Source organism: Telmatherina bonti, assembly GCF_933228915.1.
Source record: "Telmatherina bonti genome assembly, chromosome: 2".
Taxonomy (NCBI): domain Eukaryota; kingdom Metazoa; phylum Chordata; class Actinopteri; order Atheriniformes; family Telmatherinidae; genus Telmatherina; species Telmatherina bonti.
The window spans coordinates 29,823,369-29,967,547 of record NC_136620.1 but is presented as its reverse complement, the minus strand read 5'-3'; the positions used below and the strand labels follow the sequence as shown (position 1 = coordinate 29,967,547).

Sequence of the window (144,179 nt, the reverse complement as noted above, 5' to 3'; positions counted from 1 at the left end):
GATTAAAATTTGGAGACTGTTCAGACTTGTTACACTTGCATTTTGTTTCTTTAGCACACAGAAAACCTTGTGAAAAGGAGGAGTCAACATTTTGCATGAATGGAGGAACATGTTATAAATTACCTGCAATGGATACATTCTCCTGTGTGTAAGTTCAATGAAAAAAAACAAACATAACAAAGAAAACCTGTTTCTTAATATGTTCAACTTTTAGAATGAGACCTGACAGCTTGAAAATTATTCTGTATTTTTCACACTTTGTCCCATTAGGTGCAATGACAACTACAAAGGAAGCAGATGTGAGCGCTTCACGCTCCAAAGCTCCTCTCAGAGTCCAAATGAGGCAGGGTTAATTGCAGCTGTGGTCATTGTAGCCATCCTCATCTTGGTAGTTGTGGCGGTACTTATCTACTATGTGTACAGGTAAAGTGATTGTGAATTTATAATTAGCACTGTTCTTAAGGTCTTGTAAATATAACATATTTTTTAGTGTTAGGTGCTCCACATTCTTGGTGTTGATCCTGAAGCTCATAACTTTTACTTGTTTTCATACACAGGATGAAAACTAAGAACCAGAACCAACAGAGCAGTCCGCAAGAGTATTGGAAAGTAAAGTCTAATGATGATCCTTCCTCCAGGTGAACACTGGCTCGCTGTATTTGTCAGTATATTTTTGCATGTTTTGGATGTAATGAAGGAATGATAAGTCTTAATATCTTATTGGACCTGGTGGCATTTTTAAAGTTTAAAAGAGCAATATAGAAAAAAAAAACGGATGCACTGATCTTTAACAAGTTAAGTTGAAGAAATGATGAATCCTCAGAGATTTCTGGAATTGGTGTGTGGAGGCACAACAAAGCATAAAATGCAAACAGTTTGATGGAGTGGGAACTTCAATTCCTTATAATTTTGAAGCTTGCTAAAAAAACAAAAATCACATTTCAGTGCATTTGTTTCAGATGTATTTAAAAAGTATAGGTAAACAATGTAAAAATAAACCAAAAAAATGCAATTAATTGTCTGGTATTAGTGGAACCCTGAAGTGGAACACTGTAACAATGAATGTATATTCTGAATATGCTTGTGGTAAATGTTTTCTTTTTAAAGATATGCTTCGACTCCCACTAGATAATTTGACTGTGATTTCAGCACACACACACACACACACACACACACACACACACATTCAAACATGTGTTTACAAGTGATACCATTAGAAGTACATCTGCAACCTATACTCAGTCTAGCACACACCATTACTAACCTCAACTTCTTGACCATGAACCTAATCCTTGATTATCCTACCCTTTAAATAATTACCCTTTGAGGATGTCTTGACTGGTTATGCCCGATGCCGTTTGAAAAAAAAATGACCCTTGTAAAGCCAGAATTGCAAGGCAACAAAGCTTCTGTGTGTACTAGCTTACACCAAGCCATTCATCAGTTTAAGTCTAAAAATAGGTACAAGGACTTAATTGGAAAACTGTCATCTAATAACCCTCCATTCAATGAGCCGTGATAAGAAAAAAAAAATCTTGTCAGGCTGCACAGGCAGGCAAAAGTCTGTCAGTCTTAAAGTATCCTCGGTACTAAACTACTAATCTCTTATACAAACTAGTGGCAGCAGTAAATATAGCACTGGGAAGGGCAGCATGTTAGTTTGGGTTTAGCTTTATACAGTCAATGAAGCACCAAAAAGTCTGGGCTGAACTTGTGAGTTGAGTTTAAAAGGTTTTAAGAACGGAGTACAATAAACCAGTGACATCTTGAGGTTTGGCAGTACTAGGTTAGCCCACATATTTCTTTTTCCTGTCATGTTGTTATGAGGAAGTATTTTGGTGGAATAACACTTTAAAGGTCATAACATGTGAACAATGAAGTTACACTCTCCAGCTTTAAATAGCAATCCAGGCTTCAGCATGCAATGATTACTTCTATTTCTTTTAGATGCAAAAACTAAAAACAGTATTTGATTATTGTCCAATATGTATTAAACTTGTTGGCTTAACTTATTTATAAAAGAAAAGAAAAAAAGTAAACTGCTTCCACCTAGTGGCAAAAAGGTTTAACTACCAAGGCAACAACATGAAGAAAACTGAATATTTAAGAATAAAATTAAGTTTAAACATAAATTTCTAAATATGCCTTGATACCATCTTTGTAGAACTTGTCAGATAGAAGTCTGATCTCCTCTAAACTTACAGTCATGAACAGATATATATACTCTCTCGCCTAATAATTTGTATACAAAAGCACTGCTTTTGTTAGTGATTGGCCATATTATTAAAGGTGTGTAAAAAAATAAAAATAAATAAATTCTAAGGACTGGGAGAAATACTGTGAAACAAGCCATGTTAATATACAAGCCTACTGTTTCAATTGGCTGGGGAGCCTAAATTTTGACTCTGGAGGAATGGAAGGTCATGTAGTCCGAGTCAAGATTTACCTGTTTCCAGAGTATCAGGGTAAGGAGATGAAGTGATGCAGCAATCATGCATAGTTCCTACTGTACAGGCCTGTGGAGGCAGTGTATGATCTGAGGTTTCAGCAGTCTATGTACAGCAACATTTTGTACCCAAAGACTGAGTTCAGTTGACAAAAATGCAGTTAATGAATATACTGAATGAACAGGTTATGCAATTACTGGAATTTTTCCTCCCTAATGGTATGAGCATATTCCAGGATGACAATGCCATTATTCATTGGGCTCAAATTGTAAAAGAATGGTTTGGGGAGAATGAGCTATCATTTTTATCATTGGATTTGCTACCACAGAGTCCAGACCAAAACTTCATTGGGAATCTTTGGGATATGCTATAAAAGGCTTTTCACAGTGGTAAGATTCTCTAATCAATAAAAGATCTCTAAGATATGTGCCTTGATTCAAGTTAAAGGTTGTCCAACAACATATACTAGTTTTATTTGGTGAAAACCTTTTTTTGTCCAGTTTTTTGTTTAGTTTTACGTTATCCTGGAGAAGTGGAAATGAAAGGCATTCGAAGTGCGTATCGCCTTCATATGAGGTATGCACATTCTCCCAGCACCTTTCTCCTTTGAGCACCTGTCTACGTATGAGAGAAGCCTAATACATGTTTTTTTGGTTTTCTTTTTATGGTGTCCACATTGTCGTTATACATCTGGTTCCTGGTGGTGCAATTAAAATGAAATGTCCACTTTTTATATATGCAATCAAAAATACTTTATTTCATTTTCTATAACATAAAGGTGTATCAAGATAACATTAGAACAACATTTATATGACAAACTTCTGTGAACTTTAAACTTGTGTGTTTGGTAAATTGCTTACTCTAACACACTTTTGGCTTTGTCAAACTCTTGGGCAATTTTCAGTGCAGTGCTGTTCAGCCCCACAGACTGCAAGTTAGTGATGATGGTAACAACTACCCCTTGTGGGAGGAGAATGGTCTGGCCTTGACACTGGTTTATCTCCTCACTGGGTAACACTAAAAGGACACTGCTGGCCCCCACAGCTCCTCCTGTGTGTGAAACGTAGTGCCTGCGCTTTCTGCACTGGCCATATTTCTGCAACTTCTCCACTACCAGCCAGCCTTGGGCGTACAGTCCATCTTTATCCCAGCTGGCTTCTGTCTTGTCAACAGGTGCCCACAGCTCTATGGCTGTTTCAGGTTTGAGAAAACCAGGGAGCAAGCCCTCAGTGTCCTTAAGGTGAGCCACCTGGTAGCTATAGAGCAAAGCGTTGCCAAACATCAGCAGGTCTCCAACTGTGGAAAGGAAGCCCCCTCCAGCCCATTTGTACGAGTTGTCTACATATGGGCAGTTCACAACACGTCCACTTTTGTTAAAGTGATAAAATCTGTGGAGTGTCATAAACACATACAATAAACTCACTGTTGGATTTTTTTTTTTTTTTTTAACCATGTTGAGAATTCCAAAAAGGAAAACAAACAAAAAAAAACACCAACAAAAAAACTTACAGAAAAACAGATTTCTCTGAATTTCTGTAAGTTATACACACGTGCTCAGTTATGTTTGCCAGTAATCAGAGGTGGCAATTCCTGGTCCAGAAAGTAAAAGTCCAGTCCGGCAGCTGTTCCGACCAGTCACCAAAGGAGCTGAATTTAATGAGCAGAGTTTATTTGCCAGGTAAACGAGCCTGTTCGTGAAAACACCTGTTCTAAATGTACAGGTAGATCCAAAAACATGGCAGGACTTTTACTTTCTGGACCAGGAATTGCCACCTCTGCCAGTAATGTGGACGTGAGGCCTTACCTGGAGCGGTGGTAAATAATGGGATCATTCTCATCGGGAACTGTACGGAGCATTCCCAGCTCACGGAACATGTTCATCATGACATCCAGAAAGCGCTGGTTGGCAGCACGCTCCACAACAGCACTAAGCAGGGTGAAGGCATGAGTGGAGTACAGGAAAGTTGTACCTGTAAGTACAAAAAACATCACTTTTTCTCAAAAATCAAAATATGCAACACTGAATATAGCAACGAAAAAAACCCCAAAAACATTATTTATTTAGTCATTTTTACCAGGTTTGAAAATGAGCGGGTCATCCTTAAAAAGATCCAAAGCCTGAATGACACTTTTAAAGTTTTCCTTTAAGTAGTACTCCTTGTGTTCAAACTCTTTTATCTTCTGAGCCTGACTGGACTCTTTGCCTTCAGTGTTCTTGTCTACTGTGAGTTTATCTTTATTTTTGCTATCAGCTGAGCTGTCCTCTTCTTTTTCTTTAACTGGTGGCTTTAAACGTTTCTTAGCTTTCTCCTTGTCCTCTTTCACTTTCTTTGCGTCCTTCTCATAGTGACGTATACCACTTAGATGTGACAAAATCATACGAGTGGTTATTGTGACCTGAAAACAACAAATACACAAGTTATGTGTGAGCAGAACACAAAAATAAAGCTGCTGAGGAAAGAGCAACAGTTTAAATAATTCAAAAGTGACTTACATCTTGTTTGTCAAACTGTTTCTGGGGAAACTCTGGGACATATTTCTGGACAGGGACGTCAAGATCTAGTTTCCCGTCCTCACACAGTCTTGCAGCAGCTGCGGATGTGAGGGGTTTACTGATGCTGGCAATTCGCATCACTGTCTCTGGGGTGCATGGCACACGATTCTCCACATCAGCATAACCAATCCCTGGATTACATGAATAGTTTTAGTAAAATAATTAAATCTAAATAACTATACTTTCACACCTATTTTAAAGATTCTATGTAAAGCGTTTCTATTGTCATGTAGTTTGTGGGACATGCCGGTGCATGACCCATGGAAAAGAAAACTTTAACTACAAGGTTAGAGGATTGTTCATTCATTCATTCATTTTCCAAACCGCTTATTCCAATTCAGGGTCGCGGGGAAGCTGGAGCCTATCCCAGCCGGCTTTGGGCGACAGGCAGGGTACACCCTGGACAGCTCGCCAGTCCATCGCAGGGCGTTAGAGGATTGTGTCAAATGTAAATAAAAAGTGGTCAATTAATCTTTTTTAAAAGGTGCAAACACATTCTAAGAGACTGAAACTCGGGAGAAAAACACATTTTGAACAGCTCAACTATGCTAATCATTCAGAGAATGCTGGATTCGTTCAACATTTGCAAGATAATAATCACATAACAAACCCTCTGGTGTCAGGTTAGTTCAGGGTCATCTTACATGTACAATTTGGTAAATAATGCCCCAAATGTTTCAGTTTAGTACCTGGACTCTGTGGAGTCATGCTGTTAAACTCAAACAGAAAACGCTTTTTCACTTTCTCTCTTTAGAGATAGTTGGGAAATAAACTCAGTGTTTTCTGTTGGCTAAATTATGTGATGACATGGTTACAAATCAAGAACTTTGTTTTCTTTGTACTACCTTTGGCATTTTTCTCTTTCTATCAGCAGGTATAATTACAACCTACTGCTGAAGTTTGCTGTATGCTAAGAATGCTGAACTTTACTGTTACGGGAAAAGTATATGAAAACCCGGGTAAGACGAGTTATGCTTTAGTTTCTTTCAGCAGTACGATACCCCAATTAGTTTTATTTATAAAAAAAAAAAAAATAATAGGATAACCTGAGAATATTTACAACTCTTAACAAAATCATGACTGGCTTTGCTTCTATATAAAAACTTTTACTTTTAATTTTCAAAGGATTTTTTGTTCACCACTGGTCTTCACTTAAAAGTGATAAACTTTTAAATAAAGGCCATTCTGGCTGGAAGTGTTGATGTGCTTCAGCTTCTGTGTGTAGGATGCCCACTAAACAAGTTGGAATATCTAGCACCCCAATAGTCTTCGTTTCTTTTAAATGTATGATAATTTTGTGTTTTAAAAAAAAAAAAAAAACTTCTGAAATCTGTGCTTCACACTGTGCTTTTTTTTTTACGTGGGAAAAATGCTCATATACGTCCTACACTAGGTCATCATGGGATAACACTGAGAACACTATCTTACAGATATCAACTACAGCCAAGCCTTGGTGACATTACGGTAGCAGCTGTTATCACAGACCAAAACACTGGATACAAAATTAAAGTGAAACATAGCTTTATGTTAAACCAGCCTTTATGAAACACAGACCAAAGATGGATATGCTAAGTATATAAAGACAAGTAAACACTGAGGGGACCCTTGTGTACATCATAGATACTTGCAATGTGTTATCTGAAAGGCATTATACCAGTGATCCCCAAATCTTGTCCTCATAGGCTGGTGTCCTGCAGGATGTTTCCGTACTGCAACACACTTGATTCAAATAAAATTTACCTCCACAGCTTGCTCTGCACAGGTCTGTTAATGACCTATTAATTTGAATCAAGTGTGTTGCTGCAGGAACACATCAAATACCTGCAGGATAGCGGCCAAGGGGGACCAGATTTGAAGATCCCCGCATTACACCTTTAGTCCACGTGGAAAAGTCACCAACCTTCACACCAAACTGGAATCCCATCCACAGAAACGCCAACAACCAGTCCAGGAGCTCCGACCTCAGTCTGATAACACACAAACAACAATACAGGTGGCAGTGGTGTACTGCAGATGTAAAAAAAAAAAAAAAGGAAGTCTGGTCAATAATAAGCCAGGCAATTGACAGGCCTACCTCAGTGCCTACCTTTATCCGCTCCACAAGGTCTCTGCTGACTTTTATGGCATCGCTATATCGTTCAGTCTTTATTGGTTTTTCAACTTTATCGTCACAGGAACTGTTAGCAGAATCAGAGTTGTACTTCAGTCCGACTGCTAAAGCAAGTCCGAAACCAATCCCACATTTCCAAATCCTAGCCTTTGACTGATATTTACAATAGGTTGAACCTCCAACATAACGCCTTTGTGTCTGGAGACTAGTTGCCTTTGGCTGCCTGGCTCGCGCTCCGATTCGCGTTATCTTGAAGAAAGATTGGCGTGTTGCTAGCAGGGAACAACTGTGACAAAAGCCGTGTGATAAAAACAAGCCTGACATTGTTAAAAACAAACAAACAAACTGCTGGTGTTGTAGGCAGAAAAAGCACCGTGCACGTTAACTTCCTTACTTCCTGTTTTCGTCCACGAACAAGACCAAATTAATCAAATCAAGATTCTGACAACATCGAGCTGAGCGCGCGGTGCTCTGTATCCAGTTCGCCTCCAACAAGATTATAAAATTGGAATTACCGACACACAAGGTGGTTATGTCATTGTGTGTGTGTGTGTGTGTGGTTTAACTTGTCCCAACCGGAAAAATCGTCCGTATTAACTTTGCACCATCTCTGCGTGAGACCCAAAACATGAAAACACACTTTAATATAGGATGACAAAGAACAAACACAACATGTGTCCTTTATTTGTGAACCAGAATGCTGTTCAGATGTAATCTGAAATTTTCTGTTAAATTTAGAATATTTGACAAAATGACTTTAACCAAGTTTAAAAGTACAAAATGTATAAAAAGATTAGGAAAGAAAGAAAAAGAAATGACTCAAGGCCTCTCTAGCCTCTAAAAGAGCTGAAAGGGTATTTTTTATCATTATATTGCAATATAATAGCTACTCTGTCCCCATGAGGAATCAAACTCCAGTCCTCTTAGTTGCTTGTCTTGTAGGTTTTCTATGTTTAATGCAAAACCACACCTGACTCAACCGGTCATTGTGCTAGACCTGAAAATTAGCTGTTGAATCTATTTAATTTTAATCAGGTTTGTTGGTTCAAAGTTCAAAGAGTCTTTATGGGAGTATGGGATCATTTGCTGTGCAGTAAGCAGTAAAACAATCAGTCCAACAATCACAGAAAAAATAATAAATAAAAAAAACAAACAAATAAACACAGAAAATAGAGCTACTGCAGAGATCTCTAAACACAGAAACAAAATTTGACAGTCTGGCTTTAGACATCTGACAAGAAACATTATCTTGTTCTCTACATGATGATATATGAATGCATGATTAACCTCCACCATCCGTAGCCTTGCATCTAAAACTGAGTCTTATTCCTTAAAAGCAGCTGTGCCCTTTAGTCCCCATAGAGACAGCATGGTCCCCACGGGTTTGTGTGCAGTCCAACCTGAACATAAAAATGAAAACACTCCCGTACACACCCTTAACTTACCACCACTTCTCTACAAGACTTACAGGACATGTCCACTGCCTTAGTTTCAGCATATAATTATAATTTAAACTAATTTAATTTGCACCTAAATGAATAACGTGCACAGTTATTAGTCTCCCACACACACCCACACATTTTACAATTTGATTACATAAAACATATGTGACAAAGAAGTGTTGAGTTCCACTGATGGCTATCAAATATAGTTAGATGATTTATAAAGACTTGTTATGGAACAAATGCTCTCTAGTAGCCCAAGAGAACTGCAATGAGCCTGAGAAAACACAATCGTGTTTTTCCTTCAGCTTAGTCAATCTGAGGGTCAGGACAACCGAGCAGAAGTAATCCAATTAAACTAAAAAATGAACAGATCTCCACTTGCTCTGAGAACTGAACACATTTAGCACTTCCTTGGTAAACAAAGTCTTTTAGGTACATTTTCTTTTTATTTAAACTACACCAGGCTTCCTTTAATACTCTAGGGTTTCACAAAGGCATTTGTGACAAGGCTACATATGGACCACAAACAAAGTTAGAAAACTTTCAAAACGTGCTTTTATTTATATTCATAATTTGTACATTTCAGATATGCTGAACACTTGAAACTTCTACATTAAAACAAAGCTAAAACAATGCACAACCACCTTACTCTTGTGCTAAAAGACAAGATGAAAAAATTTTGGACTACACTTTTACAGAGAATTAAAATGGATATATTGTAATGGACACAACGAGCAATGCAGTAGCACCAGTATACATACGGACAGGCATAGCCTGTGTACACTTGAATTTCAGAGGGGATCTTTTTAAACAAAGCCTGTACTATGCATACATGAGTTTTATTAAGTGCAAAATTTCTCCACTTTGTCCTTTGGTATGTGCATAATGAAGTTGATTGAATGTACCAGATCAGCTTTGATGTAGCTGTAGAAAATCTTTGTGACTAATGGCACATCATTTCCCCAGATGATGTGTCAAATTATTTATATTCTCTTAAAAATAAATTTAACTGCAAAATTCAGGCATTAAAACTTTCTAGCAAAACAGAAGAATTACATCTCTTAATTTGGGCTTCATCAAAGGGGGATGCTTAAGTTTGCTTCTCCTTAGCTTGGCTCCTTGTTTGAGGTCCACTGAAGGCAGGTCTGTGCAATAAGAAAAGCATCTGGCTGTTCTCCATCAACAGGGCAGGAGAAGAGGGGTTTATGGTAAGCAAGGTGCAAGTACAAATAGCCAAACCACAGTGAGTGTGTGGGGTCAGATTGTGCTTTCACAAGTTATTCAGTTCCATTAGAGTCTGGTCCAGCATCTGGTGCATATCGAGGTTTTCTTCTTTAGCTTGGGACAGTTTCTCTGTTAGAACATCAAAACGAAGACATTTTAATCTCACACAAGCGAGCACAAGTGAGTCAGTTGGTTAGCTTGCATTAATAATCAAGCCGACTACATCATTCAGGTCAGCTGTTGAATATTTAACTCAGCCGATACAGCTCTGATTTTAAAGACAAAATGCAATTATGATACGCAAGCGACCATGCAAGTCTACAACGAAACTATAGCAGGTACAAAAACACAACAATCAATACGAAAAATGTTATTTTTCACAGAAACAATGTTTATGTTATAGTTTTAAATTAATGCTAGACAAAGCATTAGGATGAGCCCTGATTTCAATATACACTGATACAACAGCAACCCAAATTTTATGCAGTGCAGGCATCACGTGTTCACAATGAAGCTGGAAGAACTGATGATCTTTAACTGGCTTAGACAACCAAACAAACATTAAGAACAAAATCGGAACAACACACAAAGCATTTAATAAGTTAGTCCTCATTTAAGGCCACACGTAGTTCATTAGTCAGATGGTGGTGTTTTCAAATTCCCTGATCTTTACAGTCAAGAAGCAAATTAAACAGAAAAAGACAAAATCAGAGGAAAAGGGAAAAGAGAAGCTGGAATATCTTGAGACCTCCTTTCTTTAGATCTGATCAGAAAGAAAAAAAAAATCTATTTTAAAAAAAAAAAAAAAAAGGCATATATAATGACCCTATGCTCTTAGTTTAAGGGGGTTTTGACAACTTGAGACTTCAGCCTGCAAAAAACCATTGAAGAGTTCAAATAAATAAATAAATAAATAATGAAACAGTAAATTGTTTTTTTTCCCCGCCCGGAATGAATCACAGCATAAACAATTTACTATTTAAAAAGAAATAAGTAAAGATTTCACCAATGGGGAAAATGTTTTAAAGCTACCTTTTTTTCTTGTTGCTTCTAATACTAGAACTGGTCTCAGTATTTTTTTCCCCTTCCATTCATCTTCATTTGTCTGACTTTAGTGTTACAATTTAAGAAAGACTCTGAATGTCTCATTGAGTATTTATTCAAATATTAGGCAAAAAACCTACTATGTTTCATACAAAGCCCATTTGTTGTGATCACCAATATCAGCTTCCTAGCACCATATGAAGTCCTACAATTATGACATGCTGCTCTGCATTCCACTCATTACACTTTACCACAGTCTTCCTGATAAGTCAAGCATTAATGCTCACCAACTCTCACATCATTCTAGACAGATACCTCTCTCACAATCCTAAAGGCTGAAAAATGCTCACACGAATCAGTCTCAAATGCTCAATTGCTCAACTTTCTGTCACTTCTAATTGCTATAGGTTTTGACACTCGTTGAACTACTAAGATACTCCTAACAGCTCGGATTCCAAGAACAATATTTGAAGGAAATGACAAAGGACATAAATCAAAGTCCATAAAACTGCACCTTGGAAAAGGGAGATAAGAGCTAAGCTAATGGTTTGATGAAATGAAGAAAATAAATAAATAACATGGACTTAAAATAGAGGCCTCTTGGGTTCGGTGGCGCAGCTTCACATTTAGAAGACATTCAAAAGAAAAAAAGGACAGAGTAAAGAGATACAGCTTACATAGAAGGAAGGATGTTTATTTTTTTATACAACGCAGAAAGATTCTCGGATTCTGTACAAAGGGTGGGATGCAAGTGACTTGACAACATAAGGAGGAGAGAAAAGCAAAGACAGAGAGGGAAGGAAAAATGGACAGAAGGCTGGAGAGAGCAGACAGATGCTGCTCAGCCGGCAGGAGGCGTCTTTGATGAGGTGTAAACAATTTATCTGTGTGGAAGAAGAAGAAGCACAGTGAACCAGGAGGGGTCTGTGGGCGACCTATGGAAATACGAGATGCGCACCACAACACACCAGGACCAAATGAATCACGCCAACACATCATAGATGCACGATGCACCATGAACTGTGCATACAGAACACACTTGAAAACACAAACTGGAAGTTGGGGAAACTCCTCCAGTTCAGAGGTGAACTGAGAGACAGACGTGGTCCTCCTCCTCAATCTCCCACAGGATGACCAAATGTGGAAGGGAAACAATTAAGCAAAGCTGGGGAATCGACCACAGTGATGCTTAACTATAGCATGACAACTAACCTTCAGCCGGTATAAAGACAGAACATGTATGAATATACATGGGGCCTCTCTTCTGGACAGAAGTAGACCATATTAGTAGAAAAGTAAAGGTGAAAGAACATTAAACCTGGAGTTACAGTGAGTGAGTCAAACTCATTAAAATGCTTCCTCAATACAACAGTCCTTGACATTTCACTGAACGCCGTGCATGCTTTCATTAGGACGTCATATATCAGGTGGATTCGTTTTCAAGGTGATTTTGAAAAATATGCATCCATGAAAATGCATAAAGTCCCAAATGGAACAATGATTGTGTCTGACATTTACACTGAAAGGCATGCAACTTCCTGTTCATGCCCATCGCTTGAGTTTTTCCAAACACTAATGATACACATACAACTGATGCTCAGTATCTGCATAACCACACAAATGATGATAGGACATTACTGCAAAGGGACTTAAATTACAGACATGGAATACAACAATGTCTGTTTAAAAAAAACAAACAAACAAAAAGGAAAGAAAAGAGAAAAAAAAGATATAATGGCACAAAAATATATAATGGACACAAGGGAAGTGAGGCAGCTGGGATAATTGGGAGGGATGGTGCAGGAGAGCGGAAGATGCTGGCGAAACAAGCAGGTGCAGGAAGATGAAAATTACATGGAAGTCATGTCGTTGAGGGCGTGGTCCAGCTCCTCGCTGATGGCCTTGTACTTCAGTTTCTGGGCATACAACTCATCTATTGGTGGGCCAGGGGTGAAGGGAGGGAGTTAGGAAGGTTCAGCGGAAAAGAGCAAAGATGGTGGTGCACATAACAAGGAGGTGAAAGGTGAAGCATCCAAACCATTGGCATGACAAGAAAAGAAAACAGTAAAAGTTGAAAACAAGCCAGAATGAGAGATACAGAGTTACACCAGAAGAAAAAAGGTGAAAAAATAAAAGGAAATTCCTCAACACTGAACAAAAACTAGACTGTTTCACCATCATATGGATCCAAAACTAATCGATCACTAATTTCTGTAAAAATTAAAGTATTCTTTTCAAAAAGAAACAAAAATCTAAAACAAAACTGGGATACACGCTGAAGGAGATACTTAATGGAGTTAATAAGGACGTATAATATTGTTGAAGAAGAAATCAGACAATGTGTCTAAGAGCTTTATAAAAATCAAAACAAAAAAATAAATAAATCAGAACTTACCCAAATACATTTGTGGTATAACTTATACCACAAAGTAAAGGGAAGAAAAAAAACCAAGTCAAACTTACCCTCCAAGTCATCAATGGTTTTCTCAAGCTTGGCTACTGATCTCTCAGCGAACTCAGCCCGAGTCTCAGCCTGCATTACAAAGACACATCCGAGTCCAACACTCAAACTGTGATACTTGTATTAATCATCCTACAACTCAAAATGTGCCTTAAGAAACTGAAACTGTACCTCCTTCAGTTTGTCAGTGAGGACCTTGATCTCCTCCTCATACTTGTCCTCCTTCAGCGAGTACTGTGGAACAACAAAAAAAGGAAGGGAAAAAAGTCAGAAATATCAGCTGAACATGAATGCATGGTGCAGACAGATCTCACTCCATTTGTAGAGACAGGTTTCTGCTGCATTTTTAAAGACGGGTTTTACAGGAGCGGGGAGATTTCACTTCATGGGCTCTTTTGTTTCTTGTTCATCAATTCTACTTGGAAGCGTGGGGGCTTTAACAGCATGCACTGGCCTGGGAAGTCACACATACCTTCTCAGCCTGGGCCTCCAGTGACTTCAGGTTGTTGCTCACAGTTTTCAACTCTTCCTCAAGCTCAGAGCATTTGCTGTTTTGGAAATGGGGATAGGGTTGCCAAGGATGCAAGTACAGAAGTGGAGTGGAGGGGAGGGGAAGGGGGGGTTAAAGATGGAAAGAAGCAGAAGTAGACATGAAAGAGGATGACGAAAAGCGAGAAGGACGAGAGAGGAAACAATATAAATAAGTACTACAAGGATTAAACAAGAGGGGAAACCCAAACACTTAAAAAGTGGCTTAACAGAGCAGGAATATGAGAATAAAATGCAATTTATTAATCAGTCATTTGGGTACTTGTGTTTCAGTGCTCAAATGTCATGCTTTCCTGAAGATAACGTGTTATTCTTGCACAGCTCCCTGCTATGTTAGGCATGAAAAAGAAATCTAATATTCTCAGAATAAAAGGAAAAGAAAAAAGCACAGCAGGCAAAACAAAAGCAGCAGGGTCGACGGCGAGAAGAGCCGCTCAGAAATACAAGTGTGTGTTCATTTCGGGTTGCAGTACCTGTGTGACTAAGGAGTTTAGCGATTTCACGCTTTGCTCCAAAACGCTTAGTTCCTCCTCCACTCTTCGAGCACGCCTGTTAGTGCGCATGGTGCACATGTGCAAGGCAAAGCCATTCAAACCACGGTGAGCATGCAAATAATCACCAAAGACAGTAAGAACACTGTGCACATTGTCTAATTCAAAACCATACTCAAAAACGTTATTAGTGCTCAAAGTTTTCAAAAGTGTTTACATGTCAGCATACATGCAGGTGGAAGTGCAGATTTAGCGTGCACAAAGGTGAAACATCTTACCCTTCTGATAGCTCAGCACGCTCCTCTGTACGCTCCAAGTCACCCTCAATGATGACCAGTTTACGAGCCACCTTGGGGTGGAGCACAACAAAAAGTTTTGCCGCAAGTGCTTACTACAGATAGCGTGTTTATCAATGCGCAGCATTAGTCAACCATTACAAGTTCTGAGTGGGAAGAAATATTTAGACCTACATTTAGGTTGTTATTTAGTTAAAAGTTAGCACAGCAGCCTCCATTCACAAGTGACAAATACTTTAATAAATACACATATTTTCTGAATACTACCAGTGAAAACAGAATTTGGAGTTAAAAAATGTCAAGTGTTGCTATTATAGAGTATTTATGAAAATATTTACAAGTACAGACATGGTTGTGCTCAAGTGTACTGGAACGCTTCCTTTCAAGAAAAGACTAAGTTTACAATAGTACTCAAAAAACTAAAAAAAAAAATGGAAAAAGTAGTTTAAATGAGCGAAATCAGAATTTGGTGAGAGACAATGCTTTTAAACTGCGATGAAAAAACAAACAAACAAAAAAAAACAAACTAAAAACAAGAGTCCCAGACAGTTTAGAGCACTTTGCTGATAGGCAGTGGGCCAGAATATCTGCCAGCAGGTGCAGAGGTCTGAAAAGCAGTCTGGAAAATGAAAGCTGATTGCAGTGATTGCCTCAAATGGTTTTCAGATCCCACTATGATGTTTTATACATTTCTGTTGAATCACAATTCAAAAGCAATATGAATTTTTCCATTTCAATTTTCTACACAATTTTCATGTCAAATTCCACTTATTTCAGTCACAGCTGTATTTTTTCTTGATTTAAAAGGGAGGATCCCTATACACTTGAGCTAGACTGCATGTCTAGATGCTAAGGAATAATGGCATATTATTCCAGGATGTGCAACTGAGGCACTGATCAATAAGCAGGGATGTTTTATGCACTGCCTGTGTCTGAAAAACTTGCCTCCTCATATTTGCGGTCAGCCTCCTCAGCGATGTGTTTGGCCTCTTTCAGCTGGATCTCCTGAATTTCCATCTTCTCCTCATCCTTCATGGCCCTGTTCTCAATGACCTTCATGCCTCTTTAAGGGCACAGAGAGATGGGGTATATGTTTGGGATCAGAAACTGAGACCCAGCTAAATTCCTATAGCCTCTGTGAGGACACGTCGGTATAGTGAATGGTAGCACTGACTTGTAAGTCTTCATTTAATTATTTTAAACATGACATCCCACATGCTTTCAGAAGGAGATACTGAACTGGTACAGCAGAAGTCAGAGACTGTGTGGCCAAAAACCAAAAACCCACCTCTCACTCTCATCAGCAGCCTTCTCAGCCTCCTCCAGCTTGGTCAAGGCGGTGGCCAGACGCTCCTGAGCACGATCCAACTCCTCCTCAACCAGCTGGATACGTCTGTTAAGAGAAGCGACGTCTCCCTCAGCCTAAGGACAGGCAAGCAGCACATCAGGACACATCAAGAAATTCTCGTTTTCAACACAGGACCCAGAAATCACATAACTTCACAAATAAAACCAACCCAAAGAGAAAATGTAGTAAATTAATTAATGTATCTTCTGGATTTATGGCCTTTGGGTGCTCTTAAAAGCTTGTTCCAAAGGCCTGGTGGGATAGTGTAATCATGGCTGCTCGTGTTTCTGTGTGACACCTGTTGGGAGAAGGCTTCCCAGCAGGTTTCCCTGTGCTCCTCACTGCCTATGCATAATGATTTTAGCAACAAAACAGTACCTTGCCTCATTACTGGCCCCCTGAGAAGGCATTAACAAGGTTAAAGTCAAAGGGCCTGACACAGTTACACATCTCCCTGCAGCTTTAAACACATTGGATCGTGTTAAATTAATATTTTGGGAGGGAAACTAATACATAAACTGAAAAAAAAAAAAAGAGCAGAATGCTTCTGTGTTTACTCAGATGTGGGGCAACTTCTGCTTTCCGTTGTGATCAGCAGGTATGAAACTGTTTTAAAGGTCTTCTCTCTGTCTAATTAAGAGGACAAAATGCCAGAAATAAAACCCATCGGACTGCAAAGCCTGCGCGAATAAACCTCGTTTCCCGTCTTGGTAAACCACGATGTTAAATCTTTGTAGCTGTGAAAAGCTACTGTCCTTATATGGACAAGTCAAAGAGAATGAGCTGACAGCACATGCTGGCAGTTAAAATGTTGCCACATTTAAGCTGCGACTTCCTGTTACCTCGAGAAAAAAAAACCATTCAAATTTTCAACCTGGCGAGGCATTACTTGCATTGTAGGTACAATGAAAAGAGCAGGTTGGCGAAGTGTTTCAGAGGAGATGCAAAAGGAGCAAAGTACAAGATGAGGCAACACAAAGATACAACACAGCACGTTGCTCAATAACTGAGGTATCCGCAGCCTTACGTTACCAATTAAACACGTTTAGCCTGGAGCAGCTGGCTATGAAACAGCACCCCCCCATCTCATCTGAGACTTAAAGTAGCACAGCTTGGTGCCGAAAGAAGCTCAGACTTCAGCACTCCTGTGCGTCATGAAAATCCCCGCTATCTTCCTAATAATTTAAACTGTCGCCCAACTTTGGGACAAACAGAACTATACCGACAAAGTAAAGAGGTTTAACATTTGTTTTTGCGCAAGTATTATGTGACTGTTGACATGCTTACATGCTCCCTGGCTTTCCTCTGCCCCAGCAACTCCGTCTGTAGTCTCTCGGCTTTTTCTTCTGCACCGTCAACCTGGTCTTGCAAGGATTTGATCTTTCGTTTGACTACATCCAGCGGTGCAACTCCGGCCATTGTTTGTAGTACTACTATTTTTTGTTTAAAGAGACTACTCTTATGTGCTGCAGCTAATTTCCGAGAAATTGACAAGAAACGGGATGACGTCCTTGGTGGTGCTGAAAGCTGCGTGAAGTAGATTTGACGGTGCGCAAGCTTACTGGAGACGCACAGTGCATTGCCTGATTTTATCCAGGAAGTACTGCTGATTTCAATATTTGGTCTTGAAAAATCAGACGTTCGAGAGAAAATAACAAATGTGACATAGATATTTAAATCTGCTACACATTTACACCAAGTAATAAAATTAATATAGAATTAATATAGAACGACGCTTTAATAATAAAAAAAAGCCCCTCTGTTTGCCAGGAACTATGGTGAACGTGCTTGTGGGAAACTAAAGGACGTACACCGCCCTCTGCTGGTCAACTGCGTGCAGTACTTGTGTGGCAGGAAAAGATTTTAAATCGCCTCTGAATCCAGTAATTACAGGCTGCTTTTAAAACTTTGCAAATACACAGAGCAACCATCCAAAAAACAAAAAAACAAAAAAAAAAAAAAAAAAAGGGCCATAAAACGTGGATGAGCGTGTCCCCAGACGCCCCTGTTAGCAGATTTTCGAGTAGAATAAGAAGAGAAATGAAAAGACTGTACGCATCAGTGGCAATAAAATCCCACGTCAAGCGTTAAGATGCTAAAACTCGCTAGACTATAACAGATTCTGCCCTAACTCGGTCTTTGCAATCCAATTAAAGGATTATTACAAAGGGTTTTGTCCCCTCTGAGACTGGCTGCAGCCGGGCTTACTTTTAAAAGTAAACAGAGTAAATATTTCTGTCTACTGCGCTTGAACTTGGCAGTCACCCCATTTCTGTCATTAACGAGACTTTTGTCGTGAGAACATATGTTTCTTGGTCAAAGCTATTTGGTCTCCACCAGGTCGCGCCCTTTAAACGCAAAAATGAGCATTCCTGGCATAGTTTGTCCTTTCATATTTATCTTAAAGTGAGATATAAAACAGAAGATTTAAAAAAAAAAAAACTGCAAAAAGTAGAGCATCACAAGCCATCAAACTGAGTGATTTATCTAATGAGAGGCAAACAAGCTAAGTTCAGGGTATTTTAATGCATTTTCTCGCAGGGGACATTTTGATGGGAAACTGTGTTTTTCTTGTGGTAAGCAAAGAGCGCAGCCCTCTGTGAGCTCTATCTTGACCATATAAAGCAGTGGGCTATATTTATCCAAGCCCTGGCTCTATGAGCTTTTGGGAAGTCTGCACATTACACTAAAGGGTATACTCATCTCTGAATATAAGCTTTAAAAAGGAACTGGTCTGGATCTAAAACAAGAAAGTTGTTTGGGGCCCTTTCAAACATACATCATATAAAGGAAAGTGTTTAATTAAAAGCAATGAATAGAGGACTTAAGTTTCCATTGTTAACCTCCAAATGTGACATTTCTTGGACTGATTTGTGCATGTGATTCTTGACAAAACATGAAACGACAATTCAAAATCACAAAAAAAGATCATTTTGGAGTTAAAGTGAGTATTAAAGCATGGGCGAGGTTGCCAAATGTGCCCACCTGCAACAGCTAACATTTTTAACAGGGAGAACAGACGAAGGCATAAGTCTGCTTCTTTGTGCTTTTGAGCTGTCGTTTCCTTCGTAGATGAGAGTGAAGGTGTGAGGCAGCGTGGTGGAAGACTGGTGCCACTGTGAATCCTTTCCATACTTACGTCGGTGGCTTTCTTTTCAGCCAGCTCAAGTTTCTCCTGGGCATCTTTAAGAGCCTCGGAGTACTTGTCCAGCTCATCCTCAGTTCCTTTCAGCTTCTTCTGCAGAGCCACCAAATCGTCCTCGAGCTGATTTTTTTTTTTTTTTTTTTTTTTTTTTTTTTTTTTTTTTTTAGTGCAGGACAGTATCAGCGGTGATGGGGCGCAGAAACGGAGTGGCGTGAGCGCGCAGAGGCGCAAGAGCGTGTACGAGAGGAGACAGGGAACAGAGGACAGGACAGGACAGGAGGGAAACAGAAAGAGAAGTTAGGGAAGCTCATGCACTTTAGGTTCAGATACCTTGGTGGCAGTTTCCTCAGCAGTCAGCAGCTTTTCCTCAGCTGTTTGGAACTCCTCAAACACTTTATCTCTTTCGTCTTCTGTAACACGCAATTTCTTTTCCATCTCTCTTATTTCTTCCTCTAACTACACATGCATGCGAAGAAAGTTTAATGTTAAACAGAATTTAAATATACATATGTCTTTGCATTTTTATTTAAAATTGATTCTCATTCATTTACATGTTACTAAAATGAATCGTCTAGCCCAAATTTACTGCATCACCTGCTAAAATAGCTCAGAGGAAATTCTAGCATTTTCCAAAAATAAATACTTATGTTTTTTTTTTTTTTTTTAAATTTAAAACATAAATCCTTTACTGGAGTTATCCATGAAGACATTTGATCCGTATTTGAGAGGCAATCCTTTTAAAATATATTCCTGCTTTTTTACACAGATCTTTGGGGGTTTCCATCAGAGGGGGGAAAAAAATACAAAAATAAAACTCAGCCGACCTGTTTGCTTCTGTCCTCTGCTGCTTTCTTGTCTGACTCAGCCTGCTCAGCTCTGTCCAAGGCATTCTCCTTGTCGAGCTTGAGCATCTGCATCTTCTTCTTAATGGCATCCATGGCTGCTTATTGCTGTTCGGCAGCACCAACTTAAACGTCCAAAGGAGTGAGCGGGAGGCCGGGGCGTCTGTGCCTTACTGAGGGCTGAGCTGGAGTGCGGGCTCTGCCTGACTCTGCCCTGTCAAATATGTACTTTGGAGGGGGGTGACTGGATTCCTTTGGACATCCAATACTGTTTGGAGGAGGCGTGTGTGCGTGTGGGTGCTCCAGCGTTTTTTTTAAGGAACTGCTCAGCGATTCGTACTTCCCAAACATTTGACTTTTGATACGCCTTTATGTGGGGAGTGACAAGCAGGCCAACTCCCACGGAAAGGGATTCATAATGACAATATAACAGCCAAAACTGAATGTATCCTCCAGAGAAGATGCAGCTAAAGACAGTTTCTTTTTTAATGATGCCATCATACTTTTAGTAACTTTGCTGGACAATCATCTGTTCACTTTTACTGCTCATGTGTGACTTTCTTTTCAGGTGATTTCTCAGTGAGTCTCATATCATTGAAAAGGGCCACATCTAGCAGAAAGAACAGTTTGATCCTGTTTTAACAGCCTATTTTTTTTTAGGTATCTCTTTGTCTCCTTAAGTGTGTTTGGGTGACAATGTTCAAGCTCCTTCTAGTTAAGTTTAAGGCAAGTGAGATGTATGAGAAGCAGGGCCGGATTAAAAGTGCACCGGCCCCTGGGCCCAGAGTGTTCCACGGGCCCCGTTCCCCATCGCAACGTTGTGAAAATTGTGAATGATACACTGAAATGACATTTCTAACATCTCTCAGCCAGTGGTACCAGTAGCAACACACTGGGGACTGTGATGTAACTATCTGGCTTCTATATACATTTTGTTTTATGTCCAAACTGCTGGTGTTTTCCCAACATGGGCCTCAAGTGGGCATGGGCCCCTAGGCCTGTGCCCATAATGCCCATTGGATAATCCGGCCTTGATGAGAAAAGACACTTTCTAGTCATGCAAGTCCTACAAAGGAGGCTCCACACAGGAAAGTGTTTACTTGATAATACAGCAGATATCTCAAGCACAAACTGTTGATGGGTCATTTGACTTTGGCAGCATAGCATCCTGAAAACATGAGTTTTCAATTACAGCAGTTAAGTGTCGTTTGAGAAATGCTAACTGCTTTACAACTATGCAGAGTTTCAGTTTCTTCTTTTTTAAGACAGTGTCTCAAATGAATCTTTAAAGATAAGAATATGTGATAGATTTTCTGTTAATCTCTTATCCAGCTTATAAACTTTTATAGATGTCAGCTATTTTATGGAATGACCCCTCTGCTTTGACCTTACAAAAAGTTTTTTTTTAAATTATATTTTATTTTTAAGACTTTTTAAATTTACAAAGCACCCCCTCCCCTACATTTTCCCCAAACAATCAGACAAAAAAAAACAACAACAAAAAAACCCCCACCAGTTACCATATCTCTTTGACGTTAAACACAATAGACAAATACATACTAAGGCCTGTTATTTTACAAAGTTATACCTACCAGGCTTAGGTAAGGTTCCTAAATTTGAACAAATGTTTTATAAGATTTTCTTAGACAGTATGTTCTTTTTTCCAGACCTTACAAAAAGTTAAAACAGCTCCTTTGACTGAGGAGACCCCGAGTGTCTTATAGTCTACACAAAGATACTTAAGGATATTTTTAGTATTGCCTTCTCTTTCAAGCACCTGCCTTGGTCTGTAATATAGATACGACACACTATGCCAAGAGCCTAAGGGCTAATGGCATTAGATATGTCTCTTAAAATAATCATGGTCTTGCTCAGGCTCAGGTCCGTTTTATGGATTATTGTTGCTACGCCTGGCAGACTTACTCATAGGGTCAAGCGGGCTCCCCATTCTTCAGACTCTCAGGAAGAAGTGCCAGACGCTAAATGATGGTGACAGAAACTGCTGAGATCAGGGATGATGTGCACAAGTTTGGCATCATATTGTACTGTCATCTGTCTCATGTTAGTAATTGACTGAACTGACAGACATACCGTAGTAATAGAAAGAAACATTTAGATGATCTGCAGCCAGCCCATGAGCAACAGGCTTTTATTGTGTGTAGGCCCATGATAAATCCGTTTTAAGTAAAAAAGAATCATCTGGTCAAAGCCTTTTTTCTCTGTCTCAGTGTTTATATCCAACAATTCAATCATTTACTAAGCATCAGTTCTTTTAATTTTACTGACTTAAATCTTTTTCTGTATCATGGTGCTGATGATAAGAACATACTGTAAATGCCAAATATATGTGTCCAACATTTTTTGTGTGGAGTAAAGATGTCCTGTTTTTATTTCCTTACATTTCTTTTTAGATTTCAGTCTATAGGAAGCTCATACTTCAACTAAAACAGCTTTAAAAAAAAAAAAAAATTTTCCACTAACAATATGTCACACTAGTGAACCTATAACAGCTGGAATAGACCTCAGCACTCTAAGCAACCTCAGTTGGATAAAGTAGGTATGGGAAATGAATGAATGAATTCATTCATTCATTCATTTTCCATACCTATGTACATTTTAGTCTTAATTTCCCAAGCATTTGAATAGCATGTTGGATTTGCTGTGGCATTGTGGGAATGAAAATAAGTCCTCTTATATTTTCCCTCCAATGGTATCACATCAATAGTCCATTATGACTGAAGTCCAAAGATTGTTGAATATTCACTGTGTTCCAATTTTCATTCCACTAGAAAATTACAGGTACTTAAACCCTGAGAGAGCTAAAATATGTGAGGCATGGTCCCATTTTTGTTTCAATTGCTCTGTTATTAATCCATGTTAGGAGAAAAACCTAAACTGACTGAACATTTAAAGAACATTCCACACTGAGACATTTTTTGTAGCTGAAAAAAGATCTAGACATATAATTTTGTGGTTGAACAAAAATCAGCTTGTCAAGTACTTCAAAGTTTCAGCTTAAAGTAAAGTTCTTAAACTAAGTTTTTTTTTTTTTTTTTTTTTTTTTTTTTTAAATTTAAAGCTCAAGTTAAACAAAGACTACAACTGAGGGAAAAATGTAACCCCCCCCCCCCCCCCCCCCAAAAAAAAAAAAAATAAATAAATAAATAAAAATATGGAACTCAGCCATTTACATTATTAAGAATTCTATATAGAAGAGTTTATAATCCAAATTAATACGCAAGGTTACTATTTTTTGCATGAAAATAATGAAATTGCACAAGCATCCCAGTATACCAGTAAACGCTGCACCATCTACTGCCATATACGTTTTTCTTGGCAATATATTCAGAATCAATAATAGATACAGCAACAGTCTAATTACTTGTTTTAGATTATTAAACATATGATTTAGTTTAATAATCCAAAAGGTATTTTTAGTTTTCTTCAAGGATAAAAAATGTAATTCAGCTTGAATAAAAATATAAATCAACACTAAATTGGAACTGTATGAATGTTTTTTTTTTTTTTTTTTGCTTAGAGAACAACAGCTTCCACCACAACAAACAAACAAACATAATGTCACAATCTGAGACGCTCTCACATGTTGGAAATCTGCTCTGCTTTCTGTATTATAATTTAGTTCTCCACATGAGGCGACAGCTGAGCGCGACAGGTGCAGCGATGGGCAGAATTCATAATCACATTCACTGTACAATTATTAGTTTTACTTTTCAACATAGGGGGATTTTTATGGCAGACTTGGTAATAAATATGGTTGTTAAAAGTTTATAGTGTACAGAATCATATTTCTCACACCAATAACTATTTATAGTGATGCAGCAAGTAAATAAAGACCTTAAAAAGAGTCAAAAGGCCTGTGGAAAAAAATCACAAAAATGACTCTAATACATACTAACTGTGGGTTTGACGTGGCGGTTTAAGTTGCCAACCTTTTCCACCAATTTGACACAGAACCGCTGTGACACAAAGCTTAATTATTAATTCTAATGCCACAACGCTTTATTTGCAAAGTTTCTGTTTCTCTCCAGCCATCGTTTTTGGAATATCTGAGCTTTACTTGGCTCTTGTTCCATGAAGCCATGTTTGCATAAAAAGACCTTTGGGGGAGACATTTAAGTTGCAGTCATGGCTTAAATATTAGTGCATTAGAGAGAGCTTCTCTCTCCCTCAATCATAATACAAATCTAATGTTAATGTCAAGTTCTTGTGATACATATTCAGAGCCAGCGGCCTTTTACCTTTGCAGTGTTACTTTGTGTAATAATATTGAACGATACACAGAAAAGAGGACACTTTAAAGGCAACACTCAACCCATGCAGGGTGCACAGCCACTGAGTGAAACCCGGAGAAGCACGGTGCTGGCAAGCCACATGTCAAATACCATCTCAAGATTTCTGCAGACATCGTCCAGATATATATTTAGAGAAAACTTGTTGGCTCTTTGGGATGGCCCTGTGATTAGATAGCTCCATGCAGGGTCATAGTCATTTAGAATTGCAAAAACAGAGAGGGACCACTGGAACAGTGTAACTCAAGCTGTAATCCAAGTATCACATATGACCTATTGATGGTGGGTTTATTCACAGTAATGTTCCATAGATGTATACTGGTACTTGTAAGATTTGTGAATTAGTGAGCACAAGTAGATGCCTAACCACAACCAGGGCACAGAGACAGAGACAGTATTTTAGTTGATGGATAGTTGCAATAAGGTTGTGACATTTTGACTCCCTCCGCTCTGTGCGGTGATAAATCTGTCATTAAGAGTGTAAATCAAGCAGGAGTATCCCTCAGTTGGTTGTAATTCCATAAACTCTGTTTGGTTTATGGAAACTGAGAGTGCTGTATGAGCTAAACAAAATCCACAATTTCCACCACCCCCATTCTTAATAATTTAAGTCAAATTCCTCAGGTATGAAGGTCAACTTTTGCAGCTGCAGGTGCTCCATTGAAGATGGGTCCCTTTCTTCCAATGCCAAGGTTATTCTGCAGTACAAGTAGCTGCTGTTAAATGAAAGGATCTGTCATCATTTGGATAGCAAAGACTTTTAATAAATCTCTGAAAGGCCAGAAAAAGGACCAAAATGTTCTCATTTTTGAAGAAAAAGCAGTAATTTTCCTGTGACTATTGGGCGATAGTAGAAGCAATATGCTGTTTAATAAACAATTAAATATTAAAGTGCATGTTTAAAAGTGTTTTAAAGTTATAATCCGGCAGTTAAATTGGAGTTTTAGATGTTTAGGTTTGTAAAGAAGCTGTAGTGACACTTCCACAGCCTGCTGAGACAACTAAAGCTGAGCAGTTGAGTGAAAATACCAAAAGTTAAAGCCTCCAGTGCTGGAAACACCAATGCGGGTAGCAATCATGATGGAGGAATATTTGTGGCCTCTGCAGGGCTCCTCCCAGACGTTTGTTTGTGTTCCCCTCAGATGGGAAGCACAGAGAGGCAAGATTGTCAGACATATCTGATGCTGCTCACTCAGCTCAGACTTAAGTGGGGGGGAGAATGGCATTTCAGGGGGAACTGTCACGATTCATTTCACACTCATGTGGGATGCCAAACTCCATTCTTGGTGTAAAATGAAATTCTCAAAAGGCTACACATGTCAAAGCATGATTATTGGAACAAAAAAATTGCCAGTCTGTGTGACATTAGGCTTTAAAAATCTGTATTTTATTTAAGTAAATAACACTTTTAGCACTAAATAGTCAAGTCCAGAGGGGAGTTTAGCAAATTATTGTTTACAAGAAACTTAAACTTCTTCTACTTTCAGAGAAGTAGTCCAGAAATTCCTCCTTCAGGGATCTGGACTAATCATTGACATAAAGCTTACTGCCCTTTGCTTTTTACTTGCTGGTTTCCTCTCCCACTCATATGCTAAATGTTGATGGTTTTATTCATCTAATATCTCAGTGCACAGCTGACCAGCATCTTGAGGATAGCTCTTTTCCAGTATTCGCCTTATGCCTTTTGCTCTTAGTGTCAGAGAACTAGGAGTTTCCGTGTTTGCACACAGAAGGAAAATCTTTGATATATGTGTCCATATATGGGCTTTCTGCTGTAAGCTAGGTTGACTTATGTAGACAGAGGAGAGGGCTAACTTGCGGGGGCTTTTTGTGAGGTCCAAAGACATAGGCTGCTCGATATTTCTTTCCATTCCTCAGGGCAACAAAACTTCTCGGTATGCACTTCCAGCTCAGCCACTGTTCTCCCTATTACATTGAGTCTGTCAGAGCTTTCTGGCAGAGAGGTGAAACAATTGCAAGAAGAGGATGCAGGATTTCTGTGGCATTACAGTAGCATCCTTTTAGCTAGTTTTTGGTCAGTGTACACAAATGTTTTTTTTCTTAATTCACTCACATGAACAACATTCTTGTGAAGAATTCTCAAAGGAGATCAATCCCAGTTTAAAAAAATAGAAACTCTCCAAATTTTAGCATTGTAAAACTTTGAAGCAGCGGCTCATACTCTGTTGTTGAGTTAGCTCCTCAAACTGAACTTGGCTGAGGAAAAGCCATAATGTGAAATGCGTGTAAGAGTCTATGGTGATGAGACATTCCAGTGTGGTTCTGAGTGGTTGTTTAAAGCTTGCAGGCTGTGTTCACTGTGATTGGGTTGCACTGGTCTCTCAGCAGCGAGGAATGCCACAGGAACCCACAACTCAGCAGCACCTGCATTCTTTAACCAAAGCCTGTCTGTATCCCCTTGTTTGATCAAATGCCATGACAGTTTCCCAGTCAGACTAAGACTTACCACACAACAAGGGATATAGATAAAACAGTTGTGCCACAGTCAGTCATAAAACAACTGTGGCCATAGATGGGAGACTAAATAGACACTCATCTGGTGTGGTTTGGTTAGTTCCTGCCCTGGGGCTTTGGATGTTTTGAGATAACAAAATACAGTATGATAAGAAGGTAATTATGTTGAAAGGCTGCCTGAAGACACTCCCATCAAAAGAATTGGGGGAAGGCAGTGTTGAAGGAAATGTTCACAGTTTAGTTAAGTCCAAGTTAAAGTGCAACAATGGAAAACCATGCCCGCTGGAAGTCAAAGCCCTGCAACTTTAAACACAAAATTATTGGCAAAACAGTTTTCTTAAAGTTGGATGCTTTGTAAAATATAAGTTAAACCCACAACACAGTTGAAGACTTGTCAATTTTCCCTTCATTAAAAAAAGTATGAAGACGACATATCCTATGAGGAAATCACAAATATGGTTGTAATTGAAAACAGTTGGTTAACACTGTCATCATTTCTTTGTTTACCAACAGTTTGTAGGACTTTGGAAGCTAATAAGACTCAATGCTACAGCAAAATTTCACTCGGTAAAATTTTTACTTGACATAATGGAGGATTTATTATTCTTTCATAATACTACATATGTGGTAGTATATGAACCTGCAGGTTGAGGACTGCTAAGTCCTCAACCTGCAGGTAAGCCAGTTTAATACCTGGACTCCTGCTGTTCTAATATGTACAAAACATAGTTTTACATTATTTAGATGAAACAAGTTCCACCTTATGTGAGAAAGTCTTCATCTGGATAGCAGCATAGTTTTGTTGTTCAACATTAATGGTGCCTTAACAGGTGTGCAAGTTAAGCACACCATGTCCACTAACAAAACTGCGTAGTATGAAATGCAGGCTTTTGCTATGTTGGGTGATAGCAGCCAGGTTAGCCCTTATCCTCTTTTACCCAGAATTGTGGTGTAAAAAGTTATTTAAATGTTGATCCATCAGACCAGGGGACCAGTTTTTCCCCTTTACAAATTTAGTTTTAAGTGGCTTCTTGTGTGAAGGAGGAAGCAATGCTCCTGATTTTTATTCATGTGTGAATATGCATTTGTAGCTGTAGTTACAAACAGACAAACAAAGGTTATTGACAGTGTTGCTGAGTCCATGCAGTGATTTTCACCTCAGAATCTTGTTTGCTTTTCATGCAGTGCAGCATCCCAATTCCCAAAGTATTTGTAATCTAAGATTGGGAAATAACATATTGAAATGGTGGAAATATTTATCTAACTACATGCTATTGTTTTAGAAATACGACATCAGGGGAATGTTTATTTTCTTTATATGTATTTTAATGAATAGATCATGCTAATGAGCTATAGTCAGCCCACCTTATAAATTGTAGAAGATGCAGTAATGTACATTTTAGCTTAGCATGTGTTGCCTTGTCTCATTCTGGCCCTGTTCTAGAAAATTTAAAAGTGTTGTTGGCATCAAATTTAAAGTGAACACACTTCCCATAAAATAATGCAGTTTCTCTGTTTTCTTGAGATCTTTTTTTTTGACTTTTTTTTGATTAAATGCACATTCAAGTGATTGACAAATCACTTTTTACATACATTTTATGAAGCTAAAGAACTTTCTTGACATTTGGGCTGGAAATCCTTTAACTAATATTTGTCACCATTTATGGGTTAGCAGGCATCTTTGCCTGAAGTACATGGGAAATCTTTGAAACATTTTAAGATGACAGATTAAGCTATTTAGTAAAAATGATGTATGGGGAATGTGGCACTAATTTGTGGTGGAGGGGTAAGACAACAGTCGTAAACAACAGTGGCATCTCCAGTATTTTTTTTTTTAACTTTTCTGATTCTTGACAAAGCAATCAGATTTGTAAACCTCGTCAATTTATTCCAACATGAACACGTTTTTATCTGTCCTAAACTCTTAAACCTTGATATAGTTAAAAGTTAAGCAGTTTCCCTTTTATGTAAAGTGCATGAAAGAATTCCAATTATAAGAACTCTGAAGGTGTTTTATTGCTTACAACTCAAGATGGGAACACAGTCTGTTCATGATACAAAAGTTTGGAGAAAGTCACTCTGATTCCTCATCGTAGCTGTCCACACACCAAATCATCTTATAAAATCTGGCGTCAGTGCAGAGAAAAATGTGCTGATTGGTAAGTGGAGCGAGTGTTTATTCAGCTTTAACGCTGGGTGGGGAGGCCACAGGACTGAGAAAAGAAGCAAAGCCAAGAACTTTTTTTTCTCTGCCTGCCATCTAACGAGTGTAAAGCAAAGCTTCCTTATTAAGACAGAGGGGCTTGGATGAATGAGTGTTAAATTTCATTCTAGACAGCTTAAATCTCAGGAGACCCTGCAGATCAGTTCCATTCAACAGTATAGTCAGAGACGGTCAGTTCCTCTCTTACACAGCCAGCTCCCAGCACTGTTTCAGGTGTGACCAAAAGAAAAAAAAGGAATAAGGAAAAAAAAAAGATCAAAGTAAGGTAGATAAAAAAGAGCCTGACTTTAGAGGAGCAATATGTTTAGAGTCAAAGGAATATAATTAATAGATATTCCTGATGTTACTTGTGGAGATGTCCAAAATTAGCACCCAAGTTTTCAGTCTCAGCCCAGTCCCAATATAGCCTTGCTGTCATTGCTGACTGAGATATACTGGGCCTTCTTTACTTGATGACTAAAGGAGCTGCTGTGCCATCATAGGGGAAATAGACAGCAAATATTGTCACACAGCAAAGAACGGTGATTGCAACTAACTCATAAAAACGCCACATAAAACAACCCATTTGTTGTCCTTTGAAAGTTGTTGTTCCACTTAGAGGCCAGAATATGAGACACTTCCTATAATTTGACACTGAAACATCACTTTTATGACATTTAACTGCGTTGTTAAAGATGAGACAATGTGGACCAAGTTGTCTTAGACAGACCATCTTTTTCTATAAAAGACTTGGCTTTAACCTAATAAGTGAATTTCTGGGTCTTGTGTACAAAGATCTCCCTTTAAATGAATGAAGAAAACCACTACATTATTAAACATGATAGTGTTGCAACTTTCTTAATAACTTTATGAAAATGTGTTATATAGACAACAACCAGCTCCAGGGTATTAAAGCACAAAAGTCATATACTTAGTGCTCTGTTTACTATTCTTATTCAATCAAGGCTTGCACAATAGGTACGTTATGGAGCCAACAAGTTGGAAGAACCTTGCCGATGACCTAAAATAGTCATGTGTTCAGGAGTAAAATGTTCTCTTGGATCCATCAGCTGCTGTCTTCCACGTTTATGTTAGGGAGAACTGCCTTTCACAGCAGGCAAAGAGCTGGTATGTGAGCATGTCCAAACAGCCGGCATCCTCGAACACAATGACCTCACTCACTTTGGTAAACTGTAATTCAGTGTCATATCCCACAGAGTTTATTCTCTCTAGCCTTTTCAGAACATGGTATTGGCAGGACAGCCTGCGTGTGTTTACACAAAATCCATCCACTACATGTATGCTTTCAGCTAGAGACAGCCCAGAAACCTGGAGTTCTAAACTTAAGGAAGACTGGATAAAAAAGTAAAAAATATGGTTTACTTTTAAAGTCATTAACATCAGATACAAAGTTAAATAGTAAAATACAGACAAAAACTGACAAAACACAAGAAACAAACTGCAGAAAAAATTTCAGGAAAGTAACTTCTTCCTTTGTTGTACCACCATTTTTGGTACATGAGAAACCTCTGTTCAAAACAGAGTGAAGCCAAATAGCTGTCAACACACACAATGCTGGTTTCCACTGTTTTATCAGCTTTAGCTTTTTGGAAACGTCTTTATTTGACATGGCTTTCCTTAGACTACCAAAATGTTTTCATAGCCGTATTAATGTATAAATGATTGGAGGTAATTCAAAGATTTGAGTGGCCTTGCCCAAAAGCCCTTCTGATGTGCATATTTTTTAAACCTCATTTATCATCACTATGCTGTCAAACTATAGGGGAGGAAAAAAAGGGAAAGGCAAAAGGTGCTTCTCTCTCTTTACTATAACTGACTACTTTTTATTAGATTTTAAATACAGATTTTACATCTAATTTGGTTGCTAAAGTCACTCACAAAATAGAAATTTATAAACCTGAAAATCACTGCACATAAAAGTACTTTAACAGCTGCATTTTACATATCATCCCAGCTTTACTGATGCTGTATTTACTGCAAGCTTCTGAACATTGTCCTATCCGAGCATACACTAACATACTTTTTACTGAAAATATATCAACTTGAATCAGCCAAGCACATTTGGAGTTGCTCTGCATTGCAAAGCAACTTTAACAAACCTCTGGCTCTTAGTTTTACTTTATATAAAAAGTTGACATAGCATTTTATTTTGCACATGAATAGTTTATAAGATACAAAAGTAAAAAATCTGTGTCTGGAACGGAAGACTTATCTAAAATACCTGAATTGACTCCTTTGTGATCTGGGCGTGTTGACAGTAACTTATCTTATTACGAAGACTTAAGACTAGAGCCACACACACGTGGATGCATTGCCACAACATACACTGTGAGAAAAAAACTCAAATTTTGTGATATTCTGTAAATTTACCCTTAAGCTAACTTATTTTATATTTTATTTTGAAACAGTTTGTTCCCAAAAAAATTTGCAGGGTTAAAAAAATAAAAATTAGTCTTGTTCTTGAAGAGATGCTGAATACACACAATCCTTAAGATACATTTTCCTTTAAAAAGTTGGAAATGAAAATGACGACCTTGACTTGAATATGGTTTTGCTTTATTTTACTAAATCTGCTGAGACTTTCTTGGCTCCAATCAAATGCCAAAGTCAAATAGACAAACATCCTGTTGGTCTCCGGCCAGGACAAAAGGAAGAGACAGACGAAGACAGAACGAGGGTAAGGAGTAGATGGGTACTTTCGCTTAACACACATGGCTTCAGTTTCCCCTCCCCACTGTGTAGCTTGTCTTTGTACGAGACAAAAACACTCACAAAACCAAATATGGTGTTCATTACAACGACAAGGTCTTGTGCCAGGCATCTATTAACATCCATTATTCACGCTTCTGCACAACAAGTGGAAGTAAATGAAAAGTTCAGTCCTGATGGAATCCTGTTCAGATCAAAAACATTTTGAGTTGAGGCTACTTCTGAGTTAATGCAGTTGCTAATATAACCATGTTAAAAATAACATGAAGTCTCTTGACCAAAACAACTAAACAGGGATCTCTGCATACTTCAAGGTCTGGTCTGCAAACTGGGAAGTGGGGTTGGGGGTGGGGGTGGGGGCACTCACAATGCCATTCATAATAGCCATATTTGGTCTGGCAAATTTCTTGACAATTTGTCCGTTCCCCACAGCATTTTCCTCTAATGTTCACTGAAGAAATACATGACAATACTGACATCTGCTGGCAAGAATGTAGGATCATTTTTGTCCATTTCTGTTTAAAAACTTCATTTATTATTTTATCTGGTTCTAAACGGGCCAATGGTGCAGACTAATAGTAAATGCTTTAATGTTAAGTACCTTCTTACTTAGCATTATGTTGTCAGTGGATGTTACACCACTGGGGTTGAGGAGTATGAATAAGCAAAAGAGTGGTTGTAGTTAAAACTGAAGGTTAACGGGAAGGTAGGTAATTTAGATCATTTAACTGTAAAAACAAGTGAAAGAATCTCAATAGTGCTGGTTGTTGGAAATTCTTTATTTTTGGTGAATACAAAAAATACTTTTGTGACCAGATAAATATTTTACATACAGCATCAAATTAAAACTAACGCAGTTTGTTAAAGAAAGCACAACATCTATTTGCAACAGAGAGTAACTCTTATTCTGTTTCTGATAATAATCGGACAAATCAGTTAGACAGTATATTATCAGGGATTTCTTACATTTGCAAATAAAAACCTCTTCTTTTAAATAGTGGTTAGACAATGAATACAAGGAAGTCCAGTTCAACTTTTACGTGGGACTTGGCATAATGAATTTCAACAGTTTCTCAACTTCAGACATAAATTGCCACATGCTCATTGAACGCAGCCTAGTGTTAGTCTCTAAATCCAGATCTAAAGTATCCACAGATGCCCTTTTATATCAGCATTATAACATTGTCGGCAGGTAGGCCACCAACCAAGGCATTTTACTGTATGGCAAAGACCCCGATTAGACTGTTATAATGTTCGGATCCAGAGAGGACAAGGCTCAGGCTCCCACCCAGCCTGATCTTCAGCCGCTCGCAGGGCAGACTTTAGTAAGGCACTAATACACAATGCAGACCAGACACTGGCATGGACAGACCGAGGACATAAACAGATGAAAGTTTAAAATATTGTAAATTATACTATTGCAAAGGAAAAAAAAAGTTTCTCTAATTAGAGCAGGAGGCTATTTCAGCCTAGTTTATTAGGAGAACCTTTCATGTAGCATGATGGAAGCTTCAATTAAATTCAGTGCAAAACATATGAACGTACACAGAGCATAATGTATCCTCATTTCATTCAAGAGACCAAACCCAATTAACATTGCACACATCTAATTTTCCAATCAGTGACAACACAGATTTTCATGATCATCTCCCTAGAATATTCAGTTTAATATTGCCATAGAGATAAACTCTAAAGTGAAAGGGCTTTACAGAGACATGGCAGTGGCTGGTGGAGAACACCTGTATTCGAGGGTGTTTGTGGACAGTACAGTGGGCACTTAAACAAAATATGGCCAGTGTAAATGGTGAAAGAGTACAAAAATGAAGATAACAGAGAGAAAAAAAAGATAAATAATGTAAACATTTTCTATATAACCTGACACAACTCTGTGTATTTTAGGGAAGAACTAGTGGGTCAACTTTGAATGATGTAAAGTACAAGCAGCATGACATATTTGGTCACTTTTAGTTCAGATTCTCTGAATAACACACAATATACCTCCTTGCTTTATGAGAACTTGTAAAACTGATACAATAAATATCTTTATGGCAAGTTTGGACCAATTGTGTTATTTTCATGGTTTGACACTGATCCCAACATTTCAGTGTTTGGCATCAAGCTGAACAAGTTAAGTTTAATTAGAATCCAGAGATTTTAAAGATTTGTAGCTTAACAGCCTTTTTAATAAAAGAGAAACACCATTCAGCTCGAGACTGCCCTATTGGTTAGTTGCTTCATTGATATGTGTTGAGATTATGATGCATGCAACCCAGTGGTAAAATGAGGCTTCCTGCCATCTTTCTTCGGCATTTGATTATTTTTTTCACTAACATTTAAAATCCAAGCTATGGACCCTTATTTGCAGAGCTATCACCAGTTCACTCCCATCCATCCATCCATCCATCTTCTGCCGCTTATCCGGGGTCGGGTCGCGGGGGCAGCAGCCTAAGCAGGGAAGCCCAGACTTCCCTCTCCCCAGCCACATTTGCCAACTCTGCGGGGGGGATCCCGAGGCGTTCCCAGGCCAGCCGAGAGATGTAATCCCTCCAGCGTGTCCTGGGTCTTCCCCGGGGTCTCCTCCCCGAGGGACGTGCCTGGAACACCTCACCAGGGAGGCGTCCAGGAGGCATCCTGACCAGATGCCCGAGCCACCTCAACTGGTTCCTCTCGATGCGAAGGAGCAGCGGCTCTACTCTGAGCCCCTCCCGGATGACCGAGCTCCTCACCCTATCTCTAAGGGAGAGCCCGGCCACCCTGCGGAGGAAACTCATTTCAGCTGCCTGTATACGAGATCTCGTTCTTTCGGTCACGACCCACAGCTCATGACCATAGGTGAGGGTAGGAACGTAGATCGACTGATAAATCGAGAGCTTCGCCTTCTGGCTCAGCTCCTTCTTCACCACGACAGACCGGCACAGAGCCCGCATTACTGCAGACGCCGCACCGATCCGTCTGTCGATCTCACGCTCCATCCTTCCCTCACTCGTGAACAAGACCCCGAGATATTTAAACTCCTCCACTTGAGGCAGGACCTGACTCCCGACCCAGAGAGGGCAATCCACCCTATTCCGGCAGATCACTCCCATTTGCTTTAAACCTTTAAAAGTTACAGAACATTCAGTGATTATTGAGAAACTCTGCATTTGAAACATATTTCGATTCATGATTGTAACAGTCAGTAATGCTCATGATGCACCAACACCCACAACGCAAAGATAAATTCACCATGGAACTTTTTCCAACTGTCTCACATTGCTCATAGTAAATTCCTTCATATTAAAGTCTGAATGTCATGGACATTCATTTACAAATACATACATACACCACACACACACACTTACACTCACACAAATACACTACAGGGCACAGGCACTTGTTCTTTTCTCACTAAACAGGCCTGTTTCAAGTGCTGTATAGTCACTGGATATGTAGGAGTAAAGCAGCTGATAGCATATCTCCCACTGACCAGAAGGTCTCGTCTGCACCTCAGTACACATCCTGTCCGCCTCGGTACTCAGCCCTCATCCTCTCTCAGCTCGCTGGGCAGGAACTTGTATTGCTGCTGTCTGATCTGAGCCAGCTTCTTCCGTGCTTCTTCCAGCTCACGCTCCTTCCTCAGCATCTCCTCTTGAGCCGCAATGATCTGAGAAAATTGAGAGCAGCTGACAAAAACTGTCCAATCCACGACTCCCCATCAACATTCCTAAGCTCACATGCACACAGAGAAAAGTGTTAAACTGTGGCATCTCAGACTTCTCCGCTTGGCTTCATACTGGTGGAAGTAACTGATCTTAATTGTTCCACTTTTGTGTTTTTTTTAAATTTATTTAAAAGAATTCATGTGTTTATATCAAAGTTACAAAATATGAAAAACTAATTCATTGAGACAGTGTAACCCAGAGATGTGAATACTTTATGAAGCAAAAATTCCACTTCTGTCAACGGAGTCAGGCAACTTAAAAGAGAACGACAAAAGAGCAACTTGTTAAGTTGTTAAAAAAATAATCTGAATGAACTGTGAACGAAATCTTAATATCTGGCTGCTCTAATATGGACGAAGATTTAGAGAGTAAAAGTTGACACCTATTCATTGACTCACAGAGCGAGGTCTCTAGGTGAAGCCTTCACAAGAACACAAACCAAATGGTTTCTTTTTAGTATTAAAAAATTTCAGCTCATACTGCAAGGCAATGAGCTGAGCTTCTTTTCTGATGTTCACATTTATTTCCTTTTTCTTTTCCCTGCCAGGAATAAAATGTCTTCTGAGACATCATGGTATTATCGTATGTGTTAGAACATAATATTGATATTTAACATCCTTATTTTAATGTAGTACTTGAAACAGAAGTCAGAAATTCTCATATTGTCACTGTATTAATTATTACCTGATGAGAAAATTAAGAAAAGGTAGTTATGATCTGAAAAAACACACTAAAATATAAATAGTGAATTAAGAAAAAAAAAGTCTTTGGAGAATTTTATTTTCACAGGTATGTAAAATGTCAGGCAGAGTCTAAAGTGGGTAAAGAAATGGTGTCCCAGGCACCCTGCAGTGTCACTGGTAAGATGGAAAGTGACAAGCTGGATCCCAGCTGAGTTGCACCACCGAGATAGTAGCCTAATCCAGATAAAAAAAAGAAAACACCATAAAGCACTCATCTGTCACTATTTCTTTTTTACTTGAAGATGAAAAGGAATGTATTTCTATACAGTGACAGAACGTTTCTAAAAATCTTCAAGAGATGTGATATTTTGAAGCTGTAAATGTCTAACAAACCTGGTAAACAGCTTTGAAATGGATCTGATGGCTGTTTATCTGCAGGAGCTCATCACAATTTCAGAGAAACAACTGTGGCATTTCGACGTATCAGGAAGACACACAAACACTCAGTGAACATTCAGTGAAAAGGGCAAAACACACAGTGGGGAAGAATTTCTATTCTAGGCATTACAAAGATGTTGCCGAGATGCTGTCTCACCTGTGCAATCCCTCCAACGAACTTCGTCTTCACAACCACACTGTCATCCTCAGTCTTGTCAAACGCTGCTTTCTGAGCCGCCCTGACCAGGTTGTCTGAAGCTCGTTTCACAGCATTGCCAGCAGCCTTCAGAGAGATATTCACAAAATTACCATGCAGATCATCTACTTCTTTCCATGCATGAAAGAAGCCCATGTTTCAGCAATACCTGTAGTCTCTTCATGGCTTCAGAATCATGTTCGGCCTTCACTTTGCAGGCCACCAGCAGCTGAGCCGTGGAGGCTGCAACCTGCTTGGCTGAAGAGATGAGTTTCTCCTCACTGGCATGACCCTGCACTGAGGCGTTTGCTGCCTCACACAGGTTACTGGTGGCTGCCGCTACCATTCGCGCCTACAACGAACAAGTTCACACATGCTTTAAGGCTAGATTTATTATTGCTTCATCATTTCTATTCTAGTATTTCCATGTTGAATAAGTTGATGAAGTTCTTTATAAAAGCAACTTACAGCTGATATAAGACCTTGGGACCACTGGCCATCATCAACTGCGTTTGCTAGATTGGATCCCACCTGAGGCAGAGTTTTTGAGAAAGAAATAAAACATTCAGCTGTTTCTATTTTGCAGTTATGCCATGTGTGTGTGTCTAGGTTTCTGAGAGTGCATAGCCTGACCTTGCCTTGTGCCACCAGTTCTCTTTGAGCTGCAGATGCAGATTTTACGAGAGCGCTAGTTGCTGCAGCAATGGACTTAGCTGCTTCCAGGATCTGCTCCTCAAAATCCAGCGTCTCATCTGCCTGCTGGAGGGAAGATCAAATGATAGATTAGTGCCATAACCACAGAAAAAAAAAATGAACTGACATTAAACTCAACACAAGAATAAAATATAGAGGAAATACCTAACCATGTGTGTGTTTTGTGTGCAACTTCTAAAATACTTCTAACATACTAAGAATTTTAAAAACCAAGTAGTACTGAGTTTTAACAGCAGACTATAATCATAGAAACTCCTTAAAATGTTTAAAATTCGAGACAACCACAGAGGATGTAACCTTAATAGCTTCTATAAGCTTCATATACAATATAATCTATAATCTTTAAGTTGATCTTTTACATAAAACAAAACTGAAAATGTTAAATTTTAAGTGACATTAGATCGGCATGTAGATATAATGGTTAACTTCCCAGACCTGAACTAAAGAGCAGTATGAGCTTCGAGGGGGTCATCAGTTCAGGGACATTTAACAAATGGCCATTTATGCATTGGCAGTCAGCAGCATGTGATTGACCACAGACCTCCATAAACACATAAGGCACACGTGGCTGGAGACAGGGCGGGACACTGTAGGAATATGTTTGATATATAGTTGGACTGAATAACAACCTAATATATCAAACATATCAGACAGAGCCCTGCAGAGAAGGCTTCCGGGTCTACAATGGCTTGGGGGAGTGGGGGCAAGGAAGCATGCTGGGAGCAAGAGAACCCTTCCCCCTGACAGGGTGGGAGGGATGAAGGAGCAGAGAGGAGAGGGAGTGAAGAGGAAGAAGAAGAATCCAAGGCTGTTGCAGAAAAAATAAATAAAGTTTGGACACCTGTTTGACTCTGTGGCTTGTTCTGCAAACCTTTTGCTATTGAATTGCAGCACATACCGCTGTTTTTAAGCTTCAACTTCTGCTTTTCTGTGTCTGTTAAAGTAAAGAGCATCATAACTCTAGTTCAGGTACTTTGCAGTTATCTAGTACATAGACCTAAAAATATAAATAACGTTAATTGGTATAGTTACCATATACTCGGAGTGAAAAAATAGTTAGTATAGCCATAGTTATTTATGGTCAAATGTTTTATAATCTTAAAATGAAAATAAAATAAAATATTTGTTTGTGAAAAAAATTCTCATTTGGATTCTTAATATCAGTGATGATCAGTAAGTAAAAAGACAGTGGCTTTCCCACCTTTTAAACGGTAAGGGTGACCTGATGATAAATCACTAGGGGGAGCCACTGCCATCTAAAAAAAACCCCCCACTCTCTCACCCGCTAATCCCCTTTCATAAAGACAAGAGTCCTGATAACTACTGTCTGCAGCTGTGGAATTATAGTATGAGACAGAGCTTTATGTGGTTTTTATTAAAACTGGGGCATCCTAAATATATGAACTTTCTTATGACACAGACAGGGGGTTGAACTGACATTCACATTTACAGGAAGAAGTACAGAAAAGGGGGAAAGCAATTGAGGCACAAGACCACAACTATCCAGTCTCCAGAGACAGATAAACAAACAACACAATCATGCAGAGCACAACACAAAGAAAACCCTGCATTGCAAACAGAACAGCATAAAAGTTGTTTAACTTTCCAGAAGCTGCCAAGAACATGTACCACAGATTTTTGTTTCCTGCTCAAGTAAAGATTTTTATTCTTCTTTTTTTGTGTGTGTGTGTGTGCATACAGAGGTACAGTGAACAATTTCCTCAGTTCAGTTTGGAAATGAAGAACACAGCAATAAAACAAAGGAAATAAGTTCACTATGACAGAGTCTCTCTCTCTCTCTCTCTCTCTCTCACATAAGGTCACAACAGTTCAATGCACATTTGAGCTGAGTCCAACATAAACTGGACGGCCCAGCTGTGTAATTGTGTCTCCTGGCAGTCGGATTAAAAATAATGTGCAGGAGTGTCTTTGAAGAAAGTTTTCTAAGTTAGCTCACTGGACCTGCTCTGAATCAACATATGAGTGTAACAGAAACATTCTCCCCTTTCATGAGATCACGTTAGCAGCTCGGTTTCTGAAAAAGATGACTCTGCTTCAAAGTCAGTGTCACCTTTTCCTACCTACGCCTGACGTCCTCTCCCGCCTGATTAATGGCAGAAAGCCGTGTGTGGGATTGTGTGGGTGGGAAGGGTTGAGTGGGGCACTTTTTATTTTTTTACCTTGGGCTTGGCCCTGGGCTTGAGCTGCTCCAGTTTCTTGGCTGCAGCTTCAATTGATGCTGCAGCTCCGAGGAGCTCGGTCTCAGCGATGACGGTAGGGTCCTCAGGGTCCACACACTCTGATCCTGGAGATCAACGGCAGTCACTGATTACCAGATTATTTCTTTTTTTTTCTATCTTTTTAGCACAGACACACTCAAGAACTAGCAGTAAAAATACTTAAGCCACAATCGAATGCTAAACATCACTCCAAAGAATCGCTTGCAGTATGACAGCTATGCTTCTAAGTTAAGTAAGATGAACTTCAGTTGACTGAAATGTACATTTGATGAATTGTTATCTTTTCATAGTCTTTTTAAGTATCCATAAAACAGAGCTATTTAGGGACAGCTTGGTAAAGCAGATGGGATGACTTTTATAGATTATGTTGATCACAGGGGAAATCTGTTGTGCACCCACACCCCCAAGCCTTCTACTCTCTACCCCCATCTGACTCTAATGAAAGGTGATCTGGAGGAGCAAAACACACCATATCCCACTTACCTCCATCTGAGGCAGCAAGAAAAGAGAAGAGGGGAGAGAAAGAAAGAGTGCATGGGGCATTAGAGAGGTGAAGTGGATAGCCCCACTGTGTCTCAGGATATCCACTGAAATCTAATTCTCATCCAAACACAATCTATTACCTCTGTCAGATCCACTACTGCAGTATCTAGAAGAAAACACTGTAGTATGTTTGTGCCATAATAATCCTACAGAGCTTCATCTGGAACACTTTGCATAGCAATCACTTTAAGCTGCGATTTCAATATTCTAAAGTGATTTTCGTGACTCATCTTTATTAGCGATGCAGACAGGTTTGGTGGCGAGTGCTTTCATGTTATTCATGCACAAAAGGATTAAAGCTACTTTGAATAATCTCTAACATCTAAACAAATCCTGCCATGATTTTAAAAAAAAACATTTTTATCAAATTAAGATGCGTCATTATATCCCCCCCCCCCCCCAACCCCCCCACCCCTCCCAGTTATACTGCTGAGCTTTCACAAGATTGTCTCACAGTCATTTTGAAATTAAAAGCCACAGACAAAACTATCAGATCAGAACAGAAGTTTCAACAAAATGCACACATTCCTATATTTCGGAGTGTTTTAAACCCTCTGACAACAACACATAACTTTCATGTGTGTTACATGCTCCATAAAATCATGACGTCCCCCAAAATGGGGTAAGTGGTAACTAAAAACTGTCTAATCTGACCCTTTCTTGTGTGAGTTGTGTGAGTGTGTGTGTGTGTGTGTGAGTGTGTGTGTGTGTATGTGTGTGTGTGTGAGTGTGTGTGTGTGTGTGTGTGTGGCCTCACCTTTCATGGCCTCAGCAGTCTGGACAAGCTCTGTCACACACGCGGCCACATGCTTTGAGTGTACAGCCAGCTGCTGCTTCTGCTCCGGTGTGGGTCTCTGCAGCACCTGAAAATACAAGAACGCAACATGTATGACCAAAGACACACACACACACACACACACACACAGACACACACACACACAGACACACATACAAGAAGCAAACAAGTCAACATACTTTAGTCTACCAGGTCCCATGGATGTGAAATCTTATGAAAATGTTCTCATTAACTTTCAAACTCTGGGGGGCCTTTTTCAAATAAGTTTTCTATTTCATGAAGTTTCTAAATGAAATTATGTCATGCAATCCAGTGCATAAGATCACCTTTTAGTTATTCATATTTTGATATAAAGTGCAGACAGTGTTTATCTGATCTATTTAACTTCCTGATTCACTTTGTAATAGCTATGATCACGGTCTAGTCATCCATAGCAAGAGACATCCACACGTAAGTCTCCACAAAATGGCCAAAAGTTGACCCACAAGCATACAGAGATAAATCTGTTTCATCATATATTTATGAGACATGTCATTTTAACCTGCAACACTTGCTCCAGAAGGTTGATGTATCCGGTGGTGCACTCAGAGCCATACTGCAGAGCCTTGCCCCTTAATTCTTCGCCCACTTCAGGGTGGTGTGCTGCTTGCTGTAAAGTCGAGAAAACACTGTTAAAAGGCACATTGAAAGGACCTTAAGATTGTTCTCTATAAGGAACAACTCAATCTGTTGGTTTCCTTATAAAGGCTATAATGAATTGGCTTTCATTTTGTTTGTTTTTTTCCTGTCTGTAAAGCGTCTTGAGATGGCACTGCTGTGATTTGTCGCTATATAGATAAAATTGAAGTTGAAGTTGAAGGAATAACATTTAATATCATTGCTTTAATCAAAGTAAAAATTTTCAGTCAGGCCAAGAAGCGTCTTCATCAACATACAGTGTGTCTTTACCACTTTCTGGTTGGAAATAGATTAAAGAAAAAAAAAAATCTCATATTTAATAATTAGTTCTTCCATAAAATTCTTTGTGACTCCTTAAATTTACAAAGGATCATCTACAATCCTAAGCATCCATCTGTCAACATGCTGTTACAAGTGCTCTGCAGGTGGTAAAGGACATCCTGACTGATGCTTCCCTGCACGACTTTGAAAAGTGACTGAGTCACTACCTGCATGAGTGGTCACAAACTAGACCCGACTCCACATTATCTACTCCCAGCAGGCTGAGCTCACATGTTCCCTTGCAGCCTGGTGTTGTTGGTGTGAAACCTGTTTTGGAAGGGTGGAGTGGATTAGCACCTTGCAGGTAGTCAGCATATCAGAGATGGCTTTGCGGCTCAGGTTGGCGGTGGCAATCACATCGTCCTGTTGAGCAGAGTTGCCTGCAGCTACTGCCTTGGCCGTTGCTATAGTGATGCCCTTTGTCATGCGGATGAATTCTTCTGGGGAAGTGGACTTGTCTGGGACGTCCTTGGAATGGAACATCTGATGTGAAGATAACCCACAAACACAGGTGGCCGATATCAGCATGGGACTCAGAGAGAAAATGAAAGAGTGCAAATAAGAGTAATGTAAACAAACAGGGTGGACACAAAGCCTATGAATATTGTATGCATAACTGTAATTAGTTGGACTTTATTGGGCTTGGCTTGGGGTATAGTTCTTGGTAAACCCTTGTCATAGGTTGTGGGCCCTCTGATAAGGATTAATAATTTAATAATACATTAAAAAAAAAAAAAGAAAACAAGTCTTTTCTCACACTGGCTGTGTGTGCAACACAGACCTCAACAAAAGTTGTGGGAAACATGCAGGGGCAGAGAAACAAGGAGGAGGAACAGAACTGGACAGATAATAAAGGGGAAAGGAACAAAAAGGTTCTCTGTTTTGTTCAGAATAATAGACACAGATATCCCTGACCCTTTTTAAATCAGCTTTACAGAGAGGCTGTGTCTCATCATTTAACTCCCAATAGCCCATAAAGAAGAGGCTTGGCTTGTCAGGCGCTCTTACTGTCAGCTCCTGCTTGATGCACTCAATGGTGGCCTCCAGAGCTCTTGTCCCACGAGTGGCTTCGTCCTCCACTGCCTTCACTGTTTTTAGAAGAGACGTCACATTGGTCACCATGACCTGTGAAATAAGACAGCAAGAATGAGGCTCGCAGTCAAACCAGGAGGTGGAGCTCTCTCTCTCCTAGGAGGTGAAACATTATTCAAAAATATACATTTTTTCCTCATCACTGCTTTCTACACGTTGAATAACAATGTGACTGGTGCTCTCCCAAAGAAAATTCCAGTCAGGAGGTTCTGAAGGAAAAGAAGACAAAATGTATTTACTTTAAACGAAACTGTGATTTAATGCTTGTAACACAGTTTAGTAATTAGAATGGGAAAAAAAAACATAAAACGATTTAATTCAACGAGTCATGGTGATGCTGTCTAATATCTGTGCTGCATCTGGGAAAGTGTACATTCTTTGGTTTGGAATTTAAGAAACATGATCGGCAGGACTTTGAGGGTGCCCCATTTGGAGGTCACCATATGTTAGAGGAACAGCAACAATCTGTCAACAAGAGCACGTCCATGGGTGGCCTTAATTCCATTTAGATGAAAAAACCCAAGAAAACCCAGAGCTACATGTGGTAGTTAGTGTGATGGTTATATAAACTAGAAAATATGTGTTTACTGAGGAAGTGAGCACGTTTTCTAAGGAATCTCTGAGCCTAATCGAGGTACCGAAAGGTCTGTAACAAATTAAACATTTCGCTCTAAGTACATTCAGTTTAGTGACCACAGCTGCACCAAGGTTACATGTAGAAGCTCTAGTCTGCAGATTTTGTGGTTGTACCCAGAAGGACAGAGTTAAATGACAACAGTTCCCTCTCAGGCACGATCTGACAGTTCTCCGTATCTAAAATGTCTTTTTTTTTAAAATATCAAAATGATCCCATAAAATATGTGATGGTTCATCAGATGCATTCATGACAAAAATACACCAATCCCATATCCCCTACTTCTCTTATGGTGCTCCAGTTGTAAGGTGTTAAAATTCAAATTGCTGCTGCAAACAGGGCAAGAAAAGAAGGCTGACAGCACGGATATATGTTTTAATGCTTTCTCTTCTCTTTATACATGCTATTTATTTATAATGGGATGATTCTAAGACTTGAAATTTTAAATAATTATTTATATATTTTATTAAACTTGACACTTAAAAAGTGTTGACTCTGCTATTCAATGAGTAGCAACTAAATATCATGGCCATATCAATGTAAAATGAATTTATAAAAACTGATACACTGATACACTTTCAAAAAGAACAGAAGCAATGAAAAATGGACTTAATGGCAAATCAGGACCAAACATTTAAAAAAAAAAAAAAAAATTGTGGCATTTTCATTTTTCTCTTTTGAAAACACAAATGACACTATCATAACTTCACGGCTATACTTTGTGGCGGGTTTGTGTATACAGAATGCATCTATTCAGCTGTTACTGATAAAGAGAAGAAGAAACATTAAAGAGATTTAATCTTTTACTGATGATTTTATCCAATAACTTTGAGCTAAATCTCTGCAGCAGCGTGTTTTGACATAAATTACTGCAATTATCTAACCTGGTAAGATCAAGCATAGCTGGGTCATTGAAATCTCTGGCTTTGTGCTCAGTGTATACAATCCTGAATCTTTATTTGCAGTCTTAAGTACAAACATGAATAAACTCTACACTTAGTCTCTAGCTATGTTGAATTCATTTTCACTTTTGGATAATACTCTTCACAGTTTGCAGATGGACAAGGCTTTACATGTAAAATAGCTTTAAATCTCATAACTTTCTTGGTATAATTACAAAGTTGTCACTGCATTTTAAACCTGGATTAATGACATCCTAATCATGTTTTGATAAACAGCTAAAATAACAAATTCATCACATATTTCTGAGGAAAGTCTGCTTAGAGCTGGATGCGGTGGTTTCTATAGGTAACACTGCCTATAGGTATTACATACAGGAAGTCCTGTTTGTCTTGTAAGGAGAAAACTTTCCCATAAGTACCCTTTTTATATAACCTAAAGCATGTTTTAATAGTCAAGAAAAATACAAAAACACAACCTCTCTGCAGTTTCAGCAGTAAAACACCAGAAAATGTTGTTGTAGACAGTTCTTAGTACAGCAAAATAACCTTCTCTTTCACCGAGGAAAGTGCAGCACAATGTATCTCTGTGACGGCTCCGTCTCACAGATATAACACAAAAAGCAAAGAGCTTACACACCCTGATAAGAACTGTCACATCTCTTTGGCAAAAATAAGCTTTGCAAAGTGTTACCAGACACATCAAACAAGATGTTATAATACAAAGAGAGCACTTGCAGAATACATATTTACAGTCTCAGTGAAGGAGCTTTGCGCAGAAATCAATACGCAGCTTTAGCATTGTGACAGATGTTTGTTTTATTGGTCTGTTTCTTTACCTTAGCTGCACTCTTCAGCTGATACATGGATGGGTCATCAGGTGGTTTGCCGGCAGCACATTTGGTGGCACTGATGAGCTCGGCCAGAGCCTTTGCTACATCCCGCACTGCATTTATGAGAACCACCTGAGGAGATTGAGGTGGAATCAATATGGATCAGTGGTCAGAGTAAAGGCTTATCGGTTGAGCCTTAGAGAGAGGATTTAGCACTTATCACTCCCAGCTAGTCATGATACTTTAAACTTAGTGGAGGGCAGAGATAGAGACGTGCTCTTAGGGGAAAGAAGAGACACAAAGTGTATCTGATAAAAGTGAAGTTAAAAGGAGAATGTGACATGGGATGTACACAAAGATGAATGATACATAAGGATTAAAAGGAACCTTGTTTGGACTCTTCTTAGGAGTAAATGTACTCTGGATTATTGTCACCTGTGTTTCAGGGTCCTCTGAACCCATGCTGGTTGCTCCCAGTTTGACCACTTCAGTGAGCTGAGTGATAGTTTTGGCTGAAGAGTGGGCGGCCTGAGCCAGTTTCTCCTGGCTGGACGCAGCTCCCGCAACCAGCAGCTTGGTGTCCTCCACCAGTGCCTTGGCTGTCTTCAAGATGCTTTCCCTGAGGGTTGGGACACATTGTGTGACAATCTGCTCCACAGTCATGCTCAGGCCCAAGCAATATGAAAGGAAGCTGCTTTTGCTTCTCTGAACAAAATGTTTGTTTAGCATAAACTTTCAATTTACATTTGTTATGTAAAAAGCCTGTTGGTATTCAGCTTTATTGGCAATCTTCCTTTGTCTTCAGAGGGTCATTAACATAAAAAAATGAGCTATGTTGTGCCAGCAGTACTAAAATAATACAACAGAAACTTCCCTTAAAAAGTATACATAGAAAATCAGATTGCTGTTGTGCCTTTTTAACATGTCAAACCTCCCTTCTTAACATGTCACCAGAGAGGCCATTGCACCTGTGATCAGCGAAAGACTCTTCATTCTCAGGGCTGAGTGTTCCAGCAGAGGCGAACATGATGGTTGTGTCCAGGTCAGCGATGATGCCAGAAACAGCGCTGGCTGCTGTGATGCAGGCCTGGGTGCCTTTGTTTCCTGCTTGCAGTGCTGACAGCACCAACGACACCTGAAACATATGAAGCCTTGCATTGGTCATGCAGAAAGCTCTCTGAACATGCTTTTTCAGAACTGTGAAGTGGTTGAATTAACCCTACATTATAATGATAAAAAAGATAACTTCCCCATGTAAGGGTTAGCAGACCCTAATATATTTAGAGAGCAGAATCTGAATATTCTGGATTTAAAAGAGGAAACTGGCCCTACACAAGAATGTGTAGTGAAACTTAAGAAACCACCTTTTTGATCACATGCAGTTTCCTTTAAAATGTCTGTTCATCCCTTATTGACAAACTGAAAAGTCTGAGAGATGTATTTCAACAAGTTTAGATATCAAAACACTAATTATTATTATAATTATTATATAGTCAAAACACTCTTTCAGAATGAGAGAAACTCTATGAGGAACACGGCTAGCAACAGATGGGAACATGGCAGAGTCATGGTAGTATTGTAAAGTGCATAGTGTGAAAGTGATAAGGCATGGTCTCATGAGCAGTACAATAAAACTGTAGAGCACCAATTACTACTTCTAATAACAAGATAAATTAAAATGTATTTATTCAGTTTTATACAAGCGTCACATTACAGCTAATCCCAGAAGACATAATGAGAGAAGAAAGCAGATAATATCAAGACTAACTACTAGCGGCCAGGATTCTATATGCAATAAACCTCCATAATCAATTCCAAAAAATAATGCGGTCAAGTTGAGGAATTATAAAATCAGTACCTGCTTGGTTTGTTTCAGCTCAGTGAGTCTACACTGCTGTTTTGCTTCTGTTTTATTACACCTGGATTTTTCCAGTGCTGCCTGATTAAACTGAAAGCTTACATGTCTGTTCATCTCTGAGCCATGACACAAGAGCAGCGAAGAGGATGAAAGATAATGAAAGCTCAGAGAAGGAGCTGAATACAAAAGACGTATCTGATCATTACAATATATTGAGAAAAAAAAAACATATTTAATTTGCTTTATAGGAATAACAGTACAGAGAAATACTGCATGTGTGGTTGTGTGTGTGTGTGTGTGTGTGTGTGTGTAATTGGTTTTATGTTGTAAAGCACTTTGGAATGCATCTGTATGAAAAGTGCTATGTAAGTAAAGTTTAATTTGATTGATTTGATATGCATGAATAACAGTATTTGTTTATAAAGGGGGCAATAATGACTTGGTGTTGGTCCAAGCTTTCAAATGACAAATGTAAAATTATAACAATAAAATCAACTTTAAAAGTCAAAATAAAAAAAACAAAACAACAATGGTTACATTTACAGAAGTTAAAGATACTCCACTATACTCTTACCACATTGCTTACCTTCTCAGTGACTGCACGGGCACACTCGATCAGCTCTCTTTTGGAGAAGCTGTCAGTGGGGCTGAGCTGCAGAGCTCCAGCCTTCTGGACCAGATAGATACAGCCATGGCCCAGTTCTTGCACTCGCGTCCTTATCTGGAAAGCGACCTGAAAGTATAAAACGGCATCAACTTGACTGCATCAATTTCATTTGAGATATTATAATTCAAAATCACAATAATCTCTTATCTCCTCCTAAACTGACATATCTCTTACCAGCAGTGGATAAAAAAGTGGTTTTAAGAACCCTTAGAGGGGAAATGCTGGTACTCCACCTTTGGTTTCCAGACTGCAATTCATGGGTGGGTGGTACTTCATTATAAGCATCACTATAGGCTTTTAGTCTCATAGAAGAACAATGTCGCTATGGTAACAAGCAGAGTTTCCAGCAGCATGTTATACACAGGATATTGATAAAAGCTGTGTGCTTATTAGTGGAATATTTGCATACATTGCTGTCCTCTGGACAACAGAGAAAGCTTTAAATATAAAGTGAGCATGTGCTGAGGGAGAATGGAGATTGGAGGGACATCTTTCTTTTTTATGTCATGTTTTTGGAGCTGTCTTGAGGAAGAGGGATCATATAAAAGAGCAGCACAGATATGCCCTGATCAGTGTGTGAGCATATTCCTCCAGAAGCCTTTTGCTGGAAAATGCTGAGCTCAGCTGATATTTTAGCAGCATGATAAATCAAAACCTTTATATGATGTAGATTCCCCCTATGTTCTCAACAAAACCAAGATTGCAGATTTTCACCTCTTCTGGTTCTGCAGTGGCTGCGGCAAGCCGTCCTTGGTGTGCAAGCTGTCCGTAGTCCACTGTCACCTGAGAGGCGAGGCCGCCAAGCTCTTCAGGGCAAGTTACGGACTTAGTCATCTGCTCACAAGCAGAATGTACATTATCAGCAAAAGAACACAGATGCTTATCTGTCTAAGGTTTCAACGTAAAATTGAAAAGAAGCCATAGAAAGACTCACCATCTCCTGGGCAGTGATAGCAATGGCCTTGGAGAACTTCACCATGGTGGTCTGGTAGTCCACAAAAGAACCCTCAGGTTCTGGGGGTGTTCCTTCATCCAACTGTAAAGATTGATTCTTTAGTAAACACAGTGGTCCTTAATCATTTTAAACTAGATGCATTCATCTATTTAAGCACTGCTTCATTCATTTTTTATTTTAAGTTCAGTTCTGCTATGGAACAAATGCTTATTAACCCCTTATGATGAGTTCTGAAGTTTTTATTAATTGTTTCAATACAAAAAACTAATTATTCCATCATTTTTAAAGACTGGATATAAAAGCTTAAATAAAATTGGTTTGTCCCTCCTTTTTCAGTCCTGCTCTTGTGCCTCATTGGTTTTAGAAAATCATCTATGTTTTTCTGTTTGTTGTCACTTTTTGCTAAAGTATGGCATTCAGACATCAAAAGGGCCCTCAACTCAAAGTATGCACCAGTGTTATTTCTACATAGTACAGAAAATATAATCAAGATAAATTTCCATTTTTCTCTTTAGGTTTTTTCTTTTTTTTCATCAACAATGTGGTTTTCAAGGCGCTGTTAGTGGAAAACTTTATATATTTTGCATGGTGTGTGCATGTTGACTAAAAAATAGGACAAAGACCTGACATAGCACCTGAGCGATGCAGCTGACTCTTTAGTTGATCCCTCTACTACTTAAACATCCTTAGAAATTGCTTCTTTAGAAGACTGGCTGTCAAAACACCATTCTTATTGAGGGGAAACAGGAAGAAAAGGGTAATATGTGCCAAATGACACAAAAACTGGACTAAAAAGCAGCGGCAACAGCAATTGTACTAATTAAAATTGTACAAACACTTTTTTCTATTTATATTTACCCATGTTAATTATTAGCTCCACATCCTTTTTCTCAAAAGAAAAGCCAAATGAGTGTGAGCAATTGAATGAGAAACACTGTTAAGTGCTTTGCTAAACCTATGAAAGTTTAAAAGGTGCTTTATAAGAGTGGACCATTAACTTTATAAGTCAGGATTAAGTCTTTCAGAGCAACTTGCTTTGTCATTCAATGCAGGGTTGAGAAAGGAATATTTCACTCAACCTAACGTAGTAATACTGGAGAAGAATAGATAACCAGCTGACCACTGGATGCACTGAGGTCCACTGGACAGAAGAGAAAATAAACAAACAAAAATCTACAACTAAACACCTAAAAAATGTCCAGCTCAGGTCACAATTGTTTTCTTATTAAAAGTAAAGGCGTTTTTTTTATCTTTAATATACTGTTACTGGCTAGACTTTGTTAGACATGCTACTGTTCATGCAAATGAGATAAATACATTTCTCACAACACATGCATTGGATGGTTGTGGATTTTTGTAAGTAAGTAAATGTTTATTTATATAGCACTTTTCAGGATAAAAATCACAAAAATGTTTTACAATAAAAACTAAAACAACAACAAACTTTTGCTACAACAAACTAATATTTAACTAAAAAGTTTTTGCCCTGACAGTTGGTTGTCTTTCTATAGGAGGAACTGTATGAGGTCAGTTTATAAATACATCAAAAGAAGGCGAAACAGGAATTCATTAAAATAATAAGGTATTGGACATACATCATATGACAATCAAGTGATTTTCTTGTTGACAGTGTGAGTTGTAATATATATCTAAATCTAATATGTAGATTCTCATGAAATAAACCTTTTTTATACATCAAGAGAGATGAAAAACCTGCTGACATCTGAGACAAATGTATTATGTCTGCACATGTGCAGATCATTGTCAATTATTAACCATGCTGTCAACACATAGATGTTTCCACTCGCTAGATGAGAGACGGCTAACATAACCAGTGGTCTGTGGATTTAAATCTTGTCATCTACTGGAAAGAAATAATAATCACAGACAAGTATACAGTCTTACAAGTCAAACAGCAGAATTACTCTTTTAGAAAAACTTCAGTCTGCCTTCAGAATAATAATCAGACAGTAAATAAATTTTAGCTTAGAATCTATTTAAACCACTTCAGAGGACTTTGTCAAACACACAAGGACACCCTAACTTACCCTGCCCATGGACTCAGCAATGGACTCCACCATGCCCCCAACCATGCCACCTTCACTTGCCGCCTCATTCAAAGTCACCATGATGTCATCCACAGCCTCTTTCATTAGCTGGGCTGCCTCGGAGATAGCATCATGGGTGTGGGACGCCTGAGGACGCAGGCAACTGATTAACATCTCTGTGACACTGTCTGGGTTTATCCAGAAGGAAAGACTATAGAGGAAACCGTTCTGTAATATTCTTACAGGAACTCACCAGAACATACTTGAAATTCAAATGCAATAAAGGAAAATATATTAATAAAAATGAGAATACTTTTGCAGGCTCAGGCATTAAGGCAACATGAGAAACCAAAGCAGGAGTGAAGTGGATTCTTCATAAATTATGGTCATCATCCACTAAAAATAAGCTTTAATTGCAGTATTTCTTGGCTTTGTTGATGGTAGTTGAGTTTGAGTAAAATCCTAATAACACACTGTGCTTTGCATAGAGGATACATTAAAATTAAGAATGAAAATCCTAAAATAAATGTGCTAATAAACAGCAATAAAAAACAGGTAGAACTCCAGGCCTTTTCTCTTACTAAATTCAATACAAACAAATCAAATCTATGCAATGTAAGAATACAGAAGAAGACCCGGGGAAAAGAAAAACCTTGCTCCTGCTCAAAGTGAAGAATCACTTAATTTTCCTTAATTTTTGCAATATGAAAAAAAAAAGCAACAGAAACAGTTCTTAAGATTTTTCTAATTTCCTTTGGATATTAATCAAATAATACTTAAAATACATGTTTTTTTTTTTTTTTAAACAAATGGGAGCAGTGATGGGATAACAAACACTTTGGCATTATATACCCAAACCAAGTGTAGATAAGACTCAGAAAAATGTATTTCTACAAATATTTAAGAACTACAGTTATTGAAAAAATCTGTTTTTACCAAACTGTTGAGCTGGTGGTGAAAGGGTTAAATAGAAAAAAAAAACCACCCCCAACCACACCTGACTGAATTAATCTTTTAATCCCCTCACTAAAACCTTTCTTTGCAGATCAGTCTTGAAATTGTGACCTGTGGGCTGTGTCTTCAATAGAATCATGCAACTCAGTACCTTTGGGTTTCCTCCACCTTCCTTGGCAGCATAAAGCATCTGCAGGGCAGACTCAGAAAGTGTTTTGGTCTGGTCCAAGATGGTCATCTGCTGTTGGTGGTCTTGCAGCTTTGAGGCCAGGCCCACTGAGGCCACAATGAGTGGATCAAAGTAACTGGCCAGCTGTGTGACCTGGAAGAATGTAATTAAGAGAGCTAAAAAAAAAATACAGAGAGACTGAAAAACAACACAGAAGCCAGACAGACTGGCTTCTTTCAAATTCAATTCAAATTCAAGAGAGAGTGAAGAGATACATGGTCACCACCTTGTGTCCTAGTTGGGCAGCTTCACCTCGAGCCGCTGTGGAGACAGGATCAATCAGATGACCAATCTCTTGCACCGAGGATGTCAGCTGCTCCTGGAGTGCCTGTTGAGTGACAAGAGTAGATAATTACATCATAATTCACAACAGAAAATCTATGAATCCCATTAAGTTCTTTCACACGAGGCAGAGTTGATGGGGTACATGCACTCACTTCCATAGAGATATCATCTCTGCAAGGCAGGGTCTGCCCAACTGCGGCCAGGGAAGCTTGCTCAATGTCCCGGATACACTTATTAATGTTATCGATGGAGTAATCACACTCTCTCTGTCCTGGTGCCTTGTCCCTGTCACCAGGAATATTTTTCTACTGTTATGCAAATATCGCAAAAAAGATACAATGATTGTGATACAACATAAAATTTTCATGCAATTTAAAATGTTTTCATTTACTATGAAAAAAATATCATGCCTACACACCAAATATTAATCTATAACTCAGAGCCAATGAGTCAATGAGCGTACTACGAGCATCACAGGAAAATAGATCCAGCAGCCATTGATCTAATACAAGTGTTAAAAAAATCTACAATCCAGACTGTAGTATCATACAAGCTTACTCATTAACACATTTGTTTGAACTTTCTTGCCAGGAGCAGTGACTTCCTGGAGTTTTATCATTACCAAGAGGTTACCAGGCAACCGCCTGCTGACTCGCTTCACATTGTCAGCAATATATCATATAAAAAGTTATTCCCCAAATGCTGAACTATCCCTTTAAAATACTGGAAGTCAGAGTTAAATTTACTGATTTCTAGTTTATGTTTAAGCAGCTGTGGGAATGGTATACTTAATGATGACGGCAAGCGGAGTTCAATGTAGTGAAATATTTTTCAGATCCAGTCTCATCATCACCTCACTGCTCTATGGTGTTTACAGATCTATCCCAAAGCAGTGAGGATCTCAGTGTCTTTAAAATAAAGATGCAATTCACTGCTTAGCTGAACAGGCATCCAATAATAAGCCTTCCACTTTCAGAAACAATTTTACCTCCAACTGTGAGCACACCTTTTCAAACTGTGATTCAGGATATTCCCGCAGAGACAAGTGTGATTGGGAGCAAGATTTGCACAAACCTAATTGAGGTGATGAGGCTCTTGATGGAGTCAGAAACTGTCCTGGAGTGACCGGCTAGAATGGACCATGTTGGAGGATCTTTGGGGTTTAGGACCAGTGAGCGAGCGGTTTCTATAAGGTAGGTGGAGCTATCGAGCATGGAACGGGCTGAACGCACAATCGGCTCCTGGGCTGCTGAGCCCTGGGGAAAAGAAAAAATGAGTGTAGGTGAAACAACAGCTCTGTTAGCAGCTGAACAGCCGTGAGTTTTCCTTATTGGTCTGACTGACTTGTTAATATTCCCCGACTACCTTGGAGAGATCAAAGGTGCAATCAAAGGAGGGATGAGATTAGGATGGCAGCTTTACACAGACGTAGAAAGAAACACCTTTAGTCTTTATGATACGAGCCAAAACCTCTCTTGACAATTAGATTAACAAGCTAAAGATTAGAGCAGATGTGCTGAGAGAAAGTGCTGTTAAACACTGCCCTCCAACAGATTACACCCATAAAGCTTTAAAAAGACTGTGCAAGCACTGTTCTGCTGAGTTTAAAAAAAATAAAAATCCACATTAAAATCAGTTTAACATGAACAAATTGAAGTTTTGAGTTTTGTGAGTACAAACACAAAAAAAGTCAAACATTTGTCTAAAAAGCAGCTTTAAGAGCCTTTGATTGAGGAGAAAATCTGAATATTTCTTGGAACATATAACCTCATAAAAACATGTAATTCATTTGTACAACTGTTGGCAACTGGAAAAGATTACATAAAAACATTATCAAGGACATAGCACATTACAAACCAGGACTAAAAAAGATAAATACCTCATTACTGATCTGAGCTGGGATGCTCGCAAACTCGGGATTGTTGGCAAAGGTTGACAGGTTTTCTACAGCCTCGAGGAGTGGAGTTGTAGCAACACGGCACCTGTTTCTGTTCTCCTCAGAAAAATCCCCATCTAAAGCCTGAAATAAAACAGCATCACAAGAATAAATACTGGTCCATTTTCGCCTCACTGTTGAAAGTTAATGATTTATACATACACATCTGCAACTTCTCGCTTGGTAACAAATGGTAACAAATTTACACTCAACGTTTTGATCAGTTGGTGAGTTGACCTTGATGGTTTTGACGAGGTTGGCTGTGGTGTTGGCCACCTCTTTGGCTGACTGGACAAACTGCCTCCTAGCCACAGGGTTGGAGGTTTTAGAAGAAGCTAGGCGGCAGGCATTACAGAGAGCTGAGGTATGTTTGGCTACAATTGTTGCTGCAGACAAGACCTTATGGAAACAGACATACAGAAAACATCAAGAGAAAAAAGAACAGTTGAATGAACTCAGACATTTTTGCAAAGTTTTAGAGTGCCTTTTCCTGCTTGTGTACCTTTACCATTGGGGACCATAAGTTTAGCCTTTAACACTGTAAGGTTAAGTGTGACTCAACTTAGAGGAAAATCTAAAACTTACATTTTCCAGCAGAACATGGCATGGTAACAGTCTGATCAATTTTATTTATTTTCTTCACACTGATCTGCCAGTCGTTTTGATGTTGTAGCAGATCAGTGTGTAAAGACAGCTCCCTTTTAAATCCCACTCACACTGGAGGGAAAAAGCAGTTATCCATCCACATTGACTGCATTGTGTGAATGTGCCTTCTCCACAAAACCAAGGATATAGATCTTTGTCTGTTGTAAACATATACCAAAATTCTTCATTTTGATAGGATGCTTTGCCAACAGGATAAATAACCCAGAGCTGAGCTGTTTTAAGATGCTGTGCCAAGAAACCGAACCTTTCGAACAATAGAAATGGCAATACAATAGGACGTGGGCCATCAGCAAGCAGAACGGAAAACCTGTTTGATTCTGTCATTCACTACTTGTGTGCATCCAAAAAGCCATTTTTTGAGTAAATTATCCAAATATCAGCAGTGGCCTGGTTAAGCTATAGCATTTGGACAGTTTGCTGTGCAATGACATTCATATGTCATTAAATGTCATGACTACTCTCAGGAGCTTCAGACTATTTCCCGGACATCAAATATATTCTTTTTAAACATGATTATAGTTATTTTATTAGTGTTTTGAAATTTGCTTGCATCTTGTGGAGCTGACTGTTTTCCCATCAAGCACATTTGGTTTATGTAGACCAGACATGTCCAGCTTCAGTCTGCAGTCCTGCAGGTTTTAGATATTTCCTTGGTCCAAAACACTTGATTAACATCAAGTGGCTCTTCTCAGCACCTTGTTCTCAAATTTTGACCATACATGTTGTCTCATTAATCATCTAAAACCTGCAGGACGGTGATCTTCGATGAGAGACTTTAGACACCCCTGATGTAGAGCATCTTCAAAAGATGCTAAGTCCCCATTAAATGACAGTTTTATGTACAATCTCCACATACCAGGCAATCATCTTGTAAAGTTTTGGTGCTTCTGATGTGTTTTCTTACTTGTGACGGACTGCTGGCCGGGTCCACTAAATTCTGACAGGCCATCTGTATTGCTTGGTGAGCCCGTGCAAACTGAATGGGATCCACCAACCCTTCGTGACCTGACTGACTATTTGGATCAGAAACCCCTACGAGATAAGAAGCCTGGTGGGTAAAAACAAACACAGAGTTAAGTAATGTAGTAACAAACAAATGTAGTCTACAGACTGGCTGAAAATAAGTGCATTAAATAAATACATTAATAAGCAGTCTACATATAAATTCACTTTGATCACAGCGTGAAATAGTGTAACTTTTGAAGCGTGGATAAGCAGACGCTGTCTTTTTTCCTGAATAGACAGCTGAGTCTTGCTGGGAGATAAAGATGTTATTTTACAGCTTTAAAGGTGGATGTCTATAAAGCCTGGCTCACCCTGCCTTGCTATCATTGCTTCCTATGACAAGCATCCTAGTAGACACTAAATACCATTTATGAGAGGTTTCAACCCTGTCAAGATGTGTGAATTTCCCTTCTTGTAACATTTATAAAGCCATGGCAGCCATAAACAAGATTGAGAGTTTTTAAATGAAAAGCAATGTGATTAATTCTGAAAGAATTGTTAAAATGCGGTGAATAGAAAATAGGTGTCAAAGAAAACCTGATATGACAGAAGATTCAGGGTAAATCAGAGCATGTTAGTAAGACGCTGTGATCTCACCTGTCCTGCAGCCTCTGTCAGCCCACACAGAGCTTTGGATGCCAGACTCACACTCTCCCCAAAGGCTAGCACATCACCTGTCTTACAGTGCTGAGAAATACCCGCCATTGACTCTCCCAAGACCTGAGGGGTATGGAAATGGAGAAAATTAGTATGAATTAGATCTTCAACTGCCTGCTGTGTAAAACACCTTTGACAGTAATAGTATGCATTAGACTGATTTCGAAAGCCTGGACCTTTGAGTTCTCCATGACGCTCTCAATGCAGTCAAAGTAGGAGAGTTCGTTAACAGGTTCGTTGGGGTTTTCCAGGAGACCTCTGACAGCCTGCATACAAATAGAAATGACCAATTAACGTTGCAAATTTACCAGTCACTTAACTCTGATATCGGTTGCATTTTCAGTCTAAATGAGGCTGATTGGAATATGCTGTCATGCACAATCAAAGGTTGATTTAGAGTGACCAAGCACACAATTTAAAATAAATGAATCACTTGAAATATTAACTAAACATACCCAGATAGCAGACATAAATTCAGACTACTTATTGCACTGATGAATCAGTTAGAGCACTGGCAAGTCCCCTGCAGGCCACATGTGGTCCAGATGTCAGTTGTTGACCTGGGCGTGGATTACAGCAAGAACTTTGTGGGCCCGAAGTGACCCTTATATGGGAAACCTTCCTTATAACAGTTTCCTTGTGGATGACATGTGATGGTCATGTGGCTGAGTTTTGGCAGCCACACTCACATTAAGTCAACACCATTAGTCAAATCCAAATGTGGGCCAAACAGAGCTGCACATTTGGGCCAAACATTTTTAGCTATCTGGGTACAATGCAAAAAAATGCAGACTCATAGAAAAAACAAAACAAAACTGGCCTATGTGTGTGTGTGAGAAAGTGCATGTGAGGACATCCACCTCCAACTCCCTTAAGGCGTTGTCACACTCCTTTTGTCCTGCTGCTTGCTGGGTACAGAGTGTTATCAGCTGGTTAATACTCTCTGTCACCGCCCTGAAACACACAGCAGCCACACAAGCCTCTTTAGCTCTCACATGTGTCCTCTGCATGCAGGCACAGGCTGGGATCACTCATACACGCTTTTAGCTCCCCTAGTCAAGCATGGCAATGATGGCTTCTCACTGTGGTTGGATAACACTGTACGCAGGACTGTTGAGATTGTCTTGAGTTTGCGTTCAGCCTTGCTGAGCACAGACGAGCCCAAGCCAAGGCTTCCATCTTCCTAATTAGACAGAGAGAACTCAGTCAGGCCTAAAGCCCTGTGGGACCAGCTGCTTGGCTTCTTTCCACTACAGGGAGGATACATACTCCCTTTAGCAATGCCGAACAGACACATTGTAGGAGTGGCATAGAGATGTACTGAGGAAATGTTTTCTGCATCCATCAAACCTTGCTAATCAGGACCTGGATTCATATTTAGCAAAGAACAGCACTAGCAAATAGAGTGTGATAATGATCAAAAACAATACAAATCAGTTGCCATATTCATCTTTTCGTACCTTGCTGCAACAGCGAGAAGATTCTTTGCATTGGCTGCACCTGGGTCCACGGACAGAGACTTGGCGGCTAGGAGCAGCTTACTGGATGCCATGGAGATGTTCTTCAGATTACCAATTACCTGGATCTGGTCTTCCTTGCTCTGCACATACAAGTAATAAAAACAAAAACAAAATTTATATTACATAAACATCAATGGTATCTATCTATCTATCTATCTATCTATCTATCTATCTATCTATCTATCTATCTATCTATCTATCTATCTATCTATCTATCTATCTATCTATCTATCTATCTATCTATCTCTGTGTGTATATGTATGTATCAGCTATCTAGGACTATAGAATGTTTTACATCTGTCCCAAGCAGCTAGAATCTTCTCTTCTCATTCAGTAGGTCTTTTTAAGCCTGATTAAAGCCAGGGTGTCACATTACATCAACTTCAATCCCTGACTATCTTTCCAAATTAATGAGCAAAATAACCAGAACAAGAACATCACAAGATCTCATTACTTTTGACTCTATAAGAGCTCTAAGGGATAATCTATGTGCCGAAGTCAGTGAGAGGAAAAGGTCCAATTAAGAAATCGCTTTAATCACTTATTTCATAAAGTGACACAACGTTGCCCTCTGCATTCAAGGCATTTAGTGTACTAAACATCTTAAGGCTTTAGTTGATTATTTTCTGAGACAACTCTTAGGAGTTGTTGTGTGATCATGAAACCTACTTGGGTGTGTCCTGCCATCTCAATGCCAGCATCCAGGAACTCATCAAAGTCTTGGCTGAACTTCCCGGAGGCTGCAGCCAGCTGGCTGCTTGTTCCACGGGAGGAGTGGACGACCTCGCCTGCTGAGTGGTTGAGTTCAGCTGCTGTGTGGTTCAGATCAGCTTGGGCCTCCTGGAATGTCTTACTGCAGGGAGGGAGCTTCAAAGACAAGAGCTACAGTTAGGCTATACTGTATAAAATCAAAAGTGGCTAAATTAAAAAGAGCCTGTTAAGAAATTATCTTTGAATGTGCTTAAGAAAATTTACTATTTTCTATCACAATGATTGTGAAAAAAGATTGAAGAAGGACTCACAAAGTCCACTAACAGCTTCTTGCTGGCCTCTCCGATGCTCCTGAGGGCCATATCAACATCCTTCTGGCCTGGCAGGCAATTCACACAATTATTCAGGGAGTGTGACACCGCTTTGGCTACCTAAAACACAGCACAACATCTGTCAATGGATTTCCACTATGCATTCTAACAATGCGCTGCACAACAAAGCCTAAGAGCGAAGCCATATTTGGGAAAAAAAAACCCCTCTGAAATGCAAATGCAGCTCACAGCACTGTCACTAATTTCTGCTGCTGTCAGAGATATATGCCAAACAATATGTTTATCTCCTGAAGGGCTCCAGGAGAATGAACAGTTTTACTCCTGAGGAATATCAGGCGACAAAGACTCAGTGGAGAGAAAATAGCAACGCTTAGAGAAGATGATTGGTATGGAAAAGAGAAATGTTTACAAATCAGCAGAGGATGGCGAAAGGGACCAGAAAAGAACAATGTGATTACTATAGTACATTAATATGATTGCCTCCGGACATACAAATATTACTTGGACCTATGCTACCTGTGCCAGTCTCTGCTGACTCTCTGCATCTCCTGGGTGAACCAGAGCCTGATGAGCCTCATGGATCAGCATGGTCGAGCCTTCCATCACACACTGGGCTGAGTCCAGCATTGCAGCTGCAGCCTGAGGCTCCTTGGTGCTTGCTGCCACACCTCTGGCCGCTTGAGCCAATGTCCTCAAAGCTTGTGCTGTTTCTCTTGCAGCGACACCTGCAGAGAGGCAATCACATTTTCAAATAACAATAAATACATTTATTCTGAGAGATATTGATTAGAGAATGCCATGAGGTATTTTACTTTAGCACAAAAAGAGAATACACAAAAGTACAGATACAGCCTGATCAATTCATGTGCATTACTTACTAATTTAGCAATAATTACATGATTGGTAACCTGGTGTAACATATAACAAATATATAGGGAACACGAGGTTTCCATGATCCTTTGTTTAAAGTGGAACTATTACGTGCATTTCTGAGACCAGAAGGGCTGGGATTGATCGAGTTATTGTCACAAATCGCTTTATTTACTTCAGACCGACCCTCTCCGTAGGCTGTCAGATCAGCCTGTGGGCAAAACGAGTGGATTGAGACTCTTCCGCATTAAGCCCCGCCTCCCGCCACTGCACTACATTGGGAGCGCGCACCGCACCTGCTTTTGCCGTCATTGTAACATCTCATAAACAGAAGGATTAGGCTAATATGAACTCAATAAAAAAACAAAATACAATGTCAACACATAGCATACAACCCTACATGTTGGAACCTGAATCAGACCCTGAAAACGAAGTGGAAAACAGCAACCCACAGCAACGAATGCAGCAGGATGTCTCTCTTTGGTAAACTCACCAGCCATCGTTGGAAATAACTTTATCCGAAGTTTTCCACCCGCCTGATGTATTTGTACATGCCCTTGTTAACCAGTAGAAGATAACCAATCACCGAACCTTATTCCCCGGGACGTCACAAGGATTTCGAAGTCGAAAAAACTCTCTAAAACGTGTTTTTCGTTACCATGGAAACCGAACGGAGAGCCACTGGAACTCAAACTCAAACATGCGTTTAGGTGATAAAAAGCAGTGCTGTTCACATGTCTGATGAGGATTCAACACTGTAACACTGTAGAAAGCTCAGAAAACTCGAAATACCATAATAGCACCCCTTTAACATTATTTAAACGTCATTTAAACGTCATTAGTTTGTGTATACAATGCAAAATGTCATGTCACTCCTATATTTATGGTAACAATAAAAAAACTAGTCAAACCAACCTGCAGCAGTACTGCACTGTGACCAAAGTGGGAAAATGGAATGTCCTCATTGTTCAAATAAATGAGGTAGGAGAATTAATATCGGCCCACATGAGAGGTGCCCTTAAATTATTACACATAGAGCTGAGAAAAAAAAAGGAGCAAATTGTATCAAATTGCATTAACCAGCAGAGTGGAGCCATTTGCTGATGGAATGTTAAATCCAGTGAATAAAAAGATTAATGAGCAGCAAGCAGCACCCTGGATCACAGCATGAAGTAAAGCCTGGGAGCTTTCATTGCTGTAAATGCTGTTCTTTATTTGTCTTTATGTGAGATTCCCATATGAACGATAACTGACAGCCAAACAATCAAGCCATGCTGCATTCCAGGAGTTCAGTGTAAAGCTAAGCTGACAACACAAAAATAAAAGTAACAGTCAACACACATTAAATGTGTGTTATATCCGTAATATGTAACTTTAACATCTGTGACCTATATAAAATGCGTTACCTGTATAATGTTCATTGCCTTGTGCAGCACATGTCAGCAACTGTGCCATAGAGGAGCCTACTGCCTTAGATGTACTTCCCAAATCCTGAGCACACTTTTCCAGCTGCAAGAAGAACAAAATGATTTTACAGCATAAAGTGAATCACGTAAAGTTGGTACATTCTTGTTTAAAAGATTTCAAAGCCATCAGAATTTTTTATATTTCTGCATAAATATCACCGAAAGCGTAACTGACATTTAATGTTACTTCTACCAAATGTGCACGTATGAAGAGACCTTGCTTGAACAAAATAGACTAAATCATTACAAAGTGTCATTTTATTTTATTGAGGAAGAAGACTGAATGTTTAAATTATAACAATTTATTTTTAAAGGTAAAAGTATGTGTAAATTTGGGAATAGTTTGAGGGCAAAATTAGGAACAGGTAAAGGTATCAGTGGTTTAGTAAAAAAGGGAAGAAATCAGGAATTAATCAATGATACAGCTTTATTATGTAAGAGGAAATCAGATTACTGTCAGTGAAAAAAGCTCCACAGAGATTTTACCCTATAAGTCAACTACAATTCAGACTTTCTGGAAATGGAAGAAAATCATCTTTATAATCCCCGGGATCAAATGTTACTTCAAGAGCAATGTCCCAGATTGCAGACATGTTTGGCCAAATCTGGGCCACTTTGGTCTCTTATAGATCAGTTTCAGCGCTGACATGTTCATGTGAGCCAGGGAAGGACCAGATACCAGTTGGCTGCCTGACTTGACCAGGTGTTAATTGTTGGCCAGGGTGTGGATTATGGCAAGAATATTTTTAGGTCAGAGGTCGTTCCAATATGGGATGCCCACCTGGACATTGATTATGGCAATTTCCTTATGTGCTACTTGTGGGGGTCATGTAGCTGAGTTTTGGTGGTCACACTCACATATAGTGAAAACACTAAGTGAAGGACAAATTAGGGCCAAGCAGAAATGCACATTTGGGATATATTTGGAACAGATGCTTTTGCTTTCTGGGCTATGTGATTATTTATGAGCTCAAGGACTCTCTCTCATGCCTAATGTCAATGCATATGAGTTTACAACCAGGACATTTAAACACAGCAGTAGCCTATATGTGAGATGGTCTCATACAAAGAAGAACCCCTGTTCACTAAAACTAACAGAAAAGCAGAAGGCTGTTTAATAAAGATTATATACTACTCATAAAAAAGTTATAGATATTTAATTTTCAGTGGAAATTTACAGAAAATGGAAAAAGTCAAAACACTGATGTTATATCATGACTATAAAAGCATTCTGAGAGCTCAGACCTCTGCCAAGCAGCTTATTACCGCCCATATGTTACTTAAACTCTATGTTTGAATAGCATAAATCTATGTTATAGTCTTATATTTTTGCATTTTGTGAGTAGGTTATATGTTTTGTTTTGTGTATGTGTGTGAATGTTCACAAACTTTGAAACAGCATTGTTTAAACCAAGATATACATTTTTATAAACTTAGTTATCTACTGACCGTCTCCCCAGGAAGAGGTTTCAGTTGGCCATCAATCACAGACATCTTAGCATCCTGAAGCTCACTCTTAAGCGTCTGTACAGTCTTCAGGGCAGAATCAATCTCCAAAGGGCCACAAGCTTCATGTGCCTTCAAACAATACCCAGACACAAAATTTACAGAGATTCAGGACAGACAAGATACAACACTGTATATAACTTGCATGTCAAGACAAGATCAAAGAAGTGGACTTGCATAAAAGCATGCAAGCAGCAAAATTCCTGCAGTGGGATGAATGTTGTTATCTCTGACAATGTTGGGTATAGACACCTTCTGGGTGGCAGTCCTGAGCTCCGCCAGGCAGGTTGCTAAATTCTTGGCACACTGGCCCAGTTGCATAGCAGCAGCCTGGTCAGTCACAGTGGGAACTGCAGACTTCGCTGATGCTACCATCTTACTGCCAGGCTGAAAGACGGTGGCAGAAATGCAACAAAAAAACTCATAAGCTCTTGGTTTGTCTATATCTTTTGCTGAAATGTTAATTTCTCAGTGACTGTTTCAAGACAGCATACTTACCTGTAAGAAACTCTGGCTGGCCATGATGAGAGCGAGCTGAGGCCCGAGCTCCTCAGGCTGGGCCTGGCTACTCCTCATCCCTTGCACCAACTGGGGAATATTATCCGCAACTGCCTGAAATTACACACATCCATGAATTATTCTTTATTACTATGCTATCACAACAAAATAGGCAAGTACGACAGAAGCTAACAGATCTTTAATATTATAAATAAATCTTTGCAACATATAATAATTGCAACAGAGAACATGACAATGACTACATGATCCTACCTTGCAGCTGTGTACTAACTGCTGATGTGAGACAGTATTTTTGTTGGAAGCAGCAGCATTCTGTGCAGCTGCGATGGTCTGTGTTGCAGCAGCCGCTGCCTGCTTAGCTGCTAACTGTTCACAAGACAAAAACGGAGGCAATTTAGTCAAAAACAAGGAAAATGGTGTTTGGCAAAGATTTTCATTTCATGCTTTCTCTGTGCAGTATTACTGTACGTTTGATGCTCAGTCTGAGTTCTTATAAGAGTAAAAGGAGTCAGAGCCAAAATGTTTTGTAAGAGGATGGAATGATGATGGGATTGCATTGCTAAATCTTTATACCAAGAACACATCAGTATTTCTTCCTCCCCTTTTTTGTAAGAGTCTGCAGCTAAAAATATATTGTTTGCTCCTAATACTCTGTTCAAAATGTACTGTATGCATTGAGTGTATTCTGTTTAATGAGTCATAAACAATACTCAGTTTAAATCAAAATGTAAGAATATGCATAATACACAGCAACAGAAAGCAATTTTGTCTGGACACAGCAAAATGAAGGGGTATTAAAGGGCCTAAATGCTTCTGAGATAATTGTTACAAGAACACTTGGAGATTAATAACACTCTTCGTCACTGGCTTACTACTGTGCTGCTACCACGATGGAGGTGGCCATTAGCACCATTACTGTGACCATCTGATGCAAGGAGGCGGACTGAGATGCATGTCTGATAGCAGACTTATCCCAGCCCTGGGTAATGAATAGTTTATGTACCTGGGAAATTGAACATTGGGTGCTCAAGAGCAGAGAGGTGGTAGTCATTAGGGGCAAACTGATACTGAGGGCTAAACACAGATCTTTACACTCAGATAGTTCATTCACAGCACTAATGGGATTTACAGCTCACTGCAATGGGAAAGAGAAATAACACAGAAGATATAAAAAATGGTAGTATTTGATAAAATGACTGCACAGTTATCCAATCACTTTGTGATCTTCCCCACCATTATACAATGTCTAAATCACAGGGATTAGAAAACTCAAGAAAACGACGTGGGCGCGGCAAATCTGGTGATAAGGAGACACAAGATGAATGGTTATGTTTGGATTACGGTCAGCTATCATGAAGACATCAACATGCCGCCTGTTCTGACTCACCTCCAACCTGTTGACCAGCTTCTTCTTTATTGCGTTTTGAGCTGCTGCATTTGTGGCAACACGCAGCCCTTCAGCCGCCTCCCTCAACCTCTGCTGCTGGTCCTCATTTTCTGGGTAGGCGGCTGCCCCCTGAGGGCACATGAACACATATTAATGTACATGTACAAATGTGCACCGAAAGGCATGCACTGCTGTGACACAAACTGTACAAACAAAATACGGTGAAAGCAACCATATCGCAGCAACATAAGTTTAACACTTCTGGTTCTACTGTACACATTGTATGACGAATGCAAAGAGCCATTTAGCTCTGTCGGCTGTCTGACAGTTTCCAAGGAAACCGTCAGTGCCAGATCCTCACTTCCTCTTTGATAATGGCACGGATGTGGTGATTAATGTGTCACAGATCAAAAGCATCTTAACAAGCTATATGCAGTGTTTCCCTCGCGTGGGTATTTCACACTGATATTATCCTGCTCGACAGCACCAGGAGCTCATTAACAACCACTGATGCTGCACCCTTTTATTTTGGATGTGAAATTATGCTTCAGCTATTGCATATGGTAATGGAGATACTTTGTATTATTACAGGAAAGCATGCCTGTAAAGTTCTTTTAAAACCAAAACAAATCTAAAATAATACAAAAATACCACTACACTGTCACTGCTGTAGAAAATTAGAAAAAAATCAAAACAAAACAAAAAAACGAACCAAACCAAAAAAAAAAAAAAAAACCTGAAATACATTAACAACTGAAAAATAAAGATACAAATAGTTAAACTACTGATAAATGTATGATGTAAAGCATTATCTTGTGGTAACTAGTAATAGAAACAACTAAGAATAATGACGATGATTGATTTTTTAATGATGTTTTAATTTTCCTTGATTTTTCAATCACATAATTTTCATTTCAACTAGTTTATGTTAATAAATTTAAGGGAAGAGTGATGTACACCTCATCCCCCTCTGACCTTAGCAGCTTCCACCATCCGAGCTGTGGCATCAGCCAGAAGTTTGGCAGCAGCAAGTAATTTCTTGGAGTTGTCGACGTCAACTTCTGCTTCCGCATCTGACCTCATGGCATTGACCAAGTCAGAGGTGGCCTGAGCCAACACCCTGGCCTGACGCACCATCTCACCTGGACACACATAGAAGAAGATGGTGAGTAATCAAATCCAGATGTTCCAGACATCTGGCAGGCCCATGATACAGCTGAAAATCAGTTTATGATGCAAAGCTCTTTTCAGTTTTTCTACAATTGGCTTTCTTTTACAAAAAGAAACAACCAAAAAAAAAAAAAAAAAAAACCATTGATAAAGGAAATGGTGCTGAAAGAAGAAAACTTTATATAGTGAGGAATGTAAATGAAACTCAACAGACAACAAGTTGTGAATAAAATGCATCTGGGATTATGCCAGACAATGTGGGGAGCTGTGAAGATCCAGTTAAGGAAGAAGATTATCAAAAATTCCTTTTCCATTTCGATAATCAATGCTGTTTGAAAAGGATTATCACCTCAAAAGTTGTCACGATTTGGTGATGAAGGGCAGGGCTTGGGGTCTTGTTCTGGGCTGTGTTTTGACCATAGGCTGTATATAAAGAGATGGACGGAGTCTCCCATAGGTTTCTAAAGAGCTGAAGTGAAGCTCGCTGTTCCTACCATCGCCATCTTGGCAGAGGCATGCGTGTCGTCTCACCCAGAAAATACAAATATGGGCAAAGAAGTGGAGTTGAGAGGAGGGCTGTGAGCGTCATGGTGGGTGATTGGCATCGAGCGAACTCCGAGCTTTCTGTAGCTAAGAGCTAACCGAGCTAACCCGGAGATAATGGGAGCTAACCAACTAACGGAGGTAAGCGGGCTAAAGCTAAGTTACGTTGTTAACTGGTTAAAAACCACGGTTGTTCTACATTCTTCTGACTTGAAGCGTGAGGTGGGGTACCTGTCAATAAAAAGGACACGCCCCTAAATATGCCAAACTTCGAAATTTAAATTACTTTTAAATGGGCGAGTTAGAAAAAAATTCACTCCCCTCACAGTTGTCATGAAGGTAAACCTGACCTATTCATGGAAAATAGATTTTTGAACCAGGCTGTAAACGTGTTTATTTCCGCCATGAAGTTGGCCTTTTTAACATGGGAGTCTATGGAGATTTGCTCTGTTTTGCAGCCAGCCCCTAGTGGATGAAGGGAGAACTGCAGTTTTATGCACTTCCGCATAGGCTTCACTATTAACCGCCGAAGGCGCCATCCATCTTTCATATACAGTCTATGGTTTTGACCCTAGGCTTGCACAGGTTGTTAAAGTAGGGGGTGGGGTCTTCTGGGTCTCATGGACCCCCTTGGTCCGCCTCTGATCTTTGTGGGGGCCTGGTTTTACCTACGTCATCACTGATCACTATTTATTTCTTATTCTTTTCTCCCACATTTACTAACGCACATGCTGATCCAGCCATTGTGTTGTCCTGTGGTTTAATCACTAACTGCAGTTCTGTTTTCACATTTTCTTCTTTACATGGACGATGCTTTGTTGTTGCCATTAATGATTTTATTTCTCTCCAACTGTTAGTCTTTTTATAAGTTCTCCTGATAATAGTCAAGTACATTTTCTAGGGGATGTTGCAGGTAGTTTTCTGTTTCCTTTCAGCTGTAGCAGCTTGTCTGTTTTTTCTCAATTTAGATATAAACATCTCATATTGATGATTTCTATTTGCTGTTTCCTTGTCCATTTTTTTTCTCTCTCTAGTTTCTTTGGTTTCTTTGTGTTTACCCCCCCCCCCCCCCCCCCCCCCCCAACCCTTCTGTTGATACATAAATTCAGCAGTAACCAAATTAATAATAGAATAATAATTAAATCCCAAGGAATAATAGAAAAGCACATATAGAAAAGCAATACTTATCTTGGTGGTAATGGTGAAGGTTGTTTGAGAAACTCCTGTAAATGTCGTAACCTAGTATCATCATTGCCCTGTGCAGCACATTTTCACCTTTGTACTGTTATAGCTGAATGTTTCTAGTGATTCATCCTCTTTCACAGGAACAAAATCTTTGGTATATATGTAACATCTCCCCACATATATGCTATTAAAAAACTGTATTTCCCAAACACCCACCTTCAGCTCGAAATAACTCACCCAGATAAGTCTATAAAACGTGCTTTACAAACTACATGCCGTCGGGAATTAACGGTTATTCAGAGCTCATCAACGAATAATCACCTTGCATTGCTGAAGATTTCAAGGGTTTTGTTATATTCATTTATAGAGGATTGATGTTTTATCCTTTTTTAAACAATTGTCTGTCATGTGTTTCTTGTTAAATTTCAAAGGTTCCCTGATGCTGATTGAGACCAGACTGAGAACTCTGTAGTGGTTTTGGATGACATGTCTCCTACAACCCTTTAAGAATTGACTTGCTTTGAAAATGCTTCAGTCTCATGGCTCAAACCATAACAAATAACCTGAGCTTTGAACAAGTAGAGATGATTTTTTAGGATCACTTATCATGCAGACAAATGCAGGCAATATCTTAGGGGTCCCTGATGCAGTCAAAACATATGAGAACAAGCTAAGTCAAAACAGGTATGGAATGAAGATCAACTTAATGCCTTTTGTTTGTCTTCTTTTACTACTCACCAGCATCACCCATGGAAGTGAAAATATTTTCAGTCACATTCATGATAGTGTCTGTGGCCTGGTCGTAGCGTCCGATGGGCTCACCACAGCTGGCATAATGGCGGACATGTTGCAGTAGGTCGCTAAGGGCCTGGCTCACCACACCAGCTGCTGCCCCGACTTGTTTCAGCAGCTCGCCATCATCACTAGCCGAGCGGCAAGCTTTCACACATGTCTCAACAGATCGGTCCACCAGTTTGCCGGCCTCAACAAGCTGCTCCTGACACACTGGGGAGCTGATGGTCGGACTCACCACCTGGTCCACAAGTCAGATGATTGAAGAAGTGAAGACATTTACAGTAATTTGTGTTTCACCTAGCCTAACATAACTTTGGAATCTCTAAGTAAGAAAAGAAACAGCCTTTATTTAACATTAGACTTGAATAAAAAGTCTGTATTTTAAATTAATAATTTTCTTTGTAGAAGTATGGCAGTAGAAGATTTTTTCAACACCTTGGTGCATGCCACCAGCTGTGAGGTGGATAGGGCACACTGAGTGGCAGCTGCGATCACTCGGTTCTGCAATATGGTGTCCTCGGCTACCTGGGCGACGTTCTTGGCCTTCAGGACCAACATAGCAGCTGCATTGGCCACTGCTTTGGCCAGATTCATCAGGGTGTCCTGAAACACATTAATCAGTGTCCTTCACTGAAACACAACACAGCTGTGCACATGCAACTGATGGGACCAGAAAAGTAAATGTTTTCAGTCCATGCAGTTTAGCTAAGATGGTGCTTTCAAAAAAGCAACAGGACTTCCAGAGAAAAATAAGCACAAAGTAAATAGTCGTTTCATATTATTGGCCCGTGTATGATAAATTACATCTGCATTATTAAGTAGAGGAAATGGATTGCAAATGAAATTGTCTCTGTGCAGTGGAAGAGTACTGGCTGAAGATCAACAAGACCAAGAAAGTGGATGACTCATGTGCCTCCTCCTCCACCCATTACCGCTGAAAAGAATTGTATGAAAGAAGTGAGGCCATAGAAACTGAGGTGAGTATAGCATGTAAATGAATTTCCTAATGAGAGGATAAATGAAGCAGAAAGTGGAAATTACTGATAAGGTTGTATTATGAGAGGTCTGAAATATTGCAGGATTATTTTACTACTAAAGCCTCTTCATCGGTGCTTTGTTACACATCCACATAAAGTGGCAGGTTAATAATAGGGCCCGAGGTAATTATATAAGTGTGTATTGGCATTTTTAAAGGAAGTCTGAGAGTAAGTGAGTGTTTGGCTTCCTGTTTGGCCAGATCAGTCTTAGAAACAGTGAGTGGGTGGCGTCCAACCTGGAACTTCTCATCAGTCTCGCCCTCCCCCATGTGACGGAGCAGGTCCCCACTGGCTTGTCCAATGCTTCCTGCTGCAGTCAGGACCGTCTGTCTGGGCTGCATGAGGATGACATCAGCGCATTCATTACACAGGCCTGTCCTGTTCTCACACGGGCCTCAAAAATGATCTAAAACAGACTTCAAGATCTGAAATCTTCTCTGAAAAAGCTCCCGTAATATGTCTTCACTGGGACACTGATAAAAGAAGCATGCAGTTCAACAGTATGTGTTTTTGAGACTACTGGGACTAACGTAGGGGATGAGATCCAAATCAGCACCGATATCAGTGGGCGCCTCACCTCAGCGGCAGCAGGCTCAACAGATCTGAGCAGATCTGACACAGCGCCTGCCAGCATCCTGGCAGCACCCATGAGTTTGTGTCCACTCCCAACCTCATCGTCCATTAATGCTGCTAGCAGCTTGACACCTTTAGACATTTCCGTCAGGTTGGAGGAGATGGTGGTGATGGCGCAGCCCACTGCTGTGTAGTCAGTCTCTGAGGGCTCACCTGCAAAGGGAGGACAGACATCACAGCAAAGCAGATTGAACCACATCTCTTGTTGTGTATCTTAATTTGCAATACTGCTCAGCCATTGATTTAGCAAAGCCATGGGGCAGCCTGCATGTTGCACTCTTAAACACACACATCAGTGTTATAATTGCAGCCTCTGCAGAGATGAGCGCATTCATAGAGCATGTGGCGCGGCAGAGCAAAAAACTCTGAAACCAAACATACAGCGAGGTTAGAATAAAATTTAACTGCAATTGCCCTATAAAACATGTGGAGCTGAGCGCTGAATCTTAGAACGGCAGTTTCAAGATTTTGTTGTTTTAGGAGAAATATCTAGAGCAAAAACTGACCCATTAACAAATGAACACTGTCTTTGAAAACATTTACCAATCATACCTTGAAAAACAATATATTATCTTTAAGGTTCTCAGCGATGCTCGGACCAGTGCTAACTTCGCTTGTCAGAAATCAGTTGATGAAATGAATGAAACTGGAAAATGTTGCTGCATGTCATCTGTTAGCTGTTTGTCATTTTCTTGGGAACTCACCTGCTGTGAGATTGACCACAGATGCTGTTCCAGCAGTGATGGCATCGACCTGAGAGTGGATTTCATGTTTGGACTCATCAACTTTGTTCTGAACCCAAACCCTTGATGCCTTTGGGAGGATAAAAACAAAAGTTATTGGTTTTCATCATAGTGGGAGATTTTCAGCTCATAACAGTGTCTTGCACAGGATTAAAGGTCTTGGCCGGTCTGACACCTGTGGCTTTGGAAACACTCAAACGTTTGAAACAGACTCCAGATTCAGAGACAGCTCTACAATCTAATTATATTTGCAAAATATTGTTGAATTTTATACGACTGAAAGACTTGAATGCTCATAGAAATGTTCTGCAACATCAGAAAGTAAATGATCTGATGAATTAGAAAAGTATACCTCAGATTTAGGAAATTTTATGAAACATTCAAGAAATACACATTGCATCTGTGCAAAGAAATTCTTCCAAACTGGATAAAATGTAGCATAACTCACTAAGTCATGGCCCAGTGGAGGCAGATTATCTACATGTCCCAGGTCAGCCTGGGCCTGCTGCACAGCCTGCATACTGCTGTTGATCGTCCCCATCAAGGCCTGTTGGGCTAAATTCTGACAAGAGCAAACAGCAGACACAGTCAGAACATTGTTTTAATATCCAATATTTATAAAATTCACTAGACAGTTGGCTGTTAAGAAGAATAAGAGAAACCTTTCCTTCTGTCTCAACCATACCTCATACTCTGTTGTTTCCATGGGATTTATTTTTCATGGCAGTGTGCACACGTAGCATTTCAAAATAGTTAATGCCATTTACATAAAACGTGACAGGACAATATACATCAACAGACTGCATTTTGATGCAACACACTGTGATACATCCTCTTTTTTTATCTTCTTAGGTTCACATTGTTTTCTAATTAAAGTTAAAGGGGTTTTGCTCACCAGTGGAGGCATGTGTCCTCTGTGCATCTGCCCTGTGGTGATTTGCTGCTGGGCAGAGGGCATTGTACCCACGTTGAAGGTGTCAGGGCCACCGACAGAGCCAGACCGTATAATGCCAGGAAGGGCCACTGACCCATGCTCCACACGGCCTACACGATTAAACTGCTGCTGCAAAATTGTGGACCTGGTACATAAGCAGTGAAATAGAAGCTAGAAATGAATTTCATAGTTGAACATGCTGCAGTGTTAATGTTGCTTTATGGTGCATTTGTGTTACATTCAACATGTGTAGATGATTCATGCAGGAAAAAAAAGGATTTAAATGACAATTAAATGCTGTGTTTATTATTCATGGCTGGCCAGTTGTAATATTGAAGGCTGCTTTTCATGTAATTTTCCATCACAAGTGTTTTAATTAAGGGTACTTTCTTGCATGTCATGGAAAACTGCAAAATTAAATATGGACATGTTAACCAAGGAACACTTGCACGTCTCTAACTGTTATTGCAAAATTATAATTAAGATCAGAAATAATCATCAACAAGTGTTTGCGCATTGTCTTCAATTATGAGCAAGATACAGTGAAGAAAAATATAATTTCATGCCCAAATCAACACATGCTTATCACTCCATGGGCTAATTATGGGCAATTTTGAAAGAGTAATTGGGTTTTTGCACCACACCATGAGTCAACTGGTCAATAATCAGGGAAAATGTGATGTCCCAGTCACATAGAGTGCCATTTCACTAAGAGCCATTTTGTATCACCTTCACTAATAGCCAATTTTTTTTAATCACATTACGTACACTGTTGCTTTGTTCTGAACAACATAAAACTGTTCCAGTTATCTCTCAACCACCAGTTCTTTTCAGGAACCTTGCCCATAGTGATACATTTGCGGATTCAGTTCCACACTCCAGTAAGCTTTTGTGTGCCTCCTTGCCTCCTCTCTTCAAATGCCTGTAACCCTGAAATCAATCTTAGCAAACATCTTGAAGGAAGTCTCAATTCTTAACAAGCATCTGGAAGGAAAGATAAATAAAGAGACAAGAGGCTCACTGGAGGAGCTCTGTGTGAGGAGGAACATGTGTATCCATCACAGAAGTATGTAGCGGATCTGTGATAGACAAGAGGTCTTTGACACATCAACCACATTATTTAGAAGCAAATAAAGAAATTGTCACAGGTACAAACTCATCTAACAGATATCTGCAGCTGTGCCACACATATTTAAAAGATGCTTCGAAGAAATAATGTCTCATTTTGATATGTGCCTTTTTCTTCCATTTTTTTTTGCAACTAACATTACTTTACTGCTCACACCTCAGATGGGTGGGACTAAACAATGAGGGTTCGTGAGAACTTAAGATTAAACAAACACAAAGAGGATAGAGAGGAATTTCATGTTTTTTCTGGCAATATTTTCATGTTTTCTGGCTATAGTCAACTGGATTTCATCTGCTTCCTCTTTTGACAAAATTCCCCAAATAGACTTTTGCAAATGCAAACTTGAGTGTTTCACTAATAAAAGATAAAAATCAATCAATCAACTTTGACAAAATCAATCACAGTGACAATTTCAGTCACTGTGCTACACAGTAAAATCAGAAGCCAAAAGAAAGCCTTAAGGCATTGTTAAATAACAAAAGTAGCTTTAACCCAAGGCAGTTTGCACAAACATTAAACAAGGAAGGACTTGAACAAGTTATGTTTTTTTTTTTTAAAAATTCAACTTCATGTTGTTGTGTTTAATTTTATTATCACATCCATTTGGTGAGAAACATGCTAGGCTGGCACAAATGTAATTACATGGTCAATTACACAGTAAAGTTAAAATGAGTGAAAAATAGCCAGACTGTGTTCAGTGAGTCTGTGGTCAGCAGATAGAGAAGAAACACTCACTTCTTAGGGGAAACCGATTCCTCCAGCATGGTGGATTCTTCATCTCCCTCAAGGCCAAAACGATCCTTACTTTGCTTCTGTAGTATGGTGAAACAGCACAGGGAGCATTTTTGGCTATTTGTACTGAGAAATGGAAGTATCTCAAATAAATTTTGAGATTGTTTGTTTTTTTTTATTATTACTCACCTTTTTAAGAATAATGTCAATGTATCCAGCGATAAGTTGGGATATTTGCTCCCCCTCTGTAGTCTGGACAGAATAGTAACTTTCCTGGTACTCTCCAAAGTCCTTTTAAATACAGTGAAGACAGTGTCATTTCAGCCACAGTATATCTTCTAAAATCATCTGCCTAACAGCAAAAAAAAATTCTATATCTACATGGAGCTTTGCTCAGATGAAATAAAACGTCTCAGTGAGGGTGGCGGTCTGCATAAACTTGGCAGCACTTTCATCATTTCCACTCTCTATGAAAAGAAAAAGTGACTGGCTTCCTTGGAGCATTCTATTTCTCTGAAGAACTGATAACGAATGAGATGGAGTGAATCTGAGCCCTGCTCACTTCAAAGTATTCTCCTGAAACACAGGGGTGAGTATTTTTAGTTTAAATCAATGTTGGCAAATATACCTCAGAGTTCTTTTTAAATGTGTCTGATCTTAAGTTTGAAATGCCATAATCCTTTACAGCATTTAAATTCTGCATGTTCTTCCCCAGAAATATTGTGTAACTCAGATGAAGTAGCTGGCTAGCATGCAAAAATGATCCAATATATATTGCAGTATGAGGTCTAAACATTTTTATTACTTGTAATTATTGAGGAAAAAAACAAACTTTGAGATGTTGCACTGTGCAATATATGAATGCATGGATAGGAGTCAAGCAATTGAAAGCAATGCTTGGGACTTGATGGGCTTCCCACTGTACCAAAGTGAAGCTCTTGGGGGAGGCGGCCCATCTCTTGACTGTAGTCAGAGGCCATTCCTGGACCACATCTTTCGTCTTCTCATCAACTCGCATCACTGACTCCTTGGTTATCCCCAGCAGCCGTGGGACCAGCTTATTTTTACCCTTCATCTTTTCCTGTCAGAGAGGAAACCATCAGACAACAAGTCCTCGCTAAACACCTACACAGATGATTCACATAAGGCATAGATGCAAAATCATCATGCCATTCAGCTGGTACTGTCATAATTCACATGCTGCATCTGAGGCCTGAAGCCCAAGTTGGAGGAGGAGGAGGGCAGCTGCAAAATGACCCGGCATAGTTCAGGCTTGTTTAACTGGTGCTTTATTGAACAGGGTCTCCACAGGCTTCAGTAGCTGTCAGCACAGCAGCATGCCTCTTCCACCAGCTCTCTGCCTGACCAGCTCCACTGCCCACTGAAAATCTATTACAGCTCACTTCAGACACCACGGCTAAACTTGGCTCCCCTCCAGGGGTGTAGAGGACAAAGCAAAAATTAGCTTAGTGTTGAGATGGGGTGGAAGTGTGTGTGTGTGTGTGTGTGTGTGTGTGTGTGTGTGTGTGCATATGTGTGTTGGGTGTACATATATTCAGTGTCTTCGGGTATTTTGTCATTTTTTTTCGTTTTCTTATCACAGGGTCAAAATTGAGAACTCAGACAAAAACAGCATTGAGTATAAGTGCTCTTAAACTCAAGGACAGATATAATTATTTCAGCGTTCTTGGCATCTTTGAACAAAGGTTTATTAGAAACATTCATTGTTTGAGGTTACGTTATTTTATCACCATCATTTTCAAGGCTGCACTGAAGCAGGAAAGTGGCTTTCTAATCTGAAGTGGAGAGTTTAAGTATGGCATTATTTCATATCAGCTGCCCTTGATTATTTCAAGGAAAAAAAAAAAAAGACGCTTTTGTAGACACTGAAAACAAACTCTGATACTGTACACACCTCCGTGCACTAATGCAGGAAACCCACATTCTGCGCACATACTTGACTAACTTATTTACGTCAAGCTGGAGTCACTCTCAGTCTACAATGCATGGGATTTACCCTCCAAAAACACAAAGTGATTAAATACTGACAGATGAGAAATGAAAGGTTACAATAACTGCTTCAGCAATGCAAGGTCTGCGCTTTTCCCCTTCCCAAGCTTCAATGGCGGAGTGCAGCTGGAGTGAATTATTTAGCAGAATCTTGAAATCTCCATCACAGCGTCTTCTCTTCTAACACAGACAGCGCCTGCACTCACATATTTCTAGAAATGCAGACAAAGATAATTTGAGCCCTGCAGTGTGCTTACTTCCATTTATCATGCATTAGGACCCCGGCAGACATCTGCACTTCTTTTTTTTCCCGCTAATCTTCCCATAATGTTTGTAATCAAAGGGGTTTCTTCCACAGAGCTGTTATATTACTCACTGATGCAACTTTATAGTGTTCAGATTCTGAACTTACAATTCACTTTTGTAGTTGCCAAACCAGAACATAATAAAATTGCAATTGTCACCAGTATTACACAACACCGAGTGTGTGGCTGAATGACAAACACAAGAGGTTCCCCTCTGATGCTCCCGATTTGCTCTGATAATGGAGCTTTGGGTGCTTTCAGCAAGCTTTCATACCTGTTTGACAAGACTGTCAATCACAGTTTACAATAACCAGACACACTAAACAGATGTACTGTATAAGTATACTATTGTGATTTGGTAAATTCATACTGGTCATTTATTTTTCAAATGATTCAACTGAGACTGGTTAGAAGATTTTTAATGAAAATGATAATGTTTTTTTTTTTTTTTTTATATATATATCCTTGCCTCTGAACCAGTTATATGAACATATTGCAAGTTATTGCAAATGTTGCAACATTATGACAGCAAAGTTAAAAGGCGGCCATGCTTGTTCCCAAGTCAAGATTAACGACTACTGCAACTAGATGTAAAAGCAAATATAAAAAATGACTTAAATGCATTAAATCAAATCCCTACTCAGATGTAACAAATGGAATAAACAAACTATTGATCTTTAGCTGCAAAAAGCAGGATATTTTCTTCCATACTGGGAAGAGAAATGTTCATGAGTTTTTCACAGAGGGACTCTACTGGCTTTAGCTCTTACCTTCACCAGGAAGAAAGACACTCCATACGTCTGCAGGGACCTGGCAAGCTTCACATACTTGACTTTTCCTTCAATCTCGGTCATCTCTCCACATGTTTTATGTTCCTGGAGAAAAAAGAAGTTGCATCTCTGTCTCATGCGGACTGTTACATTACGAGAATGTTTTTGGGAAACATGTTACGTGTGCTCTGTGCTTGAACAAAGAAAAAGCTAACAAAACAACTGCTCTTTCAACAGCCCGCTAATCGTTTCAAACAGATTTATTTATTTAATGATATATTTGAACAATGAAAAATACATACTTGGAATATTTTCTTTTCGGACCCTCTCTGCTTGACGTACTCTTTAGGTAGGAACTCTTTCAGGCTACGGAGATAAATGGCATTTTTACACGGTTACTCATTTGAGCTACAGGCATTTCCTTTTCTATTAACATACCTCCACATATGAGGTCATTCTTCCCTTACTGTGTATGTATCAGAAAACAGTTGTAACAGCTGACATTACCCCCAGAGCTTTCCACTGGAGGAAGTCCCTGAGGTAGCAGCCTGTACTGAAACAGGCAGCAACTACCATACAGCTGTGAGATGAGCATACAAATGCTCAACACATGGCTAGTCTGAATGGTGGTTTAATGATTTGTTTTAATGAGAAAAAAAAAAAAAAGTTTACTCAAGGAATCCGGGCTTGTGCTTGTGCTCCACGTGGGGTCCGAACTGGATCTGAGCCTGTATCCCTGCAAACTCACAGGCTTTATCAAAGGAGACAGGGTGGGATCCATTCAATATATCATCTCTAGCCTGGAGGAGACACGAGGACAAGAGTGGAGAGGATTTAGTGAAACAGACATCTAGAGAAAAGGGTGCAACTACAAAGGCCTCTAAAAGATCCTAAATTCACCAAACAGAGCTCTATTATATTGTGTGTTGGATGGACTGTGATTTGGAGTGTATGTATCCAAAATGAGCCTCTTCCGCATAGGGAAACTAAATAAGATTTGTTTGTGGTAATGACAGTAATTCTGCTGACACTAAGATGTAACAGTTCAACAGTTTGTTATCACAGATTATATGTCATGAAAAAGAAGAGTGACAGAAGACATGGGTGCACAAACTTGCCCCATCTGCATTTAAGACTGCTGTCAATATGTTCTTAAGACATATAATCATTCTTCTTTTCTTTTATTATTTTGGCCGTTGAGACATCGCATACTGTATTTTATCGCAATGGTATCCTGACCATTTAAATAGAAAGGAAGGGAAAAGTCTTTGTTGACATCTTTGAAATGGTTCTCCCTGTGTGCTGTTTTCTCCAGGGGGCAACCAGCCCTGCTTCACTCCCTCTTTCTAGTTCACTGCTGCAAATTTAATGGCTCCAAGAGCTCAGAGGCCATGCTGACAGTGAGAGAGGCTCCATTTGTGCTTTTAGCATTGGCATATCAGTGCGCAGCGTGGACTCAGCTCATTCTTACGTCCCATTACATCAATGAAAAACTAAGCAGCAGCTTACTGCTGTAATGAGGACAACAATTTCCTTTCCTCACAATCATGTCCTTCTCCAAGTGCAATTCACTGCGGAGCACATAAGCTCTTACTGAACACAAGACGACACTCTAAAATTAGCCCTCACACATGCCTTTCACACTGATACACACTGCTCACTAGATGGAATTATAAAAAGCAAGACGCGAGGAACAAGAGGAGAATTTGATCCTCTATTCTAAAGCAAACATTGTTTGTAGAGTGGATATGGAGCACATTCTGTCACTAGACCTTGAGTGTTTTTTAAATGCATATATATTGAATGCATAGCCTATATATATATATATATATATATATATATATATATATATATATAATCCCTAATCAAAACTTAGTAAGACAGAGAACAGGCGTTCCAGTGCTTTCTAAGAATAACATTTGGATGATGATAAGGTAATAGAAAATTTTATGCAAAGGTTAAGGATGAGTATTACAAGGGACTAATTTTATTGGTAGTTTGGTAGTTCCTCTGCTGTTACTCTACTTTTTCTTTATGTTTTCTGTAAAACATAAATGAAAACATGATGTAATAGTTTAGATTGGCCTATATTCATTTGAATATACCACAAAAACAAGATGTGTAATGTTCAAATTTATACATTTATTTATTCGCTTGTTTTAAATTTGGTGTATCACACATTTTCAGTAGGAGATGGGTCTGGACTGCCGACTGGTCAGTCTAGTACCCTTTTACTGTGAAACCCCGCTGTTGTAACTTGTGCAGAATGTGGCTTGGAAATGTCTTGCTGAAATATGATGTCCCTGAAAAATTAATTGTTTGGATGGCAGCATATGCTGCTCCAAAACCTTTCAGCATTATTGGTATCTTCACAAATGACACTCCCCCCCCCCCCCACCATCACTACCATCATAAAAAATGCTTCCCTTTCATCTTTGGGCCACAACATCCATGATTTCCAAAAACAATTGAAATTTGGACTTGTCAAACCATAGCACATTTGTCCACTTTGTGCCATACCATCTCAGATGAGCTTGGGCTCAGAGAAGTCTGGCATATCTGGGTGCTGTTGATACGTGACTTTAACTTTCCAGGATAGTTTTAACTTGCACTTTCAGATGAACTGTGTTAACTGGATATGGTTTTCTGAAGTTTTGCTCAGCCACTTGTTAATATCCTTCACACATTGATGTCGGTTATTAAAGCAGTGCCATCTGAGGGATCTAAGATCACAAGAATTCAATGTTGGTTTTTAGCTTTACTGCTTAAATGCAGAGATTTCTCCAGGCCCTCTGAATCTTTTAATATTTTAAATGTTGATGATAAAACCCCTAAATTCTTTGCAATGGTGTGTGGAGAAATGTCCTTACACTGTAGGACTGCTTGCTGAAGGAGCTGTTCACAAAGTGATGAACTTTACCCCATCCCTGCTTGTGAACAACTTGGCCTTTTGGCGGATGCTTCTTGTATACTCCATTATGATGCTCCTGTTCAACTGTGATATGTTCCAAACAAGTGTTTTCTGAGCAAATTTCAAATTTCCCTGTCTTATGTTGCCCCTATCTCAGCATTTTTGGAACAAGTTGCAGCCATCAATCTCAAAATGAGTGAATATTTGTATAATTAAATATAGGTTAAAAACGATTTGAAATTAATTGTATTTCTTATTTACATCTAACACAAGATCCCAACATCATAGGGGCTATACATGTAAAAAAAGTATCTTAAAAAAATAAGATTTCCCTGTAATAATCATAAAAAAAGGAACAAAGTTACAAATAAGTTAGTTAAGTTTAAATTTGACATTTTCTCTGAGTAGCCCATTTAATGTCACTCCTCATATTAAGTGGGAACATGAAGGAACATTTGCTTTGATAAGAGAAAATATTACAGTGTGGGTAGATGCACAACTTCTCATAGGGAACATGGCAGAAGACACAGGAACTGGTTATAGGCCAGTTTAATAAAGCTGCATGAGTGGAAATAAGCACAAGACATCAGACTCTGTGACACACACAGCCCAAGGCTACAACTCTGAGGTCAACCAGTCCACAATGCCTTCACAGAGCACACACAATACAGCTATAGAAATCAATGCTGATGGGGGGGGATTAACTTAAGTTACTAAATGCACTTTGTGTTTTATTGGATGGTTGTTAATGTATCACTGAGAAAACAAATATTATTTCTAACAAACAGAGAAACAGATTTTCTGTCTCTGTCTTTTCTTCTTTTTCTAGATTTTTTTGTTTGCAGTGAAGTAAAAATGCCACGAAGCTGTTGAAGTGCTATCACCATGATATAATACAATACCCTGTGGGATAGCAGGTCTTTGGCTGAGATAGCAGCTTTAGAAACTATATTTGAAAGATGAATGGTTTGTCGCTTCCTGTTATGACTATGTTGTTGCCTGATACAAATAATATTCTTTCATAAGTGAGCAAGAATAAAAGCCAAAGAGGTGGCTGATGCTAGAGTACAGAGGCTTGTACTTCTCTTTAGTTCTCATCAGAGGGTGGCCGAGCAGTAAAGAATATTAATCTATTACTGGCAGAACTTCTAGTATGTTTGTGTGTCATTTTTGTGTTTGGTTGGTTGGGTTTGAAATTACAAGAGTTCAAATCTTGAACTGATATGATACAACTGCAAATCTGCACAAGTGCTATGTCAAAGAACTGACAGTATGTTCTCATCTGAGCAATCCTAATTTATTATCCTGTTACTAAAGTTATAGTTCAGTAAAGTCTAAAAGAGTTAAGGCTTGTAAAGCTGTTTGGCCAGCCTACATCTTCTGCGTTTTTTTTTGTTTTTTTTTTTTCAATGAAACTGTCTCATCTCTTTGGAAAAAAATAATGTTCACATGACTGTGTTGTTAAATAAACTCCATCACAAAATATGCACAGATCCAAAAATGATCTGATAAGTGGATGTCAGTGATAAGTGAGTCAACTGAAGGAAAGTGAAAGAACTAATAATAGTGTTAGTAGAGTAAGATGACAGCAGACTGTCCTTTACAATGCATCACAAGAATTTGGGAGTAAATACAAAAAGAAGTAAATAGAAATAGTTTGAGCATGTTAGTACTGATCATTTTCATAAGAAGGACAGCAGAAGTGCAATCTTACAGCTGGAAGGTTAGAATAAAATCAAGTCTGCCTGAACATGAAGTACAGGTCATTACTGTTATCTCCAAACAATCTCATACATTTCACCAGTCTGTCAGCTTTGACACATTTCTAGCATCTTTCACCTCAAAATAGCAGTCAAGATGCTTAGTGGCCTCTAACAGGAAAAGAAAACTTAAAAAAATAGGATGAAATGTTTCTCTTTTTCTGCACCTGAAAAAAAAAAAAAATGAAAATGTAAGAAACATATACACGAGTCTGAAAATGTCAAATAAAATTTATACCAAACAGAAAATTCTGCTATTGCTAGAAAATTCTAGCACACTAGTTTTCCAGCTTTTGTCATGTTTTTGCTCTGTTTAACATGGAAAGTTTAAAAGTCGCACACCCTCCACATAAGCAATAGCTTAAGTTGCTGACCAGCTGAAGCATCAATATGCATCTCACATCGAGTTTCATCATAAAGTGTCGTATTGTGTTAATAAAGCAGGAACTCACTGAATATATGATCCATTTAAATATATGACCGTGTGTTAAGGCAAGCGGAAAACAATGATTTCCTTGTGTTTCATATACACAGGGTAGTAAAGCTAAATTAAAAATTCTGAGAAATGGAATTATGAATGAGAGTTGTTAAAGAGGAAGATGGAGAGCCTGAAGAAAGGAGCTCAAAGAAAAAAAAAGGAGGAGCCCGAGGTATGTTCCACTCTTCAGAAGATCTCTCTTCTGGCTCTGTTTGGCCCTTTTAACACAGTGACAAATTAGAGCCACAGCTATGTGAAGAGTCTCTGTGATCTGTGTAACAATCCGAGTGTGTGTGAGAGACAGAACGAGGGAAAGATAGATGGGGGAGGGCGAGGGCAAGGGGCGGAGTTGTTATTGTGAAAGGAAATATGAGTCTGTGTTGAGAGGAGACCATGATATGCACAGTGCCGTAATGCATGCCAGGGGAAAGAGGGTGGGAGGCAGGCAAACTGGAAGGGATGGAAATGGAGGATGAGAAAATAGAGGGGAAAAACAGGAACAGAAAGAAAGGAGGAGACCATCGGGAGCAGCAAGGGCTCAATGTCTTCACGAGGATATTTAAGAAATCTCAAGTCACCAGGGACTGAAAAGATGCAGAGTCAAACAAAAATGATAACAAAAGTGATGGTTTAGATAAGCTTATCACTAAGTGTGAGAAAGCACTCAGCCATGTCTGTGTAATTCATTTTCAAATCATGTTTTGCATTATTGTATGTAAGTGCAATAACACTACTCTACTTCGATATTTCCCCACTATCTCCGAAACGACATCTGAAAAATGGCTTCATTGATCTCCTGACCAAACATCCAAATCAGTCTGACTGGACATTAAACAAATTAAATCCTTAAAAGCTATTCACGCCCCTTTGAGAGCCTGGCACAGTTCAAAAGGACAGGAAACAGTCTGCTCTCTGATTGGACAGTTTAATCCGTCATCATCCAATCAGATAGAAGATGAGGCCAAAAATCCGCATCTGCAGATTCAGTCTTGCATGCAGTTTTATTTTTGCTTTGCATCCATGGAATGTTTCCAAACGCACTTCCATTTTTCGTTTCAAATAAAACTCTTACAGCTACCATGCAAATCCTTTTCTACACATTCACAAACTTGAATTTCTCAGGCATTTTTATAACATGGTGGCAAAACTCGATTTAAAAATGAAAACTCTGAAATGATTTGTTATAATGTTTTACAGCTGCAAATCTTTATGGATTTATATCGAGCCATACTGGAGTTTGCGTATTTGTTTGCTGTGGTTAAACTGTTCTGTTTGGATACAAGAATTGAATTTAATATGGAAAAACCTAAAGTAAAAGACAGAAAAACCAAGCTACCAGACACAGCAAATAGGGGGAACATTTGAATTATCTTTCTCATCCTTGTCACTTTTCTCCCCAGGGAAAAGTCCACTAAGTCCAAATACTTCTCATAATAGATGTATTGATGGAGAAGGATATGGCTGTAATGAACTAACCTTAGAGAGCGGTTTTGCATTATTGCATTGATAAGAGAACATTTTAAAGCTGCTAGTCAATAATTTATATGAAGAGGATCTGGGGCTTCCCATGCCTGATAGGAACTGAAACAGATGGTGACAGGAAGTACTGCAATAATGTTGAGTGTAAGAAAAATAATGTGTTTCTGGAACATCAAAGTATAATAAAAAATCTTCTAGGCCCCCAAATAATAAACAGAGAACCTGTAAAATAATGAGGGCTCTTTAACAATGGCTTTAAATACCAGGTGAAAGTGGTAGTGTGGTGTGTCAATTTTCAACCAACTCTTTAATACCACTTAACAGAACACATTAACTTCCTTCAAATCACAGTTTTTTGTGGGCCTTTTCTGCTTGCAAGTGACCTATTTTGCTTTAACTCATCCACTTTTTTATACCAGATATACACCAAACTACAGACAGCCAAAGATGGTGACTAGTTGGTGAACCATTTAGCATAACTGTAAAAGCAGCTCATGGCACTATTTGCTCAGCTGCACTTTGCAGCCATATTAAATGTTGCTGTTAACATCTGGGATAAAAGGTTTACTCTCATATGAATGTATTCAAATTGCTCAAACATTGTAGTGTACTAAGAAACAAGCCAAAACTTTCTGGACCACATCTAAGCCAAACACATTTCAGTTGTCTTGACCATGACAAAAGCAGCTGCAGAGTTTTGTAACAGTCCTGTTTAGACATCCATGATGCACAGTATCCTGTTTTTTTCTGTAAAACATCTCAATGAATCAAATAATTTACATTTTTATTGTTAGTTATGCAATGAACTCAGATGTTTGCAGGAAATTTACCTGAACATAAAGCAGGTTTAGCTGAACAGGGTCTCTTGAGTCCACGTTCTGGTCCGAATAGAAGAACTTGCGCCTGAGCAGCAGGGTCTCACTTTCTTCCACCCCCTGTTCCCTGAATGTCCTGCTGTGATCCAACCAGTTCACTGCCCAATCAATACACACACTCTGTTACCACATGCAGAAGAATGACTAAACGTTCACCTTATAAAGACATTGTAGAGGAAAGAAAATGGGATTTTACTGCAACATGGAAATGACAGTCTGGCAGACAGCTTTGACAGACAGCCTCTAAATATAGCGTGCAGGACTGAGAACGTTGACTATGAATGAAAAGTTATTATTTTTTGCTCCCAGAAATTAAATTATCAACCAGAGCTGATGAGTCATGTGTATATTTTGATGTTTCAAAATGTAAATGAGCAAAAGACAACTTCAAGTTCCATTAAACTTTTAAAAATCCCTTCAATAAATTAGATGTGAGGGATAAAGCACATGTACAGATGATGGTTTCAGTTAGATTGGTTAAAGAAGAAAATAAAAAGTTGGAATAGGCCATAAATACATCAAAAATGTTTGCAAATGCTTTTATGAGCTTGCACTCACAGTCATCATCTGTGTGGAGTTTGGCTTTGAGCTTTTCCATTTTCCTCTCATCTCTCAGCAGCAGGGTTCTGTCTTTTTTCAGCGTCCCCATCCCATCCTCCTTCTTGTCTTCTGTCACCTCTTGAATGAGCGAGTACTCTTCATAGTTCGTTATTCCTGAAAAAAAGTTAGCCAAGTATTTCTCAGTGGAGAGGACGCTTCAAACCCTGATGATAACTACAACCATGATAGGGAAAGCATCTCTGCAGTTCTATTGCTCTATTCATCATGTTCACTCTGCTTTCAAACAGAAGTGAAGGAAAGCTGGTCCACAGCCAGAAAACTAAAATAGGAGGCGAGGAAGAGAAGAAGCCATGCAGAAAGCCCTACTCTAAATAAACATTTTCCAATAAAGCTATCTGCCAGACACACATCCTTCTCTTCCTCACCCAATTAGGCTTGGTAGCAGCCCATTATAATTGAAATACACAGCTTAGGGAACACCTCTGTCACAGGCAAGATGGTAAGGCCTGGGCCTTAGGAAAAACACTTCAGCGTTTATTACAAACACGCTTGTTTGAGCTTGATAAATTGTGTCCATTGTACACTAAACAAACCATAATTAGGACTTTATCAAGCATACATAAATGCTTAAAGGTGCTTAACAAATGCTGCTCTTCAGATGTGAAAATAAGAAAATGTAATGACATTGCACAAATGCAACTGGGGATAAGGCCAAGTGGAAACACAAAGTAGAAGAGGAATAATTTGAGCTTTGGATGGAGGCTTGACAGAATTGATTTTCACACAACTCACAGCAAAGACACTTACCGATTCTACTGCATATGGTGACAAGAAGCTCGCCAACTGTTTTTGAGTCATCCACCATGATGGTTTTAATTGCACCATCCAGCATTTTGATCTTCTGTGGCCTTTGTTTCTTCTTATACTCCAAGACATCCTAAGAAAACCGGAAGGAAAGCATGATGAAATCCGCAGCCCCAATAATTCCTCTCAACAGTAAACTGCAGTCGCTCCCAGAAAGCAGGAAGGCATAAATATCTTAGCTTGCACCAGAAAGTATAAATCACTTTGAGAAATGATAAGTGACAACGACAGGTCTCCACCCCAGACTATATGATTTAATCTTACTCCGTTGCGCAGCATGTAGTAATCCAGAGTTCTTCCAGACTCGAGCCAGATTCCTTTCCGAGGATCATCGTCAGACAGAAACAGGCCATAATCTGAGGCTGAAACACAGAGTGAAACAAAACATGCAAATATTCATGCCTATACATTTCCATGATTTAAATCAGATTCACCATTCAACCAACCTTGTCCTGTCTGTGCTTCTGGAACTCTCTCTCTGATGATCCTGCAGGCATCATATATAGGGGTGCATGGCTCAAACTGCATCGTTTTCACCACATTGCACTGGCGTACACAAATCTTTAAGGACAAGGCCACCATCTTGGTGGGAACTAAATGACCTCACCAACCTACACACCTGGAAAACATGTAAAAAAAAAAACATGACATGAGGTTCATAATGTTAACTCATTACATCCATCAACATCTTAAATAATTAGTCTCTGTCTGAGCCATCATTAAGTGGCCATTATTAAAATGGAATCTTATAACATAATCAGGCCTTAAAGTATGAAGATGAAATCTTCATACTTTAATGAAGAGTAAAACACACAATGACACAGAGCAAATCACCACAATGACTTCCTTTGGGACATCTTTACCTGTCAAATTAAACATGCATTTGCAGTAAATCTGCTTCAGATATATGCTTCATATGCTTCAGCATATGAAGAGCATCTGCTTGACTGCAGTGCATGTGGAATTAGCTGAACAAAGGCAAAAAAAAAACAAACACTGCCTTTAAGCAGAAAAAGAGAGAGTGCAAATCTGTCTAATTGGCAAATGTAATAGGAGATGCTTCAAAACACATTCAGCACCGTTATTCACTCCTCCACTGGTCTGCTCTCTCCTCCACAAGAAGACTTCATGGTGAGACAAATCTGTGGGTGTTTTATCATATGCAGCCATTAGGATGAAATCAATTCTGGTATTCTGGGACTCATGGAAAAAAAAGGAGACTGATATTGCAGAGCTTTTTTCCCCTCGTCCTTGACCTTGGCATCAACGCAGAGAGAGATGAAAGTGATAAATTGGCCATCTATACCAGGAGACTCTGTCTCATATATACAAATTATTGATCAGAGATTTAGTTCTTGCATTTTCTGGCGAAAATGTTTCCATGTTTCCATCCCCATAGACAAGATGGTGGCAGTTACAATCAGAAACCAGTGAATTATTAATTGGCTCATCTAAACAGCGGGAACAAACAAAGTATTGATGAATCAGAAATGGGAAAAAATTAAACAAATACTCACATTTGAAATTTTTTCTTTTGAATTTTTCCCCCAGATGAAAACTATTATCCAAACATCTGCTGAATTTTTGTTTCAACTAATAAATCATCATCTACCTTCTTCGTTCTGACTGTTGCAACTGCACAGGGATTCAGTATGTCTTCTCCATGGTCAGATGTAAAGGATAACATTCAAAAATCCAAACTGATCCAATCCAGCTCTCAGTCACAGTTGGAAACAAAGAGGTTTTTTGTGTCAGAATTCACAGCTGATCTGCAGCCGCCTTTTGAGCAAGAGCAGAAAAGTCTGAGAAGTAAAGTTTCGTATTATGATGGAGTTGTGAATGGGCCCGCCTGTGACGGTGCCTCTGTCATGGCTGCGAGTTCCTCTCCAATAGGTCCTATCCATCCATTACTTTTCATACAAAAAGATAAAGACTAGCCCACAGAAGAAAAGGTAATGGCACTGCATGAACTGTCCTCAATGCAAGCTGGCAGAGAAACCCCACAGAGTTTTTGTCATCCAACTCTTTCATAGATCCTCTCTTCAAGATGAGATGCTAGATACTCCAAACTGCAGACCAAAAAGACCTGCACTGAATGCTCAGTAACAACTTCCTTATACACAAAAAGTAAACGGGCTGTTGTAAATGGTTTCCCAAAAGTCCACCTCAGTCCGCATTAAATGAGAAGCATTTGAATAAAATGACTCTGGGTTTAAACACAGCAGTCACTTCAGATGGTAAGTGTTTCAGTAAACTCATGATGAATCCCAAAGGGATAATACTAATCCCAAAACTTACAGTAATGCAAGAAAACATCTTTCACTAGGATTCTTGTGCAAACACTCAAATGCAGCCAATTCCTCATTAGCTCTGCTCTCCAGTAAGCATAAGACACACCTCGCTCATCCGTCTCTCTGGAGTGGCTTTTTTTCCCTTTTATTTCACATAAGAGATCAACAAGGTAGGCTCAAAATAGAATTTTGTACCTCATATCTGTCCCTAATTCATCAGAAAAGAGTCCTGCATTGAATTAGTTTTGTTTATTATTCCAATAAAACACCATGAAAATGACCAAAGAGCAGCTTTCTAAGGAGTCAAAGCATGGACAATTCAATAGAGGGCCTGGAAGGAAGAGCCATCTGGAGAGGATACAGCTCTAATGAGTGGCTGTGGTATCAGCAGCAGAGCAGAGCTGGAAAACTACAACTGCTGTGATTACTATACCAGTCTGTCAGACTGGTATAGTAAGGAGGTGGTTGGGTGTTAAACGTAAGGAATATCAGCCTGTGTATGACCAGGTTGTCAGGGCCAGTCTTTAACATGTCTCCTAACAGAATGACATATGCGAAGCAGCATGACAACTCCGAGAAGAGTGAATGAACGTCCTGGAACGACATAAGGTGTGTTTTGTTTTCCATTTTCATTCATTCAGTCTGTGTTTCTCAGGCAAAATAAAAATGAAGGCATAGGACAAGAAAAGCCAGGGTAGGTTTTTGTCTTATTATTCTTACAGTCAACTTGACACTTTCCTCTGGAGCAATTACTCACTGATTGTGACACATAACCCCAATGACTAACAAAAACAGTAAAACATGTTCAAAACATGTGCAGTGAAATGATAACAGAATATAACATCACAGAGCATTTTTGGTGTGAATAAAAAGTTTTTTCTGAAGAATCTATTCTAAACCTTTCTTATTTTGCTGGTCAGCAAAATAAGAAAGGTTTATTTTACTGACCAGCAAAATAAACCTTAGTGGACCTTAAGAGGTCCAAAGTGGACCTTAAGACCACTTTGGTCACTTTGGTGACCAAAGTGGTCTTAAGGTCAGCTCTATACACAGAGTAAGAAAAAAAAAGTGATAATTCTCAGGTTAAAAAAAGAAGATACTTTATATTTGACACTCATTTGCACTCTAAAACAGAAGCAATGATGCATTTACAAATATCTTATTTCATTGACATCATCAGAAATGATAATGCAAATATGAAAACAAGACTATCTCAAATAAAAGGTGATATTATGACAAGTCTGCAGCAAGCACAGTTATTGTAAAGAATTACAATTAGCTTTTGACAAACTGCAATGCACCTAAAAAAAAAAAATAAAAATTGACCAAATAGTCAGCAATGATCTGCTGCTGATGATTACTGCATAATTCATTATTATTCTAAGTCTGATGAGCTATTATTGTGATGTAATTTAAAGATACTGTAGGATTTATGGAAAGCTAAGAGTAAGTCTAACCTCAGCAGTTCTCAGGACCGTTGAGTAAAGCAGCATTAAAGCGTGTCTGCACTGAGAAAATGTTAGCTGTTCTACCCCACACCCACCCTTATCTCATCTTTACATCCTGCATTGACACTCTCAGCAAAACATCAGCCTTTTATCCTCGTCTGACTGAAAGCAAGGTCAGCTTCCTGCAGGTCAGAATGAATTTGCATTCTTCCCAAAAAACAGTCCAATACAAGACTATGTGAGACAGAAAAGAAAAATAGGTTGATCTGATTAGCTTTGTATTTATTTTATTTCTTATTTAGTCACTAACCATAAAATAATAAAAATGAGGTATGAGTCCATTTCTGACAAATTATTACATTATAACTATCATCCCTATAATGTACGCTAACTATCACATAGGACCACCAATACATAATTTAATCAGCATATATTCATCACTTTACACTTATTTGAAAACTTAAATATTCAGAAGGTGCCCAAAGAATGACAAATGGATCAGCTTTTTTCTTTTAGAAGAGGTACACAGTGTAATTATACAGTTATTACAGTTCATTCTCTTTTCACTTTGTGTTGCCTTTTATAACATCTTCAAAAGTCTGCTATTTTAAAACTCGCATATATCATTTTTACACATAAATGTCCTCGTAGTAAATTTCTTGCAGAGATCACCCAGTGAATCCGGAGTATACCTTAAAACTATCTAAATAATTAATAAGTCAAAGCCTTTCACCTCCAGTCTCAACCCTTCTTATATTTCATAAATGAATTAATCATTGCTCTGGCAGGATGAAGCAAACACCAGACAATGTGATAAATTAGATTTATGTAATCACCAGATTTAATTTGGCCAAACTGTTATATTCTGTAAGGTTCGGCATCTATTTTCTTTTTAGAGGGTTTTAGTAAAGACGGTAAAAATCATTAAGTCAATGTTCTAAATTCAGAGCCACTAACAAAATGGATTACATTTTCAGCAACATTTAAAAATGAGTCTTTTCTGTTATGACCTACTCTCTGGATTACTAGGTCTGACACAGTGCCATAATGCAATTCCTGGGTATAGGTACTGACAGAAACTATCAATCTTGTCCTTGTTGCAAGGAGGGAGAGAACATCTCCTCTTACACTAAAAATGTCGAATGATGTAGAGCTTCCTGCAGGGGTATTGCTTCAAAAGGATCTAAAGCTTAAGCAGAGCAGCATACAGCTTTCATCCCAATTCTTCAAAACCAATAGCATGCACTGTTACTTGTTTTTTTGCAGCGGATTATGAAAAAATTAATTCTTTTTGGTGTTTCATTACTTCTTGAAGGTCACTGTACATTATCCACACATTTGTGACAGTATTGGTTTAGTTAGTCCAGTCTTACACTGTATATCACAGAAAATGAAGCTATTTACATCATTCTACATTTACAAATGAGAAGTATTGGCTTCCTCATAAATGGAAGCAGAAATAGCCACTAGAGGAGGAATGCTCCACCCTGCAGCTGCAGTCACGCAACCAATGAGCAACATGTTCAGTCAGTAAACTGACTGTAGGCTGACCTGGCTTCTGAATCAGCCCTCAGAGGGAGCGGTTCATTGTGGCTCCAACAGATGCTGCCCAAACATTTCTTTTCGTTTCATTACATACACTGATGGATGCAGATCAGTCTGAAGTAAGAATGAGCTCAACACATGATGATTTCATTATCAGTATAAAGCCCATTTTTAGCCATAAATCCCTGATGTGACTGCTAAGTATAAAAGGCAATATGATGTAATGATGTGGAAAATGGAATATGCTTGGAGTCAACTGTTTAATCTCTTTGTTGCTAGTCAGTTTGCTAAAGAAAAAAAAAAGTAAAAATAACATTTAGATAAAGCAGCTTATCTTCTATTAAGATGGATGACAAAACAAACCCCTGATTTAGTTCTATCTTATCCTTTATGCAAGTTTCTTTACATATTTATTCATTTCATATAAACCATTTGGAGATATTATTCTGTATTTATGAGTAATATGATTGTAAATTACCAAACAGGTGTTTGTCAAGTGGTTTCAACGTCTCACTTCAAGCAGGTTTGCCTATTATGTACTGCTCACTGCATGCCATATGGAAGGTTTGAGGGTTTCCAGACTGAACATACTTTAGTGTGTTTATTCTGGGAGCATTAATTCCCCACAATTACATCCAGAGTATAATTTCATACAAGCAACTGATGCAAGAAATGTTGACTTCCTATTGTGCATTTTAGCAGCAAACAATTATATAACCCCAAGGAGAAATGGATTATTTAGCGTGTCCAGAGATCTCAGAGAATCACACAATTCCCAAACAGTTAAATAGTAAACAGTTTTTACTACTAAGACTTAATGTAAATGTTTTTCTGCTGTAGTAACAGATTTCCTCTCAGATTTACTTAAAATGTAAAGAATCATCTCTGTGATCACATCAATAGTGCATGTAGTGCTTTTAAATAACTTGACAATGATACACTGTGGTGGACTGGCAATACGTCCAGCAGTGTACCATGAATGAATGAATGAATGAATAAATGAATGAACGAATGAATGACATGAGGCAAATAAATTATACTTTCAGAAATTTGACTGCTTGAACTGATATTCCATTTGAACCCTTCCTCACATAAACAGTTTTAAGTAAATGGAGTGTGGTACATAATAACCATGACATCAGTGAAATTAGACACTCACAGGCGTTAAATTTGAGGATTAAGCAACATACCACCCTGAAAGCACAGTTTTATGTTTCATTTAAACCTCAGATGGAAATAAAATGAAGTATATATACACACATATTTTATATAATGATAATATACTGTATATATATATATATATATATATATATATATATATATATATATATGTATATGTATATGTATATATATATATATATATATATATATATATATATATATATATATATATATATATATATATATATATGTATATATATATATATATATATATATATATATATATATATATATATATATATATATATATATATGTATATGTATATGTATATATATATATATATATATATATATATATATATATATATATGTATATGTATATGTATATATATATATATATATATATATATATATATATATATATATATATATATATATATATATATATATATATATATATATATATATATATATATACATGTATCCACCAGAGGGCACTGCAGAGTTCAAAGTTCACCTCCGTGTTCCGAAGTCAGTTTCAGACAACATTCTAACATGGAGTTAATGCAGGAGATCAAGATAATGTACATTATCAGAAAGATATATAAGAGAAGGGAGCACAATGGATACAAGAGGTCTATGGGGCCATAGAATACATTGTAGTGGCATCTTCTTCCTTGTTCTTTTTGTGGGTCACATGTCAGCCATAGTGCTCAACACTGCCCCCACAGTTTTTGGTGCTACCACCACTTTGTTTGCTTCATCATACAAGAAGCCTAAAATGGACCAAAAAAATGGATGGAAATGTTGCAGAAGATGGACAAAATTCTTTGTGGCTGCCTGATTGAGTAGATAAAGTAATGGTAATTAAGTTGCAAGAAGAGACTCCACACATGACAGGAATAAGAGGAAATATTGCAGAGTACAAGACAGAATGAGCTCTTAAAATAATTGCATCACAATTACAAAGGTCACAATTAAGATTCCAACCCCACTCTCACTATCTTATCATTAGTCCCCCTCATCTCTTCTCATACCAATCAACATTGTCCTCATGCAGTCTCTCCTTACACAGGCAGCAAGAGCCTTTTGCCAAAGATAACTTTGTTAATCAACAGATTCTGACAAAATGTGAAAAATGAACAAGGCAATCTTTAATGAACTACAATAAATCATGTGGGAGTGAATGTTGGAGCTTGTAGCACAAGCATACACTGTGCAGAGGGTGGAGAACTTTTTGAATGTGAGAATTTAAACTCTGCATTTAGAGTTTAAATGCAAACCCATCAGACTTCACAGACTCAAATATTCACAATGAATCACCCTGTAGAGGGCAGTGGACATGAGTACTAGATGACACTCTCACAGCTCTGGCTCATAAAGTCAAAATATTCTGCCTGGAATGTCATATCTTCCAAATCAGGTGACTCCAATCTCCCATCCGCATTGACTTTCTTTCTCATACTGCCTGTTGCGACTTAAATGCTGATTACAGTGTCAAAAGCAGTGGAATGGAACAAACCCTGGCTTCATTCCAAACTTTGATACACCAAGGGACTCCATCAACATTTCACATCCTCTGGCATGTACTGTAGTGAGGGAGGAATCCTAACACAGTAGTTTGGATTCATTCTTTTGTATCTCAATGCAAAGTTCATATTAGGTTATCTTGCCCAGCATCTTGTTCTATTCAGTATAGCATTACAAAAGGCACCAACATAGTAATTTATAATCATATCAAAGTGGTCTTTGTAACAATAACGCCCCCATTATTGGTGGGTGAAATCTTGCTGTTGCATTGTTCACAGCAACGCTGTATTGTTGGCTCATTGTTTTCATAGCAGCAAGTCAGCCCTCAGTTGCCATGGCTGCTGCTTTGCCCACCTTTTCCTGGACACATAAGACTAGACAGCAGCAGCAGCAGCAGCAGCCACCTCAACTCGGACCCTGGATTAAGGCAGCAACTTCATTGTCATCTGGATCTAGTATAAACTCTGCAAAGGCTTAAGGTTTTCAGCTAAAGTCTGCTTTAAAAATCAGGCAGACAAGGAGTAAAACAGAACTTTGACATTGTATGAACAGCTGCCTTGTCTGTGTACATGACAATGCAATCCTGAATTTGATCCAGAAGGCCTCAAAACTGCCCCATCACAAATACATGTAAATATTCAGTAGAGATACAGATTGAAGGAGGCTGCTGATTTACTCTGATAGAGTGTGTCTCAGAAATAACAAATACCTCTCCCTGGAAGCACCACTTGACTACTTCGTTGAGGGTTCTACATTTTTGTGTGGAGAGCACCACTGTGAGAAGAAGATAACTAGAAATTAAAGCCAACTATGAATTGATCACTACAAGAATCTAAAGATGTGCTCTTTGAGGAAAAATCCCAAGTCCAAGTATACCAGGTGAGGTAACATTGTGAAATCCCTTGCAGCTTTATTTTTTTTTCTCAGCAAGGACAAAAAGCACGGGTGAATCTAGTGTTTAAATTGGCTGGAAAAGTAGTGTAGAACAACTCATCTTCAGACTTTACACTACAGACAGGTTTTGAGGCAGGGACTTTGTGCCAGAGACCTGCTGTCCAAGTGGGCGTTTTTCCTGGAAAATCTTTTAAAAGCACACAGTACATGACTGAAACATAGTTCTTGCATTGCTACTACCTATGGAGCATGAATGAAGAATCCATACAAGTATAGTCCTTGAGAGCTACTATCCTGTAAGTTTTAGATGTATTCCTTCTCCCACACCTGAATCAAATAGTTGAATTCACTCATCCGCATGTCAATGAGCTCTGCAAAAGGCCTTATAATGATACAGGTGTGCTGAAGAAGGGATGCACCTAAAAGCTTTAAGCGCTAAAGGGCTGGGCTAAGGAAACCCTGGCAGAGAGATGCAATATAAAATAAAGTGTTCATCTTTTGTACAAATTTTGCACGTTTAAATTCAGTGAAAAACATGTATAGAAACCTTGTTGCCCTCCAAAGAGGTTATCATCTTTTTCTAAGAAAGAACTTTCAAATATAGAAATTTGAGGTAAAATTTGAATCTATCATGCCAATTTTTTGCATCATAACAAAAGAGCAGACAATGTATTTCCCATGCTTCTTACTAGATGTCCATAGTTTTTCTGATCACTAACAACAAAACATCCCAGGCTTAAATCTACTTCAGAGACATCTGATACTTCATTTAGTGGGAAACAGGGTCAAATGGTGAGAAAAACTGTGAATGCCTCCAGCTTGCAGACTGATATGAGTCCTGAAGCCTACAGTTGCAGCTGGATCTATGTTAATACAGTGGACCCATGTGATACAGAGTGGTGAATGTAAAGGATGGTGCCATGTTTAGTTAAGGACTCACTGACTCACTTTAAATGTCCACATCTGCTGGTTGCAATAGCAACCCCAGCTTTTTGGCTATTCCCAGGTCAGGCAAATTCTGTCAGTACTGAAGAAAAAGAAATGGGTCTTTGGAAAAAAAAAATACTGGAGATTGCAAAAGAGGCAACTTTGATCAGTGGTGCTTAAGATGGAAACTATTTGAATTGCAACACAAACGTGGTGTTAAAAGATATCACTACTACAAATCTCGGGAAGTGTGTCTGAATTACTTTTACTGTTAGAACTTTTCTGTAGTTTCTCACAAGTACAAATAAAGAGACACAGCAGTGTCTGTTTGGTGATTTCAACAGACCTTTCAGAGCATAAAATACTAAAGGCACAAACAGGAGAGGCTGAATGCAGGACAACACCTCTTATTACAGCTGAAGCAAAGCTTTTGTGACTCAACACAATATAAGCTTCAAAACCGAAAGCTTTTTAACAAAAAAGGCCTTTCCCATACACAGCAATGCTAACACTGTAAACACTCACAATTTCTCAGTTTTATTCCTGTGGTTGTGAAGAAAAACTTTAGTAAACACTTGTCTGTTTTGTTGTGTTTTTTTCTGTGGATCATTGTTGATGCTTTTTCTGAAAATAGCAGAAAGGAAGATGTATTGTTTACTGAATGTTTCAGAGTGAGCCATGGTAAATTAATCAGAAACTCTGGAAAGTATGGGTGTATATCAGAATGGTTTTACAATTACAAGCTGGTCATTATGACAGCATGGGTGCAGCTGAATTCCCGAGTGTGGGTTTCGTACAAACAGAAGCAGCAGGAGAGAATCATTAGGAGGAGGCATCTGCAGGGCTGGGTCCCACCAGCTCAGTCGGAGCCTGTGTGAGAGGTTTCTCCGTCTCACTGGAGAAGTCCAGAGGAAACACGCTGTAGGCCAAGCACTCCCCCGTCTCCCTCTCTTTAACCTGATTACTGTAATGAGCTTAGAGATTGTTGGATGCACAACAACTAATATGGATGCAGACAAAAACAGATTGCACACACACTTACAGGCAGCTGAATGCCAAGAGAATCATCAGGCTCAAACCCACTACAGTTAGATGGCTTATTAGCCCAGAAAGCTTTAGAGTGACTGATGAGAGTGGGGAATATGGTAAATGGTAAGACTGTATTCATATAGTGGAGTACAAGAGCTTGTTCGAAGGTGAAAGAAGGTAGCTCAGTGGAAAGTTGTCATAATGCCTAGACAGTGATGTCAGGCAAAACAGAAGAATACATTTGCCTGGATGAGAGACCTGATTTTAATTGTTTCAGTCCTCATTGTATGACTTTTTCAGAGGAGAAATTTGCATCACATTTTGACAATTAATAAATTCTCACAAAGTCTGCATTGCAAATAATCACCACCGCCAAGGAGGCTGTTTTTGGCTGTGTTCATCTGTCTGTCTGTCTGTCTGTTTGCTTGTTTGTCAGCAAGTTCACATGAAAACTACTGCGTAGATTTTTGTAATTTTTATCTGAGAATGAGTCTGGATCTAACTTATATTCCATTCAATTTTGGGAGTGATCTAAGAGTGATGAGGACGCAAGAATTTATAAAAGGATTCTTTACCGCTAGAATAGAAAAATGGCATAATTATTTTAACCTAATTAATATCTTGCCTCAGCGAGGCAATAAAAATCCTTCACTAAATAAATATTGTGCTGTTGTTTTTATTTTTTTCTTTACAGTTGAAGTTAAATATAAAATAGTTGTGACAATGTTGCCAGGTTTCCAATCAATATTTGACTATCAATAATTTCCTTGTTATTTCAAATGCAGAAGGTATGTTTGGAAAATCTATTAATCCAACAGTGTAATTAAAATGAATGTGGAACTATGAAATAGGGTGAAAATCATAATTTGGCTGAAAATGAGCTGCTTAGCAGAGGTCTGCACTCTGAATACTTTTTCTAGTTGCTTTTACTTTTACTAACATCTGAGTAGGCTGAATATAACAAACAAAAAAAGTAAAAATAATAACCAGATGATTTTTTCTTCATTTTGTCTCTGGATATTCTCTCACAAAAAGATTGGAAAGATGGCAGCTCTGATGCCTTTTGTTTACTGTGGTGACAGCACGGTTTTATTTGTGAACGTTGGCTTAGCCAAAATTTGAAACAATAAATTGAACTATGAAAAATACCAGGGGATTTTCATTTACACAGTGGAAGCTTCTCAAATTTGACCCATGAACAGCTTGAGTTTCACTCTAAACTAATTACAAAATAAGAAGCTACTCCATTTATCACGGCACTCTTCTTTTTTACACTGAAGGTCATCGTTGCTCATAATGAAGAGGACGGTCTGCGATTGCTTGAGGTAAGTTCTTGTTTTTTAAGTTTTAGGCCCAAGAAATCAGCCATTTCCAACTCACTGCCCATTCTTTCATCGTTTTGGAATATAAATTTGCAATGAGTTAGCCTCCACCGACTGAACTAATGTGCAAACTATTACATCAGCCACAACCCTAAAGATAGGAATAACAGAAGGTAAAATAACATAGGCTGCCAAGTAATATGCACAACACAACAAAATTTAATCAATTCACCTCACACTCTTTGATACTTGTATCTCTTTGTAGCATTTAAAAAAAAAAAAATCTTGACATGTCCTATAAAGAAAATTGACTTATTGCATTACTTAGCATGACATTCCTGCAAACTCATTTGTTTAACCCCAAACAATGAATTGCAATAAAGATCTTTAAATTCCCAGAAAGTATATCTCAAATGTGAAGCTTTTTTTTGTAAACTAAACAACTCAGCAACATCAACATTCAAAGACTTGCTTCACACAGATAACTCCAACCAAAAACACTTTGATGTTGAGGATTACAGAGCTCTCTTTCATAGCATATTGTCGTCATCTGCTCCTGATTTCTTGCTATGGAAAGTTAATTGTTCACTCAGCTGAACAGATTTCTCACCATGCATGCAACATAGCAGACTTTACTATTTCAAACGGCATGGGAAACAGAGTAAAATGAATATCTACATGTGGCTGATTGTTGCAGTCTGAAGGTCATTCTCAGGTTTGCAGATTGCTTATTGTTGTTGGTGCCCAATACTGTGCAGCTCAGCAGTTTGCTAAGGGGTGCCATACTTTCAGAGATTCACTAATTGGCTCAGTGAATTTTGCTACCACAGCACACAACTCATTAATTCTGACACACATTAGTTAAGTGGGGGCACTGAGCCAGCTGATAACTTGAATACTTATTATTTCTGCCTTTTGAGTAACAATGATAACACTTTGTTATCTACACAAAACATAACACCTCCATTCTTATGTTGCTTGCAATGGTTTTTTTCAATTTGCAATTAATACAATGTGATGAGAACATAGAAATCATCTGCCACCACGAAGTGTGTGGATCTTAATAGCAATTGAAACAGCACCAAGTAGTTTTAATTGCTAGTAAAACAGGTAAAGCTGCCGTTAAGCAGGAAACATTGTACTAGTGGGACTTTTGTATTTAGTCACTTGTCTGATGGAGTAAAGACAACCAAAACAACAGCAAACTGGGGAAAACAGAATCCAAGTGGAAGACAGGGAACAAGAATAAACATCATATTGAATTTTACTGCTGAAGAGACCTCAAAGAAAAATAGGATGACAGCCAGATGCAGAGTCAGCCATGTTGTTGCTTTTGGTACGGTAATAATGCCTGGTTTTTGTTTGATGCTGTACATTTGGCTGTGTTTTTACCAGCTTCTTTACAATATTGAAAAATTCATCTGTATGGCTGTCCATGGGCAGGAAGCAGGTGATTTGATTTTATCACAGTGATGTTCCATGCCACAACTGTGGGGGGTGCACAGAACAAAAAAAGGCTTAAATATTCTGCTTGTGTTGTCACTGTTGCTATTTTTTAGACAAACGCTAATACTAGAAGAGAAGCTATTCTGATTGCATAGTCGTATCATAAGTTCAACTAGTGTGCTGTATTTTTAGGAGTAAATTGTCCAAAACTACAATATTTCTGCAAAATGTGGTTCTATCAACGTACTTTGAGTTATGAGTTGAGAATGCGCAAACCTATGCTAGTAGACTATTTCTATATTTGGTTAGTTAAATTCAGGGTCATATACATGGATACCTAGGACTGGTCATCAGTCTATTAAAGAGATAGCAGAAACAAACAGCCACTCTCACATACTCCTAGGTTTAATTAACTTAAATGCATGGATTTGTCTGTGGGAGAAAGCTGGGCCTTTACCATCAGCTTTCAGGTGAGAAGCAGTGCATACAAACTGGACAGGCAGCCAGTCTATGACAGAGCCAAGACAAAAACAAACATCCACTCATGCTCACTCTTAGGGAGCCTATAGAAACAACAAACAGCCTAGCATACATCTTTTTCAATTATAAGAGGATCTCACACAACCTGGAAAGAGAACATACAAAACTCCACGCAGAGAGGCCCCCACTGACGGTCAAATCAGGAAATCAGCAAACCTGGTATAAAGTTACAATGCTAACCTCTTTTATTATTACTTTATAATATTCTTCTAAACTTCATTAGGACGTGTTGTGTGATCATGGTGAGAAATGATGTCTCAGTAATCTTAATTATTTTCTTGATTTTTTTCAGTTATACCCAAATGTAACAGCTACAAACTTGATTGGATGAATGCATTTAAAAAAAAAACAAAAAACTCAACAACACTCTTGTGCCATCACCAAGTCATGTAAAATGTACAGATCATCTTGTTAGTTTTTAACAACTATTAGTCACTTTTCTCATTTTAATGACTGGAAAGGTGGGAGAGAGTGAAGGCACTGGCTGATAACATGGGTTTGGGGACAGACAAGCCTCCAGCCATGCAATGAGTTTTGCCCTACATGTGCTATAAAAACTGGACAACCCATCCATTTCATTGCTGTCTAGATGATCCCTGACAGGGACAGAATTAACCGATTCATTGGCAGACGTGCACAGGTGATTTAAAAAAGAAAGACAAGAAAAACAACTGCCAACCTTCAGCTTGAGCCGGCATTAACAAGAGAAAAGGTTCCGCTTCATGCATCTGTAGGAAATGACAGAAAGCATGATACTGATTCTTGCTGCTCTCTGAAACATCTGCATCTAAATGTGAAGCTAAGCATACAGCTGTGACACCGCAGTTGGATACAGATTCTTTAATCTCCTCTTTTATAAGGCATTGTCATGTAATCTACATCTTGCTACCCAGGGAGCAGGCGGAGATGCAGGAAATGAAATCAGTGTTGTGTCTCTGCACTGGTGTTTCTTCATTAGCATGAGCGCTACAAATGTTGCCGTAAATCTGATTTATGAAACGGTGACAATGAAAGCACCGTGGACAAAGGGATGCTTTGTAGATGACAGGGCCCCCAAATGTTTTGGTCTTAGCAGAAGACAAACAATTTTCTCTCTCCAACGTACTACCAACTTTCCTTGCAGCAGCACTCGCGTCTAGAATAAACTGTGAGCAGAGGAAACTATTACATGTGACCTCCAATTACCGATAATGAAAAGAGTTAGTTGCTGTATTTTGTTTCCTCTTCATCTACAATTCTCTTTGATACTTGCATTGCATATGTATTGCACAGCGGATGTTTGTGAAAATATTTAATATCTGTCACATTAGCTTAGTAAACAGTGATTAAATGGGTTCACTGCTGATGTTCATTCTTTTAAAACAATTTTTGACCTCAATGTATGTTTTTACCTCACATTCATGCAACTTAAAGATATCTGAGCAGTCATGTCATATACAAAGAACATTTGAGTGTCCTCAAGTGTCTGATAGCACTACATCTATTAAACCCTGTGGGGTCTTTGTGGACTGGTGTTGTGTCTACAGATGACAGCAGATTGGTACTTGGGGAGCTTGAAGCCATGGTAAAAACATCACGCTCTTTGTTATGAACCCTTCCAACAGTTAAGTTTTTGCAGGAATCACTGGTGTCCTGCTGGAAGAAACGGCTACTGTAGGGTTAAGTTAGGGTCTGACTAGGTGGGGAGTGTCAACATAAATATGAAAGCTGGTTTTTACAGCAAAACATTTAATTGTAACAAGATTCGCAATTGTATTCTTACTGAATTCTAAGTCCAGCAGATTGACACTGAGATTACAGTCGAAGGGACAACATCAGTGTTCTGGGAGTCTACACAGCTATCAGGGCTGTCATATGTTGTCAGTGGCTGAATTAAGCAGACAGTTTAAGTTAATATATATATATATTTTTTCCTGTATTTCAAAATAACTCATTTAAATCCAAAGATACCATACAGTCATACCATCACCCCTATTCTTTATGGCAACACTATGTTAATACAGTATACAAAAAATGTCCCTCAAGCAAAACATTCTTAATGATTATAGAAGTTTTTCCTGCAGATACGACCACTTGGAATTGCATCTGCCATCCAGCGGGCCTCTAAAATGTTGCTCATGTTCAACACATCTGTCACTGTGCAAGTAAATTGTGACATCAATAAAGCGCAATCACAACCCTCGATCCTCCCTCCTTCTTCCTGGGGAGTACCTGCTCATCACCTTCAGCATTCATGCAAGTGCATCGGGAGCCAAAGATTGATGGCGCTTCCGTAACAAAAATATATTCACACAAAATTATGGCTAACTGTTAGAGCTTAAGGCATCTAATGCGGCTGTAGCCGAGGCACCACAAGTCTGACTTGGAAGAACTTGCATATTACTCATTAATATTGCAGCAGTCACAAAATGAAAGTTCAAAGTCTTTCTTTAATGGAAAAAAGTTCAATATGTTTTCTCTGCAACCAGGATCAAGGCTGATATCAAACTTGTTCCTAGAACTTAAAGAAAATAGTCATACTTTTGTTTTTTTTTGTTTTTTTTTTGTTTTTTTTTGTTTTGGTAACACTGTTGTTTAATCTCAAATACAGCCTGAATGTATGGAAGATTAAATTGGGATGTGTTCATTTACTTCTATGTTTACTTTATCCTTCATACTGTTCCTTTAGGATACGGCTTCTTTATAAGGTCATCCAGCATATTTTACAGTGACAGGTTTCAAACATTAAACCAATTAAACTAATGACATGATTAAATTATATAAAGACTTCATAAATAATTAATAATGTTATCTATTTGCTACTTATTTTTTTCAAAAAAGAAAGATTAATATCCTTATCCTGCAGACAATGTTCATATTGTCTCAATATTTTTCAGATAAACGGGTTCAAGCCTGGTTTCAGATCATTACTGATAGATTAATAGCAATGATGGTGAGTTAAGAGCACAAGTAAAGGCCTCAAACAAGAGTGACTATATACTATATTCCAATAAGAAAAGTAATTAAATACTGCAAACTTGCCAAATTGTAAAACATAAAAATATTAGCCTTATGACCTAAATGACAAGATGACAACTATAACCAATGATGAAACAACTAACTGTCACCAACCGGGTTGTTTAATGAATACTCTTAGTGTTTTATAACTGGTGTTGAATTTCAACCTGATGGATCGCAAGTATTTGCAAGTATCCAATTGGACGCCAGTGCACCTGTGACAGCGGTAGGCAGGAAGAAGCGATATGATGTTTGTTGACAACAGAGAGCAAAGGGGTGGGGTTAACCCAAAGAATAGTGTTATCTTAAAGCTAACTGTAATGTTGCTTCCTTTTAGCAACTAAACATAATTTAACAGAAAAACTAAACAAAAATACATGAAATGAAAGTGTAACATTATCGGCCACATGCAAAATGTAATTTCAAGACACAAGACTCATTCTTGGTTTGGATGGTGTGTGTTTTACAATGTGGGGGCCCAGCTGTCACTACTGCAATTAGAGGTCAATGGGTTAAGCACCTTCAAGAAGGAAATTTAATCATACAGATACTGCTGAAATCTTGTGGAAGAACAAAAATACATTTAAAAAACAGCTCCCTGATAGGCAATGGACTAATGCACCTCCCCCCTACAATTCAGAAAAACTCAGATTCCACATGATAAGTTGCACACTCCCATGGGACTGAGAAGCTATGGAGGAGAATGTGTAATTCAATTAGTCCCGTGATTCTGCTCCAGAGGGGGCGGATAGATCCATCTTGACTCAGACAACCACGATCTGAAAGCCTTGTGTTTGCACAGAAAATGTTGGATGCAAATCTGTTGTTAGTCTGATTGAGATAATTTGACTTATTTAAATACTGCTGGGAATAAATAAACCCTCTCTCCTCTGTCTTTTCTCCCCGCAAAAGCAAGCAGTTCCACCCTTAAATACCCTTGAAAAACCTTATCTATACAAGAGGCTGAGGCAAAGAGAAAGCAGAATAAGCTGTCTTACACAGCAAGCCAGCCACACTCAAAGCAATGCCTCTGAGCTTGTGCCATGAGTTGAGGATGCTGTCTCCCACTGAACTTGAATACAGATCGCCTTTTCAGAGCACAACCTCCTCCACTGTGTCTTTGTCCCTCCTCCCAGAACAGGATTTATAAAGCTTCACAGTGCCTCACTCCATGAGATTTTTGTAATTTATGAAAGCCTTTTCCCAGGCAGAGAGAAATCAAATCAAACAGTAAATATAGTGCATGTTTCCCAGTATGAGCTCTTCACATGGCCCATAGATCACAAATAAACGCCAGAGATCCTGACAGTCATTAAATAACAGCATCAATAATCCCACATGTGGCAGCAGTACATTTGATTTTGGATTATGAAAAGAGCAGAAAGCATGGTTAATGAATGGGACACACAAGAATTCAACCAAAGGAAATGAAGAATTACCAGAGGCACCGAAAAGCAAATCAGCCAATTCCAACTGGAGGACAGCCTGTTGTGGTCATTATTACTAAAATAACCCTTGACCCTTGCCTGGCGCATGCACTTGGCTATGTAATGGGACACCTAGCCAGCCAGACTGGAGGTAGAGTGGATCATCTCAGGGGTATTGCCTTGCAGGTGTAGCATGTCCACTGCGGGTGGGCAACTACCCTCCATTAGCTGCAGATCCATCAGTCTATGAGTCTGTGGAAACTGAAGACTCAACAGAAAGAGAAGCGAACAGCTGCCACGTAGTGGACGGAACAGATGGCAATGATGGCAAGAAATCAGCACAAGATCGTTTCAAACTTCTAAATTGCATATATATATATATATATATATATATATATATATATATATATATATATATATATATATATATATATATATATATATATATATATATATATGTAGTCCAGCATGTACTGTAAATTTAGAAAGACCACATTACATAGACATATTGTCTAAAGAATATTTGGAGCAGTACACTTAATGCAATTCATTCATGTTCAGTATGATAAATGGATTGGTGTTATCTTGATGAAAGTAAACGTGCCTATTGTAAAAGAGCCTCAAAGATCAACATTATCTAATTAACTAATTCACTGATGCAGTTTGCCACAAATGTTGCACAATCTGTGTATTAAAAGACTGAGAACATGAAAGTCTTGGGAGAATTGCAGAGAGTTGCAATATCTCATGTGCTCAAGCATATAAAACATTTGATGTGCTTGACTGCGTTTGCTATGCTGTATTCACAGAATACACAGTAAAATGAGACAGAGCTGTAAACAGTGTGCATTTACTCAAACAAAAGACAAGATATACTTGTGCTCCCAGGATGCTTGGCTTGCAGAACATCCTCAGTGCTTGGATTTATGTCAGCACATCAGCCCCAGTCATTCAAATTAACATCACTGACACCACGTGTTTTAAAATTTATTGCAGTACTTAATTGAGGGACTATCCTCCTAATAACAATGTTCAAGTTCTTTAATGAAGCAAGTGTCCAAATTTCAAACTGTAATGATGTACTTTACAATATCAGCATTCCACTTAGTGTCAGATTTGAATGTACACTTGCTTGGCACTAGTTTCCATGATTAAATTTAATCTCAGCTTTAATGGTAGCAAGCATGGCTGCTACCATAAGTGATTGATTTTTTTTTCCAAGGATTTCTGTATCAATCCAGCAAAGTCCAGTAAAGGATGTCAAGGTACAAAGCCATAACGTTTTCCAGCATTATCCACTTAGTCCTTCATGCACTCACAGCTGTGAAGTCACTGTGCTCTGACTAGCAAATAATCTCAGAACTTCAACACCAAGGATCACTTGTGCAGGGCTGGATTGTGATACTTTTTTTTTTCTTTTCGCTATATCAATTTTTTTGTCAAGATAAAAATCCATCGTATGGGGCTGTCACAGATAAAATTTTAGTAATTGACATCTAAATAATTCTAAAAAATATTTTTTGTCTTTTATGCCACTCTTAGAATGTAAGCTTAGTAATTTAATTACTAGTTTAACAACTATAAACAATAAGAAACCATTTATTTTAGATATTCAATGAATAACAAATAAGTTTGTTTCTCTTTCAGGGTTAAATATGACACAATACACATCATTAAAAGTTGTGCATCTTTGTTGGATAAAGAAAATGCAGGAAAAATGCAGACATCCTCTGCAAATGGATGCATTCAACTGCAAGCGATTAAATGGCTAATATATATAGATTGTTTTTTTTTATTTGATTTTTTCATTATCATGTATGATGTTCCAACATGTTTTCCTCTATGTTATTGAGGTTGGGTGATGCAATGTCCCCTGAGGTATGTATGTTGTTATAAATCTAAATATAAGAAATGTACGCATTTGGTGCAATATTATTATTACAGGAGGTATCACAAAAAAATCAAGGTTTAATCCAATTTGCTGGCATTTTAAACTAATTACTAGTTAGATGTCATCAATGTCATGACCGTGATGAGCTGCATGAATAAAATATTATCTTTAGTTAAAGAAAAAAAAAGACTGAAACACAACAATTAGGCTGTTAGTATCTGCCTTAGGAAGATGATTATTTCTTCTCTGTTTTAGAGGCTGCTGGCACAGTTACAGGAAATTACACACAAACTCGATTGTTTCAAATGAGATCAATCATCAGTTTGGATTGCAATACAATCAATGTTCTAGAGGAAGTAAACAATTTAGATGCAGCTCTTGTTCAGCACCAGGAACAACAGTACACCAACAAACAAGGTTACAGTATGAAGCATAAGGATCTTGAATAATGAATGCACGACTTGAATTAAAATCTTCTCATTTGCTGAAGATGTTGTGCCATCAGGCCAGGTTTATTTATTCCCACAGTGATTATTTAGGATTTATGTTGCACTCGACTCAGAGGATCAGAATAACAACTGAGGGTGAAGCGCTACGCTATGAGGTCAAATGAATGGGAAGATTTTAATTTAGGTAAATATTATCACCATGAAACTATACTTCACTTTAGAAGTTTTACACATTGTTTGCAATGCCCAACAACAAATAACCCTATACTTTCAGGATTTCCATCAAGCCATAACTGCATCAATTCAGCCACTGTCTATGTCATGTTAATCCAATTCAAGACCACAAGGATATTAAGTGCAGTTAAGCCATATATATATATATATATATATATATATATATATATATATATATATATATATATATATATATATATATATATATATATATATATAGTATTGTGATATGGCTTAACTGCACTTAATATCCTTGAAGTCCTGAATTGGATTAACATGACATAGACAGTAAATGCTGGAGAGACACCATCAGTCTGGGATTGTATGGAAATGGTATTAATTTCTTTAATTTAAAGGATAATAAGCTAATACTAATGAATACAATGAAAACTGACAGTGCTAACCATCCATCCATCCATTTTCTTAACTGCTTGTTCCACTTAAGGATCAGTGGTAAGCAGTTGATGCTAATCTATGAAATCATAACAGCACTGATTTATCAGGGGAATCCCAAATAAATGAAGTATTGTGGGTACCAAGGATTCAGAATATGCATGAGCAACTACAATGTACAGAATTGCAAAAACAATGCTGGTGCAACAACAGTGTCAACAGTTTCTACTTAAAATATGCATTGCTTGGTACTAATCATTTAAATTAGCATTTGTCATGTCGAGGTGCCCCACAGTTTGAAGTTTAATAGTGCTGTTTATGAGTTAAATACTTCTTGATAAGCCTATTTTTAAATAACAATTATTCCATAAATGCATACTTGAGAGTACACAAAGGAAAAAAGACGACAACAAAAGCACAGAAGAGGCCAGACAGCAAATGTTTAACAAAACTGTGACATATTTGTTTCTGAGTTGTCACAACAAACAAATAATTATTAACAAACTGTGGCAGAGCTACAGTTATTTTGTAAAAACCCACTCTTGTCTCTGATGATCAGATAAGCACCGTTGTTAAGTGACTCTAGATGACTTGGTAAACTTGATGTGCTTGTTCTTTGCAATTACTGGGTTTTAAAAGGTCGGTCAGTCAGAAATCCATGTAAGGGCAAATATTGCAAAAAAAGAAAAAATTGAATCTGACCTTTAAAATATAAATAAATAAATATATATACATATATACATATACATACACACACACACACACAGACATGTATATATATAATGTATATATATATATATATATATATATATATATATATATATATATATATATATATATATATATATATATATATATATATATATATATATATTATATATATAACCAATAACCAATAAATATGTCAAACAACTAATAAGACTTCCAAATAAGAAATTTTTTGTCATGTCTACATCTTTGAGCACAATAACCTTTACAATGGATGTACAGGGTCTTTTCGGACAATTTTACACTTTCAAGGACTATCTGGATTTCTTCCCAAGTCAACTTCATGTCAGAAGCAGAACAATGAATGTAATTCTAGATACTGTCATCCAGTGATGGTAACTAGAGAATAATTCTGTCCTAACAGAAGGTCACTGAGCTGCTGATGAGCTGTGTATTCACGGCCGAAGGTAACATAATCACTTCAACTTTACAGCTTTCAACAGCAAAATGCTCTTCTGCTGTGCTAAAATGAAATCATTTTGATTAGAGTGACACAGCAGTCCAGAGTTTTCCTTTGAGGAAAACAGAGGGGCTGACACCATAACACTACATAACCCTGAGCCCAGAGACAGAGTTCTGCTTGGTCAGCAAACCTTGCAGCCTGTGTAGGATCAGAGCAGAGGAGAGCAGTAATTTCAGTGCTTCTCTTCAGACATGGGGGTCCTTTCCCCCAGGCCATCGCAAAAAAAAGCCTGACGGCTGTTCCCACAGAGGACCTGTTGGCCTGCAATTAACCTTGATGTGAAACCATTTCCCCATCTATAAGATGAACGAATCAATTCAAGAGCAGCCTTTCTCATTAACTTTATATGTGTGTTCCTCTGCTACAAACACCTTTAACTCTATGTACACATTTGGATGCCTTTGAGGTGTGAAAAGTAGCTTTTGGATGTCTCCCAACAGATTGTTCCCATCCTTACTTTTGCCATTGGTATATCTAAAACATCAATTTTTGTGACATGCTTTCAAAAAAGGGAGCAGGTCATCAAATTGCTCACATTTTTAACAGCATGCATTACAGAATCTTTGCAGCTCTGGATCAACTGTGATGTATCTTTCATGCTGATTGATGGTGGCAAGTAGCCTGATCACTGCTACTGACCTCAGCTTCTTGCAGCACACCTAGGAGACCCCTCTAACAATAACATACATACTCAGCATGCTCAAAAGGGGATGGGTCCATTAGAGCCTTTGAGAAACTAACACACTTTCAAATACTGCCCATGGAAAACCAGCCTTCCAATGCAGCTCTCACAATCTGGCAAGAAAAAAAACAACCTGAAAGCATGGTTACAAAAGAATACAGCAAACCAAAGCAAGTTAGAATGGGAACAGGCAAGGATGATAAAGCAACAAAGAGGCGGTGAACATTTTTTTAAAGCTGTAGTTTGCACTCAAACAGCGCGTAGAAAGTTACTGTCACACACAGTAATCCTGCAGGCTTCTTTTGCTCAAATGCAAAGCATGGTGACATAAATTCTTCACTCATCACAGACAAAAGAGCATTATTCCAGTGATTTTCTTCTTTACAGAGGAGGATGAGTATATCACATGACCTTCAGCAAAGTTACCACATGATGTTTTCCAATGATAATCAGTTTGTTTCAAGTCATGTGGGTCAAGTCCTCAGCATCACAGTGTTCACACAGAAAAACCAAACACGTCTGAACCTTACTACAGAGATTTGGAGGATCTGCATCACTAACACAATCCAGTGACACTATATGAAAACAACTAAATGTCAACAAAAATCTGCATAAAAGCAAAATACTTTGGGCACCTGCCATTAAATTACAGTTCAAGTCAAAACGCACACATTTAATGAGATTTGGTGCAACATCTACTGTTTGTGTATATTCATAAATTAAAGCAGCAAAACAAAAAAAATTTAGATATTCAGCTGTTTATTAATGCTGACAGCTGGGGGCCATCAGATCATATGTCTTCTTAAATGCCACAAAGCTAGTCTGAGACTGTTCCTCGTGCACAACTTGCTGCTTTAAACTGATGCCTTAGTGGACCTGCTGATGATAAGTGCTACAGGCTGTGCTGCTGCTACTGACCTGAACCACACTATGCCAGCATTTACTGACCTACTTCTGGAGTCTGCTTATGCATCACTGACACAGTCACACCACTTTAGACCACATGTACAGTACACACTTGGAATGCAGCATATCAGCCACTACTTGCAAGGCTTGTGAAAATTGTGTTATGCAGGCACACTTGAACTTTGATGTGACATCCAGCAAAAATGATGTGCAGTCAAAGGATCACATTTTCTATCCAAAGAAAAAGGACCAACTATAGCTATAGTTTCATATTTATATGCAAATTGCATTAAGAATTTTGCAACTGGAGCCAGTGACCATTTCTCACATACTGATGCACATACTAGGAATGAAATCCAGTATTAAATTACCTTTCAGAAATGAATTCGCCTGCCTGAAAATACTTTTTTTTTTTGTTTCATGTTCTTCTTCCACTTAGAGGTGTAAGAATAGCAGCCAGCTTTATGTCTACCTTTTGCTCTATATAACCAGATCTGGAAGGAAGCCAAGCCCTAAAGAGATTGTGATCACAGAGACAGTGGAGAGAGAAAAAATATAGATCTTTTTTCCCCCAGTAAGTGCACACAAAAGGCTGGGTCACAGCGACAGCATGGGGTGTGTTTTAGTTTCCACCTCCTACACACTCATGCATTAAATATGGTTCAACAATCACACTCTCCAGCAACTCTCAAAGCCCCCTTCTTCCCACCCTCCAGCTGAACATTTCCTGGGGAATTCCGACCAGGAATGTATTCTTGATGACGGAGCAACTCCAACAGCTAATAGAAAAATCATTTTCTTCTGAACAGCACAGCTGTGTCTTTGCATGTTCTCAACACTTCATGGCTAAAAACACTAAATGCTGAAAAAATGGCCTTTTATTGATGTTAATAGGCTTCTTTCTTTCTGGGTTACAAAACTCAAAGAAAAACTCACTTGATAAGCAATGCAGTCAGTATGATGGTTCAGACATGTGACTGTCATTATATTAGGTGATGTTTAAAGTGTGAAAAAAGATGTTGTAGAAAAGATACTCATAGTTTCCCATAACATAAAATTGTGGCAATAATGTCCCTCTTTTAGCAATGAGTGGGGAAAGAAGCAATAAAATATGCTTGCATATACAGGTAACACCCTGACTGAATCTATAGAGATGCACAGCTCTTTAAGTTTTAAACATTTCTGCCTTTTTGTTTTCACTAATGAACTGACAAATACGTAATAATCTTCCTGTGAATAGTATCTAGTGTTTGGTTTGATGAAGCAGTCAGTTGCCTCTGGCAGTTGCACACTCCATGTGAGCTTGTGACATTGGTGCTCTTGTGTTCTAATTATATCTCTGTACTGAGCTGTGGGAAAGTGTGCAGATCTTATTGTAAATGCCTTATTTTATATCAAATACAGAGAAATAAAAGGTTTTTGTAGTCGAATATAAGGTGTACCATTAGCCATTCTAATGACCCATTTTTCAGAATTTCCATGAATCAACACAAATACCAAACATATACCAATTCTGACACCTGAGGTTTAAGTATCTGCTGATACAAATGACTGTTATTATATTAAGAGGTGTATTAAATTTAGAATTTAAATAAATTATATTTATTGTAGACTTTGCTGTAAGATATTACAGATATTCAATCCGCTGAAATAGGTTAAAATACATATGATCTATCTATCTATCTATCTATCTATCTATCTATCTATCTATCTATCTATCTATCTATCTATCTATCTATCTATCTATCTATCTATCTATCTATCTATCTATCATGCAATCAATTGTTACCTTTTTAAATTATGGAGAAACATAAACTCAAATCAAATAATTTTTCTCATAAAAATCTTGAAATGGGATTTGCAGTGAATGTTTCCAACAACAGACAGGGTTGGCCATCCTGAACAATACATTCTAAAACTTTGTTGTTGCCATGGCTTTCTGGCTTTCTTATGCTGAATCCTCACATTAAAACAAACAAACAAAAAACAAACATTTGCCTGTGTTTGCTGCTGCTGCAGTTTGTTACGCCTCTAACTCCTAGTGCTCTGCTACTTGATGGCAATCCAAATGCTTTTAAAGTTACTGGTCTTAAATTTGGCAGCATCTGTGCCACATTTGGACTTTTCCGCTGTGCATAGTAGACACATCGCTGTTTTGCTAGTGGGATTTTCTTCTTTTTTTTGTTTTTGTCATTCAAATTTTTTTTTGTTTTATCATAATAACAATAACTTTCTAATGATTAATAATGAGAAATTGATCACATGTTCAATGTTAGCACAACAGTAGCTCACATGCAGCTGGCTCGCAAGCCTGGGTGATTTCCTGAGGTGGAACTGGTCAAGAAAATAAGGATAGCATTCTGTAAAGCAGAATTGTGTTTAGACTAAAATACTTGCCAATCCTGGTCCTTTTTACATAATCAGTAAGTATTTCCAATGCTAATATTGGTGTCAGCCCAACTCTAATCAGACACCAAAGCTAGTACGTGAGCCAATATTTTTGAGTACATTCTGGGAGCTGTTGCTTCCCAGCAGCATCTTGAAGCTGAAAAATCACACCTTACATATTTTTTACAGGAAACTACATCACTCAACAGCGGCATTACGCGATACGGCATTGCATCACATGCCGGCAACTGGATTTTTTTTTTTTTTTTTTTTTTGAGCATGCTGCATGCTGCATCAAAGAAACACAAAAGAGATTATTTGACAAATCAAAGAAGAAAAGGGACAGAGGAAAAGATAAGACAAGAGTCAACGTCGGATTGACTTTTACAGACTGGAGAAAACTAAGAGTACAGATAGGTTGTGAGATGAGTGTTAAAAGAGCCGCCTCATTTCTGTAGTGTCTCCTTAAAATAGCTCAGGAGGTTAATTGGCATCTTTTTAAAAAATGTTTATGGTTTTAAGATTTTTATTTTGGCTTAATGTCCTCCCTTAAAACTGAATCAGACTTTAGCATTGCTTGAAATGTTGTATAGTTTGATGCCTTCAGTAACATCCAACTGTTTAAGATCTATGTTAATCTTTTCATGCTTTCCTGACACCATAAAAGCCATCCAAGAATGTAGGCATTTATTTAGTTTGGTTCAGGGTAAAAACCTGATCCCATGCACAGATGACAGAGAGACTGGGCGATGATAAATATCATGTTAAATGCTTTTTTCTTTTCTTTCTTTTTTTTTTTTTTGCACAAGTGGTGCATTAGTAGTGCTTTATAAATGTTAGAGAGGGACTTAAGCACATGTTCATAATAGGGAATATGTGGATGCTTTTATCCTACACTCCCTGCCACATTTACTGTACCACCAGAGAATGCATTTGTTGGATACTCCCAGTTGGAATCAAGCCCCAAGCATGTCAGTGCTGTATTAAGCCATCCAGAATCACAGTTGTCAACATTTTGCTGAGGCAGCATGACCTTTCAAGTTACATTACTCAGGTAAAAATAAGTCACACTGTATGTTGAATTCCCCCATATGGCATAATTATCCTTCAACTGACCCTTATTATCAAAGATGCCTCCCATGTTCCGGCTCAGCTGCTCTACGGAGTAAAGAGATGGAGTGAAATTCTTCAAATTAAATAGATGATTAAGGCAAACAAAGCTGATGCTGCCTCTGAACTCTAGCAAATTCATTCCACCTGAATAGTAACCATTAATAAAAAGACACATAGGCTGTGCTCCCTGGCTCCTTTACGCCATGGCATAACATTTGCTTACCTGTATCTGTGAAAAACAACCAAATGTCGCACCTTAAAATACCTCCTCACACCATATGAGCATAAACATGGAAGAAAGGTTCTTTTTTTTTTTAAATCAGAAAATACACCGCCTTCCATTGCAGTCCATGAGAACATTGCAAGAATGTGCACTCTGACCTCTGCAAGTAGGCAGGTGTTGGGCATAACAAAAGAATTTTGCATCTGGAATTTATTTAATAGCAGACTTTTCTGACTGGAGTCATCCAAAACAAGGCTTGCAAGCATAAAATCTTAACATGCTGACCATTATGGCTTATCCTCCTCCTACTCGCCCCACATTTTTTTTTTTGTTAGCCCACATTAAATCATGAGAGGTTAGATCCCTGCATGCGCACTAATCTCACACCGTCAATGTCAGCTTTGATGCTGAGCCGATCCAGATAACATTCAGAACAAGTCCAAGTTACTGTACTGCACATTTCTCTGGACAGCAGAAAAGATGCTGGAACTGGGCAGCATTAGTTGCTTATTTAACCCAAATACTAAGCCCAAAATACGGCATGCCTGAATATTTGACACTGAGCAACAACCCCATACAAGTAGGTCAATCACACATTCATCCTGTTACCTTTTTTTTTTTTTTATCTGTCAATGTCAAAAGCAAGCAGTCACATATTTGGCGAAAGAACCGACTTGCCAGGCTTGTAATGACGCATCAGAGGAAGCAAATCGACCAGTGACGAATCCAAACGAGTGCAAGGTGATAGCGGAGTTGGAAAGCATCGCACTACTAACGTGAAAAGGTCGTCTGCAGACTGTTAACATGAAATGTTGTCAGCTCTTCTGCTGAGCCGACGCCGAGCGGTCCGCCTCCCTGTGGTGAGACCTTTTGGAGGTGGAGGAGGGCAACACCTTCAACAACAGCGCTAAGGGTTTAGAAAACATGTTATAGTGGGGGGGGGGGGGGGGGGGGGGAAATGAGGGTGCAAACCTACCTGATGACTCTCACTCGTTAAAGCATGCGAGCTGATTTGGATGTAGGCGAAGCGATACACACATACACACACACACACACACACACACACACACACACACACTCACACACGTTCCGCAAGCGGGTCAGCTCAGCCAGCCAGCTTGCCTGCCTCCTCCACGGCATCAAGCCCCTCCTCGTTTATCGTACAGTGGAGAGAGATGGGGGTTAAAAAAAAAAAATAAAAAAAATCACTCATATCTATGCCGCGTAAAAAAAAGGAAGCAGCGTCACTGTCATCCATAGTATTTAATAATTATGAATCTATAGAGGGATCAAGCCAGATTTATAGTCTAAATTCAGATGAGCAGTCCCGAAGGATTAGATTAACCTGGCAACAATGCTATCTACACACCCTTAAAGATCAGAGACCGGAATGGCTGAGTTCTCTATATTAGACATGCTGTGAGTTTGTGCAGTGAAAAAGCGTGTCAGGAGAGCAGCCATCAGTGGAGGACAATCTATCGCCTCTTCTTCCCACGCCAGATCAAGATGGGGTAACTGAGAGGCAAGGATGCTGCTCAGTGTGTGACAGCACCCAGTCTAACCTGTCCAGCCACACTGTATCATGATCATTCAATAAAGTCAAACAGAAGCCATCCGGAACGAATAAATGTACCATATGCTGTTTATAAAAGAATGAACCCAATGATTTTAAATTTATTAAGACTCAATGAGTAATTCATACATCAACTGATTATACTGATTCAAGCTATCAAAATCTGTCAGGATGTGTAATAAATTTACTACATTTAATATATCAATCAGATTAATCCCCCCCCTCAGCAAACGTGCTGTTCTGCTGTTTTCTGAGCATATAGCGCCCCCCAGTGGGCATATGAAATCACACAGCCAAGATGGACATGGACATGATGAGAACGTGGAAGATTTGATCTTGAACATGAACACGATTTTCTTTCTTTCGTTCTTATTCTTCTTCCATTCCTCTTCTTCTTTATTTAATATGGAACAAACTGTTTTGAGTTTTCAGCCAAGTTCAGATTACACAACATATTTTATGTTGACTGTCAAAAATCAAATGAATCATATAACATGATTTATTAAATCTATTTTTAGAAAGGGTCTTTAATGTTATCTGATTTTGCAAAGTCTCTTTTAATATATGATTGAATCACTGATGAGAATTGGACAATTGGGAAAACATTTCTGAGAAGTACCTGATTAGGACACCTTCCTGGTAAATTAGTAGCCCTGACATCATTCTCCTGTCTTTTAGAGCCTAGTAACACATGGTAACCAAGACACCCCACTTGAACCTTGTCCTGTGTAGAGTGAAGCTTTTATCTGTGTTTTCTAGGCCTTTCCAGCATGAAGAGCCACTTGAGGCAAATTTACAAAAATAGGTAGGTCTGGAAAGCCCACAAAGAATGGCCACAGGTTTATTTTTGTTAATAACCTACATTGTTTGAATCGGTACTGAGTTATTTATTCATTTATTCATTCACGTTTTAAATGAATAAAGCAACTACCAAGTTGCATCTAGTCTCTAGTGCCTACCTACCAAATTTAACCATAACCACTCTGAAGAGCATAAATCATTCATGACACGATACAGCTGCTTCAGGTCCCACCACAAGGGGGTATCATTAACAGTGTTTTAGTAAAGGTTGAAGACTCAAGGAGCAATGTTCACAATAAACAAAAATGTTTTCATTAAAAAGATCTGATATTAATTTTGGTAAGTCTCAAAATGGTGTAATAAAGAAATCCGTCACTACTTTATAAAATACATGTATTTATATCATATCATATCATATCATATCATATCTATCTATCTATCTATCTATCTATCTATCTATCTATCTATCTATCTATCTATCTATCTATCTATCTATCTATCTATCTATCTATCTATCTATCTATCTATCTATCTATCTATAACTAAAATAGCTACAGCTGTTCATAACACATCTATTTCTTCAAGGCCTCAAGTGAAGGAATCTTTTTCTTTTTTATGGCAAAAAAATGCAATAAATATTGTTTTTTTTTAAATTATTATTATTATTATTATTATTATTACGAATTATTGTCATCTTAAAAGAAAAGGGGTCTGGATAGAGGAGAACATGTTTTTCTAAGAGAGTTTCTTTGTTTTTGAAAACCAAAAAATTCGTTGTAAATTTGAAAGAACCAGTCAACACGTTAAGGAAAGTTTTTTGTGATGATTTATGATATTCAGATCAAAGTTTGGAAGTTTTGGGTATGGTCATGAGCATAAATCTCCTAGTAATATGACAGAGGTGGGTAGTGAGAAGCTGACAACAAGTACCCTGGACAGCTCCACAATGACCCCCAACTAGAACTGCTCTACTGGGGTACAAAGCTTGTGTGCAGGGAAATAATGACCTAATTGGGGCAGAGCAGAGCGAATAAGTATTGAAGTGAGTAAAACTCATTTATTACTTTTTATGAGTGATGATAATGTTGTGTTTGAAAACATTAAACCAGTTTTACTGCATAATGTTTACAGTTGATGTATGATGATGATCATTCAGGTCTGTTGTCCATTTAATTATTTGTCATGCAATGTGGTCACCATGTTAAAGGGGATCCATTTTTGGGAATTTTCTGGGGTTGGGGATAAACACAGGTCACTGCAAACTGTAATGGCCATGTGGCTGACTCAAGTGGGAGATTGTTTCAGGTCCTCTTAAACAGAGTGAAGTAATGAAGTGAGGTTGAGTTTATTCCAAGGTTTTCAAGTACTTGAACTGTACCATGTAGATCCCTGGTCCCAGCATCCCAGTTCATTTAACTAAAAGGTAGGGTCTCAGATTTGGACCAGCTGACAGAAGAATTGTAATATTTTGTTATAATTAAGCTGCCATAATAAGAAGGAAACTGGTCAAAGTTGTTTAGAATTTTACAAGGCCTTCTAGATATGGGGATCTATTGTTTGACTTATTAACCAGAGCTTCTGAGTTCATCTCATGATGGTGGTGATGTGTTGATCCAGCTGTAAAATTTGTTTTTCAGTTATGACATGACCTGAAATGTGATCAAATACTGGAGTAAATATATTATTTATACACTATAAGCTCTAAAACTCTATATAACCAATAGCAATGACTTCATTTATTTCAAGAGAAACCACAGTAACTTATGTCAAACTAAACAAATTACAAAGGGCAAGATTGGTTTAGCTGCACTTTTTACAGAAGGGTTTATTTTTTTAACCATCTTTTTTTTTTTTTTTTTTTTTTTAACAGAACAAGGTCAGACATACTACCTACTTTTATAAAAAAAAAACAAAAAAAACAAAAAGAAAACAAAAGCAAACAAACACGTGAATTAAAAGTCAGCCATCTATATAAAAACAGTTGTTCACCCTCAAAGCTTATCTGGCTGAACAGCAAAGTATCTGCAACGGGGAGTCTGAGCGCTGGTATCATTTAGATATTTCCATGGGAACCAGCAGCAGGGAAAGAGAGAGGGAGGGTCCTGCTTGAACAAAACAGGGGGCGTGTGTTAGATTTATTGGTTTCCTGCTTCATTTAAACCGCCTGCATATCTCAAACAGCCAGACTTGCTAACCTTCCATCCACTGCAAGTGGCGCTGAACACTTTGCTAAAAGTGTCACTCTCTTCAGTCTGAAGCCACTTTGTGGATTATCTATATCTTAAGGAATATAAGGTAAGAAAAATGAACTACCATATAAATATTATAACATGGTTTAATCACTGTTTTGTGTAAGACATGTAGAGCAGCTACCAATATATAATTTCTTGTTTTACAGAGTTCCTTAAATACCACCAAAAGACCCATGTGGGTGGTGGAGAAGATCCGCATGTCAGTAGAGAGCTCTATCTTGACTATACCATCAGCAGAACTCAGCTTTAAAATCGGTGACATCATGTTGGGAGAGAAAGCTGACAAATCCAAGAGGATTTCTTACTGTCCTAATATCATCACACCCGACAACATCCCAGAGTTCTGCATCCCACCAACCATCTTCTCCCTGCAGGAGATGAAGAATCCTGAGCAGAAGGGAACAGCTCGTGCTATCAAGGTGTCTCCCTGTGGGAGGGCTAGCCCTGAAACAGAAGTGGCCTTTCATGAGCCGCTCAATCCGCACATTATCCAAGTAGAAAGTGTGGATGAAGGTCCCTGTGAGGGCTGCAGTGATGAGGAAACCACCAATGCAGACCCACAGAGTCAAGCGGCTTTATCCCTTCCGCACCTGGCCAAAGCCCAGACCAGCTATGGCTTCTGCACCTTACTTGAGAGCCCCCACACCAGGAGAAAGGAGTCAATTTTCCATTCTGATCCAGGCTCCTCTCCCCTGTTGCTGCCCAGGAGTCGATCCAGCATTTGTACCAAAGTCTCCCCTTCCAACTCGCCTTCCTCTTCACCCTCCTCTTTCAGTCTTAACAGTTTGACCTCCAGGCTTTCCCCGAGAGGTTACTCAATGAACTGGCAGGCTCCACTGGACAGTGACACGACTTCTTCGACTGAATCCTCACCTTTTAGTTCACCATTACTCAACAGGTGCCCTGCTAAGTCTTCCCTTTTTAAAGCACTGAGTCATGAACTGTTGTTGTCAAGGAACATGAGGAAAGCAATGGTGTCCAGGAACAATTCCCTGTCCACAGATGAGGGAAGCTCTACAGACAACAGCCCAAATATCATGAGGAGGGCATCTGAAGGGTTGGCTGAAGGCCTTCCATGCAGCTACAGCCTGGCACCACCCAACATCTTCCCCATGGACTTTACATTGAACAGAGAAAGGGTAATGAAGGAAAGAGTGATGCCTATTGGCAAAGATGGTAGTCTGAGACTGTCAGCAGAATACTGTTCAGACAACCAAAGACTACGGGTTCGTCTGATCAGTGCTGAGGGCCTTTACCCTCTTTCAGTAGACCCTAAGATTATCAACTGCAGTGTTAGCCTGTCTCTGGTCCCAGGAAAACTCCAGAAGCAACGCAGCACAGTCATCAGAAAGAGCCGAAATCCAATCTTTAATGAGGATTTCTTCTTTGATGGTATCTCGGAGGAAGACCTCAGTCAGCGGTCGCTTCGCTTTAAAGTGGTGAACAAAATGTCCACCCTGAAAAGAGACTATCTGCTTGGCGATTGTGACTTGCTTCTTTCTAGCATTGTAATATTGTAAATTCAAGTAATATTTAACAGTTTTCTTATGTTACTGAATATTTATTTTGAATTTTGTATTGTAAAACAATATTTTCTATTAATAAAGGTTCTGAAAACGGAGAAAGTCTGTCTTGAATATTTCACTGTAGAGTGTAATGTTTCAAAATCCCTTTTTTCTTTTAGTCTTTAATGGTTCTTGTCAGCCATGAATATACATATTTTTTTAAAAAAAAGGAATTATTCAAAGGTTTTCATTTTTTTCAGAAGGATGTGCAATCAACTGATGTCAGTCAGTCACCATCTCATATTTCCTCTAAGCCTGTTGTTTTGTTCCTGACCTTTCCAGTGATTAAAAATATCATGAGAAACCAGAAACCTGTAGGGGAGTTTGCATGTTTTCATTAATGAATATGCAAAATTTTGTTTAGACAGCAAAAAAAAAAAAGTTTTCTGTTCAATCAAACATCAACTAAAGAGTGGGCAAAGACTTCTAAACAGAACATATTTAATATATTTTTCAATTTTTCAGGAAAGAGGATAATAATTTAAAGGATCAAACCTGCAAAAAAAAAAAAAAAAAAAAAAAAGGCCTATTGAATGCTTTTTTAAAATTTTTTTTTTTTTTTTTTTTAAATTGCGATCCCGCTTATGCTATCCTAAAATACTAACAAAATCTTAAAGCTACAAATGGTCTTAAATTAGAAAATAAAGTTTTCAAAACTGACTTTGACTCCACAGTATAAACCACAGTTTCACCCAAGGAACCCAAAATATTTAAAAATAATCTCGCTCAACTCGCAGCACATTTTTATACATATTTACCCATCTAAACAGAGAAACAGCTTGCACACATGGAGTGAGTATATCCTGCTGCTTTCACAGATAAAGATCAGGCTTAAAAGAACCAGCTGCCACTGCAGCGACTAGTTAAAGATTAATAGGTTTTTCAGTGCCTGGAAAAGTTCTGATAGGGGACTACCAAATGCTGTATTTTTAGTGTGATGAAATAACACTAATGCTACAAATACATGTGCATATTATTGAAAATAATTTGTTTCAAATAATGGGTGGCTACATAATTTGATCCAAATATTTATAAAACTTATGGATTGCACCACTCAGAAAACACTTTGTATTAAAACATCAGTCGTCACATTCAGTTTTAACTACATATTCAGTGCATCTCAAAGACCTGCAATTCTCTCTAAATGTTCTGATAAAGATATGTTTTATGTTCCATACATAAGTTTTGTGATACTGATGTATAACAGCATCCCTTTAAACATCTGAAACAAAGAACCAATATGTTTAAATAGTCCCATTGAACAGGATGTCTTCAGGTCCTGTAAGAAAACTGACACTACTGGACACTTTTTAATTGAGTATTGACTCAGCAGTGAAATCGCCTGTCATAAATGAGACTTTTGAACCCATTTACAAAACCCAATGTTAGAGGGCATTAGGAAGAAACCTTTTCAAAAAGAACTAGTCAGTGACTGATGTAAAAATGAGGATAACATAAAATGGACATAAAACCAAGGTGAAAACAGTTTCTTTATTGTTGACGTCATGCCTAATAAAGTTAATGTAAAAGGCCAACAGTAAAAAGGTGGATTTTATTCAAGCACCCCATCTTTTCAACATTTTGAATCATGAACTTTTTTTTTTTTTTTAATCCTGAATTTTTCACATCTCAAGCTTTCTTCAATTTGAGTACTTTTCAGATATATATTTTTTTTAAGAACAGATTCAATAATGTCAATGAAAAAAAAAAGATGTAATTAGTTAATTGTTCATTTTTAGTATTTGGGAACCTTCCTTTCACTTTCATTATTTAGATGAACTGATCCAAGAAAACACATCTGTCAGGTCTGGGTACGAGGTGTGTGTACACACACACACACACACACACACACACACACACACACACACACACACACACACACACACACACACAGGACAGAGAATCCTTAAACAGTTCTTTATTATCTGAAGAGCTGAATTGGCTTGAAGGAATAGAAGGCAAAAAAACCCAAAAACAAACAGAAACTGGTCAAAAACTCACGAGGCAGGAGGACCAAGAAAGAGCAGGCAGGGAATTGGCCAAGAGGACAAGGAAAAATGGGTGGAAACACTGGGAAACTGAAGGCTAGACCACGAGGAGAATCCCACAAAACAAGCTGGCAGAGAGAAAAAAAAAAAAAAAAAGGCAGCCAGCCACCCAAATACACTCAGAGGGAGAGATGCAGGTGAAACACATGAAGGTAATTAGGAAGCTGGGAGGAGGAGATGACACACAAAGGAGGGGCAGACGAGGCACCTGGAAAGACAGGAGAATTAGGCGCAGAACAGAAACACCCAGAAGTGCAAGAAAGAATCAAAATAAAAAAGAGGAAAAACCCTGGACCAGGAACTGAATCCTGACAATTTCATATTATCTTAAGGAAACATCTGTCTGTCCGCGATCTACACCAATCGCCCAACAGGGGAAGTACGCTGGCCTAATCTCAAGTGTCCTAAAATAGTTGCCTGGTTACCTTTATACAACAGGATGACTATACCCATGTAATGCATGTTTACAACATGCATCACAGCGGCTGCTTGAATGAACAACAACTACATTTAGAACTTCTCCAGAATGCCTCGCTATTCTTCAGCCTGTGTCAAAGTGTATCAATACCTATCCAGTGTTCAATATGCTCCCGAAATGGAAGGAAAATGTTTTCTTTACAAGATATGGAAACGACTTCCCCTTCCACTGCCATATCTCACTTGTCCATTTCACAGCTTCTCACGTAAAAGAGTTCGTGCAAACCAGTTCTCTTATCTTGTTTTCTGTTTTACCAGGCTCCTATTTTTGTGCAAAACATTTTGACACCTCAGTGTGTCACATGTTGCATCATTTACACCGGCGTCTGACGTTCACAGTGTGAGAACTGCTTGGTCTGTACTAATTTAATTTGGGTAAAGTTGAAATGATCTATAAAACTAAATATAAGTGTCACAGGCATGATTGTTTAAATCTTGTTGATCACGTGTATAAACATGATCAACATTTACGAACTGTTTGAATTGGTCAGATTTGACATTTAACAAAAAGTTTGAGCTTTGATGAAAAGATGTTAAAATATTCCATGATGTTAGTGCTGTTGCAGGGACAGATGTTTCAGCGCCATGACATCATTGTTTATTGCCCTCCTCTTCAAACGAACACTGTGCTCACTTCAGCTTTGTACCAGATTAGTGGAGATAATGAGTAGGCAATCTAATATATTTTAACTCAGTTATTATTCTGAGGCCAAACCAGGTAAGCTGAAACCAGGTCTGACTAAAACAGACACACACTGATTGAAAACACACACAAACATTGTCGATCACATCCAATAACTTGTCTGTCACTTCAAACTCAGTGGCTCTCCAGCAATTAATTTTAATGGAAATTTTGTCTAAGAAATTGTGAAAAGGAATCCAAACTGATCTTAAAATGTTTTTTCCTTAAACATTTTCTCTGCTCTGCATGAGTGCTGATGATACTATATGTAGTTAATTTTAAAAAGAAAATTATTTCTCATCTATATATTTATTCGAACAGAATTGATCATTTAATAACTTTGTTTCCAGTATCAGAGTTTTTTCTTGTCATCTATTCTGACTTGTTTTGTTATTTACAACATCTGTATGAATGGGGCACCAAATTTACTAGAATCACTAACTATATGTTTTCTGTATAGACATTTGTGATGTATATGATAAGGCCAAAAAAAACCCCAGATCATGGCGTATGTGCACGTAGCAGACTCATCACTTAGCGTGTGCACCTGCCTTGTTTTACATCACCCATTCAACCACCCCAGGCAGTGGTTGAATGGAGCTGAGTCCAACCGTGACCTGGTTAGTACATAACAACCAAACATTCTGCAGGTTGAACTTCTTCACAGCAGATCTGACTTACATAAACAGAACAAAGTTGTTTGAACTCTCTCAACCCTGCTGAGATTCCACATGAAGCTTTTAGAGTGCTGTGGTGCTCTAGGTAAACAGCTCTTTTCATGCATTAACACTTGGTTAAGGGTGCCTTCACAGTCAACTGGTATATAGAAAAGAAAATTAAATATATCTTAAAAAGGCTTTGTAGGAGACACCATCTAGGTGTGCTTATCTGCCACTTACTCCCTGACAGGTGATAATTTGAAACTGATACATGTTGGTGCGATCGTTAACTGCATCAGAACAGGGACTAAAATGGAGCTCACGCAATATTGTCCAAATAGCCATTACACGGTTAGGCAAACAGTCCATCACAACACAGGCCATGTGAAAGGTTTGTGCAGCAGGCTCTGTGTGTTTGGGGATTTGTGTTTGTTTGACTGAAGCTAAATTTAGAACTACCTTAAAGCTATTGCATCATATAAAAGGACCATTAGTTACTTTTAAAAGGAATATGTCCCGTCCCCGTCCCCCCCCCGTCAGACTAAAAATATTGTGAAGATAAGGTGAGATAAGCTTTGAATCAGATACGTGGAAAGATGACACAGTCTTCCAGCTTGCCTTTGTACGTTTCCTCTTTCAGAAGCCCCTTCCACTCCCATGGCAACAAGGCCCAGCTCCAGGGGAAACCATGGAGATCCTGCCTTTCATGTGGGATATGCTTTTATTTCTACACATAAGTTAACACACTGTGTTCCCATCTATTTAATTATATGCACCTCAGCCTCAGCCATGCTACTGATTGCAGGCCAGCTGTCAAAGATGTCATATATCTTAGATAAAGAGGGGCCAAAAATGTCTCCAAATAGTTCTTAAACAAATATAATTTTCTGTCTGAATAGATGGATACATTTTGAAATAAAGTTTGTCATGTTATTTATACATACTTTACAATAACACTGAATATCTGTCTAGAATGCTTATTACAGAAGTGCCTCTTCCTAAATCTGAGCTCTTGGTGTGTATTCTTTGATTGAATGAATAAAATAATTAACTAGTGTGTTTTTTTCTACCTAATCCACATCCAGTCTGGTGGTTGATCAGCTTTCCTAAGAAACAGAGGTAATGAGACACTTCTAGGGCAGTCTGTGTCATTTTTTTTTACTGTCGTACTTTTTTTTTTTTACAATCTACTTACACAATCATCATCTAAACCACAGAGGAGTGTTGTAGCCTATATTTTGCCAAGTGTTTATTCATGACTTTGTGGCGTTATAAAAGTTTTAGACTGCTAAGCTAATTCTTTATTTGAGGAAATAATTTTACCATAGGCTAAATCATATCATATTTGGGTGGAGGTGTCCAAGTGTTGTGTCCAACAACACTTCTGTTATCAAACAAATGCAATGAAATGCCGTATCCATAATAATTATCCAGAGAGCTAAAGGTTCCATTTAGCATCGATATTAAGACGTTTTCTGAAATCTAACAAAAATCTTGATGTGTAGTCATATCAACATGACATGAAAACATGACTGTTTTTAAACAGGATTTTAATAGACACAAGTATGAAGAAACTGACTTTGTCATGATTTCATTGGCTGAAGTCATTGCATTTAAAAAAATCTAAAAGAAATGAAGGATAAAACAATGATTAACAGTGCTCTCTCTCTCTATTTTCTCTCTCTCTCTAATTTATATGTATATATATATATATATATATATATATATATATATATATATATATATATATATATATATATATATATATATATATATATATATTTATATATATATATATATATATATATATATATATATATATATATATATATATATATATATATATATATATATATATATATATATATATATATGTTTAATAGATTTATTTATGGATTTGTGTAATTTAAACATGATTTGAAAACTGTTACTGGCACATGGGTGTACTAAACTGTATTATCATATGATTCATAAAAGGCTGTAAATATAACAAGTGGCTGAGGACAAGAGATAAGAAATGGCCCACAACCTGTTGTCTTGTGATTTAACTGGAGGTAAACACAGGTGCTAGATGATGAATTTTTGCCTGCCACTTTGTTTTCCTTGGCAACCAACCAACACAGACTAGGGCAAATTGCAGTCTACAGCAAACAGTTTACTGTGGAAGAAAGAGCTCTTCAACCACAAAACATTCATTTTTCAACATCTTAGGCAACTCTTTCAATGTAACCAGTGTATCCGTTTCAAATATTCTGTTGTTAATGTTAATAGGATTTATTCTCTGAACAGTTCAAATAGCTTTCCCTTCCTTTCAAGCATTAGAGTTTTGTATACAGTGGATGGGTGAAGTTAAGAGATTAATCTATATGAGAAGAATGACTGTAATTAGAAAATCCTTGATGGAAAATTGATGTCAAAACTGAGCATACCCCATTCTTCTGTGATCTACTTTTCAAAGTTTCTGAAATACAAACTGTGTAGTTGATGAATAAAGCCCTTTCTTTTCGCCTGTGCTTTATGAAAGAAAAAGTTTGGGTACAAGGGGCCAAGATGCTGATTCTGAATTTGAATTACAAGAATCTGAACCTTTTAGAATAATAAGTTGTATCCTCTGTTATGAGATGCTTGGTCAGTGTCAGAGGCCAATAACATGATATGTAGAGTTTTTCAAACCAAACTACACTGCTTGGATTCTCTGTCCCATTCCATTCTGCAGTCAATAAAGGCAGATGCTTTCATCCAAAGCAACTTACATGTGATAAGTGATCAGTTAACCTAACATGCATGTCTTATGGAAACCACAAAAGTGCTGTACAGATCATTAATGCTTTGGTCACCTTTTAGCTATTAACATTCTCTAACTGTTAACTTATACTTTGATGGTGTTTGATTTCCTGGCAACAATGCCGTACAACTGTTGCACTGATGGCACAAGTTCAACAATGATTTAACTTTACAACAGGAAACAGTGGCTGGGGTGTAGCAGCTAATCCCAGTTGTCTCCAGTGGTAGTCTGAAAATTGTGACAGATGTTTACGGTTACCTGATCCTGTGGCTGTGCATGAAATCCATCTGCATATTCATATTCTCTAAGCTGCAGTCTGTAAAAACAGCTGTAAGAACTGTAAGACCGAGTAGAATTGAATAACCAGACAGCAATCTGAACATTGTAATGTCTCTGCCATTCATTTTTACTTTAAAACATTTGTTTGTATTGAAACTTATTGCTCTTTCCATACGTGGCTGTTCCATTTTCATCTTATTACTTTAATTAGGTCTGCACAACATATTCGTGTGCAAAAAGATTTAAAGATACTTCAGATTTTTCAAAGGTTTTTTAATGAATGAATTGAAATTAGATTAATGAAATTAAATTAATGAAATGAAAATATAATGAAAAATACTTTTTCATTCCCCAAAGGGAAATTCAATTTGGAATTCAATTCAATTGATAAAATCTTGTTGTATTAACATAAAACCAACTTATACCAACTTATAGAGTTAAATAGGTAATTATTTTAGTTCTGTGTTTTCCTTTAAATAATATTCATTCCTTCATTCATTTTCCTAACCGCTTAATCCAATTCAGGGTCACGGTGGGAGGAAGCTGGAGTACCTGGAGAGAACCCATGAATCCACTCATGCAAAGGCCACTGACCAACCCTTGCCCCAGCCAAGGATTGAACCAGTGACCTTCTTGCTGTGAGGCCACAGTGCAGCCCCTTTAAATAATATAACTTTTATATTTCATAAAACATGTATAGCTTTTTTAAAAAATAGTATAATATATGTATGGAAAAAAAATGTATCTGACATTGTTGCAATTTTTAGGTAAAACATAGTTTAGAGTAATAATGCAGTTCAGGCCATTACCTTTATCTTCAGTGTTTGATCATTTAGTATTAGAAAAATCTTAAGGCTTTTTTAGGGTTTAAATCATTCAAGGAGTTAATCAGTCAAGACAGTTGTCTTTATCCAGACTGAGGGCTGATAAATTTTTCATAAGTTAACTAATAAACCATCACAGTATATTTTGGCCCAAGGTGGGTCACCCTTCTTTCTTTTTTCCATGTAATTCCTGTCAACTTCCTGTAATAGTGCCACTCTATTTTGGATAGCTTTATGGTTGCTTTTTAGCCCACCGGATGTTTTATCAGCCTCCGACCCCCTCCCACACACACACACATGCACACACATCACAACACCACTGCCTTACCCCATACGGAGTTCGTGTAAAAGCACCTTACGTCACTTTACATGTTTGCAGACAGGGTTGTATGTTTTTCCAGACTGATGAGGTCAGAGGCAATATTACAAACGTAACCTCTGCATGTAGTAATAGTAACTTACTGTACCTAATTCACTACAGTTGACAAACCAGTTAAACAGCATTAAAGATGATTTACTTATTTCTTCTTAAACATCTTTTAATCCAAGAAAGAAATACTAAGCAATGTTCAACCGCATTTGTTAAAATCCATTATAGTAGCCATCTGAGCTGATGTTTAAAAAAAATAAAAATAAAAACAAAAAAAAACTTGAGGTCAAAAAACAATTTGAAGTTATTGTTATGTGGTACGTGTCCAAACCATTAGGACAGCAGAGAACAGCCACTCTCACACAGTGAATGAAGACTGATTCAACACAACAAAGCCTCCATAACAGATAGTCTCTCACCAGTGTAATAAATAATTATACGCTTCGTTTGCTGTTCTGCCCCACTGTCACACACACAATGGAAGAAAACATGGCTTTGATTTGCAGCGCTGGTATCCTAATGTGCTGGAGGCGTTGTGAATCACTAAGTTTCTTTGATAAAAAACTTTAATTGATTCAGCTGGTAAATTATTGCCTCTGGTTTGATAAGAGTTACAATACTGCATGTGTCCATCCTTTGCTTCACATGGTGAGCAGAAGGCGAAAGTTTCAAAGGCCACAAAGCTCAGATATCAGCAGGGCACATGTTTCTTGCCATGTGAGACAGCGTGTGTTGTTACACAATGCTGTGATGCAGAAAGATGGTGAGTGTGTGTCTTTAAGGGTTCTGTGTTTATACATGCAAAGGCTGTTCTGTCTCCTCAGGCTTAAAGGTGAAAGGGCTTATGCCCAACAGAACAAGGGTAGGATTAATTCTGAAGTCAAAGTGGCTGATACTCATGCTGTCAGCAAGTAGAATGATCAAAATTTAAGTGAAATACCTACCACCCACATAAACTCACTCAACCATTACTCTTTAAAATGATTATTAGTTTTGCTAAATAATTTTAAATAGAAAAGCTAACACATACTGAAATTGTACAAAAAAATCTGAAATAAATACCTATATATATAATATATATATATATATATATATATATATATATATATATATATATATATATATATATATATATATATATAATATATATATATATATAAATATAGATATATATAGGGGCTTCATATGCTGATCCTTGAACAGAGTAGGACTTTTACACTGAAATATTTAAACTTAAATATATATATACACACACACACACACATATATATATATATATATATATATATATATATATACATATATATATATGTATATATATATATATATATATATATATATATATATATATATTTTTTTTTTTTTTTTTTTTTTTTTTTTTTTTTAAATTTTATTTTATTTTTTAATTTTTTTTTTTTTTTTTTTAAAGTTTAAATATTTCAGTTTAAATCCTCATTTGTGTCAAAGTCCTACTCTGTTCAAGGATCAGCATATGAAGCCTCTTTAACTATCTGCAACTGAGTCTGAATGGATCCTGTCTGGGCTCATTTATACTCACAAAGCACCTTCTGAAAAATAATCACTCATACACATGAATAAATTGGTAGAAAATGGTCTTTTTTTGTGTGTGTGTGTTTTCCATTGTTAGTTATGTGGCACGTGTTGTTTGTGTCCTGTGTGCATGATTTTGTTGAGGGTCATGCTTTCATTGTGTAAACATTGAGTCATGTGCAGTCCTTTATATGATTAAATATTGTGTTTTATGCATTTAAAAAGCCCATTATTACAATGAACATTGCCTTGGCTAAAATTTAACAAGTATTTATGTAGAATATTTGTCTAAAAAAACATTAAATCAATAAATGAATAAGATCCACAGCCTCAGTAACAGTGACATCATGAGCATTGGTATAATCTAAGCCCTGACTGGCTAAAATAAAGATCAGATGTTATCTGATACCAGCCAGTAGGGCCAAACCTCTCCAAGCTGGCCTTTTGTAAATAGAAATCAGTTTATATTTGGCCACATTAGTTTGCTGCATATTGGCAAATGTGGCTTTTAAACATGACAGCACATGTTGGAGAAATAATACAAACATGGAAAGCTTTTTGCATGGAGAATGAAAGATTGTAGTTCTGAAAATCTGATCCTCTTTTGTCTGATTGGTCCTACTTAACCAAAGCCACAAAGCCTCTCTCAGGCTCACAAGCACGTTGTGACAGTTTCAATGTCCGTTTTAGTGGAGTCAAAGTATAGCCTCAGGCATCACAGCCTTTTATTTCTCGAAAAAGGAAATGACCTGCAACTTAGCCACATTAGTAGAGGCCTGCATTCACTCCAGCAAGTTTCCTCTCCATCCAGGGAAGTCTGTATGTAAAGTAACTGGCACATAATGGCAAATGGACCTTTTCTTGGTAAAAAAAACTGTTCCACTAACATAATCACTTCTGGGAAGTGAATGTGATTGTTGCTAATTTTATTTGAGCAATTTTAAATGATCAAAAACTAAGCTCAAATCACAAAAGGCTCTTTGTGATGGTTAACTTTCTTCCTGTACAATCAGCTGTGCAGACAATGTGGCCTAAGGGCTACAAATGGCTTTGAAATGTGTTTGACTGGGTTGTTTTTCATTCAGTTTATGGAAAAAAAGAGAAACTTCTTTAGCATATAAGCAGCTTATTGTGTTGATGTAAAATAAATGGCAGTGGTTTAACTGTATTAAAGCACTTCTTTGAAAACACAAACGTCACAGAGTCGTAAGCTGATAGGTTTTGCTGATAGCTTGAGAGTTGCTGCCATCTGCTGGTGATACTCATTGTGAACCGATGTGTCTTTGAAGTGGCTAAAAGGCAATGTGTGCCGCTTGATTTTTTTTTTCATTTTTCAAATATATTTTTAATTTCCCACAACTAGACTTAGTCATCCAACTCCATACAACTATACACAATAGCAAAAAAAAAAAAAAAAAAAAAAAGAGACATGAAAACTCACTCTTGCACACACAACCAACATGTATCAGCATACACTTTGCATGCAACTACATCATCTATCCGGAGATACCAGAGGGAGACAAACCAGTAAAACGGAAATGAGTTACACATGACTCTACATTTATAGTTTGTACCTTGAAATATCTCTTTATTCTTGCCAAAACACAATGATTTACCAGTGTTTACTCATAGCTTCCTCGATTATAGTTATTGAATTTTCTCAGTAAAAAGACACTTGTTTACAACCAATCACTGGGACTGGGCTTATGAATGTTAGGATACACAGTGAGAGTCCCTTTCTCTCACCATGCTATTTTTAGTAGACACCAATGCCTCCCGGCAAAAATCACATGAATATGGATAGTGTGCTCAGCTGTACAGAGTGTTTTACAGCAAGAGAGCACTATTCAGACAGACAACCTGCATGTAGTCTGCATGTGTACAATAAACACTTCTGTTGGGAAGATTTTCAAGTCATGAAGGTGCTAATGATTCTTGGACAGGTTTTAAAAATGTTGTTAAAGGAGAAAAATATAGGAAATCATAATCTGTATAAATACCAAATGAATGTATTTAATCTGTATAGCAATATACTGTTACAGTTTCTCTTGTTTTCTTATGTTGTGATAAAAAAAAAAAAAAAAATGGTTGAACCATTATTTAAAGATAATTGATTTCCTGTCTGGATCTTACCAGTGAAAAAAAGAGAAAAAAGCCCTCAACATCATGTTTAGCCATTAGAGAAGAGGTTTGTAACTTGCAGCATTATTTTAAAATTCTTCTCAAAGGCATGCACATATTGAAACAACAAGAGCTCGCAAACATGGTTCAAGAACTCTGTGAAAAAGAAACCTTATCAACAATCTTAAGTTATAAAATGCAATTAATTCTTAAAGATGGAATATAAGCATTAAAATATTGATCAAATCTTACTCTAGCATATTTAATATTTAAATGCTCACACTGAGCTTTTTTCCTTTCTTCCAGAAATTCAGTTTTTCCAGAAAAAATGCTTTACCTTCTACTTTTCACCAGCCCTAAATGTTTACTTTCCATCACTCATGTGGTAACTAGCATTGTCTAGCATCCTGTCCTTGACCTTAACATACTTTACAAGTCAATATTATTCAAAGGCTGTCTATGGTTTAAGCCTTTAAATAGGCCAATTTAGGCTTGGAGCACATGCATCTTAGAAGACAGGTTTATTTTGGTGTAACTCAATTTTTCTCAAGTCTCCTTGGCCATCGGGACATCTCCTTGAGAAAGAGGCCACAGGATTCTGTACTTTCTCAAACATCTAAAATCAACCATTTCTCTGCATAGCCACAATGTCAGCCTTTTAATAGATTACAGGTCCTGCAAGTTCAGCACTGTCCAGCAGAGAGTGCCCTGCTTCTGTTTAACATGGGACAGCCTCCAGTGGCCAAAAACAAACGAGACCCATCCTGTAGTATGTTTGACAACACTGTGCATTAACAACACTTGGTAACAATCTGATTTCATGCGTTGAAACAGAATAATTGAAAATGAGTTACATGTAGGCCATTGATGAGCTCTATGTATATGTCACATTGTTTCTATTCACTCAGAGAACACATATTCCACATGCACTCAGCAAATCTAAATCACTGTTTTGTCAGGCTGTTCGAAGACAGATGATAAAATCATTCAGTCATGTTAATTAATTAATGACATTTTCTCTTTGTTCTGATGTCATTGGTATATTTTCTCTTCTCATCTCTTCTTTATTATTCCTTATCTCCTTCATTTTTATCTGCCTTGTTCTGTCCCCTCACCCCATGGAGTGGTCCTGTTCTCCTCACTTGCAGATGATGGGGTTTGGAGGGCTGGAGCTGATGCAAAGTGACGTGTCTCCCCATCACAGGAGTGGAGCTGAGGCTGGGCCTCACTTCCCCTGCACTGGGCTGTTTTTGTTCGCCGCAGCTCATGCGGATAATTTGCCGGGATGCAGTGGAGGGCTGTCACAAGGACTTGGCTCAAGGGGTGTGGGAAAATAGCAGAAGCGTCTTCCATGCTCAAACTCTGCCTTAATGATGAGCATTAAATATGAACATCTTCTTTGTATAAGTGATGCATTAGTCACCCTCTATGCCCCTATGTCTTTGGTTTTGCTTTTTTTTTTTCTTTTCGTCCTGTCTTCCCCACCCTGATTCTGAGCAGCGTTGTCTAAATTCTTATTTGAGAATAAGTCGACTGTCAAGGAGCCTTTAGATCATTACATCTTTGTTCAGAAAACACTCTCAGTTCTTGGTAAAAGCACAACACAAACACATCTCTGTGTGACCAAGCTCGTGCCCATGCACAAACAGAATTGATTCGGTGTCTTCTGATTTCACCATCTTTGCGGTCATATTGTGTGTGAGGACCAGACCTAATGATGAAGTAACATGTAGAAAGCTTCATACTTTACTGTTCAAGAGACAGAACAGTATAAGAGCAGTCCCAGTCCAAACCTGTGTAGAATTGTTACATTGACAGTTATAGATAAAGTGATCTCATGAAACTAAGGAAGAAAACACACCACTCCCCCTTAAAATAGACCTCCCCAAGTACTGAAGTAAAGGACAGGGTGACATTGTGAATGCTAACATCTGTGCAGAACCTTGCAGTACCAAATGCCCCAACCCGAAGTTTGAGCAGACTCTACCGTCATCCTCCAAGGAGCAGCCATTTTGGAAGGCTCTCCCGGCACAGATGTTGCATATTAAAATGTAGGGCTGTTTTAGTTGAGGAAACGCTATGGAGAGAGGGGGCTACTCCTCAGTGGGCCTCACCTGTGCCTTCATCCGCGAAGCCAATCCAATAGAGGGTACTGTCTAACCAACCAAAAACAAAGTGACATTCAAGATAAAGTCACCCTGTCGCCACTTTGACCCAGAGAGGCTGAGGATGGTGACAAATTATTTCACACATGGACACAACATGTTTACAACAAAAACAATTGGCCTACATACTAATCTCAAGACAATGACTGCTGTGAGGACTGATCTGAAGTATCATCACCGTTCCTGCAAAATTGTAGGAAGTAAAAAAAAAAAAAAAAGGATAAAAATAAAGAGAATAAATATTTTTTATCTATTTCTGGCAAAAATCATAACGAATAATGAGTATAGTCCTCGTAGTAGCTCTCTTCTGGTATTAAAAGAAATATTGTCCACAAGATGGAGGTATTTACCAGTTTAATGAGAACCAACCGCTTGTCTGACAGAGCGAGTGAGGGAAACACGAGGGAGATGCACTCCATGGCTGTGTGTGACAGACTGTGTTCGGATGAGCAGCGTCTGATGCCTGTATATTATATGAGTGTGTCACTTTGTTGTGTGTACAGTATTCAGCCTGAGTGGTTGAGTGTGTTTCTGACTGAGAAACCCTGGCTGACTGAGGTGCTGGAGGGCCACAGTGTGCTTACAGAGAGGCAATAAGTGATCCCTTAGCCTATTGGTGGGGGTCCCAGGGGCGCATAAGAGGTCAAAGCATGTCAGCTGTCCTGTGTGTTGCCCACACTCTGCTTGGTAGGGTTCAGGTGTGTGTCGACCTCTTGCTTCAGCGGGCTGTAAGTAAAGAGAATGGGCTCCGCTGCTCGTAACCAAAAGGCAAGCGACTTCTGCAGGAGGCCTAACCTGGAACCAGAGAGGCCTTTTATCCTCTTTATCGGCACCCTGCCTCCACCTTTAGAGCTTATTGTGTTGTGTGAATGCATAGTTTTGGTAATCCTCCCCCTAGTTGGTCATGAGAAACATGACCAAAAAGAACTGATGCAAAGTGAATTATTTAAACTAAGTCTTTGACATAAGATTCAGTTTAACTCCAAATAGATTTTTTATGTTGACTCCAATACTATTAGTACTACTACTACGACTACTACTACTACTACTACGACTACTACTACTGATAATAATAATAATAATAATAATGATAATAACAATAATAATATTAATAATAATAGAATCATTAACTAAACAAAGCAGAATAAATTCATTATTTGAGGAACAAAAATATATGATCTCTTTCCTTTTTCTTGGTTGGCAACCTTGGATATTTTTTATGTTCAAAAAAGGAATCAGCTCTTTTCCTGCAGAATGAGAGGAGATTTTGGTCATTCTATGTTGAAAACAGTATTTAAAAAAAAGAATGAAAGGACAATTTAATGACAAAAATACCAATCAAATTCATTCTTTTCAGTGAGCACTAAGCTCAAAAACATCATTAAAGAGGCTGACTTGATCACCAAGAATATATCCGAAAAAAGGGCAGTTTCTCTCATGCAGCATAATGATGGAAAGCCGATGTAATGATGTTACAGTGCTACTGCATGTTCTTTTATGTTGGATGCAGTCATGTTTTCTGCTGCTTGTCATTTTGTCTTATGTGAGTCATTCAAGGATGCCTACTAGCGCATCCAAACAGCTGATATCATAGCTTCTACGAACAGTTGAATGCTCGTACCTTGTTTATGGGTGCTTTGGTTAAGATGGTTGTTTGAAACCACAAGCAATTAATACAGGGTATCAACAAGCACATAGCAGCACAATAGTGAATGGTAGCCAAATGGTATTATTGCAATGGCACCTGGTCCCCAATAGGCATTGTTTGGCTACCTTTTGTGCCCATGTAGTGTGACATATTGCCCTCAAGCACTGACCATCTGACCAGGGAGAGGGTTTAAACGTTGGGCTAATAATAGGAGAGCATAGCCAGGCAAAGGATTTGAGTAATTATACCCCACTGTGGGACATGATGGGTGAAAAGAGAAGAGAGTGGTAGACAATGAGAGGAATAAAAAAGTGAGTACTCTTTGATTTAGTATTACACTCCAAGTCAAGAAACTAGACGTTTATCTGACGCAAGCGAGTGACAGTCGGAACAATTAGTAGTAAGTTAGACTTAGAGGTTAAGATGGCAAGGACGGTGCATTTACCTGAGCTGGATCAGCAAATGTCAGCCTGATGTGGGAGAGATGGGGCTCCTGGTCAGTTCAGGGTAGGTGCAATGCATGCAAGGCCTTTTTCAGGATCTGAAGCCAAGGTCATGGCAAATGTCTGTCTCACTGGGTTACACTGACCTACCCTTGAACTGCATTCCCAGGGAATAGTTTCATTCTCTCTTCAAAAGTGGAGAAAGGAAGCTATTATCTGACAGCCTGTGGAGGAGACGCTTGCCGATGATAGAGAGCTCAGCCAGGAAAATGAGGCTGAAACAGACCACCAGACCAAAGTTTGTTTGCACAGTGACTTTTATATTGTTTGTGTTTGCGTGTGCCTTGCTGTGCATGTGAATCAGTGTGTGTGTGTGTGTGTGTGTGTGTGTGTGTGTGTGTGTGTGTGTGTTTGTGTGAGTGTGCTTAATTTGCAGTATCACAGACTATGTGAGCCCCTGACTGTGAGCAAAGGAAGGATGCAATTTACATTTTTTGTGCACATGTACAGGAGCAGCAACAAATAAAAACCCGTGCCTAAAAATAAAATGACTTGAGAATTAATTAAAGTCTGTGAGTGTGCAGCAACAAACAGATGTGTCCTATTTAGGGCTAATATCAACTTTAGCTAACTAGAGTGGGGAACTTGTGATTGATGGTGTCTGTCACTGTTGCAGCTCCAACATGCCTTAATCCTATCCAGTGGTTGCAGAGCACCCAGATACACAATGCCTGATCTTTTATTCCTTTATTCAAATCCCATCGATTGAATTGAGTGATCAGAGGCGTTGCCCTCTCTGGAAGAGCATAATCTCTCCCTGACACATGGAAGACTTGCTGGACTTTGATGATGGAGCCGCATATCCTTTTGGGCTTTCAAACAACGCTGCGTGCGCTGCTACCTCCGTCAGCTGTCTGGAGAACAATCATTCAGTACAAAGCACTGTCAAGGCTTCAGCAAGCAGAAGCTTCACCCCGCCAGCCTCTAATTCACTCCCCTGCTCCTTGCTCGGCTGCATTGCACTGTGGGAATGGATAACCAAATCCCAGATGCAATTAGTGCGCTTTCAGAGGCCATGGCTTTAGCAATATGCTAGAGTACTCCATTGTGCCCTTGTGCACTGGTTACCAGCAAATTGGAGTTTCATCAGATGGGTTGTGCCAAAGACATTTACAAAAAGCTAAAATCATGGTGGACAATTCACTTTGGTACACTCATGGTGCCAAACAAGAGCAGTCCTGAGGATATTTTAATTGATGGATCTATTGTTTCTTTGAACTCACTAAGGATAAGAAAAGGACTCTGTTTATTGTCCTACTGTGAATATGTTAAAGAGCCTATTATCTGAGTCTTTGCAAATGGTTGTACACTTTGCCTGCTTTTTGTTTTTTTAATGGCATAGGGCCTACTGGTTCTATGTGTGCTTTATGATATCTAACGTTTTTCTTGCCATGAAAGCGTTAGTCTGGGCACAGTGACACTTGGTCGATACCGAATGAACAGACTATGATATATTTATCCCTCGAATAATCCTCAGGTCTGACTACTTCTCCATTAAAATGATAGATTTGACTTGAATAACACCCACACAGCAACGGATGTCAGAGCAGAAAAATGAGCCCGTGTTGTCACAGCAGGGATAGGATGTCATCTGTGTATCAAATGTGATCATCTTCATGGGCTTGTGGTGTCTGTGGAGCTGTATGTGTCGTCTGGTAATGTCTTATGACAGCCACACTGAAACAAATCCCTCACGGTGTGCCCAGATCTACCTGGGAAGTGACCATTCGCAACTTCCCAGGACTGTCATCTACTGCATGTCAGTGTAAGGTAGCCTTGTAGAGATAAGCCAGCTGTGCAAATAAAACAGACTTGCATGCCTTCATCCACTGTGTTCAGATAAAAAAAAGATGCTTATTTAGTTTTAAACCTCAGTAAAAGCTAATATTACATTGATGCATCTCCAAAACTTTTAATGCAGTTAGTTACAATTTTATGAATATTACTTTCACTTTTTAAATTGGTTTTGGTTAATAATTGCAGCCATTATAAGTGATTTCTGAAATTTTGAGCTCATTAACAAGACAGTAAAAGCAAAGCAAATGAAAATAAATCAAATACACAATCAAAAATAAAAATTAGCCATTTGTTTTCAGCTTTTAATATCTACAGCAAAAAAATAAAGGTTATTTCTGATATGTTATGACTTCATTTGATTTTTTTGTCTTATTTTTTATGTAACATGCTACAGAGCTAAGTGAGCTCTCTAGGAAGTGTTAACTGTGTTTTGTATACCAATACAAAACACAGTTAAACAGCAATAATAGCTGAAGCAAAAGTAAATACAAACTTGTAAATAAGATTATTATTTCATTTGCTCCACACGAAAAAATGGTTTTTGAAATATTAAAAGAGCTATAAAAAAAGGCGACTTTGCGCTTCCCCACCTGACAAATGACATAAAGTTGCAAATGCTAAAAATTCCCATTTATCTTGCTGTTTGCATTTTTGCAAAGCTGATCATATTTAAACAGAGCTCTGAACAATCTGCACTTTTTTCTTGTCACATAACTTTTGTGTATTGTGTTGGATCATGCAAAACTAAACCCCCCTCCCATGATTGTGTGCCGTCTGCTTGAGTTGAAGGGTTTTAACAAAATGAACGGGCTCCTTTTGGCTGCATTAGAAGACAGAGACTATGCTGACGTGCAGACTTTTGAAGAGAATCCACATTTGTATGGCTGAATCGATACAATTAAAATTGCCTTTTTGCGTTAAGCAGTTTGCCTTCAAGCTCAAAGTGGGGACCTCAGCAAAGTTGTTGTTTTCTCAGTCTACACCATTTACCTCAATTCTATCATCGCTGACAACCTGCTTGCAAACTTCAAGGCCAACTGTGCATAAAACAAATGATTTCAGGGTGTCAGCAGATAATATGGAGTAGTGATGCAAATCTGTTTACCACTTTTCTTCCAGTACATTAAAGGTGCTTTTGTGTTGCACGCTTTGACGGAATGTCATAAAGCAAAGAATATGTGTGTGTGATGCATGTGTGAAGCGGACAGAAAAGCAGAGAGAAAGGGATTAAGAAAGAGCTTGTTTTTATGTGTTTGCTTTAATAGAGAAACTCCAGAGAATAGTTTGCTTCATGTAAGTGGTTTTAAAGATATTTCAGTCAGATTTCAGACGATGAACTGAACATAGCAAACAATTAGGAATGATGTTAAGATTGTGTGTGTGTGAATGTGGGTGTGTCCGAATAAAGAATAAACAGAACAAAATTATTATGGTTCTGTGCCCTCTGCCCTTAGAAATGCTCTGCAATCATCAGCTTATGTTCGGTCTCTGTTGCAAGCTTCACACATATTTTACTTTTTAGTTTAGCTCAGAATTTCTCAAAGCAAACGATTTTCATCGTGATTCGTACAACTTTGCGTCTGATGTTACTTCAGACAACACAGGAAAGTTGCCTGACTTGCCATGCTGTATCTCTTGCTGACATTGTTTATCTTTCACAGTCTTGGTTCACCCTCATATTTAGCAGCCTACTCTTTAATTATGATTAGGCTGCTTACACTTCTCACCCTCCTCATCGCTCAATTACAGCACAATATTGATTTGTTCCTGTAGAGCCTATCAAAGATGCACGGCCAGGAAATCACTGATGTGCTCTTTAATATGATAAATGTGTTTTAATCCAACGTTACATTAAAATGCCATCTTACACTGCTATTACTCAGTAAATTAATGATGAGAATTAACTAGTTTGGCAGTTGGAACGAGAATGGGCCTTGATTCTCTGTTGTTGGCCATTTTACTCTGAAACTTTGTCCTCTTATCTAATGAACTCATTTCTTTATATGGGACTTTTGGTAAAACAATTTATCATCACCTGTAACACAAGTTTGTTTGGGATCTTTTGTTCGTTAAGTTCTAACATCCTCCCCCGTGGTACACATATGTATAAATAGAGCCCCAGGGCACGCTACAACTAATGGCAGTCAGTTGGTTATAGATAGTATCTGCAGTGGCACCTTACAGTAACTTGAGCGTATCATGTAGAGAGAGCACACAGACTTACAGGCTAGCACGGCCACAGAAGGAGAGCATGTGGCAGTGTCAGCAGCCTCGTGCGGCGCGGCCAGGTTTCCTGGGGCGAAGGCTGTGCTGTGCTCCATACGGAGGGCCTGTGCTGGGAGCCCGGGGGCCATGCAGTCCCAGGTCAGCAGATGGGCCTGTGATTATTATTTCCAGGCCTGTCTTACCTGACCACTTCCTCACTCCGTGAACAGCTGTTTCACTCGCTTCACTGAGACGCTACGTGAACAGCCATTTTTCTTCTGTTCTTTACTTTGTACATAGTATAAATCTTTACTGTGACCCTGCTCTGGGCACCATCCACCTGTGTCTTACCTCAGGCAAAAGCTACCCTGGAGAATTGTTTTGTCTTTTTTCTTGGTCTTTACCAAGCTGAGAAAAACGGCTATCGGGATTGTTTTCCAGACAATGGAACTCAAGAGTAAACTTACCTTGGCGGCACAATGTTACTAAAGAAGCAAGAGGCTTTTACTGACACCGCGTGATCTACATCCTCCGCATCTGCACCAATTACGTTTCCTTTTTGGGATGGGTTGGGTCTCAACCTTCCCATGACAGCCATGCAGGGATATTAAGATTTGACAGAGAAGATATCTTTTTGGACTTGAGGAATAATGCTGGTGTGAGATGTCAGTATAATCTTTTGAAATCAGGTTGATGTATCACAAGTTGTAAGGACACGCCATTTCTCTTTGACTCTGTCAGGTTTAGCAATCATATATTGCAGACTGTGGTGCTTTTGGATGAATACCCTCTTTAGTCAACCAATTCATCACACTGCAGGGAATATTGTTGTACAGCACCTGGTGTTCAGACTATTTCTGTGTTCTAAACACTGATGGTACAAACCATTTGTTCTCCATCCAACAATGCATGCGAAGCTCCATTACAGCTCAGTTATAGCTGGAGGATTTTGCAGTTTTCTTAAATCTTATCAGTATAAACAAATTTTGTTATAATCTTTTTGCAAGAAGTCCAAAAAGTGTCATTTTATTCTTAAGTCCCGGCTTGATGTTGGGTTGAGAAATATCAACTGATAAAGCTTGAACAAAGAGTTAAAAACAAATATAGTTTAAAAGAATCCAGAGCTTGAAAATGTCCTTTTATGAAATATTTTCTGAACTTTTGTATTATTGGACATCTCAGGCTTCAGTTCAATAAACCAACAGATACAAGCAGCCTTTGTTCTGAGAGAACAGCATCAAAAGTAATAGCTTCATTGCACTGCAATCCAAGAGAGAATTATTTTTCCAGAGAACAAATGGTTTTAGTAAGCAGTTTAACAGCAACAAAAACAAACTGAAGGGAAACATTTAACCAGGAGCAGAAAGAGAACTGCTGAAGCAGTTTTAAGCCTCTCAAATCATTCAACATAGATTCAAGCACTTGAATGAAAGAGCAGAATCTGGCTTATTTATTGATGAAAATGAAATGGCTGAGAACGGGGATTTCTTTGAAATGTGCAACATAAAATAATAGATTTTCTCGACTCTAAGAGCTCTAAACTCAAAAAGGGTGAGGACGGAGGCAAAGCAGATTTTGACTGCACTAACCCTCTCTGCACAATGATGAAAAAAATCCTGTTGGAAAGATAGGGAATACACCTGTAAGGTCACGTGCTTGCTCTCAGAAATTCACAGAAGGATCCAGCCACTAGCTGTTGATCAGACACCTCTTTTCACACAGCTGGTACATTTAGATTCCCAGCCCCTCCCTCAAATCCCACAGTGTGCTCTCAAGGAAATGTGTGGAAATGAATTATGGAAATTTCTGATGGGAAACTTGGTGCATTAGTATTTCATTTAGCTTGCTCGTATCCTGAAGCACTGCTCCAGCCTACGAGGGACAGAGCTGGAAATATAACTCTCAGCGGCAGGGAAGCCCACAGGGGTGCGTCTCCCAGTCAGGGCAGAGGCTAGTCGATTTATCTGCCAGTGGCCTGGGCCTGCCTGATACAAGCTCTCTCACAGGTGGATTTATCACCTTTGCCTAGAGCTGCGGGCCTACAAACTCAATACAGGCCTCCATTTTTTAAAGTGGCTAAGCACTGCAACCTCTGCTAACTCACCACAACCTTTGAAACTTATGGTGCACTCCTCTCCACATTCTTTATTTGTGTCAATACACCACTTTGAGGACAATCCAGAAACTAAAAAGCTGTTTATATATACACTGCTCAAAAAAATTAAAGTTAACACTAAAGTAACACATTGTAGATCTGAATGAATGAAATATTTTCATTAAATACTTTGTTCTTTCCATTGTTGAATGTGCTGACAACAAAATCACACAAAAATTATCAATAAAAATCAATGTATCAACCCATGGAGGTCTGAATTTGGAGTTATCCTCAAAATGAAAGTGGAAAAACACACTACAGGCTGATCCAACTTTGATGTAATGTCCTTTAAACAAGTCAAAATGAGGCTCAGTAGTGTGTGTGGCCTCCGCGTGCCTGTATGACCTCCTTACAACGCCTGGGCATGCTCATGATGAGGCGGCGGATGTTCTCCTGAGGGATCTCCTCCCAGACCTGGACCAAAGCATCTGCCAACTCCTGGACAGTCTGTGGTGCAACTTAGCGTTGGTGGATGGAGCGAGACATGATGCCCCATATGTGCTCAGTTGGATTCAGGTCTGGCCAGTCCATAACATCAATGCCTTTGTGTTGCAGGAACTGCTGACACACTCCAGCAACATGAGGTCTAACATAGTCTTGCATTAGGAGGAGCCAAAGGCCAACTGCACCAGCATATGGTCCCACAAGGGGTCTGAGGATCTCATTTCAGTACCTAATGGCAGTCAGGCTACCTCTGGCGAGCACATGGAGGGCTGTGCAGCCCTTGAAAGAAATGCCACCCAACACCATTACTGACCCACTGCCAAACCGGTCATGCTGGAGGATGTTGCAGGCAGCAGAACGTTCTCCACGGCGTCTCCAGACTCTGTCACGTCTGCTCTGTCACAATCTCTGCTCAGTGTGAACCTGCTTTCATCTGTGAAGAGCACAGGGTGCCAGTGGCCAATTTGCCAATCTTGGTGTTCTCTGGCAAACGCCAAATGTCCTGTGCGGTGTTGGGCTATAAGCGCAACCCCCACCTGTGGACGTCAGGCCCTCATACCACCCTCATGGAGTCTGTTTCTGACTGTTTGAGCAGACACATGCACATGTGTAGCCTACGGGAGCTCATTTTGCAGGGCTCTGGCAGTGCTCCTCCTGTTCCTCCTTGCACAAAGAAGGAGGTAGAATTGCTGCTGCTGGGTTGTTGCCCTCCCACGGCCTCCTCCATGTCTCCTGATGTACTGGCCTGTCTCCTGGTAGCACCTCCATGCTCTGGACACTACGCTGACAGACACAGCAAACCTTCTTGTCACAGCTCGCATTGATGTGCCATCCTGGATGAGCTGCACTACCTGAGCCACTTAGGTGGGTTGTAGACTCCGTCATGCTACCACTAGAGTGAAAGCACCAAAACATCAGCCAGAAATATATATATATATATATAAGCATTGGAACTGAGAAGTGGTCTGTGGTCTCCACCTGCAGAACCACTCCTTTTTGGGTTGGGTGTGCCAATTGACTATAATTTACACCTGTTGCCTATTCCATTTGCACAACAGTATGTGGAAGACGACTGCTCTTCCTGCTGAGCTACAGCCACATAGTGTACAGGAACATCTGTGCAGAATATGGACTGGAGACCCCTAAGTTCCAGTGAGAAACTCCCCCCAAGGTGGTGGAGAAGGAGAGGGTTAAGATCCTCTGGGACTTCTAGATCCAGACTGATAAAATGGTGGTGGCCAACCAACTGGACATAGTGATCATGGATAAACAGCAGAGGAA

The 144,179-nt window shown here is 38.6% G+C and overlaps 4 protein-coding genes across 4 annotated transcripts; 1 reads left to right on the top strand and 3 right to left on the bottom strand.

The window, feature by feature from the left end:
* Positions 1–3,303: 3,303 nt before the first annotated feature.
* Positions 3,304–7,495, bottom strand: lactb (lactamase, beta; the record flags this gene model as incomplete). The annotated part of the gene is made up of 6 exons (XM_079257598.1): positions 7,076–7,495; positions 6,902–6,968; positions 4,942–5,132; positions 4,523–4,844; positions 4,252–4,417; positions 3,304–3,835 (listed from the first exon to the last, which is right to left on the bottom strand). The coding sequence occupies exons 1-6, from the start codon at positions 7,433–7,435 to the stop codon at positions 3,304–3,306; spliced, it is 1,638 nt and encodes a 545-aa protein (XP_079113724.1). The 5' UTR covers positions 7,436–7,495.
* A 4,007-nt stretch (positions 7,496–11,502) lies between these two features.
* On the bottom strand, positions 11,503–20,163 carry tpm1 (tropomyosin 1 (alpha)). Its single transcript, XM_079251225.1, has 10 exons — positions 19,939–20,163; positions 19,109–19,234; positions 15,910–16,043; positions 15,567–15,684; positions 14,604–14,674; positions 13,758–13,833; positions 13,457–13,519; positions 13,288–13,357; positions 12,679–12,757; positions 11,503–11,708 (listed from the first exon to the last, which is right to left on the bottom strand). Exons 1-10 carry the CDS (start codon positions 20,050–20,052, stop codon positions 11,705–11,707), a joined length of 855 nt encoding a protein of 284 aa, XP_079107351.1. The 5' UTR covers positions 20,053–20,163; the 3' UTR covers positions 11,503–11,704.
* Positions 20,164–34,675: 14,512 nt separating this feature from the next.
* Positions 34,676–114,985, bottom strand: tln2b (talin 2b). The gene is made up of 57 exons (XM_079251172.1): positions 114,971–114,985; positions 86,374–86,546; positions 86,192–86,289; positions 85,871–86,000; positions 85,061–85,216; positions 84,458–84,600; positions 77,672–77,799; positions 77,302–77,365; positions 77,000–77,104; positions 74,840–74,995; positions 74,104–74,205; positions 73,918–73,994; positions 72,015–72,198; positions 71,568–71,681; positions 71,081–71,189; positions 70,321–70,529; positions 69,980–70,078; positions 69,142–69,309; positions 68,650–68,944; positions 65,989–66,155; positions 65,014–65,142; positions 63,879–63,992; positions 63,606–63,719; positions 63,360–63,494; positions 63,051–63,179; positions 61,542–61,644; positions 59,782–59,990; positions 59,245–59,364; positions 58,892–59,089; positions 58,163–58,302; positions 57,563–57,656; positions 56,879–56,968; positions 56,643–56,765; positions 55,945–56,088; positions 54,612–54,773; positions 54,318–54,458; positions 53,513–53,694; positions 52,591–52,723; positions 52,380–52,481; positions 52,076–52,246; positions 50,971–51,117; positions 48,902–49,003; positions 48,682–48,801; positions 47,887–48,033; positions 46,411–46,577; positions 45,878–46,061; positions 45,449–45,574; positions 42,993–43,109; positions 42,282–42,467; positions 41,527–41,634; positions 40,947–41,052; positions 39,587–39,711; positions 37,326–37,451; positions 37,161–37,223; positions 36,862–37,044; positions 36,654–36,779; positions 34,676–35,317 (listed from the first exon to the last, which is right to left on the bottom strand). Exons 2-57 carry the CDS (start codon positions 86,507–86,509, stop codon positions 35,189–35,191), a joined length of 7,635 nt encoding a protein of 2,544 aa, XP_079107298.1. The 5' UTR covers positions 86,510–86,546; positions 114,971–114,985; the 3' UTR covers positions 34,676–35,188.
* A 3,808-nt stretch (positions 114,986–118,793) lies between these two features.
* Positions 118,794–120,140, top strand: c2cd4a (C2 calcium dependent domain containing 4A; the record flags this gene model as incomplete). Its single annotated transcript, XM_079251183.1, has 1 exon — positions 118,794–120,140. One exon carries the CDS (start codon positions 118,794–118,796, stop codon positions 120,138–120,140), a length of 1,347 nt encoding a protein of 448 aa, XP_079107309.1.
* Between the last annotated feature and the right edge of the window lie 24,039 nt (positions 120,141–144,179).

Coding starts and splice junctions, on each gene's coding strand:
- tpm1 (XM_079251225.1), bottom strand. CDS start 20,052: ATGGATGCCATTAAGAAGAAGATGCAGATGCTCAAGCTCGACAAGGAG. Junction 13,834..14,603: donor CGTGCTGAGCTATCAGAAGG/GTAAGATGTTTC, acceptor TTTCCAAAACAG/CAAATGCTCTGAGCTTGAGG. Junction 13,520..13,757: donor TGGAGGCCCAGGCTGAGAAG/GTATGTGTGACT, acceptor GTTGTTCCACAG/TACTCGCTGAAGGAGGACAA.
- tln2b (XM_079251172.1), bottom strand. CDS start 86,509: ATGGTGGCCTTGTCCTTAAAGATTTGTGTACGCCAGTGCAATGTGGTG. Junction 54,774..55,944: donor CGGCCAGCAGTCCGTCACAA/GTAAGAAAACAC, acceptor TGTTTCCATAAG/GTCTTGTCTGCAGCAACAAT. Junction 46,578..47,886: donor CCCGTGCAGTCACTGAGAAG/GTAAGCAATGTG, acceptor CATATGTTTCAG/GTGTCGTTGGTGCTGTCAGC.